Source organism: Furipterus horrens, unplaced genomic scaffold, assembly GCF_987537825.1.
Source record: "Furipterus horrens unplaced genomic scaffold, mFurHor1.1.pri manual_scaffold_7, whole genome shotgun sequence".
NCBI lineage: Eukaryota > Metazoa > Chordata > Mammalia > Chiroptera > Furipteridae > Furipterus > Furipterus horrens.
The window spans coordinates 17,179,202-17,323,380 of record NW_028327177.1 but is presented as its reverse complement, the minus strand read 5'-3'; the positions used below and the strand labels follow the sequence as shown (position 1 = coordinate 17,323,380).

General features: G+C 33.5%; 1 pseudogene; it reads right to left on the bottom strand.

Annotated features, from left to right (window-relative positions):
* Positions 1-7,466: 7,466 nt before the first annotated feature.
* Positions 7,467-8,917, bottom strand: LOC150004077 (keratin, type II cytoskeletal 8 pseudogene; annotated as a pseudogene).
* Between the last annotated feature and the right edge of the window lie 135,262 nt (positions 8,918-144,179).

Below are 144,179 nucleotides of genomic sequence, written 5' to 3'. Positions count from 1 at the left end.
GTAGTAACTCCTTTTTTATTTCTGTGTAGTATTTTATTGTATAAAGGTATCCTTTTTTTTTTATCCACTCATCTAATAATAGGAACTTAAGCTATTTCCAAATCTTGTCTATTGTAAATAGCTCTGCTGTGAACATAGAGGTGCATAAATTCTTTTGAATTGGTGTTTTGGGATTCTTAAGGTATATTCCTAGGAGTGGAATTGCTGGGCCAGCCTGGCTTATCTTTGTCCTATGTGTACAATTCTAATAGTATTCACTTGCTAACCTATTTTTGTCTTATTAGAATGAAAAAGAAACACTTTGCAAAACTTAAGGCATTATATAAGTGTGAGATATTATTGAGAGATCAAAACAGAATTTATAAGGAGGTAATATGGAAAGCACAGTACCTGGCCAGTTATACAATAGCTTTCAAACAATTAGTATATATGTCCAGCCACAAAACATATCTTCTAATAACAGGAATGTCTTGGGACACAGAAATCTTTTTTGTATATTTATTTACCTAGCTTTATTATTCTTAGGGAATACTCTCACAAGTACTGATGGGTACCACTTTTAATTATCATGTCTTTAAATTTCATATGATTTTACAAGAAATAGGCTATCATTAGATTTGACTTTCAACAACATAACTTGAAATAACATTTCAGACAGATATCAAACTTTTGCTTCCTCTTTTCCCTCATATTTTCCATGGTGGTTTCTTTGTATAATCAAGCAATTATATCACTTAATAAATCAATGATTTGTAAATATAGCCTAGTATGGTTTGGTTTTAATGCTTTTAAGTGGAAATAATTGTATATGTTTGTCATTACAAAAAGTACTGAATTTTCCTCTGGGAGTTCATGTATTCATTTGCATCAGGGTTTGGAACTTTTCACAGGCAGTCATTGATTAAAATGAATAAATCTAATCATGAGAAATCTTCATCTTCCACATTTTAAAATTCTGATATAAGATTCAGAGCTATCCTTAGTTTCCTAAAATTGTGTACTTGCTTCCTCAAACTACCAACTCTTTCTTACCTACTTGAGTCTGCAAAGATCTCAGTCTTGCTTGAAGGAAAGTGTACAAAAGGATCTTACTTTACTGAAACTTAATAGAACTTTGGTTTTATTTTAACTGAATAGTAAGTAAACTTTGAATCATTTTTACTTGTTGCTAATTTATTTTTAATAATTTTGCTATTATTTCCTAAGGAATTGAAAATAAATTATACTCTGAGAATAATAAAATATTAACTGTATCTAAACAAATGTTCCTATTTTAATTTGAAAAGGCTTATTCACATCAATATGTCTAATTCCTTGAACCAACAACTTGGACACATATTCTGAGAGAAGATCTCTTTCTGATAAGAAAAAAATATGAAATTAAGGACAATTCCATAATCCTGTCTTGATTTTCTAAGACAGATAGTCATGATATAGAGGGGTAGGCAAAAGTAGGTTAAATTACCATTAACGTTACCTAAAAGGTAATTTATAAGTAAGGATTCAAAATAACAATAAAAAGACAAATAATACAAATAAATAGTGCAATAATAGAACATTAGAATACAAGAATAAATTGTATTTCATAAGAATCACAACTGTAAGCCTATTTTTGCCCACCTGAAAGTTTAATGACCATGAAGATGCTAAAGTAAAGGATGTTTTAAAGGTTTTCTAACAGATAACTTCACAAAACATAAATGTAACATATCACTCATTTTTAAACCAATTATGTATTCTTTATTATAGTTAATAAGACACTAATTTAAAATAACTCTAGCCCTGGCTGGCGTGATTCAGTGGATTGAGCACCAGCTTGTGAACCAAAGGGTCATTGGCTCAATTTTCAGTCAGGGCACATTTGTGTGTTGCGAGCCAGGTCCCTGGTTGAGGCTGTCCGAGAGGCAACCACATATTGATGTTTCTCTCCCTAACTTTCTCCCTCCCTTCCCTTCTCTCTAAAAATAAATAAATAAAATCTTTTAAAAAATAAAATAAATTAACTCTAGAGAGATCTAATATCAAAAAAGTATAAAGTTATGCATAGTGAATAATTGTTAACATATATATATAATGGTAATACAAAATTGTTAAATAAACTGAATTTCTTATTATGCAAAAAAACACTTCTTAGTAACATCGGAGAAGTTTTCCTAAGATTGAAAGGGAATAACAGGTAATAACCAGCATGTAGATTCATGTTACCATTTTGAAAAGTCTGTCTGTGAAAAAAGGAAATTACTTGAATAACAGGAATTTCTACATATACATATGTGTAGGAAAAATTGATAAGAACTGGATAAAAAGAGTCCAGTATATGAGTGGAGATACAGTTTTGAAGCGAGGCAAAGTCAAAACTAATTGAAGTGCAGGTAATGAATGAGTGAATGAATAAATAATGAATGGATTGTAAACTGGGGCTCATTAATAAGGTAGCTGAGATGCAATGGTCAGCATCCATAAATCCCTATAACTTTATTTTTGTAATGCCAGGTAATGAGCAGCCAGGACAGTTTTATGATGATCACAGAATCTTCACAACGATAAAGTGGAAGAACAGCTCAGCAGGCCACCACTCTTTTCACAAAGGAACCACAAAGGGAGAAATGACAGAGGTCACCTGTTCCCTCTCCCTCAGCACCTTGCAGGACCATACATAAAATATTTATACAATATTATTTGATTCTGAGAATGAAAGTAAAAGATATGTAGTTTGATAGATGTGGGGCAATCTCAGCTGACTTTTGGAGAGAACACTGGTTTTGCTTTCCCCCTTTTAGCTTTTCCCATGTTTCAATGGCAGAACATATTAACATTACAACTAAAAGGGGCATGGAATATAATTATGTTAAGTGTAATTGAAAAGCAAAAAAAGATTAGAAAAAAACGATTTATGTCAACTTTTTCTTTAAATAAATTCTATCAATGTCTACAGAGTCCAGTGAGCAAAGTTCTATTTGAATGAAAGATCAGAGCACCATAGAACAATTATTATTTAACCCATTCTAATTGTTCTTCAAAGTAAAATCTGTGTCAGGGGAGTCAGAAATAAACAAAGGAAACAAATAATTTAAAAAAGTGGTCAATTAAAATTCATCCACAGCAATTCAAAAACAATATGTTATAGTTGAAATAGTATTCGTCTCTGAGAAAAAAGGTCTAAAATAATGTAGTGGCTCTTCTAAGTCACATATTGGCATTGTATATTGTATATATTAGTTCCTTTTGATTAACATTCTCAAATAAATAGAATAGACTGGATATTATTTAAGACAAAATTCTAATATGATCTATAGCTATATCAAGGATTTGTAGACATAGATTAGAATGATCAAAATTCTACTGAAATAATCAGAAAAGAGTTTACAGGTTAAATCCAAGTTTTTTACTTATTGGAATCTCTGATATGGGCTAATAAATTTTATATGACTTATTTTTTCTTAGTTGACATACGCTATAATATTAGTTTCAGGTGTACAATATAATAATTCAACATCTTATATACCTTATGAAGTGATCATCACACATATAATAATCTTCTCTCACCAAAGTAAGTGGCTGAATGTACCAAAAGCAAGTAGTATTTAAAAAATCAGAGGCAATAATATTCAGATTAATAACTTGAATTTCAGAATCATGTAAAATGTAAAAGTATGGTGCATTGCACCAACTTATATAATAACTTTTATGATTAATATATTAAGAATCAATACACAACATATATATACATATAATACATCTATTTAATGTGTATGTTTTGAAAATAATTTAAATTATGTATGAGCTAAAGTTTTATGATGAAATAATAGACTCAATAATTACTATATCTAATAATGGTTATCTCTGATAGGAAGGTTTGAGTTATCTTATAGAAGAATGGAAAATACGGAGAGGCTACTGAAGGCTACTCTGTTGCCAGATGTCAAGAAAGAGATAGGACTCCTATCACCCACAGATAAAGAATGAAAATAAACCTATTCTGTGATGGATAACAGTGATAAAATTGATACTGATGCACTGCAGTCCCAGTGAAAGCTTATGTCTTCTCCTCAATTAAAAGCATATTTGAGTATATACCATGATTCAACATATAGATGAATTGATTCCAGAAACAGAGACAGATTTACTACATGATATGTTTTTAGATTTTCTTTAAACATTATATTCTTTTGTGAGGACCTTTATAAAGCAATGAGTTTTAGGGAATTAATTAGAATGATACTTCTAATAAAAGACTACAGTATAGGATATTTAAAATTCTGGTGGAGCTACACTTTCTTAACATTCTTGTAATTAAATTTAATGGCATATTAAGTAGCTATATTGGCATTCATGGCTTACATAGTATGAAAACATTTTACAGGCATATGGCCCTTAGTGGACTTAATCCATTTGTATTAAACTTCGTAAAAAATAGTTATTTCATACTTTATTCTTCTCCATCATAAATTATATTCAAAGTGATGTCAATTATGTTTCAGTTAAAATAATGGTCTTTTTAAAACAAAATATGAAGCATATAGAAGAACATGAATGTGTAATCCTGGAATGACAGATAAACAATAACATATTACCAAAGAAGATAATTTGAATTCAAAATTAGTGTATAAATTATGGTGATCTCTAGAATTAAATGAGATGGATTTTGAAACTTTTAGAACATATTTAAAAATAGAAGGCCAACTATGGTTCTAGGGTTATAATTTTCATAGTCTTCTTGCACTAACATCTTCAAAATGTTACATATTACCACTTAGTACAATAAGATTCAATCAAAAGCTAATTTGATAAAAATCTGATTTTTATTAGAAAGACTAGTTCAAAGAATAACCTTTCTTTATAAGGCAATGTAGTAGCAGAGTTGGTACAATAAATTATTAATATGTCCAAATTGGGCTTACAATAAAGTTTGTTTGGTGTTGAGTTGTATGGGTTTTTACTATATATTAACCCCTGTCAAAGCATTGTTTGCAAATATCATCTACCATTTGGTTGGTTGCTTTTTTGTTTCTTTGGTGTTTCTTTTCTTTTTTTTTCTCTGCAGAAGATTTTTAGTTTGATATAGACTCGTTTATTTATTTCTGCCTTTACATCCCTTGAATTTGGGGTTAAATTCATAAAATATTCTACAAGACTAAGGTCCATAAGTATCGATCTATGTTTTCTTCTATGCAATGTATTGTTTCAGGTCTTTGATCCATTTTGAATTAATATTTGTATATGGAGACAAGGAGTAGTCTAGTTTCTTTCTTTTGGATGTAGCTTTCCAATCTTCCCAGCACCATTTATTGAAAAGAATTTCTTTCTCCATTGTATGTTTTTCGTTCCTTTGTTGAAAATTATTTGCCCATGTACATGTGGGTTTTCTTCTGGTGCTCCATTTTGTTCTGTTGGTCTCTGTGTATATTTTTCTACCAGTAATTGCATCTTTCATCCTGAGGAACTAATGTTAGTTAATTAATTTTCAACAATTCTATTGTAAATATTGCTCTTTTGGAGACAAGAAGGTGAGATCATTATAAAACTGGAAGCCTGACTAGCAAAGCTAAACTACAAAAAGCACATTTTCAGTTGTTCAGGCTACTTAATAGTTGCTATCATTTAGAAGAACAATAAGTTCTCACTTAACATTGTCAGAATGTTCTCAGAACTCTGGGAAATGATGTATACAGATACTAATTTTACCTTAGGCTAACTTATATAAATAACAGTTAAGTTCCTATGGCATCTCTTCAATAGTAAAATAAAATGACTTTAAGTGGAACAATGGTATTCAAGGACCTTTTGTAATTGCAATATAAAATTAATTTTGTTATCATAGCTGAAGAGTAACTCCCCTCCCTTTAAAAGGCAAGGAAAATGTGAAATGTACATCTGTACATTTCACGCTTCTTCAGTATGATGTGGAGTTCAAAGTGAGCTTCAATTTTCATAGAATTAAAGATCTAATTTCATTCTCTATTTTCAAAAAGTTACTGTGTCAGTCTGCACTTGTGTGTATATTTGGTTCCTATCATAGTATGAGGAGACTATGTAAAATAACATTAAAAACAATTTGTGCTGCTCTAATATAGTTAAAATAGAGTAAAACAGCAATATGTGCTCATTTTAACTCTAACCCTATTGGTAGCCCCCAGTTCTGTGAGCTAAATGAGTGGCCATTAATAGGTTCAGGTGGTTTTGATTAAAATTACTCCTGGATGCAAATGGAAAGGTTAAAGAGAAAGAAAAGTTGCCAACATTTTCTAAATGATCATTTGCAAATAATATTCTCAAAAATGATTGTGTCTGGTATGGTGGTAGCACTCTAGTATTCCTTTCTCAGAAACATGCAAGTCAGTAGGGATTACCAACTTACTAAGAAATGGACATGTTAGGCTTTCCTTTATTTATGAAATACATGCACAGCATGTTTAATATTGATGGTCCTTTTAACATTTTCATTATAACATTCGTAACTAAAATGTAATGCTATGACATTAATGACAAAACATAATTCATTTTCTGGCTAATAAAATGGAACATCGATAAGACATATTGGTAGTATGTACCTTGATAGGATGGTGATGAGGACATTTTACTGCTGTGGTCATCATCTCCAGAACCCGTAACTTTAAGATCATTTTGACAAAAATACCAGACAAATCCCAACTGTCTGTTGTTCTATAAAATTCCTGACCAATAATCCTCAAGATTGTCCAGGCCACCAAAAACATGTCACAGACAAGAGAATCTTAATGGTACATGAAGACTAGATAAAATCTAAATGGGATCCTAGAACAAGAAAGAGGACATTAGGAAAAAAAATAATTAAATATAATTAAGATATTTCTTAACAATAACATATCAGTACTGGTTCATCAACAATAAAAACCGTACCATACTAATACGATATTAATAATAGGAGCACTGTGAGAGGTGTGTATGACAGTACTCTGTACTATCTTGAGATTTTTCTGTAAATCTAAAACTCTTCTAAATACAGTTTATTAAAATCATTTGTGGGGTTAACAAGAATTGACTTGCCTTCAGTGTTAAAATATTAAAACTAAACAACACTCCAAGCTAGAATTTGAGGAGAAAAAACTATCAGTTACATAATATATATGAGTTTTCTCATAGACAAAGATCACCAATAATTTAAAGCATATATTCTGCAAAAAGAATTTAAAATATCTATTAGAGATCCTTATTGTCTCATATAATTACAGGGGAAAAATAATTGTTTTAATTAGACTTTTTTTTTTTTTTTTTTTGGAAGAGCCAGGTGAGACTTTATTTTGGGGAAAAAGGAAAACACTTGATTCGGCTTCTAGTCAGGGACATGGGTAAAAGGCAGTAAACATCACACCCCAAGGGCGAGCTGAGGACTGGGTGGGGCTGACCTTCAGTTGGGCCTCTTGTGCCCTCCACCCCCCGGCGCAGCAGCTCGGAGGACGGAGGACGGGAGGGACGGCAGCAGTCATTCACTCGGGCAGGACATCGGATGACTCAGACACCAGCTTCCCATCGCAGGTCTCGATCTTCTTCACAACCACCATCTTGGGGGAGCTGGTGCTGGTGTGGCCGAAGGAGCCAGAGCTCCCACCAGAGCCCAGGCTGGCCTGGAAGCCCATGCCGTAGTTGAGGTTGCTGTAAACTGGGCTCAGCGCACCTGAGTAGCCGCTGGTGGTCTCGGTATGGATACTCATGTTCTGCATCCCAGACTCCAGCCGCTTCTCCTCGCCCTCCAGCAGCTTGCGGTAGGTGGCGACCTCCACGTCCGGGGCGTTCATGAGCTCCTGGTATTCACGCAGCTTCTGGGCCATGTCCTGCTTAGCGGTTCTCAGAGCAGCTTCCAGCTCAGCCACCTTGGCCTGAGCATCCTTGACGGCCAGCTCACCACGCTGCTCGGCATCAGTGATGGAGGCCTCCAGGGCAGCCCTCTGGCCTTTGAGGCCATCAGTCTCAGCCTGGATCTGGCTGATGCTCTGGTTCATCTCAGAAATCTCCGTCTTGGTGCGACGCAGGTCATCCCCATGCTTCCCAGCCAATGTCTGCAGCTCTTCATAATTGATCTGGTACCTGGTCTCAGCCTCAGCCCGGCTACGGTTGGCAATCTCCTCATACTGGGCCTTGACCTCGGCGATGATGCTGTCCAGGTCCAGGGAACAGCTGTTGCACATGGACAACACCACGGACGTGTCGGAGATCTGGGACTGCAGCTCACGAATCTCCTCTTCATACAGCTGCAGGTAGAAGTTGATCTCATCGGTCAGTCCTTCCAGGCAGGACTCCAGCTCTACCTTATTCATGTAAGCTACATTCACATCCTTCTTGATGAGGACAAATTCATTCTCCAGCTCTGTGCGCTTGTTCATCTCATCCTCATACTTATTCTTCAAGTCCTACGCCATCCCCTGCATGTTGCCAAACTCCGCCTCCAGTCTCGGTTTCTCCTGGGACAGTGTTTCCAGCTGCCGCAGAAGATTGTTGATGTAGCTCTCGAACATATTGTCCATGTTACTGCCAGTCATCTTCTGCTGCTGCAGAAGAGTCCACTTGGTCTCCAGAATCTTATTCTGCTGCTCCAGGCTCCGCACCTTATTGATGAAGGAAGCAAACTTGTTGTTGAGGGTCTTGATCTGCTCCTTCTCCTGGTTGTGCACAGTCTGGATGTTGGGGTCCACCTCCAGCTTCAGGGGGCTGAGCAGGCTCTGGTTCACTTGGACGACTTTGATGGACCCTATACTCCCCGCTCCGCCAAAACATCCAGCCAGATTCATGTTGGCGCCCAGGCCAACCCAGTAGGCGCTGCCCACCGGGAAAAGGCCGAGGAGCTGAAGCAGGGTCCACTTGAATATGAGCGACTGCTGAAGGTCCGGGCGCCAGAGGTGGACACCTTGTAGGTCATCTTCTAGGTCATCCTTGTGAACATGGTGGAGGCTGGAGTGGAGGCAAGGAGTCCAAACCAGACAGAGGTTCAAAAAGGAGCCAAAAAGCTGCTCTAATTAGACATTTTGACTAGGGTTAGAAAAGATGTTGTGTCATGAAATAGAGATGCAAAAAGTATGGTAATTTATAGTGGGGCACTCAAAATCTAGAGACATGTTGATTATGTTATTTTATGTGTCTTTGAGCTCAACTACTTCTGTTTGTTAGCTAATAAATGAGGCTCTATATTCACATGGCTATTACTAGAAATAAGACAATATTTAATTCTGATTTGTTAAAATCTTATAGGATATGAATGATCACAAATGATAAATTAATATTAAAGAATTTATCTTAAGACACAAGTTGATATTCTCAAGATTTTACTTTCCCAAGTAGCCCAAGATAAATGAAATAAAGTGATCTTATATTTCTCTATATTAAATATAACAGTACAAACGTTTTAAGATCTAAAGTATAAACACAGAAGAACATGTGTTTACTATTAAATTATTATTATTTTATTTATTTAAGTATAATTGTATGCAATACTGTTTTAGTTTCAGGTGTACGATATAGTGATGCAACATTTATATACCTTCGGATGCGATCATCCTTCTAAGTCTAGTAAACATCATCACCATGCAAAGTTATTACAATATTATTGACTATATTCCCCTTTATCTTTTTCTTTCATCTTCCCACACCCCTTCCCTTGGGTAATCATCCATTTGGTCTCTGTTTCTATGAGCCTGGTCCTCTTTTCTTTTCTTTTTTCAGATGTATTGTTTTTTAGATTCCACATATAAGTGAAATTGAATGGTAATTTTCTGTGTCTACTGTTTTAATCCAATACAGAATTAAACCAGAATTCATCCCCATGGCCTTAGAGCAATAGTGCCAGAAACCTGTAAACTTATCCCTTGCCTCTGTCACTTTTTCCTCTCACATTTGACCATAAATCTTTTTTGCTTTGATTTTTATGTTTCTAAATTTTCATTTTTGTGTTGGTACTCAGTCCTCTTCTTAAATTTCAGATATTCACATGCACTTTTTTGCAATATATTTTTCAGAAAATACTCATTGGGAAGTTTTAGAAATGCTTACTCCACTCATTGTGAAGCTCTGTGCAGCAGGCCAAACATAATTAAATTTATTGCAGTCCTTTGAATACTAGACTCTTTTCTAACAAATTAGCATTAAAATGCCTAAAAAAAAGTGAGCCAAGCTGACAGTGCTAGATTAAAAAAAAAAATGAAAAACATTAGTAAGCTTTTTTAATATTTTCCTTAGCAAGATCCTTTTAATTTTGAACTCTCAAAAGTTCAAGGTCTGTATAGAAACATTGATAAACTGAACTGGACCAGAAAATGTGGACATTTTTTTGTTTTATTTTCTAGTTAATTTATTCACTTCTACCAGAAGGTCATAATTTTCTGCCATGTTCATAACACAGATAATTGATTATTATGCAATCCCACCATCTTTTTAATTTTATAAATTCTTTATTTCCTCTTATGACATTTAATAATATATTGTACTTTGGCTTATATAATCATTCAGCATATTTTCATTAAGTTAAGATTCTATGTCAGATGTAGTATGAAGTGCTAAGGATATCAAAGACACAGAAAACACATTTTTGTATGAAAAAGAGCTCAGAGTCAAATGTAATGGTCATAGAAGTAAGTAAATAATTGGAATATAATATGATACTCACATAATTAATTGGAAAACAAGCAATATACTTTTAGTTTTTCTCTTAATCTTTCCCATCTACTGACTAATGTATTTTTGACTTCCTGAAATGTTTGCTCACCTTAAGATTACAGACATTATCTTGTTCAAAGTTAAAAAACAATAGTAACAATCAGGACAGGCTGATCAAAAGTGATTTTTTAAATATAAATATTTTATTTATTTATTTTTTGAGAGAGGGGTAGGGAGGGAGAAAGAGAGGAACAGAAACAGCACTCTGTTGCCTCTCACGTGCCCCCAACTGGGGACCTGGCCTGCAACCCAGGCATGTGCCTTGACTAGGAATCGAACCAATGATCCTTTGGTTCACAAGCCTGTGCTCAATCCACTGAGCAACACCAGCCAGGGCAGAAATGTATTATGTTATTATAGTAAGCAAGTTGTTAAATATAAGGTGAATTCCCAATTATCATCCTACTTGGCCTACGGACCACTTTAAACATAACCGATTATCCTTTCTTCCTGACATTCTTTCTTCTTTGTTTTCCAGTAAATCAACACCTCCTGATCTTCTTCCTACTTTGTTGATTGCTCTTTTGGTCATTTTTAATTTTTCTATTTCCAAACTGTTAAGTTTATACTGTCTCACAATCACTTCTTTGGCGATCTCATCCAGTTATGCTCGCATTACCAAATAGGGGTTCATGAGTAATTTTAAAAAATGTGTATTTGCCAGTAGAGCACTATCCTCCATTCAAGATTCATATAATAATTTAACTTATAAAAAGTTTATTCCTGATACTTTCTTCCAAAATATGCTCCATAATCAGCTTACAGATATAACTCAGTAAGCTGTAGCTCCTTTATTTTGATTATTCAAGGCAAAGGCTTTGGAGTTATTTTCTTCACGTGTTCCTCACATATATTTTTTGTTAAATTTTGATAGTACTTCTAATATTGGACCCCAGGTATTTCACTACCACTGTCACAATACTCATCTAAGCCACTGTATCAGTTGGCTCCTCTTGGTAAACCACCACCACAAAATTTTGGTAACATCTACAAAAAAAAACATTTGTCCTTATAAATATAAGGATTCTGCTCTAAGCTGTCCTGGCCGGGCACTGGTGATCAGGAAGTCTCAGCTTCATAGCTCTGTCTCATGTGCCCTCATCTTCCTCCTGAGATCTGAACACCAACTATGGCATATTTGTTTAATGAGAATTGCAAAAGCATAGAAGTATAGGGGCAATATACAATACCTCATAAGGCCTGGGATGAGAATAGCTAAGCCCCACTTCAAGACTGTACACTCAACCCATGATGACATTGCTGCAAGAATTTTGATGTGGGAGAAATTAACCAATATTACAAGCAGGATGGAGCAAATCTGTTTGGTCATCCCTTGGCTGTGGAACCAACCCTGTGAATAAGAAAGGGTAGTGTCAGCAAAAGCCCTAAAAATAAAATGTTACCTCAAGGAGGGAAGATCTCTTATATCACAAAGTGGAAAGAAACCTGGTTTTCGTAGTACCCTTTTTCTTTAAGTATACAAAAACAATGATGTGAGCTAATTCAAGTTAAAAAATGCACTGATGGGTATGTTACTAGTTTGTTATTGTTGTTTTGTTTTCTTGATTAATGGGTAAAAGTACAAAGCTTATAAATATTATACATGTGTAGTTATGTTAAATATTTTCAGTCATATGCATATTATTTCTCCAATATTTATTTAATTTATTCCCTAGAAAATAATACAATGAGCTGTAAATGAAAGTTTTTTTGTTTTTCATGGCTTTTACAAATATTTTTATCATCTTCTTCATGTTAACATTTTTAATTATCTAGAATATTGATCTTTAAATCCTTGGGATCTATTTTAGGTACTTATTAAACCTCATAGTTAAAAACTTTTATGCTTCTATTAGTTCACACTAGTTCTAGGAATACTATATTCTAGAGATTTAAATAGCAACTCCCTTGTGAAAAAAATAGTGAAGGATTATTTTATTATTGTTTTGATTCAAATGGCTTATATACCATTTTGAAGAACATATTGCTGACAGTCTTCATTTTCAACTCTATCAGTTTTATAGAGCCCAGCATGTCAGAGTCCAGTGACTATTCTAGAAAAAGGTGGCTCTTTTTTAAGAAAGAAATGAGAATTATAAATCCTTACAGTACAAAGGACTTTATAAAAACTTTATCCCTGATGTAACATTAATAGAGTTTATTTAATAAATCAGGTTTATTGCCATTAAAAATCTACAATGCTGAGTTGCTTCATAATTGCAGTCATATCTGCACAGTGCAGTTACAGCCCTTGATGGCTGACAGTTGCAAAGACATAAATAAATATTAGGTAACAACAAATTCTGGAATGTATGCCAGTTGCTTTAAAATTGTAACTTTATTACCATTAAATCAGCATTTTTTGGCATGTTATTTGTGGCAAGGGAACTCCACTGGTTTACAAAATATAAAACTTGTAGACATGATAAACTAGTTATAATTATAGTTTACTTTAGAGAAATATTGTGTTGTCCAAAATGTTAGTTTATTCCATACAATGGTTCTAGTAGTGCTTAGTTCTCTTTAACTTCATTTGAAAATTTTTTGTTAGACTGTATTGTGACAGTTGTCATATCAGTATGCATTAAAAAAAACTTATCAAGATTGGTGAATTTTTGTGTAGCCATTTTAATATTGATGACAGAAGAAAATAAGCAACATTTTCAGTGTATTATGCTTTATTATTTCAAGAAAGGTAAAAACACAACTGAAATGCAAAAAGAAATTTTGTACAGTATATGGAGAAGAGGCTGTGACTGATTGAATGTGTCAAAAGTGGTTTGCAAAGTTTCTTGGTACTATTGACATTTTGGACAAATAATTCTTTGCTGTGGGGCTGTCTTGGGCATTAGAAGATGTTTAGCAGCACCCCTGGCCTCTGCCCACTGGAAACCAAAGGCGGGAGACAGCCGACATACTCAAAATATCCAAATCAATAGTTACTGGTGAAAATGAAAAACATGTCTTTTATTTTATGGAAAAAACTAAATGGTCTTTTTGGCCAAACCAATAGTTTGTATTAGAAAGGTATAATATCAATCAGTTGTCATTATGAAAGTGATTTGAATATAAACAGTTTACTGATTGTGGCATGGCTCCAGAAACCCACAAAACACATCTTCTATACTGGCAGTAAGACTGTTTGAATACATCTTAAGTCAGATTCAAGTCAGAATAGCTTTTTAGGCATCTATTGGTTATGTCTGCTCTGAAAGAAAGATCAACGCTGTTGCGACACTTTTCTTCTCTCACGGCCTTAAGAATACTCAGTATTGCCATGATGTGCAGTTACCTGAGCCCCTTCAACATCTCTGCCACAAACTTCGATATTTTGCTTTATTTATTTCTCTCCACCTGAATGGATGAGAGGTTAGAAAAATGAACAGACACCCTACATTGTTCAACTCTAAATTAAAGAAAGTGGCAAACATGTAGTGCAAGGTAGTATAGGATTCTTCTTTTATGCGTGCTGAGTTTTCTCAAAAGCGATGCCAGCCACGGAAATGTTGATGTGGGTGAGAGTCACAGATACAAGCTGTCATGCCTTCCACCTTTTCTTCCATGACTCATATAATATTTATTTGGCACCAGTTCAGTGTCAGGCACATTAATCTGGTAGAGTGCCTGTAACTCTGAAAGTCAGTTCATTTCAGATCCTTGTCAGAGAAACAGTAGGTGATGCTGACATTTAGAGATCTTGTCCCATGATAATCGCAGTGCGCAGACAAGGCTGACTGTCAAATGGAAGGAGACAGTCTTATTGCCTTGGAGGAGTTATCAGTTCACCCAGTGGAAAACTCGGTCCACCAAAATACACACTCAAAATGTTCTCTTCTGTAGTCATGATTTGGATATTAGCACACTGGCCTTTAATTCTACTTTCTGGATTTATATGTTTCCTGGTGTGTAAAACAGTCTCAGCTTCAGTGGGCCATAAGAGCCTGTCCGGAGAAGCTCACTGATGAATGAGTCATAGGGTTGGAGGGATCTGATGAGGAGACAGAAATGGAAGAACCACCTATGCCAGGCACTTGGATCGTTTTCATTATATGGACCATATTGTCCACTAATTAGCTCAAAGCTATGACAAAACTTGGAATCACATTTCATGGATACGTGAGCCAAGAGAGAGCAGTTAACTTATTTTAAGCCACATGGCTGCTGTAAGCTAAATCCAAGTCAAATAACTTTGAACAGAGTCTAAAAACAAAACTCCTAGGAAAGGCAAAACAACAAATTTGGGGTACAATGAGAGTTATGGAAAACTTCCACAAAAGATAGTTGCTAAGGAAAAAAAAAAAGAGAGCCCTGCATTCTGGGCTTTGCCGGAAGCTCCTGAGCCAGCTGAGACAGCACCAGTATAACTGATAAAAGTCAGATGTGCAGTGAGCACTAAAAACTAGTTTGGAAGCAGATTAATACCTTGAATATATTGTATTGATATTTTTTCAATTTATTAAACTAAGTCGATTATAAAATAAATTATCCTGTGTATTATGGCTATAACTTAATGCCAGTGAACTAAAAAGCAGGGGCCCATGTCCGAGGGAGCGAATATTCTAGTTTGAATTAACTAGAGTAAATTATATAAAATACTACATCTTAAATAATAAAGACAAAATTTCAAACCATGTAACATTTGTATTAGCTTTCTGTCATTGCTATAAAAATTTCTACAGATTTAACAGCTTAAAAATAACAGACATTATTATACCATTGTCCGAAAGGCTTGATGTTCGAAATTGGTCTCCAAGGCATTAGTAGCACTTGTTCATTATAGGGGCTCTAGGGAAAAATGTGTTTCCTTGCCTTTCTAGTTTCTAGAAGCAGCCTGCCCTCCTTGGCTCAAGGCCCCTTTCTCCATTTTCAAAGGCTGTAGGGACTGAGCAAAAAGGAAAAATGAGTCATGGGCATGGACATCAGTGTGGTGACTGCTGCAGGGAGAGGGGTACAAGGGGACTAAATAGTAATGGACAAAAATACAATAGAGATGAAACTTAAAGAACCACTCCAAACCCTGCTTTGTCATCTCCTCCCTCTCACTTTGCCCTTCTCACCTCCCTCCTATAAGGGTGCTTATGACAACATTGCATTTGTCTGGGTTACCCAGAATCATGTCCACATCTCAAGATCTTTAATTTACTTATGTCTGCAAAGCCCCTTTCTCATGTAAAGCCCCATATATTCAGGTTCTGGGAGCTTAGGACGAGGACACTTTGGAGCCTGCTGTTTGTCTCTAAATGCTATATAAGTTAGAAGATGGAAATCAGAAAATTCGAAGTATTTTCACTACTATAACTTTACACGTCCTTATATTTTTCAGTTTACAATGGCTCCTCCTTCTATAGCTTTCTGCATTTTAGTTTTCTGCATTTTAGCCAATTTTCTCTTAGTTCTTCACATAGACTGTATGTACTCTTGCCGCCAACCTCTGCTGGTCAGGGCCCCCAAATCCTGGTTGTTCTGCCTGGTATCGCTTCCATCAATAGGATGAGATGGTATTCTATGAAGCAAGTCAGAAACTTTATTCCTGGGTCAATGGATGAAGAAGGATAATAGAATGCTATGATGATTCTTTCTACAGGGTTCTGGGGAATAAGGAAAAGATTAGTGGTGAAGAGTTACTGGATTTCTGAGGGAGCATGAGTAATTCTTGGTGATGCTTGAAACATGCCTAACCAGACATTATGTCTCATTTTAATGTCAAATCCCCACCCTTGGGTGTGACTTTTAGTATGCTGATGAAGAGAAGTTTATCAAAAGTTTACTGGGGTAGGACTTTCATGTGCCATCTTGGCTTTTTCCAACGCACACCCGTTTCTTGGTGGTGGTCCTTGAGTTCTTTCTCTCTTTTTTGATTTTACTTTTTGATTACTGTTCACATTTATATTATTTTATTTTAGTTCCAGGCATATCGCATAGAGGTTAAATAATCATATACTTTACAAAATGATCCCCCAGGTATTCCCTGTACCCACTTGGCAACATATGTAGTTATTACAGTATTCTTGACTATATTCTCTATGCTGTACTTTACATCCCTGTGAATATTCCGTAACCATCAATTTGTACTTCTTAATCCCTTCACCGTTTACAACCAGCCCCCTTGAGTTCTTTATCTGATACAGCTGGTAGCCTTAGCTAGTCCTGGAATCTCCACCTTTTCATGAAGAGTTCAGCCTGCATTTTTCAGGGGATGTGTTGGAGAGAATATAAAACATTCAGCTGAATTTTAAAGATTAATGAAGTAATGGTACACAACCCAATAACACTCTTTTCTGCACGAAGTTTTTGACATTAGTCCCTGGAGCCTAAAATATTATTTATCTCCCCAGCAATCCTGTTCTATAAGATATCAAAAATTTAATCAAATTTTTATTTATGTAATTAGTTTAACTTCTACCTATGCAACTGAAAGATTAAACTCTGTGAGCATTGGAAGCATGTGTATCTTATATTAGAAAATAAATAAGATATATTTGTTCAGCGAATGAAAGAATGAACGAGTAAAAACAAACAAATATAATAAAACTCTCCCTCATTTAGTATTATGAACTCCCAGAATCACAGGACTGCACCCAAATCTGAAGGGATAACTTAAAATGCACTTCTTTTTTTTCCCTACCATTAAAAAGCAATCTCAGTTGCTTCTCCTCTTCAACCAGGGACCTGGCCTGCAACACAGGCATTGAACCCAGACCTTTTGGTTTGTGAGACGATGCCCAACCCACTGAGCGACAACAGTCAGGGTCAGTCTCATTTTTTTTTCCAACGGGGAGTCACTATAGAGATGAAAAGAAGAAACTGTTATGGCACACTCGGTCAGCAAAAGGCAATGCTGTTTTGGTCCCTAAAGCGAAGACCTTCGGGTCATCTCACAAAAGCCTCACAAAGAGATCTTCATTACTTTGGTAGATTTGCCAGAGTTCCAGATCCTGCCTTCTGGCTTATAAACTGATTTTGTCAGCATACAGAGAATTAATTAATCAAGTCAGAAGTGAATTTACATTAAATAAGCATATAAGCCTGTTGCCAATGTACAAATTTACAATGAAATCTATATGGGTCACAAGTGCTGGAATATTTAAGTCTGCATGAGTAGCTCATTCACTCTCTCCAATATGTGAGAAAGATATTCATATGTTTGCTTATTAGTGCCAATTAAAGATTAAAAGAGTGTTTATGAAATTGTTACAAATCCAGGATAAACATATAAATCATTTCAAAAATCCTTTTAAGGTGTTTTTAGGTCACACTTGACTGCAGGTCTACTAAATCAGAACACACTCTTGTCAGACTTTGGAAGGGCCCTGCTAATATTTGTTCTTGATTTTTCTTTTCTGTGCTTATTTAACTGAGTGATATTTCTTCTTTATGTCAATTCTCTATATAAATTGACACATCATCTGCTAATATTTAAGTCCTTTAGGACCCACTAGCAATCTTCTCCCTTTAAGATGGTTGGCATAACAATGATTTAATTAATTCAACATTTTTCTTATTTCCATGATTTTCTTTCTAACATTTATCTTATTTATATCATTTCTAAATCCTTCAGGAAAAACTGTCTAAAAAGTACACACTTTCATTAAAAAGTTTAATTTTCATGCAATTATTGTGATTAGTAAATGTTTGTGAATACATTAGAAAATAACTCCTAGAATACTGTAGGAATTCATATTCTGAGAAATTAGTTTATCAAGAAACTTACTCAAATTATTTCTTAAACTTGATACCAAATTCAAATTTGATAGATGTTTTATATTTATATTATTATCATTTGCTAATGATCTGTGGCCTCCTGAAAGAATTCATCTGCTGTTATAGATGCTACTTACACAGTGGGGAACAATTAAGTAAAGGCTTTTGTCATGAAACTTATATTCTATTGAGGGAAGGTGGAGAATGAACATAAACAAATAAATAGGGTAAAAATATCACTGAGAAGAAATTTTATGGGGAATGTTCATAAAAAAGCTATTTTAGAGGCGCAACAAAGATTTCTCTGTGGAGACAATGCTTCAGTCTTGTTGAGAAGGTAGAAGCTATGTGACCATTAGGACTCAGGAAAAAAAATGTACAAAAGCCCCAAATATAACAAATCTGGAAAGTGTAAGACACCCAGGAAGGTTAGTCAGTAAGAAAAAAGATTAAGAGAGACAACAAGAGAGGTAGGTAGAAAACAAATCCTATCAGGCCTTGCAAATCAGGGTCAAGACTTGGGCATTTGATCTCAAAGTCCTGAAAGTCACCGAAATCATTCTGAATGAGGAGTGAAATAATCTGATATATATTTTTAAAAGATGTTTTTTTTCCTGCTGCCAGGAGAATGGATTATATGGGTCCAGGAGATAAACTAATGAAGCTGGTTGGGCATTCACTGCCTCAGTCCAAGTGACAGAAGATGAGGGCTAGAATTATAACTAGTGAAAGACATGAGAAGTGGTCAGGTCTGAGATATATTTTGTCACTATAGTGGATAGTACAATTGGGTAGCTTGCTGTGGAGCATGGAAGCAAGAACAGGGACATGAGTGGTTTGTCAGTGGTGTCATTTTAGTATCACTCTTCTTTACACCCCCAAGACTTGAGCAGTGAGTCAGTCTGACATCTGAGTAACAGAACAATCTCACTTTCTAGCAAGCTAACACTATTTCTGTTCACATGACTAATGCATCATCAAATTGAGGTAATCATTTTCCAAATATGTCCTGCATTTTGCATTTCTATTTCTTTCTAGTACACTTTATTCTGCCCAGATTAATCTTGTTATTCATCTCTGCCTCTTACAACTCTATCCATTCTTTTTTTTAATGTTTTTTATTGATTATATTGTTACAACAGTTCCAATTTTCTCCCCCTTGTTCCCCCTCCACCCAGCACCCCCCTCCCCCAGCAATCCCCCCCAAGTCCATACCCCTGGTTCGTAAAAATTAACTATCCCCCCCCTCTCAAATATTAGGACCCTTTGTAATCTTGTAAAGGACAATGGGCGAAGGTCTCAAGCTCCTCTAGCTGCTTCAAGCTGGACATGGTCATCGTCCTACCTACCCTTGGGTCCAGAAAACCCTAATAAGAGTGGGGGTGTGGAGGGGAGGGTGGCCTTCCCACATGGGGAAGGATCGTGCAGACTCCAGGTCAGTTGGCTGTCTCCGGTCAACGGCGTGCTTGGTTTAACAGGCTGGTGTCCTTGTTGTGTTCTGGGGGCAACAGATTTGGCGAAAAGGGTTAAAAGACATCATTCAATCCATAACTACTAGATGACAAAAGGCAGGGATTAATTTTTCAATGTTCCATATTAGGGAAAAAAAAAAAAAAAAGGCTTCTTTGTAAGAAGGTGTGCTAGGCACATCTCGCCTGTCCAAAACCCTTTTGCCCATTATACTTAGTTTGGGCTGAGGTAAATAGTTTAGGTTTTTCCCCCTCTCAGACCTCTGGGCCTTTTCTGTCCAAGCCATTAGGATAGAAAAGAGAAACCCGTTTTAAAGTGAAGCCCACAGACCACCCCATTCTTCCCCAACCCAGCCATTTAGTTCAGCCAAACCGTTGAGTCTCAGGAGGCAGCGCTGCAGAGAGGATTAAGTGAGGTTTATGCGTACAGATAATCACTCAGGTAATGCGATCATAGGCTTATGTCCTTTGAAAACAAAAAACACGTGTTAATTTATGTAACATAACCCGCAAACAAGTCTCTAAATCTGGAGAAGAAACTTTTAAGATGGTTAGTTGCCCTGTTTTATACTCTACTACTGATCATTGTGATTTTCCTTGAATAATAATTTTTCTCCCTAAGGTTACCCTCCTTGTCTTTAAAGGGACTACATTAAGTCCATTTTTAATTTATCCTGTTCGTTTGCATAAACATAACAAGAGCAGCAAATGATCACTTATGATCTTTAGTTCTGCTTTGCTGGAACTTACCCAAGGAATATTTGGGGTGACCTTCAGTCTGTTCTTCAGGGCACAGAAGCTGTGCCACATATCTGGCATTCATCCTTGCCTGTACACACCTGTTTTTTCCAAGTCTTTCTGGTCTTTCCTTGTGCCTTAAGGTCCCTTCTAGCCATCTTTCAGGAAAACAACCTTCGTTCCTTCCCTGGAAAGATTGCTGTGGACAGCACAACCAACCATGGTACCAGGCCTTTTATCTCACAGGCTTTTATTACCTTTGAAAGTCATTCCCAGTTCCTCAGGGCTTTCTGGTAACAATCTGAGCCCAAGTATGTTTCCTTTAGGCTTGACATTCCAGTCAAAGACTTGGTCAGAAAAAAAAAAAAAAAAAAAAGAACCTCTGTTGACAACTGGTCTTATTAGTTCTATGCAAAGGAACTTATGTCATTACTTACTTGTTTAGAATGCCAAACTCTGGAGGGATCAAATAGGGAGAAAAATATACAATGTGAAGGAAAATCTTTGTCCTAATATTCACTGAACTGGCATTTCCATTCTTCATATTTTCATTTTTCCCCCACTAAAAAATTTTGGTTTATTTTTCCATTACAGTTGTCTCACTTTTTTAGCCCTCTTGTTTCCCTGCACCCTGTCCCTCCCCTCCCCCACATTTAGTCCCCACTCAGTTGCACCTGTCTGTGGGTCATTCATATATATATATATTTTTTTTTTTTAACTTGACCCATCCCCTTACACCTTTCTTTTCCTCCCCCCCGCCCCCCTTGTTACTGTTAGTCTACTTCTTGTTTACATACCTCTGGTTCAATTTTGCTCATTTGTTTGTGTTGTTCATTAGTTTCCTGTAATAGGTGACAGCATAAGGTATTTTTCTTTTGTTGCCTGGCTTATTTCACTAAGCATAATTTTCTCTAGTTCCATCCATGTTGTTGCAAATGGTAGAAGTTCCTTCTTTCTTTCTGCTACATAGAATTCCATTGTGTAAATGTACCACAGTTTTTTGATCTACTCATCTACAGATGGGCACTTAGGTTGTTTCCAGCACTTGGCTATTGTAAACAGTGCTGCTATGAACATTGGAGTGCATAGGTTCTTTTGAATTGGTGTTTTGGGATTTTTTGGATATAATCCTAGCAATGGAATTGCTGGTTCAAAAGGCAGTTCCATTTTTAGTTTTTTAAGGAAATTCCAAACTGTTTTCCACAGTGGCTGCACCAATCTGCATTCCCACCAGCAATGCACTAGGGTTCCCGTTTCTCCGCATCCTCTCCAGCACAAGTTGTTTGTTGATTTGTTGATGATTGCCATTTTGACTGGTGTGAGGTGGTATCTCATTGTGGTTTTAATTTGCATCTCTCTGATGGCTAGTGATGTTGAGCATACTTTCATATGTCTATGGGCCCTCTGTATGTCTTCTATCCATTCTTTAAGAAGTCAAACAAATGCTAATTTCATCTAAGCTTTTGTGAAACCTATAGATATCTTTCTCTTAAGATACCCAAGAATTTGATTGACAACTATAATACAATGCTTTACAGTTATCTGAACAATCATCTCTACTCAAGAGCATGAGTATTGCATTGCATTTTATATTTTATATAATTTTATAATTTATATTGTTGTACCTTATAATAACCAGTTTATATATAGCAGATTTCCAGAAAAAGTGTATAAAAGTAAAATAAAAATATCTTTTAAGTAAAGTAAAAATCCACAAATCAGTATAAAGTTAGTCCCGGCATTTTATCAAAAACAAACAAACTATACTTAGTGTGCTTAATAGTGCACAGTAATTCTTTTTTTTATATTGAGTTTTGTTTGTTTGTTTTTAACTCAGCTGTAACTGAGGGAGCTGTCAGAAGAATGTGGTTCTCATCAGCGGTCACTCGTATCCAATTAATTTTAAGTCGAGGATGCAGACTGGCCATGGTGGACTCAAAAAGCCTGGCCCTCTAACACCTACATCAGAGCCAACTCTATCTAGCATGTCATCCTGGCTCCAAAGCTTTCTGTGGGATTGGATTTTGCAACATAACCACTCTTCAATCTCGTTGCCTGCCCCATATTGTTTGTCACGCTCTTTTACAGGTATTGTTACTAAGTGTTCCTACAGTGAGACTTCTGCCAATGAATCTCTGTCTCCAAGTTGTTCTCCAGGGAGCATAACCTCTCAAACACAAAGAAATCTAATTACAGTGAAAGAAACAAAAATATTTATCACCAAATGAACACAGGCAATTTCGTTAACTTAATATATAGAAACTTAAAAGCATCCACTCTAACCAACTAACTTTACAGCAATATCCTGGTCAACTTATTGTGCTTGTGTGTGTTTTTTTTTAATTATTATTTGTTCTATTTTTTAAATTCTACTGAATTAGAAAAATTTAACCCATGGCATTAGGGACAGAGGCAAGCAAGGCTATATGGATAATGATATTCTGGTAAAAAGTAGATGAATATTTAGTTAATTTTATTTATTTATTTACTTTTTTTTTGGTTTTTCAATTACTGTTGTCCCATTTTTCCCCCATTGCTCTCCCCCACCCAGCCCACCACTTCTCCCACAATCATATCCTTTCCTGTTGAGTAAACTAGATAACAAACAAACAGAAGTTTACTAATCAAACTTTGGTGGCGTTAGCATCTTTTAAAAAATTTGTATAATCATATATCATCTTTTCTCTCTGTAGTGCTTGAAAAAAACTCTCAAGAAATTATAAAATTGACAAGCTCTTGAGCCACTTAATGAATAGCTTGATTATATGCTCAAAAAGAAAAAGAAAAATTTTCACCCATGAAAGGAAGTTTTAAATCTATTCTACATTCTGAATATTTTGTTAAGATCCATCAACTGAGCAACACACTTTAAAATATAAAAATAGTCTTGACTTTCACCAGTGTCATAAAGAAATGTGTGATTTAAGAAAAAAAAAATCTCATCCCTGTTAGTACATTTTTCCTCAACAAAGGTCAAACTAAATATTGATAAAGTAGAGACTTGAATTCCCTGCCCACTTTTTTTCTCATGAACCAGAGAAAATTTGCTTCAGTCTGAATACTTTAATAATATTTACAGTTTTGACTAGATCCTTCAAAGTTGTTGATCTCTGTCTGTGCTCTCTGAATAAAGTGATCTTTGCATTAACTTTCCAGAAAATTTCATTTCATCTCTAGCAACTCTTTGATATTGAGGGATTCTGAAATAAATAAATAAGTCCTCAGGTGCATGTGCAACTTTTACTACAATGTTAATCATGATTTAGAGTGACTTCTAGAACCAGAGATTATTATAGTGGCTTTATCTTATTTTACATAAAATAATCTTTTTATCTTATTATATAGAGTGACTTCTAAAAATAAATGATATTGGTAGAAATAAGAAAAAAAGATTAGTGTATTTCTGAAAATTAACTTGGAATTAAATCCTAAAAAATATTGATTCTAGTTGAACAAAAATTTCACCTAAGAATTTAATCAAAGGAGATATAAAACATTAAAAGGAAGATTTGTAAACAAGCATTGATCTAACAGCACTAAAATTAGATTATATAGAATACGTCAATGTGATAACATATTTAACTCTTAGTTATTGTACAGAAATAGATTATAATGTCATGAGATAAAGGTTCATAAAACAATGAAGGTTAAAACCAAGATATGAAATTATGCATACTCATATGCATCTTAATTGAAAGATATATACATGTCTGTATATGACCCTGGCTGGTTTGGCTCAGTGGATTGAGCGTCGGCCTGCGAGCTAAGTGTCGCTGGTTCGATCTTCCAGTCAGGGCACATCAGAGAAGGAAAACTCTGACTCCAAAAAACCTCCGCTGCCTTGCGGCATACCTCTTCAGGGGAAAGGCTAAGGGAATAAACCCCGACAGAAAATCCGGAGCCGGAGTCCCTAAGGCGGTTTGACGTTGTAGTCAACACCGGCAACTCCTGCGGCGCACCTGAACCCAAGCTGTATTGACTCTGTCTTTCCCTTGGACCCTTCAGCTGCGAAGAGAGGGGGGGTCTGCTGCATGGGCAACAGCAGACCCTCCATATCACCCTGCCCAGGCTCTGTAGCTTCAGCTTCACTGGAGAGGACACTCCAGCGTCATCGCAAGATGTCGATTCAACACGGGAGGAGACAGATACCGTGTCACTCCCGAGTCGGACTGCACAACCATTCTCGGCGGTGCAGATAGACTCTTAAGAAGCTACACCATCGTCTCTCGAGACGGACGGCTGCCGATTCGATTCGATACATGTCTGTATGTGTGTGTCTGGATGTGTTTAGTTGTTCAGGTTTAAAAAAAATTCTTTACATTGTTTCATAACATTTTACAATGAACGTGGCTTAGATTTATTGTGTAAAATTATGCTATATCAAGAAAAATTCTTTCTGGTTTCAGATCAGACTGAAAATTAGGGAAATTTTTTGAAAACTGAGGAGTGTGTTGTATGAGGTTCATATAGTAATGGAAGAGAGAAACACTCTCCAAAACACAAGCACTAAAAACAGTGACACCCAAAGAGATAGACTAACAAAAAAGACCTCTATAAAATAAAGGAATTCAAAGTATAGTAATTTAGGCATTTTTAATTTTATGTATAAACTCAAGTTATCCAAATTATTTTAATAGTTAGATAAATTATCATTTGAACCATCAGCTACAGTGTAAGTAATGATCAAATGTTTGAGGGTAAGTAATTACCATTGGTCAATGAAATGTTTACAAGGAAGGCTTATTGTGGTCTCCAGTGGAGGAAGGAAAATATAGTTGTGGTTATTAATTGAAGGTAGAAGGGTGTGAGAGGCTTTATTTGGAAAATTATGAGAGCTGAGTATTCGGTTTTGTGATATGTATTCAGTATTAAAATCAGATGTGTTGATAATATTTTTGATGTTTTATAACAAAATAGAAACACATATACACATACATATATATAATACGTAGTATATAATATATTATGATTTGTTGAAAGGAATGGCTTAAGCAGTTGTGAAGAGTAGCTGGGTAAGCTGGAAACTCTCAGGTACAAGCTGAAGCTTCAGTCACAGGCAGAATATCTTCTTAATAATAAAACCTTATTCTGTTTGTAAAGAATTTCAAATGATTGGATCAGATCCACCGAGATTCTGGAGGTCTTAAGGTCAATTGATTGTAGATGTTAATCAATTCAATACAATATCTTCATAACAACACCTATTAGTATTGGATTAAGTAACTGGGATGAAAGTCTAGCCAAGTTAATACCTAAATCTCACTGTCATAAACAGTGTGAAATGTGAACTAGTGCACCTGAAAAGTAAAAGGGAGAGTGGGAGACAGTGCTAATATCAACCTACCTTGCTTGATGAAAATACACAAACCAAATATTTTTGGTTTATCCAACTATGTTGGAAAATTCACATTTCAACCTGATAGTCTATGACTCCTATTGCTAATAAGCTGGTGAATGTCTCTTTGTTCAAAACAATAACTTCAAAATGTAACTTGTTAGATAACCATATGTATTTATGTTGTTTCTAGGTAGAAAGTTTATTATACTTGAAGAAAAAATAATACCAACCAAAAAAAGCTGGAATCAATTGAAAATAACATTTTAAGCTCTGATATAAGTTATGAATTCAACAGGTGTTAGATGAAGTAGATCTATGTATTTAATTATTTCTAAATTTGAAGAAAATATACAAAATGTTCTATGTTATTTTTTAAAAAAAGATTTTATTTACTTTTAGAGAGGGGGAAAGGAGGGAGAAAGAGAGAGAGAAACGTCAATGTGTGGTTGCCTCTTACTGCCCACACTGGGGACCTGGCCTGCAATCCTGGCAGGTTTCCTGACCGGGAATTGAACCGGTGACTCTTTAACTCATAGGCCAGTGCTCATTCCACTGAGGCAAACCAGCCAGGGCAGAAATGTTTTGTTATTAAGCCAAGCCCAGATTCCTGAAACACCAAACAATTTATTTATTATTTGAAATTACAGAATCTAACAGTGAATTTCTGGTGCAGTTTACTATATACATCATTAAGTAATTTTATTCTGTTCTTAATAACTAGTAATCTGAATTTAGTTGACACTGAGTTGGGAATTAGTAAATGTTTTGTGGTTGCCTTTGCTTTTCCTAACATAAAATCTTTCTGAGCATATATTGCAGAAGTGAAGTTACTGCAATTAAGACTACTACTGTGCCTTAAGGATGTAAGCAATAAGTCGTGTGAAATAGGTTAATGGTTAATAGGCCTTACCAAATGGTTTTTTAATTTCACTAAAACCACCACATTTTAATCATATATTTCACAGTAATGTTTTCCTTGTTTCTATTAATATATAAATTATGAATTTAATGGCTTTATTATACATTTCTATGACTATCTGAGCAGAATGTATCTGTTAAACCTAAATGTAATTCCTCTGATGTGAATTTTACCATTCCTTTCTCTTTCGATTTCTATTGAGTATTTGATTTTTGGTCCATCGAGTTCTGCGGGTGAGATCCTCAATGTATATAAAGGTCATATTATGTCAATTATAAAAAAAAAGTCTACAAATAATTCATGTAAAAATTGTATTCAAAAAATTAAAATAAGTGGTTGTTTTACCATGCTTATTGTTTCTAGGAAAAGTACTCCACTGGGATCTGCATACTCTGCACACACTTCCTTTTGTTAAAACTCAGAGGAAACGTCATGGTGTAACACTGACATGAATATAGTTGAATGACTTTAACTATTTAAATAGCAGAATCTTGAAAATATATATAGCGTAGCTTTCTTGTGGTTTTAAGAGTGAGCTTTATACTACAAATTTGATAGAAAAATGCCAAAATATAAATAAGAAAATATTCATTAATGTCCTTGGATTCAAAATTTAAACTGCAAAAACATCAATCTCCAATTTCTGAAGTACACTAGTAAGACTGTGGGGAGAAGCACACACAAACACAGGCAAAAATGTCATATTTATATAACATTTTACACCCTGGATGAGACTGAAGAGAAACATTTGCATTAATCAAAATAATTAAGTCTCAATATGTGAAACTGACAAAAGTTAATGACAAAGACTTTTTAAGGCATCCAGGGAAAAGAAGAAAGTAACCTGTAAAGAAAAGCCCATTAGGCTATCATCAGACTTCTCAGCAGAAACTCACAAGCTAGAGGAAAGTGGAACCAAATATTCAAACTCCTGAAAGAGAGGCATGACCAGCCAAGAATTACATGACTAGAAAAGTCATCCTTTAGATATGAAGGATAAATAAAGACTTTTCCAGATACACAGAAGCTGAGGGAATTTATCATCAGAAGACATCCATTGCAGGAAATACTGAAGGTCACTAAGAACCTGAAACAAACAACAAAAGGTTACAAAACTATGAGCATGATCACCAACAAACTTAAGGCATAAACAAGGATAATTTGTGACAACAAACACATAAAATGGGAGGGTATAAAGGTCAGAATTTGCAAAAGGGATTGGAGATTACACATTCAAATTATAAAAGGCTACTGTATATACAAAACTTTTTTTTCTATAAAACTAATGGTAATCACACACACACACACACACACACACACACACTTGAGACATAACTTAATAAAAGAGGAAATAGTGAGAAAAGTTATGGAATACCACCAAACAAAAACAGACAGAAGCACAATGGAAAAGAACCAATGGAGGCACAGATCTACTCAAATACAAAAGATAAAGTGGCCGTAGGAAACCCTCACACATTAATAATTGCCCTAAATGTAAATAGACTGAATTCACCAATGAAAGGCACGCAGTAGCAGACCATATCAAAAAACAGAACCCAAGCATATGCTGCCTTTAGAATACACATCTAAGCTGCAAAGGCAAAGATAGCCTCAAGGTGAAGGTGGAAATTGATTCTCCAAGCAAATAGCATCCACAGAAAAGCAGGTGCAGCCATACTTATATCTGACAAAATAGATATTAAGATAGCAACGACAAGGGGATGCTACATCAAAATGTAATCAATTTTGTGATTTTGTTTCTTCTTAGAGTATTAAAAACACCAGATCAAATAAATCTGAAAAATAATAAGTAGGGTCTATTAACTGAAATTCTGCAAAGGAGATAACAGCTCTGAAGAGGAATGTAGTAGATACAGCACAGTAACTAATTATACCACCATCTGGCACAATTTAGATCAGGGCATGAAGGTCTCCACCTCTTAATAGTCCTTTAAGGCATCGGTCTCTTGCTGCTGTGTGCTAATTGATAGTCTTATGAAGGCCTGAGCTAGAAAAGAGTGAGTTATACTCTGCATACTCTGATTAAGATGATTAGCAAACTATTGAATATATTATAAGAAGATGTCAAACTCAGTGATTGTTTCCAACAGTTTCAATAATTATAAAATAAGGGCTGTAAGTACAAAAATGCTTCATTTAAAAATTATTTTCATCATAAATATTATCTCCTTCCTCTCTTGCATCCCACCTCTTTATTTGTCATGAAAAGTTCAAGAACTTTAGAAATGTCATGCCACATCAAACTAGATTACTAGGGAGAATTGTGAAAGACACATAATTTTTCTTTTTAATGTTTGAAGTTGTGGATGAGCCACCAAGGTAAAAAGAAAGTGACAATATGACTGAAAATGTCTTTCTTGTCTTGAACTGACTTTGGACTTTGGGCACAGCCCGCCAAGATTCAGGTATTATACTTACTGCATGAGAGCAACGGTCCTTCTCAAATACCATTGCCCAGCAAATTCCGATTATCCCAAGGAGTTTGCTCTTTTCTGCTGTATTTATCTGTCAGCTGTTTCATTACTGATATTTCCAGCTTCTCTGCTTTCTGCTGTAATTGATTCCAAAAGTAGGAGAGACAGGGTACTTTTTTTTTTTAGGGTTGTCATTAGAAGACCTTTAAACAAATGCTGGAGGAGTGTTAAGAGGTAAAATACGTACCTTTAAAACAAGAAAATTGCTCAGGCAAGTACATATATAATTATTAATTGAACAGCAAACTCTAAAATGAATAAAATACTAGTCATTGTGTGGCAAAGTGTGCTTCTCTGTGTAATTTATAGACTGGCTTTCCTTTCCTCAAAGTCCTTTGGGACTATTTGTCTATGGCACTTGTCTGGCAGGCAGTTCTTACACTAGGCTATGTGACAAACTCGTCCGTTCTCCCCTGAGTATTACACAGAGAGGACCTTCCTTTCAGATTGGTTTAAATGGATTGACTTGCTTTTCAACTACTTGTGACCAATAAAGTGTGGAGGTGGTCACTTCACAGGATCTAAATCTTTCAAAGATTATTTTCAAAGCAAATCCTTTCAGACTGCTATAAAATGAACTCTTATTTAGAATGATGGGAAGGAATAACAGAGAAAACCATAAGGATCAGCTTTCTGATAAACTCATGGAATAAGATATTCTCTAGCAGAGGATAACACACTAATTCTGTGAGGGAAAAAACTTTAATCTAAGAAACAAAGTATACCAAATATATTCATTTAGTACATCTGATGAACACTACAGAAATTCAGTCTCTAAAACATATATTATTTAATATAAAGTATAAATTACGACCAGGTTTCTACATCATACCTCTTAATTCTTCCACTGTGTCTTGAGGTTCATGGATATTTGGCACATTTTCTTTGAAAATGCAGAGAGATATCTAAGCATCTACATGATTAGCATAGGCAATAAACCATTCTTACAGTGAAATTAAATTTATTTCTTAAACCTGTAAAATAAAATATGTTTTGCTCAAATTATTTGTTTCAGAATAGTGGTGTACCTTTCTAACTAGTTATATAGGAGATATTGCTTATATCTTAAACAATTTTGCACATAACTATCTATTAGAAAAAAATTAAAGATTCCTTCCAGTTTATGAATTGGCCTACTGTAATATTTTATAGTTTTTCCATTCCTATTTATTTTCTGTCTAATTCAAATGTTGACACATATATTAACACACAATACAATTAGATGTTCTACCCTGGGGTACACCTACTCATTTTAAGGTAATTAATGTCTTTAAATATTATGGAATATTTAGTGCATGCATTTTTTTTCTGAGAATATGGCACATCACTTTGAGAACCTCTGCCATGTAATCATCCATGTATATTCACATTCTTTTAGTCACATGTATATTATCCTTACATAGAAGAAAATAATTTCCATTAGAACTATTGATTCAAAGAATTCTAGATCAAAAAGATAAGACAGTCTGAAAGCTTCAGTATTTTTATTGGCATCTATTTGTGAACACCATTGTACTATGCTGATGAATAGCAAGAAGTAGAACACTTAGCCTCTATTAGGAGCTTCACTGTGCCCTCCTGGATTCACTTAGTGAAATCCTAATTTCCAGTAGCTCAGAATGTGACCTTATATGGAGATAAGACTTTTATAGAGTTAATTAAGGTAAAATGAGGTGAAATGAATGGGCCTATTCCAAAATGACTGGTGCCCTTGTAAGAAGAGAGGATTCGGACATAGATACGTACAGAGGGAGGACCATGTGAGGACACAGGAGGAAGATGACAATCTAGATGCCAAGGGGGAGATCTTAAAAGAAACCAACCCCGCTGACACTTTGATCTAGGAAATGTGAGAAAATAAACTTCTGTTATTGTGACATGCCTAGCAAAGTAATGCAACATGCATTTGTGAAATACTACTTTCTAATAAGTGCTGTGGGTAATAATGTCAACATTCAAATAGTGCAATTTTCCCCTCCACTAAGTATCAACTACTGTTCTATATAGCATATTGGCAATTCAGTGCTAATCTAGAAGCATAAGTCCCTGCATTCACAGTGCTTATATGTCTTTTTTAAATTTAATTTAATTTAATTTTTACTTTTTATTTTTTATTAAATTTAGTGGGATGACAATGGTTATCTGTATATAGAATTGTATGCCCACCACCCAAAGTCAAATAATCTTTATTTACCATATATATGGCCCCCTTTATAGTTGACTACCCCCCCCAGTAACCACCATATTGTTCTCTATGAATTTCAGTCTTATATCCCACATATGAGTGAAAGCTTATGGTTCTTAGCTTTTCCTGACTGACAAATTTTGCTTAGCATGATATTCTCATGATCAACCCATGTTGTCACAAATAACATTATTTCATCTTTTCTTACAACTGAGTAGTATTCCATTGTATACATGTACCACATCTTCTTTTTCAAGTCATTGAGAGAAGGGTAATTCAGTTACTTCCATGTCTTGGCCACCACAAATAATGCTGCAGTGAATATAGAGGTGTGTATATCTTTGCAAATAAATGTTTTCAAATTATAGGGATTGATACCTTGAGGAGAGATTTCTGAGTTATGGTAACTCCATTTTTAATTTTTTTAGGACTGCCATACCATTTTCCATAGTGGCTGTACCAGTTTACATTCTTACCAGCAGTGAATGAAGGTTCTTTTTCCTTCACTCCCTCTCCAGCACTTGTTATTACTTGTCATGTTGATAATAGCCATTGTGACTATTGTGGTTTTGATTTGCATTTCCCTAATATCTAATGAAGTTAAACATTTTTTCTTTTTCCTTTTTTTTTTTTTTTTTTTGGCCATTTGTATGTCTTCTTAGGGGAAGTGTGTGTTCAAGTCCTTTGCCATTTTTAAAAAAATCGGATTGTTTGTTTGGTGTTGAGTTGTATGAGTTCTTTATATATTTTGGATATTAACCCCATGCCAGAGCTATTGTTTGCATATATCTTCTCCCATTTGGTTGGTTGCCTTCTTGTTTCAATGGTGGTTTCTTTTGTTGCGCAGAAGCTTTTTAGTTTGAGATAGTCTCATTCATTTATTTTTGCCTTCACTTCCCTTGCTTTAGGGTCAAATTCATTAAAGCTTCTCTAAGACCAAGGATCATAAATTAGTACCTATGTTTTCTTCTATGTAATTTTTTGTTTCATGTCTTATATTTAGGTCTTTGATCCATTTTGAATTAATTTTTGTACATGGGGACAAACTGCTGTTTAGTTTCATTCTTTTGCACATGGCTTTCCGATTCCCCCAACACCACTTATTGAAGAGGCTTTCTTTGCTCTATTGTATGTTTTTGGCTCCTTTGTCAAAATTTACTTGCCCATGTGCATGTGCTTTTATATCTGGCTTCACAATTCTGTTCCATTGGTGTGAAGCACATCTTGTGCAACTTAGAATTTTGAGCATAAGTATTCACAAAGAAAATAGATTGGCAATGAAGCAAATCTATAAAATGCATTAAAACAAGAGGTTAGTGATTATTAAGCACAGGTTTAATTTAGAGCAGCCCTAACAAAATTTGGAAGAATTCATAGAGTAAAAGTGACCGAACTATATGGTAGACAATAAACAAAAAAAGGAGAGGGCAGTCAAAGTAGAAAAAACCTATAAACTGAGTTAGAGAAAGTAAAACTACTGAGGGTAATTTTGAAAGAAAACCATCAAGGATAAATTATGAATGATTTACACTAGCTTTCAGGAGTCATAAACCAGCATATCTTTCTTATTTTTTAATTCACTAATTCTCCATAAGAAAACTCTCCTCGAGGCAAGTTCAGACTACTGACTGTGAGAGAACACGCTTCGCACTTCATCTTTGCTCTTGCTCAATTTCTCTGTATCTCCCAGACCACCAATTGTTAAAGGTTCAGTTGTCATTCTAAATAGGGACTTATTACCATTATTTCTGTGTTGATATTATCTCCTTGAGAGCAGAGGGAAGTGAAACAAATATTAAGTTCAGTTATGAAACACACTTACTTGATAAGAAAACAAAAGCAACTAAATTGTGTAGTAACTGCACACTGCCTAAGTAGAATAATTTACCTTATGTTTCTAAAGAGTAAGCTATTCAGAGCCACTAAGCTATGAGAAATAAATCCCTACTTCTTATTACATAGTGAAGCTAGGCAAAACCACTTTAGAACACAGCCATAGTTAACTGAAGTGTTTTTTGGGGACGTATTTGTTTTAATCTATGTTCTTTGTATTGCAAGTAACAAAAAACAATTCAAACTTAATTATGTAAAATCAGTGGGTTTATTATCAGACTTGATATGTGTTTCAAAGATTATAGTAGCAGAAAAATGCGCAATCCTAAGAAAAATTATTTAGCCAGATTGTAAAAAGTTGATGGGATTTGTAATCTTTTACATCGATTTCTCTCTGCTGCCTGTTTCTTTCTTCTCTTTCCCAGATCAGGTTTCTATGCTTCTTAGTTCACTTGGTAGGAAAACTTACCTCTTCTTTTCAAGGGACTTGTATAACAGAGCTGAGAATGTCTGAACATGGCCATGTTCATGTCTGAACATGAAATATGGTTATAGAACCTTCACCACATCCACCTTTGTGTCCATGTGGATTTGAGTGTGTGGGAAGAGAACAGTTTTTATGAGAGAAGTGATAGGGAAAGAAAACCGCTCAGCAGGTGTCCAATAAAACATTTTTGTGTGTATCAAAACCAAATGGATTACTTACTCCTTTGAAATACTGGATTGTCCTTTTGAAATTTAAAATGTTCTGTTTCAGATTATTGATTGGTGCTTTTATGAGTTTATACTTTGTCTCTTTATTACTGCTAAGCACCCCTGTGTTAAATACTGTCTTAGACAGTATTGACTACCTCCTGCACTCCAGTTTCTTGGCCTCAAGCATTCCCTGCACAGTCTTACAGGGCAACATTTACTTTTCAACACACCAAGATCCACACAGACACACACACACATTCACATACACACACATCTTAATTACCTAATTCATCTTATTTGTTTCTTTGACTTTTGGTTAGTCCTACTATGTATTTCTAATTCTATAACTGATACTTAGGTTTGCTTGTTTTCTTGATGCCTTCTTATGGTCTCTCCTAAATACACAATGACTCAAGTTACATGGCTCTTGTGCACTCTTCAGCCTCATTACCATACCCAAGAGCTGGATGAGCTTACTTATTGAACTGCTTGATGCTCTCTTAATTTTCTTCAATAGAGGATCTTACCAGAATTTTAGACTATTTACAAAAGATTTAATGGAATACAAAATATATAAAACTCAATCCACTAGTGAGAAAATCACTTTGCCTTTTAAAACATTTTGCTAGTTAATGTCTTTTCTAGAGCACTTTGTGTTTAAAAATAAGTATTCTTAAAACGTTTATTAAGCAGCCTTCACCACCTGACAGTAGGATATAAATGAGAAAATGGTGAGTAAAATCTGACCAGGCCCCTGCAGAGCCTATTATCTAATATAAATGAATGACAGTAAGCAATTAATAAGTTACCACAAAAAGTTGAATTTTAATAAAAGCTAAAACAAATAATAGCATATTTCACATTGGAGGAAAACATACTTTCTAATATTCAAGGGGCTTATCATAAATATATAAAACACCAAATGAAAAAGAAAATCATAAAAATAGTAAAAATCAGTTGTCATGAGTTATACTTTCTAACTATTGTTTAATAATTACAAAATAATTGATTTACCTCTTTGTTTCTCTGTGGCTGACATGTGTTAGCCCTTAAACAAAAAGCTTTACAGATGTTTATCTATCTTCATCTATTAATCTGCCTTTTCTTTTCTTTTGTGCTTTTTATTTTGGAAAAATTTTAATGTTTTTCATAGCTGATAAAATAGTAAGTACAATTTACCTCAACTCTTCAAAACTGATGGGAAATTATTCAACCAAGGGCTTTCCCAAATGTCTTTACTATCTTGAAAGAAGTTCCAGATAAAGTTTTTAAACATAACAACATTAACACATTTTAAAACTAACAATAATGATTTTATGTCATCATTTACCTAATATACCATTTGTCACACATCAAACGATAAATGTCTCTAATCCTTTCACAAGTCCTTTTTTATTTTTAATCAAGTTCCAAATTAGGTTGTACATTTCAAACGTTTTTCAAACTATAGGTGCTCTTTTCTTATTTCTAAATGTGTTGCTGTTGGCTTTTTTATATTCAAAATGTGTGTTGAAAATTTTAAAAACATTTGTTGATAATATCTCTAATATCATTTTCTATAATCTGGTTTCTGTTTATTTTATTAATTTAGTGTCCTTTAACACAATTTTCTCTTGTATTACCAATAATTTGGGTGCTTCATTAAAATAATATTTACTACTTGGCAAGAGTAACTCATAGGTGGTAGTGTGTACCCCCATTTGGAGTCATCCAATGTCTAGAGGCATCTTTGTAGTATTAGAAGACATTGGTAATTATTGTCTAGATTAACATATAAAAAGGATTGCACAACAAGGATATATAAATTTCTTGTTTTAATTTGTTAATTGCAATATTCTTACAATAAGGAATTTTTATCATTGTTCGATATATGTGATATATTTCTCTACAAAAAGCAGGAACATTTAAAAAATATCTTTATTTATTTCTCAGCTTTAAAAATACAAAGAAATATCAGTTTTCAAATATTTTTTGAAAATAGCAATAAAGTTTATCTATTTTTAAACAAACTTTTAATGTGAGGTATTCATTTACTATTTAATAACTAAAATAATATTTTAACTCAGTTCTTTAAAATTTTATCAACACAATTATATTAATGCTATTCTCAATAGTTATTTTTCAAATATGAAATTAGATACTTTATTAAAGATAATGGCTATGAGATTGCCCTAACTAAGAACTTGAGCATCCAATAAGGTGCTTCTCTCAAAAGCAATATTTGACCTCACTGCATTTACCTTGGGGAAACAAAAGGTAACTATGTACAACTCACTTAACTCTGTAACTATAATGCAAAATAAATATAAATAAAGTAATCTAAAATAATTGTTCAAAACTTAATAGAAAATAATTACTTGAAAAACAGAAAAAAGTAATTAAGATGTCAAAATGAGTATTTTGAAAATACAAAGAACATGGACAACACCTATATATTAATAATAATATAAAATAGAGACCAAAAATATATTATAATTTAGAAAAGGTACACAATTCAAGATCCAGAATAAATTAATCATTAGAAACTACATAAGGTATCACATTTGAATGTTTCATGGCATAGAAGATACATCACAAAATATGATTAAAGTGGAGTTAGAAAATGAAATATACATCAAAACTTAAGATAGTGTCAAATATTTTAAAAGTGTAACTTCTCCTTTGTTGAAGGTGGTCATCAATAGTACATGACCACCAGTTGACCCAAGAGTTGGACCCAGCAGTTAATTAGACACTTCACCCTCTCCCCGTCCTTGAAATGTATATTGTGCCCACCATTCCCACAGTAGGAGCCATTTCAAAGATACAGTCTTGAAAGTGTGGTGTGTTGTTGAGACCACCTGGACTTAATATACAACTGCATCTCTATAAGACCTCACTTTAGCTTCTAAGATTCTGAGAGGAGGTGCAGAGGTCTACATGTCTTGCAGCTGCCCAAGTCAACCCTTACGTGTAAGCTCCCTTGTTCATTAAAATTACCACCTACCGATCTGGAGTGGTCTACCTCTTTTTTCTCTCTCTCCTCTGCCCTCCATGTGTGGGGCCCAGTTTCTGATTTCATCAGGGAAGTTCCAACATTGCAAAAACACATCCTTTCTCCAAAACACTTCTTGGAAGCTTTTTAAAAATCATCATGGTTCCTTCTGTATTATACTACTTAGTTGTCAGAAAGCATAAGTGGAAGACTTATTAATTCTAGGATAAAAATATCATAGAATTGTAGCTCATTTTTCTTTATATTAAAAGTAGAAGCAATATAAATTTTTAAAAAAATATATAAGTCATTCAATATTCATCATCCAAAGATCACTGGTTTTACAATTTAGTGAATATTCTTCTAGATGTTACAGCAAACTATGGAATAAGATAAATAAATAGATCATGAGAAAATCAATTTTATTGTGGTTACAATAAAATTCATCTTCGACATGCTATTTTAAATAAACATTGAATATATTTTCTCTCAAATTAAGAAAATATACAAGTAAAAATAATTCACTGAAATTAAAATGAAAGTCTATTTATTTAGAAAGATGTTAGTTTTTAAATATTCACTTGGAATTATGGAAGGATATTGTTTGAAATCATTACACTGCTTTATTTTTGTATTAATAAGTGTTTCTTTAATAGAAACTCCAATTGCTCAGCTGTAAATGAGATTATCTTGCTTTAGATGCATTCACACCTCTAGCTTATCAAGTTGTTTGATCAAATGTCAATAGCCACATTGTTCGCTTGCCATGATTAACGATAGCTATGGCAGATTTTTGTTTGTTTTGTTCTGTTTTAGTTTGCTGTAATCCATTCCTAGCTTGGTTGGATATTAGGACTCAGGAGTTCTTTAAAAAGTGCTCAAGGCTATATTCAGGGGCTGCTATGATGTTAGAAAATGTCTGAAAGTTGCCTTATACTTGAATGACAATTTGACTAGGTATAATTTTATGGACCACATTATTCTTTCAAAGTCTGTCAAATATTATTCCATTTTCTTCCAGCTTTTCTGGCTGCCTGGAAGAAAACCAGATACTTTCCTATTTTCAGTGGTAAGTTCCACATTAAGGAATGTTTCCCTAATCTTTGATTATTAAACAGTTTATAAGAATGTGTTAGGATCTTTTTACTTTGTTATGCATTATAACATTTATTGCATATTGATATGTTTATATATATATATATATATATATATATATGTGTGTGTGTGTGTGTGTGTGTGAATAACATTGCTAAACACATGAGAAAAAAAGTTCCTTCTTAAATCTTAAACTCAACTAATGTTAGTGAAATAAAAATCATATGGATTAGAAGACAACCTAGGAAGGTGTTCCAGTTCCCTAGCTTATAACACATCCTTAACTTTTACAAACCTACTCCATTACAGCCCTTTCATCAGAATAAAAATTCATGTCCCTGAGATTAATTACGGTATGGGCTCTAGAATCTTACTTAGCTTTAGAGGCCTATGAAAATTTCTCATATATAAATAGTAAAGGAATGTATTTAACTGATATTTTCTTATTAAGGTCATGGATATTGGTGAAAGATAAAAGTCATGAATTAAAATTAAGATAAATTTGGAAATGAAGCAATAAATGTTGAAGAAAAACCACAATAGTAATTTTAAACTAATATGTCCTTGTAAATTAAATTTTATACTTTAATAAAACTATGTATGCCCTAACCTTAAAATTGCAGATCATTAAATATTATACTTTTCTTTTTTATGTAATGGTGCTCAATTATAATTCCTATATTTCAGATAAGTTTTATTCCCAATTTTCCATAACATTGCAAGAGAAAAAATATAGATATATTCTGAATATATTCTAAAGCAAGCATGCTATAGGCTGCTTTAAGATCTCACTGAACTAGAATACTATATAATAAAATAAGACCAATATTTTTGAACACACCAAAATGCATGTCATTTTGTTCTTTCTATTAGATCATTTAAATAAATTGATTGCTTTTTTAAAATTAAATTAATGTTTGAACTAATTGTGGAAATATGAGCTTTAAAGATATGCTTTCATTTAATCTGAGCAAGACTGAAATGTAATTAAAAATAATAAATGAAACAGTAGTAGAGTTTGATGTGAACAAGGAAAATTAATTGTTCCTTAGAGGCCTGAAGGAACACATAACGCTCTTTCCTAAGTGACTAAATACTGGTGAATATGAGAATATATTTCTAGATAGTGCTGAATTTAGTCATCTGGCAAAAAAATAAAATAACATAACATAGTAAGACTAGGCAAACTACAGCAATGTGATATGATGATCCTAGGCAGATCATTCACACCTTAGTTGTGACTGTTTCTTCCCGATATTTTTCTGTGAATGGCCAAATTAGAGGATTAGTAACAGAATATGGAGTTCAGATGGAGTATTCAGTACAATGTACCTTTCCACTAAAATTACTATATTTTTATGATTCAACATTAACACATTCATCAAATGCCAAATTTGATTTCTAACATACAAAAACATTAGCACCTATCCACTTAAATGTGTAATTTGTTAACATCTTTCTCTTTTAGCATCCATTTATTTTAGAATGCAAAGGATTATTTTTCAACATGCCGCTTTTATAATTTCAGGTTAGTGAAATTTTGAGAAAGGGCACATTTACATAGCCTAAGAGACTTAAGTGTATATCTGAAAGAAGGTCACACATCGAGTTAAATAATGCTTCCCTATTTAGTTCAAAGGGGATTTTCTAGAAGTTTAAGCGTAAGCACAATACTAATGAGGAGAGGGGAGAAATGAAGCACACGTGATCAAGTATGTGGAAATTAGTCCATTCCTAGAGGGAGCGAGCCCTTCATTTCATGTTTCTGAGCTGTGCTTGAACCACATATGCCAGGTTTTGTGACTAGAATTCCTTACTGAATGGAGGGTCCCCACCCCACCCCCTTTAAAAATTAGTAAACTGTATTTCTTAGAGCAGCTTTACTTTGGTATGCTGCATTTGTTACTATTGATGGAACAAGATCAAGAGCTGCTAACTAAAGCCCACAGCTGACAATAGAACCCTTTCCTGGGGTGTACTGCTCGATGACCTTTGTCATTTATTTGCCTTGTTGTGTTATGTAAGTAGTTTCACTGCCTGCTGTGCTCCACCTCTTCTGTGCCAACCCCAACCCCAACCCCTGGACAGTACTTGCTTTTCAACTCAGTATACAGTTTGCCTTTCAGTTTGAAAACTTCAGAGTTCTTACAATACATAGTAAGTTTAATCAGAAACGCGTACATGGAATTGGGACCCATATATTTCCTATACAAAAGGACCCATGGTGTGAGCATTTGAAAAATGGATTTAGGGCTGTAATATATAGAGTAGGAGCTGTGAAATAAAACTTCTCATAGCTGGGAACTTTTGAGGTATCCATAACTGAAAGAAAAGAGAGATATCCTGTAATTCCATTAAATTGGTTTAACATATAGCAGGTAACCTACCTAAATGAAAAAGAAGCCTTGTTAAAATAATTTTCTGAATTGCAAAGATAGGTCACTAGTTCTTACCATTTCTCTCTTCTTGACATCACAAGCTTGATCACCAGATATATATTTAATACAAAAGAATTTCAAGGTATTTTTTAAAGTGATATGATATAAAGACAAAGGAATGTCTCACTGAAAATATTTAAACCTATTATACCAAATGCAGACTTATTTACCTTTGTAGTTATTTTAGACATGATTACATAAAACAAATTCTATCTTATAAATAATGGATTCCTGACATGTTTTTACATTTTTGTCTTCCCTGAGATAAGGTTGAAAGCTCTAAAACAGATGATAACTAAGAGAACTATTGCTGTATTGGTTCAAGGTAGATTCCACTATGTTTTCAAGATTCTCAGGTTCTTTTCTGCATTTCTGTGTAATTCTTTTATGTATCTTGGTCAGAACCAGTATATTGTTTCCTTGTATCAGGGCCTTTACTAACAGGTCATACATTATTTAGAGCAGCGGATGTGTTTTGGGAAATGAGTACTTGCATGGATGGTGTGGCTTATTACCCTATGGTCGCCATGGAGATCATTTTGGTATGTCCCAACTCTTCAATGTTTCTAAAGCCACAGTGAGCTTCTGGCAGTTGGTTCTTCCAGTTATTCATCATACACATTGTAGTCATCCCTGGTGACTTAGGTGTTTTCTTATGACCTTCAGTTAATCCTTAATTGTCAGCTGATGTTTACCCTCATAGGTGTCTTGACAAGGCAAAAACCTTGCACCTTAGCTAACGGCATGATACTTTCTCTTGTATTTGGGTGAAAGAGCCATTGATATCACATTTCCCCCTGTTTGAAATTGGAGCTCATACTATACGCTGGAGTACAAGTTAAGTGGAAGACAGAGAAGCTGTAGTAAATAGTGTGCAGTCAAACCAGGATAGTGCTTGGCTGGGGGAATTTGCATATAAAAGATTCCCGCTCCTGAGCCATGCTGCGTCAGCTGCCATACATTCTGGCAAGCCAGCTCTCATTGCCTCTGAGGACACAATAATATAGAAAATGTAAACAGAATATGAATACTAATAGTTTGGAAAAAGGTAGCTTTAAAATGCCTCTTTCTTTGTTAAGTGACATTAACTGAATTATATGTAAATTTGATTTTGTTCTTGCTCCAAAAACCTGAAGTATAGATATTTCAGAAGTACTAGTGCCAAATTTGGTTTCCTCCAAAATATTCAAGAAAGGTCTGACACTTAACTACTCTACAGTGAGCAAAAAACGAAACATGAGAGGAAGTCTTATTTTCATTTTTTTTCTGATTAGGAGAATAGGAAGTCTTCTCATTTGGGAGACTAAGCATTTAAACTTATATGATTTAGTTGAGTTATGAGTTATGCTAATCAACAGAGATTAGCATTTTTTCTTAAAAAATCAATGGTAATGCTGATAACAATAATAATAATAATAATAAATATAATAATGCACATAACAAAAATGATAAATCAACTTTTACTGTCAGGTTATTTTTTATTTAGTTGTCATAGTATTCCACTGAAGCATGTCATATTTATCCCTATTTTAAAAAAGAGGAGTCTAAGACATTGAAATCTTAAATCTTTTGTTCAAGAGTATATGGCTACAAAATGGTAGAGCCAGACAAAAACCTAAGTCCATTATACTCCACATTCTACTCTGTTAATCTCTTTAATAAACTAGATGTAATAATATTATTTTTAAATGCCAGATTTATAGAAGAAACTTACATAAGTGACTTGAGATAATTGTTTAGCAAAGAAATATGCTTTAAGTCATATGCATGTACAGAAAGATATGAAATAAAGTATATATTTGGAAATATACTTATTATTTATTATATTTAAATAATATTAATCTAAAATACTTAGACATTTCTTGAATTTCTCTTCTTAATTAATATTAAAGACAACATTGCCTTCTCTTTTTTAATTATAAAATAATATTAGACATTTTAAAAGTCAAAAGAGAACTGTAGTAAGGAGAAAATTTTAATCATTTTGTTATTCTACCTAGTAGTTTCCAATGATAGTTTACTGATTTTCTTTACAAGTTTGTATTCACAAAAATGCACACTCCCACCCAAACATATAATCATCCCATTTACTATAGTTTACAAAAGTGGAATCATACCTTAATATTCAATTTTATATTATATCATGAGCCATATACAAACACATGATGAATCAAAACTGTAATAAAATATTGTTGTAATCAATTAAATATTGTATGCCCTACTAGATAAGGTTTCCAAAACAACATACTTAATCATGAAGTATTAGAATGCTCTCTTCTAAAACCAAAGCAAGGTAAGGATAAAATTTCTCACCGTCATATAAAATTTATTTTGGAAAGAAAGAAATTAGTCATTTTTAATAGTTAATATGACACTTTACCTAGAATATCTAAGGGGAAACAATGAAAAGACTCTAGAATTAATGAGGAGTCAGCAGCATATTATATTAAAATTTTAAATGAAAGACTTATTATAAAAAGTAATACAAAATATATTTAAACAACTTACTTATGACTACTGTTAAACCTATGAAATACCAAAGTATAAAACTAAGAACAGCATTGGACTTTTATTGTATAATATACTTTAATAGAGCACAAAAATAATGAACCCCCCAAAATTGGGTACAAGCTGAGTGGGGAAATTCAGTATTATAGAATGTCAGTTCTGACAAATATAATCTATATATTTCACATAATTGTAATCAAAATGAAAAAGAAACTTATGGGGAATTTGATAAATATTGCAGGATGAAATGCAAGAAAAAGTTGGTCTCATCAATAAATTGTGTTGTTAAAATTTATTATATATTTTAAAGAAACATACAAGGTCTGTCCAGCAAGTATCCAGCCATGTCATAAGAAAAATAGAGACGTTCATTGAAGAAGATATAGGAGATACAAGATACAAGAAACACTGTACATAGGACAATGTCTCCTCAGTGCCCTTCAAGCAGGCACCTTGGGACCTCACACAGTTCTAGTCATCATTAGTTTCCCCATCATATTTTCTTGAACCTCATCGATGATCTGACATCTCTTCCCTTTAAAAGATGATTTTAGTTAAGGGAAAACCAGAAGTCACAAGGTGCCAAATCTGGGCTGTAAGGGGGCTGAGTCACCTGGGTGATTTGATGCTTCGCCTAAAACTCCACACAAGATGTGCACATCAGTAGATGCATTGTTGTGACAAAGCTGCCAATCATCAGTTGCCCAAAGCTGCGGCCTTCTGTATCATCCCAATAGTTTTCTCGAAGGAATTTTCAAGCTTAACACAAACATTGGTGCAGATTTGTTGCTCTGATCACTCAGCTATTTTGAATACCACGGCCACACAGTACACATGCTCACTCAAAGGTGTCTGCCACCCCTACTGACTAGTACAGTGAAGTTGTCCTTTTTCATGCATGAGCATTCTCTTTGGCTGCCAGGTTACATGGATGTTGTGCAATACACATATTGTATTTCTACTTCACATTGCATTAACCAAAAATTTAAAATGGAGAATAAATTTTATAATCTTAAGAAAATGATTAATTTTGATATTTTGAAATATCAGGCAAAATATACAGGAGCTATTAGGAATATGGCTGATATATTTTACATTAACAAAGTATGTTACAAAATAAACTAAAATACATTTCTAAAATAAATTCCCAATAAAACTATTTAACTCTTTATATGGTATTTAGATTCAGAACTAAAATTAAATATTTTATTTCTGTGTTTTGCAAGTAAAGAGAAAATTATTATACAGTAGTCCTTCTATTGCAGTTCACTTATCGCGGCCTCACTGTATCACAGAATTTTAAAAAATATTATATTCAATAATTATCATTTATTTTTTGCTATATTGCGGGATTTTGCGGTACTGTGTACGTATATTGTTAAAGTTACGTATGTTTAAGACTGTAGAAAGGTTAATTAGAGACTGGGAATAGTTTATAAGTGTGTGGGAAGGGTTTATAAAGCCTTAAAATACATATAAATACTAAAATAAATGTAAGGTTCCTACTTCACAGATTTTCACCTATCGTGGGGGTGTCTAGAATGTAATACTCGTGATAAGTGAGGGAAAATTCTATCTCTCTGGAGAATGTTTCTCTGTTTTGAAGTATCTTTAAGAGAAACTGCTTATTTCCTTTCATTGGTTTAGAGTTAGTGAGTTGTTTTAGGTTGTATTATTTTAATAATCATTTCCATTTCTTATACAGCCATTATGTTTATTCTCAGTAATATTTAACTGATGTTAATGCTAACTATAATTATTTCATTTTATTTTTTAATCATTGGGTAAATTTTTTGAAGCTTTTAATTTTTGATATGCAGTAAAAGGAAAATGAGATCTCCCTAACAAGTATTTTACAAGCTGCAGTGATATATTTTAAACTTTGGAGATTTATAATGACTTACATTTCTTAAGTTTAGAGGAAAAGTAAACAAGTTCTAACATAACTCCCTGAATTTTCCAGTTGACTCCTTCCTTAACAATAGTAACAAGCTGTAATTAGTTACATAATTTTCTTCGGTGCCATTGCTGATGTCTTTACATCTGAAGCATTGCAATTCCAGTCAATATCCACTAATTCCACTTCAAAAATGAGTTTTGCATTTGATGGAATTTGGACATCAGACAGTTTTTTTTTTCCCCACAAGTCCACTCTGGTTCCATCTCCAGTAGACACTAAATAGTTCCTTACACTTTCTCCTATTTAATTTGAGAAAAACTTTAAGGATCTCTGCTATAAATTAGAGGTGGTAGTGTAAATTTTCCTTCCTTTCATTGTACAGTATCTGTGTTTGGTTCTCTAATATGTAGTAGTCACTGCTAATAGACAACCAGATCATATCCTTTGGTCCTGCCCTGTGTACTTAACACACATGTTTGCCTGAATGATGTTAATGTCTATAGTTATTAAACCAGTATTCAATGTCTGAATTTATTTTGTTTGATTCTGCTAACTTTAGATGATGATGTCTTCTAACACTAATCCTTGATTTTGTATTTAAAAATAAAAAAATCAAGAACATAAACATTGCAATTTCTAGATTACTCTCAGAAGCCTTTCCCAAGTTATGTTTGTACTTTAATTACAGGAATTTTACTACCTATATAAAATATTTCATACTTAGTCCCCTACTTCTACTTTTTTTTTTGCCTAACCCAGATTCATTTTATACCAGATGTTATCTCATTGTTCGATTCTTCATCCTGTTACATATAAAGTTCTGATTGCAAAAAGTGGGTACATATTGCCAATGGCTATTTAGAAATGCAGTACCCATACTGGAAAAAGGACAGCTATAAGATTTTTTCCATGGGCAATAGAAAGTGAAGGTAGACAAATTGTCCTCCTAATCTATTTCTATGTGAGATGTTTGCTTTATGCCACTCCATACAGCACAATGTGTGATCAATTGCCTCTTTCAATCAAGTCCCTATGTCCCTGTATTAAGTACGTGTTCTCCTTCCAGATGGATGAAAATATTTGATATGTCTCAACTAAATATGGCATTATGTGCTTTATTCCTTTTTCTCTGTCCTAATAATGCTGTTGGAAGTTAGAAAAGCTGAATCGGATGCTATTTTTAAAACAAATTATTACTTTCTAAGCATAATTTAACATTTCCAAAAAAGGCTTGCTCTCTAGGAAAAGATCTAAGGGAAATGTATGTTGTCAAGCTATTCGTAAATTATGGGATTCTGATTGACTTGCATTTGCAATGCCACAACTTCTATTTTGAATTCAAAAATTAAATTCAGTTGTGGTCTTTCTATTTTTTGTGTGTGATTTTCATGTCTATTTTAAAGAAAAGCATGGCATAAACGTGAATATGCATTTAGTTCTGGAAACAGTATCTACAAAGCTGAAATGAGGATTATTATGTGCCTTGTGTTTACTTGGCTTACATGGCAGTTGTTGACAGAAGAGGAAGTTCTGCGTTTATAGAAATAGAAGATTATCCTTCTAGCAGTCCGAATATAAAATTTTGCTCTGAGCTCCTGTCCTACCTTCCAGGGTTATGACCTCTGACATGGAGGATGATGCTAATCATTACTGCTGCTGTGGGGGTAGTATATAGAGGTTTCAAGCATGTGAAATACAGAGAGTGGACATTAAGGCATCCTGTAATTATCTATGGAAGGCAGCCAATGGGACAGCAATTTGAAGTTATTTAGGAAAGCAGAAATGTGAATGCACGAAAGGATTATATTGACCACCATTTTAAAGGATTTTAGGAATATAAAGTTGTACAACCATGGAACAATAGTCTGTAGTATTAGTGGACAAGATCTTATTTATAATCAGTTTAAGCCATATCTGGTCATAGAAATTGTGATGCTCAGTCATGTCACTTAGGAATGCTCCAGGCCACATTTGTGGTATTGATACCTGCAGGCCAACGTGTTCTGTGCACAACCAGAGGTTATTTAAAACTACTTGTAAATTTTTTTAAAGCTTGTACAGGTTACATTCTAACAATATTAAAAAGTGACAATTTTCACCAGTTGTAATAATACTGTCATTTCATTCACAGTCTGACTTCTCCACTTTTAAAGTGGAAAGGAGCCAGGCTTCTTGAAAGAAGCCAAGACATTAGCCTGTGCTTTTAACTTTTTCATAAGAGACACAAATTACTGAAGCATCAATCTGGGGTAGGATTGGAATAGATCTACTTGCTTTGGATGGGGAGAAGAAGAGGGCATATCAATATAATAAAATATTTGTGAAGCATATTCTCTGACATTTTGATGTAACACTTTCTTCTGAGCTAGGAACACTGGGTAGCTATGTTGATAAATTATAAAATCACTTTTTAAAAGAAGCAGTGCAAGTTTGTGGAACAGGAAAGATAGATATGTAGATAAGGATAGAGATATATATTGAGTATTTGTGAAGGAGATGAAATTGGTAAAGGAGATCAAAAAGTGATAAATATCAGGACACTGGTGTCAGAGAAGCCAAGATGCATACAAAATGAAAAATGTGCCCCTTGAATTTATCTACTTGAAAGTCAGCAAAAATCATGATAGTAGAAGCTTTATGAAAATGTGGGTTTAGAAGTCAGGAAAAATTAAAAAGTGCATGAAGGGTAAACGTATGTAAAATTACAAATATAAAACAATTCAGGAAAGAATGAAAAGTTTAATATTGCTATACATGAGTAAATGTGTAATCTGTTTTACCTACGAAGTATATAATTGTTTGAACAACTGACAAATAAACATGTATTTAATGATGCAAAGAATTCCTTAAGATATAACTCTTTATAAAGATAATTGGAAATATTTAGCAAAAAAAAAAAAAAAAAAGAAAGAATAAAACTACTGATAATGCCAGAGAAAGACAGAATAACAATAGGAGCCTATTTCTTTTGAAAGATATAAAAAACATTCAGAACTTGCCCTTTAGCTGTAACTTCTGATACTTTGACTTCTCCAGATGTGTATCTGTAAGATTAAATGAGCATTGTTTTTTCTTTTTCCAAGTTCTTACAGAGGCAATTGTTTCTGAGTGCACACACTTGTGCACACGTACTACATAAATATGCACACACATGCATACTCCCCACACACTGATTATTAACTGATATTTTAAGCTCAGTTACCCAATATATTCAATATACATTATTTCTCACCATTATATTGCCTATCTTAATATTTTAAAAGAAAGATTCAGGGTTATTTCATCCTTTGTTGTTGGACAAAGTATTACTAAATACTTTGCTTTAATATTTTTATCTTTAAAATAAAGACAAAAAATCTCCCTCAATTTTATGAGAAAATACATATAAAGAAATCTAAACAAATTTAAAAAATATAAAATATTATTTTAAGCAGTTTTATTTTATGTGATATATATTTATTTATTCTTTCTATACCTATGTTTGTTACCATTTAATATTAACCTCTTAAATTAAAAATGACAGCTTCTAACGACAAGGCTGACATAGCATTTTGAGAAAAAAATATTGTACTTCCATTTTCCTAAGTCACAATATTTAATGAGTGAGTTAGACCTACCATTTTACTAATTAAATTAGTCTACTTTAAATAAGCAAGTACAGTTGTCGATTTATTTGTTTTCATGTATTTGAATGATGATTTCCCCTATAAAACTGTTAATTTTTTATTTGCAAGCTATGGAATAACTATTTACCTAAAATTGGCTTGTATTAATTACTCTGAGACATCATTTAAAAATTGTTGTTAAAAATATAAAGTCATAACTTTGTCTTAGAAGTAAGTTCTGAAAACTGAAAAGAATGATAAATCTTGGCAATATTAAATCATGGACTCTAAAGATAACAGAAAAAAATTATTTGTTATTTATAACAATATTAGAGATATATAATTGATTTTTTCCAATGAACTATGGTTTTGAAGAAGTAAAATGGTATTTATGTACATTTGACATTATGGGAGAAAAAATAAATATACTTAACAGCCTTTAAATTGTAACTTTATTCTTTTTGCCAAATAAAATATGGATAATTCGATTTCATACACCATTATTCCACATAAAAGCCTTTTTAGAAAACCCATCTCTTTTAAAATCTAGTTATTATATTGTTGTCTTTTTTCATTAATTACTAAGTGTTGAGTTAAATACAAGATATTACTAATAAGAGTGAAGACATGATCTGGAAGTTTATGTAAAATTTTTTAAAATTTGCCTCACCAGTTACAACATAATTTACATGGTAGTAATTATTTCCAGGTTTTTCACTGCCACTCATGAAAGTTTTACTTCATGTTATCAGAGATATTCTTGATATTTAGAGTGTATCCTATACAGTGTACTTAATTTTGATGTGTCCCTGCCAAAATTTTCTATGTCAAATTTATTTGGATTTTAACAAGCCATATCTCTACAGGATTAATTTTGTTCTTGGAGAAGAATATTAAATTTATTAGACCAGTTAAAAAATGTTAAATAAGAACACTTATAAAGTACTGTGTACTGTCATTGAGTAATTTATTTAGTGTAATAATTCATTATTTAGTGTAATAATTCATTAGTGTAATAATTCATTTCAGTAATATAAACTAGCTAACATTGTTTCTATATTGATTCAGATCTAATTCAGAAATACAGAAGATGTGGTTTTAAATGTCCTTAAATATCCTATATACAGCGGTATCTCAGAAGATGGCATTAACAATGACCTTGATATAAATGAAAAATTGATTCATATTCTAAAAGTGTAGTATTCCCATGATGCTTCATTTACTCTTTTCACAAGGAAGATGTAGCTTAACAAGTTTGGAGAAATAGTGAAAATGCTCTGTGGCTAATCTATTGGCTTGGATAAATGTCATCAGGGAACTCCATAGATCTTCCATTAGTGTTTATCAAGGAAAAGTCAAAGTTAGGGTTCCCAATATATTTAACCAATACATTTTCTCTGTACTTCTGTGGTTTATATTGCCTTAATGCCTAAAAATATCAATGTCATCATGTCTTCTAACCATAACATCCTTTACATATTAAGGATTTTGATAAACTTTTGGTAGTAAAATTCTTCTGTTTACCACTTTCCCCATTCTAGATCTTTAAAAAACCATGCATCAAGAAAAAATGTCAAAATAGGTAAATATAGTACTTTATGACTGGGGAACCATCTTACAACCCCTAAGATATGTATTATCTGCTAAAATATAGAATATATTTTAATGCAATCTACTAAAACTTGGAAAGAACTGAGAATTTCTGTGGAAGTTGAATCAATACCCATCTCCTCCATCCCTGATCTGATGAGATGGAAGTATCGTTTTAGAGAGGGGCAGCTAAGACATCGGCTTCTCAGCCTCTGCTTGCTATTCCCTGTCTGACGGTTTCTCCCTGAGGACACAAGCGTTTCATCTCTTAATCCCAGCTTTCTGTTGCTGAGTTTAAGATCCACAGGAATTCAGCAGAGAGGTGGGGGGGTCCATTCTTCCCCAGAGACCTCAGTCATGGGACAGAGGCTCTACCCTAGGCGGGATGTCACGGACCATCCTGGGAGCCCTTTTGTCCTTGCCTTGACTTGTAGGTTGTGGGTTTCACACCAAGAGAGTAAGCAGGACAGACCTTGGGCTTTTTGCACCAACCGCTGAACACCGTGCTCCTAAAGAGGGGTATGGCTCAAATAGAAGCCAATCATTGTCACTACCGCCACGGCAGAGCTGTGACTCGGAAACTTTTCCTCAGGGCAGCTTCTCTCCCATGAGGAACTGACTTCATTTGCAAGAACATGGAAAAGTTCAACATTAAGGTCCTCCCAAATACAGTAAAAGTTTTGGTGAAAGATAATTAAGAAATGACTGATAGATTCATTGGTTGTATAGGATAAACTTGAGGCTTTTCACCAATTTAAAACTAGATAAATTAGGCTTTCTAAATGTCATCCCACTTTTACAAAGGTCGTTTTGGATGCATAATAATATCTCAAACCCTGCACTACACACAAAAAACATTTTCAGCTCACTCTGACTCCTGTACCAATATAATTTTCAAAACATATGAGATATCTTTCAATGAGATATATGTGTATTTTGCTACTAAAAACTTCTGATTAATCAAACACTAACCTACAATGCCTATAAGTATTCAGTGCTTAAAATATACACCATTCTAGGATAATAGATGTATTATACTGTATTTATATGCATACAGAATAACTGTGTGTTAATTAATCTTATAGGTAGGTTATTAGACAAGTAGTAGTGTTAAATGAGAATATTGAGTCATGGAGAGATTAACTAAATTATATAGCCTCACATTACTAGGAAATGGTACAGTTTAACTTCTATTTCATTCAGTCTGGCTACAGAAAACTCCTTTAGCAAATTGTTAAAATAAATAAAACTACAACAATGTGGTTAAGAGTCACTAACTGAAGAAAGAAATACAGCAGAGAACTATTGTGGACTTAATCACAAGTAGGTATAAGCACAAATGTAAGAACACATAGAGCAACCCACTTACATTCATTTTAAGTCAATACATCTATAGCTGCATTTCCAACTGAATATTTCCCATGTCTGAAATGCAAAATATCTTAAACTGAGATAATTAATTTCACTTCGAATCATGCATGTCCTTCACATCATATCCTTTTCTTTCTGTGAATGGCATCACCATCCAGCTGACTGCCTAAGTCAAAATCCTTTGTGTTTGCTGAATCCCATTTTTGCTTCTCAGGATTCTCCCAGCAGTCAAAAGGATTCTGCCACTAACATTTCTTTCACATACAATCTTTTTCTAAATTAATTGCCAGTTTTAATTTCTCATTTCTTTATTAACCTAAATAACTACAAATGTATTTAACCAAATATCATATGCCTCTATTATTCATTCTTCAACCTGTTCACTGATTCTTCTGTTTAAGACACAATTCTGGATGTGTTACCAATGATCAGGAGAAAGAGTACAATAAGATATAAAATACTAGTACCACATACAGTGTAACTCTGTAAATAATCCTGAATCAATACAGTGAATACACTTGTTAATTAGACTGACACAAATTAGAGATTTTACTCAGAATTAATGTTTATTACTATTTTCACCAACATGAGTGTCCCAAGAATTTCCCAGAAATGCCTCTTCAGGATGGGAAGAAAGCAGATTAAAATCTAGCTGCTGAATATCTTCCCACTCAGCTTCCAAGTTACCTTTCTAATCTCATCTCAACACACTCTCCTCAAACATGTATGCACCTTTTAGCCTATATGTCATAATATTCACTCAACGTACTATCTCCTCTTTTATGGGCATATCTGTGCTGGACATATTTTTTCTGCTTCTTTAACATATTTTTTAATTCAATGTCAAATTCAAAAGCTATTTTCTTTTCTAAAGATCTCAATATTTCATGTTAGGGAACCATTCACTCCCACTTGCTTTGCTTAGAATATGCTCTGATTATGTGAGTACCTAGCCCTCTGAATTTTTAGTTTTTCATATACTTGAACCATCTTATATAATTTTCAGTGTCCAAGCCTACCCCAAAATGTGGCACATATAGTTTATTTTTTAATCAATGTATGTATCTACTGAAATTTGCAAGTGTCAATAGTTTTGGTAAGTTTTTGTGAAGTATGTTATGTTATTTTCCATTGTTCAGAAGTAATTAGGGAAATATTAAGTTTAGTCCTTTTTAAACTATTGACCCATTTCATTCTAAATAATTGATTAGGGAAAGTATCTTGGATATTATGCCATTTCTGAACTCTAGGTTAAGATTCTACTAATCTAGATATTTATTTCTTTTGGCTCTTCATTTAATAATGCTTTCTTAGAATTTTCTTAGAATGTCAAGAAATATGATTTGAACAAGCTCATACATTTTCTATTTTCACAATTGGTAGGGTTTTTAAAAAATTCTCAACTGAAATGAAGTATCAGCACTAATAATATTTAATATATTTTTTTCTTGTCTGAGCCAGAAACCAGCACTTATAGTTTTAAAAAATTCTATGGAGGGTATTTCACCATGAAGTTTTAAGCACCATTTTCTTTTTATCATTATTATAAGTTAATTATCATTGGCAGTGATGGCCTTTAAGGTCCTTCTGTAGGTAAAAAATAACTTATTCTGTCACTAATGTCCAAAGTACATTTCTATTTCTTAATTCGTAAAACCATCATTGTGTTTCCTTATAAAACCAAAAGATATATATTACATTAGGTGAAAGCCAGCCATAAATCTTAATACATAGCTGATAATATTCCCTTGAATAACAAAAGGTTATGTATTACAGATAAAAATATTTTCCTGTCAATTATTGCACTAGCAATCTCTCTGCCCCCTTCTTTTTCTCTCTACCCCCTTTCCCTTTTTTCTCTGTCGTGTAATTATTATAATTTCTGAAAACAAGATCATATTAAGATGATCTTTCAGATCATTGAACAGTTTCACATTTTGTAAAGATTATTTTCCTAATACTGCTATTATTTTGCAGGTTTTATATGAGCCATTTTTATAACTCATATAAAAAATAAAAATACATATGAAAGTTAAGTCTGTAGAGTTGTCTCATGGTCTAATTTACACACATATAATTTGTCTGTATCTGCTCTGTGGTTTTGTTAAGTATAATATCAACAAAATATTGAGGGAACATACATCACAAGTATCCCACTAAGGATAAATTTAGCTAAGGACAGAAATATATTAATCGCTGTTTTTTTTTGAATAGTTTAATTTTCATGGTTTTATGAATGAGTTATTTTGACAAGTGTTATGTTTCATTTATATCTATGAATTTTAGAAGTATTTAGAGGAGATAAATGCTAATGGAAAAATACAATAAAAATAATATATAATAATAAATAATTTTATATTGACAGATGGTTTGATATATTGCAACAATAAGTTATGACAAGTAAGGGAATGAAAAAAAAGTATTATGTTAAAAGGAAAATATTTAGCTATTAATTTATAATTTAGAGGGTCTTTGGAGAATTAACTGTGGCTTTATTTTTTATTAGTGTGTAAAAACCCTTAGGTAACAGGCAAACTAATAAAAATGAATTTATTAGATAAAAAGTATCTTTGTTGCTATTTTATATGAATAATAAATATTTTATAACAATGCTTTCACTATACACATTTTTTTAATTATTAGGCTATAAACTTCCAATTTTTAAATTATTAGTTTCATCCTTTGATTCACTCATTCTTCCTTTTACTGCTTCATTATCACAAATGGTATACAACCACAAACAAATATAAAGAATAAGCAAAATAATTATAATCAGAAGTGTCTCTAGAATAGACAGCCTCCAAATAATCTTTGCTATGTCAAAACTTGACTTGAAATGTGCACATCAGATAAAATAGTCTCTTTTGAGGGGTAGCAATTGCTTTTAAATAGAAATCAGAGGCAATCATTCTTGGTGTTGTATCAGAAAAATATATATGTAAACAGAAGGCAGAAAATGCTTGGCGAACCCACAACATGAGAAGAGAAAGTGTTCTTAGTCAGGATTGGACAGATAGAACTGGGCTGCCCTATAGCAATAGGACATCACAAAACAAAATGAGAAATAAAGCCACAGTACAAGGAGGAAGATTCAGGAGAGTGATTTCAAGTTTCTGCATGTAGAAGCTACTCTTTCTAATTAAAAACATGTTTTTTAATCTTTCAATTACAGTTGACATATAATATTATATTATATCAGGTGTATATCATAATGCTTACACGTTCATATAACTTACAAAGTGATCATACTGATAAGCCTAGTACCCATCTGACATCATGCATATAATTACAATATTGTTGACTATATTTCCTATGCCATAACTTACATTCCTTTGACTAGTTTTATAACTGGCCATTTGTGAGTCTTAATCCCTTTCCCCTTTTCACCCATTCCCCAAGCTCGCTCCCATCTGGCAACTCTCAAAATGTACTCTGTTCCTAGATGTTCGCTTCTATTTTGTTTGTTCATTTATTTTGCTTTTTTAGATTCCGTATACAAGTGAAAGTATGTGATATTTTTCTTTGAGACTATGTTTAATGATTGTAGATGGGTAAATGATACTGAATGAATTGTGGATATACATAGGGACCAGTATCCCAGTAGAGACTTTATGAGTATTTTACCCGAGCTTTCTTAACATGTCCTCTTTTATATCTTCCTAAAGTATATTAAGGAGAAAGTTGTATATATTGAGGAATGCATAATCTTACTGAGAAGACAAATTTTCAATACAGAAGCACAGAAATATTCAAGAGAGAACATGATCAAATTTGAAATTGTGTAGCTCTTAGGAAATGCAGTTTGAGTTAAGGGAGGAACAATTTCAACATTGGAATTTAAGAGAGGCTCTGAACAGGTCCTGATATTTGGCTTTTGGAAAGGAAAGAGGTGGATGTTATAACTAGGATGAATACTTTAAGACAAGTGTCTGTTTTGTGAGTTGAGTAATTTTCTGTGCCCCTTTGTATTAGTTTGTTATTGCTTCCAAAGCAGATTACTCCACATTTAGCATATTAAAATAACACAAATTATCTCACTGCTCACCCAGAAATCCAGGTGGGTGCAACTTATTTCTCTGTTTCATGTGTTTCAAGGCAAAGTCAAAGCATTAGCTTCTTGGGGTCTCATCTGCATGCTCTGGAAGAGAATCTTCTTCCTAGCTCCTTCATGTTGGCAGCATCCAGTTCCTGTTGGAATATCGAGACCTCTGTTCTGTGGTAACCATTTTCCAGGAGCCTCTCTGAGCTCCTTAATGTCTCCTGTATCTATTTCTTGGTTTATGGCTCCATTCACCTCCATAGCCAGCAATGATGGATTGAGTTCTCACACTTGAATCTCTCTGAACTCACATCCTAGACCCAGTCTGAGAACATTCAATGATTTTAAAGGGTTCATGGATTATATTGAACCCAAATAGATAATCCAGAATATTCTCCCTGTTTTAATCTTCAAAAGTTAATTACATTTGCAAAGTGCCTTTTGCCATGTAACCTAACCTATACACAGGCTATGAGAATTAGGGGGGACTTTTATTATCATTTGAGAATGTGTTAATAGAACTGTCAAAACTTCACCTATTTGAAGATATTTTTTGCCTTCCCAAATCTGTTAAACTAGTGTGGGAAGTGCCAGAGAACTAATACTCCAGAGTAGAAACAGCCTGCAACTAACTGATGAATAAAGGAATTGGTGGATTAAAAAAAAAAAAAAGCTTGCTAATATATTTGATGGGGAACTAGTAACAGATGTGTTCTACATTATTCCCCAGAGTTCTGCAACCAGATTAAGGCGCAGTTGTCAACAGTGGTCACTTCCTTAAAAGAGGATCCTCGTTTATCTTCTTTTAATCTTACTTCCCTGTTTCCTAGCAATGTTACCTGGGTTAAAATCCAAAATAAACTACTTGTGCTTATATCATCGACCCAGGATGTACTTTTGGAATTGTTAAACTGAGACAGGTAAAATAGTTATTTCTTACTTTTGATCAGTGTTTTATGTTCAGATTGTGTTTAGCATTCAAAATAGTAACTAACAATTGAAGCACATTTTAATGTTTAGGAAGATCTTGTCCCACTATTGCTTTAGCTAATACAACAATTCTCTGAGATGGGAATTTTTTATGGGTCATTTTAGATATGAAGAAAATAAAATTATAGAAGCTGGGTAACTGATGACAGTCATGGATTATAAATTATGTGAATTATGTATTGGAATAAAAGCTCAGATCCAGTGACAGCAAATTTTATGTTTTTTCTCTTATATACATTGAGGTAAACAAGGTAAATATTTCCTATTTTATCTTATTGCATGTATGAATTTACTTAAAGAGGGCTTATATAATTTGACTAAGTTCACAAAGCTAGAGAGGAACATAATCAAGACTACGATTTCTGTGTTCTTACTCCTAATTATGTTCTTTCTACTATATTGCAAGACAATGAGGTTTAAGCAAACTGAGGCCAACTCATTAAGTGTTTTGAGTATTAACCAAAAGGTTTGGAAATAACCCTCATGGTAATTAAATTGCATGAAAGGATTTTGGAAATTTAAATAATGAAAATGTTATTTTATAGTGACTTACTTTATTGCTTTTGGCCAAAAGTCTGGCAAAGAGTGTTTTAAGAAAATTAATCTGCCAAAGATATGCAGGATGATTTGAAGGAGTACAAAACGGAGGTCAGAGAATGTTAAGGAAAAGTTATTTTATCCAGGTGTCAGGAGATAAAGGCATGTAATGGACAAGGAGACTAAAAATGGATAAATACCAAGACAATTCTGGAAGAAGTGGTAGAAAGGAGAAACTGATTACAAGAGGGATATGGTACTATGTTATAATAAGAGTACATCTATATTTTCTTTATTAAAATATAGAAAAGGAGTTTTCGCTTATGATAATATATATAAATAAGTCTGTGTGTGTGTGTGTGTGTGTGTGCAAAATCTATGGTAGGAAATTTAAAATGATCTTACTCAAATATTTTGAATATATGTTTGTCACCTACTGATGGATCATCTAGCAAATCTCCCTTTAAAGGCCTAGAGATTCTTTTTCCAAAAGGAAATCAGATTTTGTCATTTTTCAAAAATATGTATTGACTACAACACACTTATCAGGGCTAGTTATTTAACTGAATGGTGAAGAAAATTCCAAGTTACAGGGTATGACCTAATTCCCTAGTAAGGCCTGAAGACCCATAGAGTGCCAGATTCTTCAGTTTGTATGAAAGAAGTGTCATTATTATCCTTTGTTTTGCATATGGTGTGTAACTACTGGTATATATTTTTGTATGTGCTTTTGGTATCATCAAACCAGATTATAAATATAACTCACTATGCTTTATCTTAAGTATTACCCTAATATTTACTTAATTGAATAAATGAAATAACCTGATATATTGACCTGCAATAAATTACCCTAACTCTCCTGGAAGGTTATTAGAATTCCACAGGGTATCCCAGTTTCCATTTTACCAGTCTATCTGTCTGTCTGTCTCTCTCTCTCTCTCTCTCTCTTTCTTTCCCTTCCATAGTTTACTTCCAATTTATAACCATAGAGAACTTAAAATAATAATATTCCTAAATCACTTCATACTATTTATCTATTTAAAACACTCCAATAGCTTCCTAATGCTATTAGAATAAAACCCAGATTCTTTACCATGACAAAGAAATTTCCATCATGCTCTGATGCATGCCCATGTGCCTGACTTCATATGCTTCTCTTCCTTTCATCAGGTTTTAGCATCCTTGGTATCTGTCTGTCCTTTGAAGCTTTTTTCATCAATTGCTGTTATTTTTTTGACCCCTGGGCCCCTGCCTGAAACACTCTTCCCAAAGGACTTCACATAACTGCTTCTCCTAATAATTCAGTACTAAAACCCAATATTACCTCCTCAGAGAGACCAGCCTGTCTACTTGGTCTAGAATAGACCTTGTATAGCCCCCATATCTATGAGAACACTTTTTTGTTTCATTGATTTCTAATTGTTTGATTCTCACTACCAGAACATTAATCTATCATATCCAGTGGTCATAATAGTGAACATTCACTAAATAACTGTTAAATTCATTTATCAATTGAATAATAGTAGACACTAAATAATAAATGGTTGTATAATTATTTCTAATTCTTCCAATATACTACTAGGTATATATTTTAATATCTGAAAACTGAGATATGAACTGTGTATAATTTGTATCTGATCATTGATAGAAGCTAATTGAAAACTAGGAATAGTTATATTTATATCAAATTCTCTATGTTAGCTGAAATAATTAGACTATTTATCTTGTATAATATTATGTGATTTCTTAATAATTTATTTAAGTAGATGTTTACAAAATTGACTTATAGGTATGAGAAAATATGTTAATATTTATAACAATATTTTTGCAAATGACAAATTTTGATAAGAAATAATGAAAATACATACAAAGATAAGAAGGAGAGGAAGGAGAGAGGGAAGAGAAAGAGGTGGAAGAAGAAGAAAACAGAGAGGGAGAAAAAGAGGAAGGGGAAGAAGATCAACAGATAATTATAAATCAAGTCTAATGTGAGCCTAGCATTCTCACTTTTAAATAAAAGGACCATTAATTTAAAGGCATCATTATCAGTATAGTTAATCAATTTCAGTGAAAATTGATTCTGATTCAGCATTGTTAATATCAATTCAAACTTTTAAAATGATAAATGAGAAATAAACAACAGAAAGACAGTTGCTTTATTGGAATCGAGGAATTAAAATCAATGGTGTGAGCAGTCACTTGGGCTCTAGTGTCACATAAGTAGGACTGTGAAAAGGTTAGTGCAATTGTCTGCCTAGTTAGCAGCATGACTGGCCAGGTTTTATAAATCTAGTTTTGGGCATAATATATAAAAAGTTATTTTTTCAAGTTTTTAAAATATCTAGTCGACAATTTAAAATTGTGTATATTTAAGGTATACAACTTGATGCTTTGATATATGTTTACATTGTGAAATATTTACCAGGACCTGTTCCTACTGCATTGTTACTTAACAAACTTCATCTGCACAGTGTACCCATGTACCACACATTGGTAGACACACACCACATGTAGCTCTATGAACCTCTTTTATTTTATTCTAGGTGTTCTAAAATGTACAATAAGACATGTATGTGCCATCATATGTAATATATCAAAGAAAAATTTTAGTTAATCAGTGGAAACAAAGACCACATGATGAATTTGACAGTGTCTATCTGATGGGTTTATATTCTAGAATATAATAGATGTAATTAATTATTACCAGATGCTAAAATCTAATTAGTGCCAATATTAGTATTCATATTGTTTATATTGGTATTGTTCTTAGTTTCTTCATCAAATTAAAGTACTTTGTAAGTAAAAACCATAAGAGTAAACTATTGGCATATATATACATCTAAATTTCACTTTTATTAAAAATATTTTTAAAAGAATTTTGGTTTATGTTTCTCTCCAATTTTGTTACATTATAATATTTAAAATATTATTCAAAAATATGTGGTTATTAAAAGCATTTATATGTTTCAAAATCTATTAATATTTATAAAATATCTTATTTCTGAAACTTTTTTTTCCATTATGAATACTAAGATGGTGAGTGTCGAGTCCTTTATAAATAAGTAATTAACACACTGATATAATAAATATATGGTAGGACACCAGTCTGTGCACTGTGTGAGGCAATAGATAACATGATGAAAAATATGGATTTAGATTTTGTCCTCATGCTGCTTTTATGCTTCCTGGTAGGACACGTGCACATTCAATAAGACAAATAAAAAATGTGCTATGTGGCACATTATCAAGTACAAATATATATATTCCCTTATCTGAACTGCGTAAGAAAAATGTTTTGTCATGGACGACTTCTAAGAAGCTCTGAAGTTAAACTGAAACCTAGAATTATAGAGAACCAGCAGGAAACAGTATATAGTTGGGGGGAAAATGGCAGTACGGAGATAGAAATATTGAGGTTGAAGATGATAACCATTCTCTTATACAAAATAATAAACCACAAATCTAACTTGTACTTTGAGAGGCAAGAGAAGTTCAAAACAATAAAAAACTCAGGCCATGTTATTTTCCTAGGGCTATAAATATTAAAATATTAAAAGTAAGACATAAAATGTGAGCTATTTTAAGTATCTATTCTAAGATATTGCACTGTGCACACCTTTTTTTACATCATTTTTTTTCATTTTTATGTTAGTGGTTTTCAAACTATAGATCTATGACAGCATTATCATAACCCGAGAACTTATTAGAAACACAAATAATTGTGTCCCAGCCAGGCTTACTGAACCAGACACTCTGAAAATTCAGATAAGCAATCTCATTTTAACAACCCCCTCCCCACTCCACACCCTAGCCGGTGTGATTCCAATGCATACAAAAACCACTGCCACAGTAAAGTCTTCATTCTTTGTCTTGCTTGTTTATTCATTTTGTTTTATTTTATTTTTAAATAGTCCCTCATTTGCTTTTTAATACATGTTTCAAAACAGCACATCAACATCTCCATTGGCAAAGTGAAGATTTCTCAAAACAGTAAGGAATACAGGACATTACACAAATCATTGGAGACACAAATAATCAGGGACAAAAGGATTTGATAATAAGGTGCCATGTAAATCAAATTAAGAATCTTATAATGAACAAAAGCTAAGGACTTGGCTGGGTTCAGTGGTGTGAAATTCTGGCAACTTTGATATTTTGCAGTTTCACTTTGAATCAGTTTTAAAGGGCAATATCCTCAGGCAAATTATTTATATTTGCATTAGTTTCCCGGGGCTTCCTTTAAAAAAAATGGTACTACCACAAACAGAAATTTATACTCATAATTTTGGAGACTAGAAGTCTGAAATCAAGGTGTCAGAAAGGCTTGTTCCTTCCTAAAGCTCTAAAGGGGAAACTGTTCCATGCCTCTGGTGGTTACAGGCAAGCTTCCATATCCTGTAAATTAAATAATGTGTTGTAGAGTTAACTATTATTAATACAATCCTATTTTTGATGATAAGAGGATAACAGAGAGAAGAAAACAGCCATATTTTCAAATGTATTCATAACAAACATAAGTATATATTTATAACAAATAAGGAAGAATAACTCATAGTAATGAGAGTGCATTCTGCAACTGGTCACATGGTCATTGCTAATATTTATATCTAGCTTTCTTCACTATGCATTCCATATCCCCTTTGCTCTCAGGAACACCTCGGCTGCTCATGGTTCTTTGCTTGGTGGGTTATTCCATACTTATTCCTGATAGGTCTGCTCCATAGTATTCCTGCCTGGACTGGGCTGTAGTTCTTCGTTAACTTTAGTCATAGGGCACTACCCTCAATTTAATAAAGCAGTCTGATGAACTGTGGAAAGAAAAAATGATCAAGTCCCGTGTGGACTAAACAATGATATTGGAATGAACAATCTGTATACCTTTAATGAAGGACAGTGAAATAATGGTGTTCCCCCTGCCAGCTAAAATCAGTCTGCTTCTGGTCATGCTCCCTACCAGGAGATATGCTCCTTTGTTCAAACAATGAACCTACATCTGGAACAGAGCTGCAAGTGGATTCACCAAGCAGCTGAGTTTATGAGAAGCCACACTTATTCTCCAAGGTCCATTTGTTTTCTTCACAGGGCCAATAGGCATGTTAATTGAGGACACGACAGGTGTGTCCCTTGCTTCCCTCAATGCTGTGATGTGGCTCCAGCCTCTGTTTTTCCTCCAGGAATAGAGCATTGCTTTTGGTTAACTAGTTTTTTAAGCAGAGGTAGTTCTAGTGGCTTTCACATTACTAGAATAATAGCCCTCATGCCACAGATCAGAGAAGTCAATATGGGATTCTGTCAGTTGCTAAGTATGTCTATCACAAATATGCATTTCAGAATTGGGGAAATTACCATTATATGGATATATGGGTTTTGGACCTCCTTTCACATAAAATTTAGGATGGTTTCAATGACAATTCTTGCTCTCGCAAGCTTTAATTTTTCTATGGAAACAGAAATCAGGTAAAATCATATTAATGTCTATACTAAGCGCCCGCTGTCATTATTTTGCAGTGCCTATCAGTGGAAAATTCCTAAACCTGTGATAGAAAGAATTTTGAAACATTAATAATTAAAAAAACGTAATTGTAGCAAATGTTATCACTTATTATAATAATCTTTCATTTAGACTTATACACTCACCTCTAGGGGCATCCAAGTATTGTCCAGTATTATCCCACTAGAGTAGGTACATTGTTAGAATGACATTATAATTTTCTTTAAAAGAATACAACATCTGTTCAAATCATTGAACACTATTTAACAATCAGAAGGAAAATGGCAAGTAGAGTAAACCATAACTAAATGGAAGTAACAATATTGTGGAAATTTGATTTCATAACAAAATCAATGTGTTAAGTCAACAACGTTAAATACATGTATTTATAATTAAATTTAATGGCACACCTTCAGAATGTGATACACTTTGCTTTTCATGTATTTCCTGTTTGGGTCACATAGTAACCTGTGAGTTAAATGCTATTATCATCCACGATTACGTGTGAGAAAACTCAAATTCAGGTAGTAAAATTATACGCCCAATATCACACATAAATTGTTGACTTGAACACAGGATTTGAACCCATATACTTTACTGATACAGTCTTTACTCTTAATCTCCACAATAGATAAGGAGGAATGCAAGGGTTAGGCTTGTTTAATATGAAAGTGGTCACTACCCAACACTTAATTAAACATAAAATATATGTGTTGGCTGTAGCACTTACTTATCCCCTGATGTCTATATGACTCCCCGTGCCACTTCAAACATTTACCCAAATTTTCCTTTCCAATGACACAAGCCTTGCCACTTTATGTGATATAACTACTACCATATGTCAACTCCTCATCAGACATCTCTTTTTTTCCCTCCATGTTACTTATCACCTTCTAACATCCTATATGTCTCATATATTTGTTTTCTTTCTCATTAGAATGCAAACTCAGTGGGTAGTTAGAATTTTGTCTGATCTCCTTCCTTCTTCCTTCGTCCTTTACATTCTTCCTCCCTTCCTTCTTTCTTCCTTTCCTTCCATTCCTCCTTCCTTCCTTCTGTCCTTTCCTCTTCCTCTCTTCCCATTTTCCCTCACTCCTGTCCTTTTGTTTTTGTTCCTCTTTCTTCACTTTGTACTCCCAATATCTAGAACATTGTAACTTGGTGTTCAATAAATATTTGTTAAATACATAATTAGAATAAATTTATTCCTTAAATTGTTTGGGGGTTTTGATTATTTTACAACATAAATATAAAAACAATTAAGACAATGAGAAGTTATCAGGAAAGACAGCAAGAAACTGTGTCTGTTATAGTTTTGGACTCTCAAACATATTGAGGGTTCTCTTCCAAGTGTATTTTCTGTATTCCAATGTATTACCCTCCAAATACTACAAGACTGAGTTTCTTTGCTAGAGATTCAAGTTTGTGTATTCTTCATTTCTCTCTGGAGTGCATTAAGCTCTGGAAAACCTTTCTTCACAATTTTTTGTACTATTTGAACATGGTTTAAAATATACCAAAGAGCATGCCATTTTTTCCTTTATCTGACAAATAAAAATAAGTAAACATCAACTGTTAATTAACTTTTAAACTTTCATCAGTAAAACTGTTTTCTGTAATCATTACAGATTATCTTAAAATAAACTATCATATTTGTACCATGAAATGAGAAGTTCAGTTTATTAAAGATTGTAATGTCATATAGCTTGAAAAAAATGACTTCTAATTTAAAAATCTATTCTGGCATTATCTGTGTCATAAATGTATACCTCTAGTTTCTTGTTTCAGGTACTAATGTGAGCACCATTCTACTTAACAATTAATAATATTGATTATACCAAAGTATAGGCTTTTATTCAACTCTGATTTCCTCATATAACATGTTGAAACTCAATAATGGTGCTGATAGTATTTATTTCCATTTTTTTAAATTGAATAAATGACAATAGAACATTTGTTGGCAGCACGCTTTTACTGTGCCTAAGCAAATATATATTAGCATTTTAGGAAAGTCCATCTCTTGCTATGTCGAGAGATCGTACTTCAAAAAGATTAATCATTTACAGTCTAAATCATGGTGCACAAAATAGCCATTAAGTAAAAATCTTATGACTAGCACTGAATTAGGAAAAAAAGAAAAATCTCAGCCCATTTTTCTTCTTATATGAATGACACATGTGGAAAGAGCTAATTTATAGTCTTTAAATCAGTGATTTTTGTCCAGATACAAAGTAAACAATCTTCTAGCTTGCATATATAATAATAAATGTTTTTCCACATTAGAAATACTAATTTTATATGAAGTTTAACTGTCATTTGATGAAAGAATTTTGCCGGTAGCTTTTTCTGCTTTCTCTGTGAGAATAATATTCTCATTAATATTTTATCTGATTTTGCTAACTCCTTAAAAGAAGTTTGACTTGGGTATGTTTTTGCTACAAGTGGGACAACTTTGAATGATGTTTCTGTTCTGGGGCATACTCTTGCCTTTAGCAACAAAATTAATCAATTTTGTATGGGCAAACATTACTTTGGTTTTGTTCTAGAAAATGCACCGTTTCCTGGAGTGGTCTGCTTTATTTTTAAAAGGGAAAGATTCACATTGTGATGCTTCATGATGCTACTTGAAGTTTCATAAAAGACCTACTGGGGAATAGAATAAGTCTAATAAATTTTATATTTCAGATATTCATCATCACACTTCCAATTCTCACTTATTTTGTTTTGTTTTAGTTACTTGTTCAAAAGAATCACATTTACAGATTCTCCTATATCATCACTCAAGACAAAAAGTTTTATTATTAAAGTTTGGTTTTCTCCTTAATTTAATAATATTAAATTATTATGTCACTATTGTGACAAACTAATGCAGACTCCTTTTTGTCTGACAATCAGATGAAGTATAGGAGGCAAGGTCAGAATCTCTGAGAGTTCCTTTATTGTAGCCATTACAGTATTCACACGTGCACCCCCGCTGTTCACTTGCTCAATGCTTGGCGCCACTCCTCTGGTCGCTCCCTGTGCCCTGTCCAAACACAAACATGAACATGATCATGAACACGAACAAACCCTCCTGGAGGGGCTCCACCTCTTTTATATTATGTATAGACAAAGCTGGCCCCTAGCCAAAACATGACATCAGTGCTTACATAACTGCGAGTGCACTGCTCAAGCCTATCTAATGTTATCTCTAGGATCCCACGTCTGGGCATATGGGGTGAAGAAGGCTGACTAGATTTCATAGTCCTCCACTGACCTAATTTTATTATAGCTCAGGTATAGGAATAAAAACTGAAAAGATAACAAATTAAGCATTGCAAAAATAGAAAAGCATATTATCTAAAGTAAAAAAAAATGCTCATTAAATGTTAATAGATAAAAACTAATAATTTTTATTAATATAATAGATGGGTAAATTTTACCTCGATGTTTAGAAAGGGAGTCATGTCATTTCACTAAAAGTTGTAATTTATCATATATTTACAATTTGTGAAATGCTTATTAATACCATTGATTTATTGCTCTTCTGTCTTAAAACTACCAAATATCCTGAGAATAATGGAAGAACCACAAATAATTCTTGGATTACACTTAATGACTGCCTGCCCTTGTCATAATTATTGTGATTTTATTAAATTAAATTGAGTACAGTTTGAGCAACTAAAATCTTTATTGAGCTACATTTGTACTAGGCATTGCACTTGTGGTGCAAATATAAATAAACAAGTATTCTGGTTAAACATGGTGAGCTGAACAATAGTTAAAGCAACTGAGGGGAAAACATCAAGTTCAGAGATTTAGGTCGAATGAGAATATCATTGTGGGACATTCTGAATGAATCTTATCTAAATGTCAATTACTTCACAATTACATGTTTTTATCTCTGATGGTTAATCGTGGCAACAGGGGAAATTGGCCCCATTGATTGACTATAATAGGCTTTTACTAATTATTTTATCTCTCTATTTATTCCATTGTCTAAGGACTCATTAACTTTAGATTTAAGCTGCTCAAGTGATTTTCAATGATACAAAATAACTTCCAGTTAAAATTCCATTTGTGCTGTGGAATCACTTACAATAGTATATATCTATTAATTTTTCTATAATGTATATGAGCCCAGTACCTCCACCACTTTTACATTTCCAGAGCCAATGGGTGAGTCAGATAAGGATAATGTGCTAAAATTATATAGCTTTATTAAACTGCCGCTCTCTTCAGCAATTCAACTGACATTTTTTTCATTACCACTACATGTGAATTATACTAACATATGGGATTACATAAAGTAATTATTAAGTAAGTAACATGATCACAGATGCTTATCTTCATTAATGAATTCAAATTACAAATTATTAAAAGTTACTTAGTAATGTTTCTTAGGAGATATCCCCAAGGTATATTTATTCTACTTGGATTTAATTATAAAGTTGTTTTTCAGGCAAATAGGCATAAGGAGAGCATTGTTTTGATGTAGTACCATGTATTTTGATACTGAACTTTGTGGTCAGTTACATGCCAAATTATGTGATTTAAAATTTTAATTCTGCATTTAATTTGTATTATGCCATTATATATGAGGGAGAATACTAGAAATAGAAAATATGAATACATTTAAAATATAATTACTGTATGCTACCAATTTTATTATTACCTAATTACAAGTTTATAAGCAGATTGCACTTCACCATGTTTTTTCCTGCTATAATAAAAATAGTTGTCCATGGAAACTTTAGGTAGAAATAATATGGGTTTCTAAGTTTGGATAATTCCAATGTATCTTTTAGTTGTACTTTCCTTAATTTATATCATTTTGTGCACTGAGACTCCAAAGTCACTCTTGCAGGAAAATACTGATTTTTAAAAATATGGCTAGTCTATATTTTAAAACTAGAAGTAAGAAAAGCCTAAAAATTATTACAAATAATTAAGTTTTGGAAAGTATGTATTTACATTCAGACACAATTGTATTAGAGATGAAAAAACTAGAAAATATCTAAATCCATAGTAAAGACAAATTTGTTGCTGGCTGGACACTCAATGTACACATTACACCTTTGAATTTATTTCTATATAATTTAGTCAAGCTAGCCAAACAATATATACTTATTATGTATTCACAAGATTTATGCTTTAAACAGCTCAATACATATCAATCGATAGAAAATACGCACTAAGTCAAAAGTTTAATATTTCCTCCAATTTTTGATAATTGCAATTGATAATCCATACGTATTGTCATTTTCCTAAAAAATGTTATATGCTTAAAAATTAGCCTGCATTATAATTACTTTTTATAAACTTTTAAAAGCTTATTGAAATGCTCTCATTAAAATTTTAATGAGAATTATTTTAAGACTGATGACTGCTAGGTCGTCGTCGGCAGCCGTCCGTCTCGAGAGACGATGGTGTAGCTTCTTAAGAGTCTATCTGCACCGCCGAGAATGGCTGTGCAGTTTGACTCGGGAGTGACACGGTATCTGTCTCCTCCCGTGTTGAATCGACATCTTGCGATGACGCTGGAGTGTCCTCTCCAGTGAAGCTGAAGCTACAGAGCCTGGGCAGGGTGATATGGAGGGTCTGCTGTTGCCCATGCAGCAGACCCCCCCCGCTCATCGCAGCTGAAGGGTCCAAGGGAAAGACGGAGTCAATACAGCTTGGCTTCAGGTGCGCCGCAGGAGTTGCCGGTGTTGACTACAACATCAAACCGCCTTAGGGACTCCGGCTCCGGATTTTCTGTCGGGGTTTACTCCCTTAGCCTTTCCCCTGAAGAGGTATGCCGCAAGGCAGCGGAGGTTTTTTGGAGTCAGAGTTTTCCTTCTCTGAGACCTGCTAGGTAATTTTCACTAAAGTTTGTGACCTGTATTCACTGAATTTAAAGGTTACTTCTTATGTATTCATTAAATTTTTAAATTTTAACTTGAGTTTTAGTGATTGTTTGCCTTACAACATGTGTTCGTTGTCTTACATAAATGAATTATCAAGTCACACGTCTTGTGTGTTTAGTGTGGTTTCTCCTATGCTATACATCTAAAATTTTTTTGATACCAAACTGAATCTAAACCATAGACTTCTTCATAGTCATAGATTTTACCAAAATTAACATTAGCTCAGTATTTAGCTCATATTTCTATATTGTGCAAAGTGAAATCTTCCTAATACATCTTTTGACTTTCTAACAATTTCACCTGGACATATTTTTCTGGTGTACTGTTTTTCTCATCCCCTTCAAACGCTCTTATCTTTCACTATAAATATACTTATTTTCCCATTTCTCTATTTACCTATTTCATTTTCCTTTTTTATTGAGTTTACTTGGGTACAACTGGTTTACAAAATTATACAGAGTTCCAATGCACAATTCCACAACACACCAGCTGTACACTGTATTGTGTGTTCGCTACCCCAGGTCAAATCACCTCCCAACACCATTTATCCCCCCTTTACCCTCTTCTTTCTTCCCTCATCACCACCTCCCCAGCAATCATCAGTCCATGAGTTTTTTCTTTTTTTCTCTTTTGTGCTCAATCCTTCTACCCCCTCACCAAGCCCTCCAAGCTCTCCACCCATTGACAGCTGTCAGCCTGCTCTCAATCTATGAGTCTGTCTTAATTTTGCTTGTTAGGTCATCCTGTTCATTAGATTCCACATATGAGTGAAATCGTATAACATTCATCTTTCTCTGCCTGGCTTAGTTCACTTAGCATAACGTTCTCCAGTTTCATTCATGCTTTCTCAAAAAGGAAAAGCTTCCTTTTTATGGCTGAGTAGTGTTTCATTGTGTAAATGTACCACACATTTTTACCATTCATCTACTCTTTTCTGAGCATATTGTTTCCTTGTCTTTTCAAGATGGCACAAAGATTATAAAATATTTCTTAACCACTCAAGTTAGACTTGCATTCTCTCTTCATAAGAATTAATTGATATTTATTAGCACATTATGATTTTCATAAAATGTGTTTTATGAACGTATTACTTGAAATCATGGTTATGTTCATATATTAAATTATTGATTCACTGAAGCCAGGTCTTGATTTCATGAGTTATTTAATAAAAAGAAATGTCATATTATTTTATCCCCTTGACCGTTTAAAAAATATATTTTAGCCCTAAATTTTACTACCATAAAAGTAATCTCTCATGCTTTTTTTCTATATTAAGGAATACTGTATAATTCAATCTTTTTATTTTTGCACCTAGGTTGTTCACTGCCTTTAAGATGTTAGATTTGGGGACTTCTACTTTCTTTTTTCTTATTGGTGGTGATCACTAGGGTATTTGTTCTTGACTTTTATATCTTTCTGGTCACATTCCTCAGTGAGCTCATCATCTAGTTCTTAGGGCATTAAAGTCCCATCTGTAGATTGGCTGACATCCTTTATCTTCTAGGCTTCAGGATTACATGTATAGTTAAAGATCTCTTCTGGAGAGCCTTGAGTGGATATCATACAGGAGGTAATTTTATGTCTAAAACAGAAACAGTTATCACCCTCTGTGCCCAGATGGCTTCCCTCCTCTACTCTGTACCTGCTCAGATGACCAGAGGTTGATTTACTGTGATCAAATATTATATTTCAAGCCCTGGATGCTGTGGCTCAGTGCATTGAACATCAGCCTGCAACCAAGTGTTGCTGGTTCGATTCCCAGTTGGGGCACATGACTAGGTTGCACGTCAGGTCCCCAGTTGGGGGCATGAGTGAGAGGCAACCACAGGATGTTTCTCTTCCTCTCTTTCTCCTTTCCCCTCTCTCTAAAAATAAATAAATAAACAAACAAACAAATTAATTAATTAATTTTAAAAATTATATTTCAATCTTCATCCTCCACACTTCATCAGGCTCCAAGTGCTATATCATGGATATCTCTCAAGTCTTCTCATCATGTATCTATTCCCCATTCAGGGCCTAGTGAAACCTTATGACATTGCTAACTAGCTACCAAAGTAACAGTCTATTTTGCTGTTGGCCTGGCTTCTACAGTATTCTTTCCCCTTTATCTTTTTAAATTCTATTTTTGGAATAATTTTAGCTTTGCACGGAAGTTACCAAGGTAGTTCAGAGAATACTCTTATACCATTCAATTAGTTTTCTCTGCTGTTAACAAATAATATAATCATGGCACATACTATCTTAGATATAAATAAGAACTTAATATTGACATATTAGTATTAACTAAAAATTTTTTTTAAGTATATTTTATTGATTATATTGTTACAATAGTTCCAATTTTTTTTCCCCTTTGCTCCCCTCCGCCCAGCACCCCCCTTCCCCAACAACCCCCTCTCCAAGTCCATGCCCATGGGTCGTACATACAAGCTCTCCCGCCTCACCCTTTCATATATTCTTCTTCTTCTTTTTTTAAAATTAATTAATTAATTAGTTAAATATTTTAACAATAAAAAATAACAATTCCTCCCTCTCAGACTTAAGACCCTTTACAATCTTATAAAGGACAATGGATGAAGGTCTCGAGCTCCTCTAGCTGCTTCAAGCTGGACATGGTCGTCGTCCTACCTACCCGTGGGTCAAGAAATCCCTAATAAGAGTGGGGATGTGGAGGGGAGGATGGCCTTCCCACAAGGGGAAGGATCGTGCAGACTCCAGGTTGGTTGGCTGTCTCTGGACAACGGCATGTTTGGTTTGACAGGCTGGCATCCTTGTTGTATTCTGGGGGCAACAGGGTTAAAGGACATCATTTAATCCGTAACCACTAGATGACAAAAGACAGGTATTAATTTTTCAATGTCCCACATTAGGGAAAAGAAGGGCTTCTTTGGAGGAAGGTGTGCCAGGTACATCTCACCTGTCCAAAACCCTTTTGCCCATTATACTTATTTTGGACTGAGGGAAATATTTTAGGTTTCCCCCATCTCAGGCCTCTGGGCTTTTTCTGTCCAAGCCATTAGGATAGAAAAGAGAAACCAGTTTTAAAGTGAAGCCCACAGACCACCCCGTTCTTCACCAACCCAGCCACTTAGTTCAGCCAAACCATTGAGTCTCAGGAGACAGCAATGCAGACAGGATTAAGTGAGGCCTATGCATACAGATAATCACTCAGGTAATGAGATTGTAGGCTTATGCCCTTTGAAAACAGAAAACACATGTTAATTTATGTAACATAACCCACATACAAGTCTCTAAATCTGTAGGACTGTCTTATCGGAAGGAAAATCCTTGTCCTTCTAATATTCACTGAACTTGCATTTCTATTCTTTATATTTTTATTCCCCCCCCACTAAAAAATTTTCTGTTTGTTTGTTTTTCCACTACAGTTGTCTCACTTTTTTTCCCCCTCTTGCTTCCCTGCACCCTGCCCCCCCCCCACAGTCAGTCCCCACCCAGTTGTCCATGTCCATGGGTCATTCATACATGTTCTTTGACTAGACCCTTCCCCTTCCTACCCCTTCTCTCCCTCCCATCTCCCCCTTTGTTACTGTTAGTTTATTCCTTGTTTACATACCTCTGGTTCAATTTTGCTCATTTGTTTGTGTTGTTCATTAGTTTCCTGTAACAGGTGACAGCATAAGGTAATTTTCTTTTGTTGCCTGGCTTATTTCGCTAAGCATAATTCTCTCTAGTTCCAATCATGTTGTTGCAAATGGTAGAAGTTCCTTCTTTCTTTCAGTACTTATTCATTGTCATTTTCCCCCTTTGTACTCGTGTTCCTCTCTGTCTCTCTGTTTCTTCATCTTCTTAAAGCAGACCCTTTAGCATCTCTTGCAATGCTGGTTTGGTGGAGATGTATTCTTTTAGCCTTCTTTTGTCTTGGAAACTCCTTATTTCACCTTCCATTTTGAATGAAAGCCTTGCTGGGTAGAGTATTCTTGGTTGTAGGCCTTTGTTTTTCATTGCTTGGAATATTTTTTGCCATTCCCTTCTGGCTTGTAGTGTTTCTGCTGAGAAATCTGATGATAGCCTTATTGGAGCTCCCTTGTATGTTATGAGTTGTTTCTCTCTTGCTGCTTTTAGGATTCTCTCTTTGTCTTTGAGTGTTGGCATTTTAATTATGATGTGTCTTGAAGTGGGCCTGTTGGGGTTCATCTTCATTGGGACCCTCTGTGCTTCCTGGACTTGCGTGACTCTTTCTCTCGTCATGTTAGGAAAGTTTTCTGTCATTAGTTTTTCAAAGAGGTTTTCTATCCCTTGCTCTTCTTCTTCTCCTTCTGGAATTCCTATGATACGGATATTATTACGTTTCATGTTGTCCTGCAGCTGTCTTAGAACCTCTTCAGTCTTGTTCAGTCTTTTTTCATTTTGTTGCATTGTCTGGGAGTTTTTGTGTAGGTTGTCCTCCAGCTCGCTGATCCGATCTTCTGCTTCCTCTAGCCTGCTTTTAATTCCTTCTACTGTGTTCTTCAATTCAGAGATCGTATTTTTCATTTCCTCCTGGCTCTTATTGATAGCTTCTATGTCCTTTTTCATGCTCACGTAATTTTCTGTGAGTTCCTTGTAGTTTTTCTGGAGTTCTTTGAAGTTTCCGCTGAGCTCATTCAGCTTCTCCATAATCCATGTTTTGAATTCCATATCTGATAGTTCGCTCCCCTCTATTTCATTTAGCACTCTTTCTGGGGATTCTACCTTTCCTTTTGATGGGAGGTTGTTTCTCTGTCTCCCCATTTTTTTGACTCCTATTGTTTGTTGGTGCTTCTTGGAATGATCTGCACTTCCTGGATCTGCCTCTGGTGGCGTCAGATCATGTACCAGTCTGGCCCTAGGCAGCCTGTTGGAGACTTCCAGGGATCTACTGCTGTTGTCTGTCTTCTTTGATTGTTAATCTATTCAATCTGTGATTAGCTGTCAGGCTTAAGGACTGTGGGTGTGGCAGCTTAATTCCTGTAGGCAGGGCTTTTGCTTCCCCTCAGGCTGACGCCACTTGGAGGGGAATGGTCTACCCGCAGTACTGGGGATGAGTCAGCACTGGGACCCAGTCAGCTGCTCCTCCAGTTCTCCCCTCAAAGCCACCGTGCCAAATTCTCCCCAAGTGTCTCCAGTCCTCTCTGCCTTCCCTCTGCTTGAGCCCAGGGTAAGTGGTGGCCAAAATATTTTCGTATGTGATCCACTTAAGAGCTCTTTTTCTCCTGCTGTTTCTCTCTGGCTAGCAAGAAAGCCTGTGGCTTTTCGCTTTTCACAGCTGATACTATTTTACTTTCCACTCTGTCGCTGTAGGCTGGGAAGCCCAGCTGGGGGTTTAGACCCTGCCCTTCTCAGGGGGAATCCCCGGCTGCTGAGCTGTTTCTCAGCCCCTTCAGCTGCCACCCGTGGGAGCCCAGCCAGCCCTTCCACGTCTCCGCACTCCCTACCGGTCACGTTGTGATGTAGCGGCCTTTTCTGTCTCTCCGTGGTTATAAGACTTCTCTCCAGCTGGTGTTCGGTTCATTATTCCAGATGATTTCTCCAAAATTACATTGTAAATCCAGACTAGTTCTAGGAGGAAGTTAGTGTAGCTTCCACTTACTCCTCCGCCATCTTGTTTCTCCTTAACTAAAAATTTTATTAGGATTTTATAAGTGTTTGTATTAGCATCCTCTTTCTGTTCTAGGATCCCATTTAGGATACTATATTCTGTTTAGCCATCAAGTTCCTTAATCGCCACTGGTTTGTGGCAATACCTCCGACTTTCCTTTTTTATCATGACATTTACTGTTTTTAAAAACAGTGGTGAGATATTTGTTTGTATGTCCATCAATTTTTTATGTCTTATCATGACTGGACTAGAGTACATTTGGGAGGAAAATTAACCTAGAAGTGAAGTGGCCTTCTCATTACAATATTTCAGAATGTAAATAATATTGACTGAATTAGCACTAGTAATGTTAACCTTTATTGTTTGGTTAATGTTACACTTGCCTGTTTTTTCTAGGGTAAAGTTACTATTTTTTTCCTTTTTTATACTCTATCATATAGAAGCCAGTCACCAAGCCCAGCCCCGTCTCGAGAGGAGAGGCCTTTTATTATTTGGAAATCTGAAGAAATATATGTTCTTTCTAACCCTCATGTTTTAATTAATCATTGCTTCTGTATTTTCTACAGTCTGAAGTGCAAGTGCTAAAATAGTACAAAGTCTTTTCAAATCAGGCACTTGCATGACAGGCTAGCTTGATTTAGATATTACTTCCTCTAATAATCTATAATGACCAACAATAGTTTGGTGTGAGTGTACCACGATATTGCAAATCACTCTCTCTCTCTCTCTCTCTCTCTCTCATCTTATATTCATCCTGGAATGGCCTGCTCACATTGTGAATACCAGCATATGACCTTTCTTATTCTATCTTCTGAACATTCTCTGAAAAAAATGACTAGTTATTTCTTTGTAATGTTGTGTGAGGGCTGAACCCCCAAATCATGTTTACTAATGCATTTAATAACTTAATAAATATTCACTCAAGCAAGATTCTAGCCTGTAAGTTTCCTACACACTGAAGACATTTCTTTTCATAATTTCATTGCCAGATTTCAGATTCTCTTCCATAACTGTACATAGTTATGTATGCTTAATGGACAAGCAAACTAATGTTAGAATATTATATTTTCAAAAAATGTATTTTAAACTGTATTGTTACATGTTCATGGCTAAAGCTGTATAGCACTTAATGGAGGAGAAAATGAAAAAGAAATAGAAGAGGAAAGGAAGGAAAAAATAAAGGAAAAAGAACTAAGAAAGGGAAAATTGGTCTATCTATCTATCATCTAACCATCTATCATCTATATTTAACTATCTAATTTTACTTTATTGTATTTTTATTACCATTTTCCCCCTGTACCCTCTACCACCCCCATCCACTGTACTCTCCCATAATCACCACACTGTTGTTCATGTCCATGAATTCTTTCCCTTTTTTTTTTTTGCTTGACCCCAGAGAAAAAACAAATTTAAATTCTATCTTTCTAAAGATAAAAACCAAAAATCCTTCAACAACTCTCATTCCTTTCCACTTGAATTTCCGTGTTATTTTCTATGAACTGCTCCACTCTAAGCAAGAATTTCATGTACGTAAATTACTTTTGCCAAAATGTCATTTCCAATTGAATAAATCAAGTGTATAGGTTCGCGCCCAGAGCATTTTTCATTAGCGTTTAGGTTTGAGGATATTTGTGACTTTCACTTTCAAGGCACTTCTGGACCAAGCATGGTGTATGTCAGCATTTTTCCTGTTTTTTTCATAGTAGCATATCACTGATCATTAACCTGAGTAAATCATTTGCTTGGGGTTTTGTTATATTCAAATAATTCATTTTTCAAATTCTATGAGAAATGTCATTGCCATTAACTTTCCATCCCATTTATTGTAAATATCTCAGACTGCATGTGAGATATCTCTTCTCAATAATGTTGCGGTAATATTTGTAAGATTGCTTTGAAAACAGGAGCATGTTTATTGCTAAACACTGTTCTTTTCTGTTGTTTCAAAGTTAACTGGAAAATAATTCTTTCATAGTACATTGCTCTGGCTCGCTGTGCATCATACTAATTGATTGTTTTGTTTCAATGGTATTTTATTTGTTTTGAAAACCTATTGTACAAGGGTGGATATATTTTGTTTATTTAAAGTTGATTGTATCAACTTTATTAATAACTGGCCATAAAAGCGAAGTCTATATAACAGTTGTTTTTAAAGAAATTTATATTAACAAATATGAATCCAAATGTTCAAATGTGTTGTCTTCAATTATAACCATTTATTTCTCTATATGTATGAAGCTGCAGTACAAATCAATATATGAGTTATAACTTTATAATGGAATTAGGCATTTCCACATGTGAAATTAGTAGATAAGATATTAATTTCAATGTTTATAAAGAGTAATTGAGACTTTAGACAATAATATATAAGCATCCTTGATGAAATAAACATGTAAATAGAAAGCAATGGGGTTTTGCATAAATTATACTTAACCTGGCGAAATGACATTTATGAATCTCTAGGTTTATATTTTTTTCTTTTTCCCTCCCTTTCTTTCTGTCTCCCCTGCACCTGTTTGTGTGTATGTGTGTGTGTGTGTGTGTGTGTGTGTATATATATATATATATATATATATATATATATACACACATATATATATGTATCTGCCTATCTACCTATTATCTATCTACCTATTCATCCACATATATTAAAGGGAAATATTTTTAATATAAGATTGATGGCAAAAATCTCATGTCATATTGCTGGGATGCACAGACAAGTCGGGAAGTCATGGGAAGGGGCAGAGTTATCACGATGGCTGCTGTTTCTAGTTTGATAGTTCTCTAAAGTAGTGAACTTCACACTGGTTTATTCATGGCCCAGAGGTGTTCCAAATGTTTCTTAAATAATTTTAAGTTATTCAGTTGTTAACTTTACAAAACCCATCTCTACTAACTACTTAAATAAATTTCTAGAGAATGTACCTGTGGCTACTTTTACTTCTCCAGTTTTAAGTGAGGGGGGCATAATCATATCTCACTCATTGAGATATTACTCTGGTACATTGCCCAGCTTGTAAAAAAGTCCTCATTGCCAGTGAAAATGGGGCAATTATAAGGATTGTTGCCTGAATTGGCAATTACTATTAACAATAAAAAATACTTTATGGTAGGACAATTTCCAATAATCGTGTTCAATAATATTTAAGAAGGGATAAGGCAGTGATAAATGTATTTTGACTAATATTAGCTACATTTAAAAATAAAGCTTCAACTATCAAGTAATATTTCTCAAATAATTTGTATTCCATTCTTGTATATTAATTTATGTAAAAGATTCTCAATATTTTAAACTATAAATGAGGTAGATATAGAAAAGTAATTTCAACCATCCATGGAATTATAATCATATAGAGTAAAAGTAGATTCATCTAATCCAGTAGACTACATATTTTCAATTAAATGTTTATTTCTTATAACATTAATAAAAATATTACATATTAATGCTGTAATGATATTTAATCCAGAAAAAAATTAATACTAAGATTTTTATAATTGCAGACTATTTTTAAATTGTTTATGTAGAAATAAACAATTTTTATTCAGAGAAGTATGAAATAATGAGCCTAACATTTACTATATTAATAATTTTGCTTTATTATATATAACTCTATTATATTAAAAACATATAAATTTATTGGAGTGGTAATCTGGTTCAAGCTCAAAATAGAATTATTTAAAGTTCTGTCTATTAAGATATTTTTATATATTTTTTAATTTTTGACTTATTTACTGATTTTCTATTACAGTTGTCCCACTTTTTCCCCAATTCTCCCTTTCACCCAGCACACCCCTTCTCCCACAGTCAATCCCCACCTTATTCTACATGTCCATTGGTTATTTATACTAGTTCATTTACTAAACCCTTCCCCTTATTACCCCATTTCTCTCTGCCCACCTCCCGGCCAGTAATTATTAGTTTGTTCCTTGTTTCCATACCTCTGGTTCAATTTTGCTTGTTTGTTTGTGTTGTTCATTAGTTTCCTGCATTAGGTGATATCATATGGTATTTGTCTTTCATTGCCTGGCTTATTTCACTAAGCATAATACTCTCTATTTCCATCCATATTATCATAAATGGTAGGAGTTAGATTTTTATATATTTTTAAAGGAAATTACAATAATCATAACACCTAACACTTGTAAGTGTTCACTGTGCCCCAGGAAGTTTTCTAAAAGTGCTTTACTTATTCTATAATAATATAATACACCATGCTTATATTAATTATTTTAATTCTCACAATAACTCTAAAATATATGTCTTATTATTTTTTCACTTTAAACAAGTGGAAATTGAAGCAAAGTAGAGTTAGGTTGCATGTCTATATCACAAAAATAATTAGGGGAGAACTAAGTATGAACCCAGACAGTCTGGCCTCATAGTATTTACTCCTAAACACTTTGCCAAACTAATAATGTATGAGATCAATGTGTTTTTTATATTATTTTGAGTAAATTTACATTTTGAGACTGTTGTATTTTTAAAAATTCAATATTTATCAAAATTAACCCAAAACATGTAATTTTCAGCTATTTAAAATTATAAAACATTTCTGATGTTACCTTAAATATCTACAAAGATGTAATTTTCTTTTAAATTATTAATGTCATCTATGGGAAAAAATATTTGAAGTTCTCTGTATGGTGTTGTGGTTCAGCATGAATCACCTGCAGCCACACTGAAAGTGTAGGATTTGTCACTGGGTTTATAATCCTGGGATTAGCCACTTCCTACTCATGAATCATTTGGCAAGTGGCAATTTCTTACAGAAAATAAAAATAAAAATAACTGATTGGTAGGGATAGATGTGTTCAAATTTAGAGATATCCAATTTGAAAAGCCCGAAGAATAGCCTAATATAATGCACCTAATGTACTTAGCAACATAGACCTACATACAACCTGGAGACTGATTCCTTCCCACGAAATTCAGAGAGCACTCTTTGAAGATTCTTTCTGCTCTCCACTGAAGACTAAGTTTTCTTCTAATTGCTATCACATCCCTAGTGCTTTTTATACTGAATTATTATTATTCACTTCATTCTGTCTTTTTTTAAAAATATTATTTGCCCTTAAATAAAATATTCTTAAAACTGGAGTTTAAAGTGTCATAGTTTATTTAGGCTCTCTCTATTGACTCTTGTGCCCTGAAAGAAGCATTGGTTCCCTACTGCCTACCAAATTAAATCAAGCTTCTTTTTTTTAATTAATTAATTAATTTAATTAATTTTATTTTTAGAGAGAGGGGAAAGGAGAAAGAGAGGGAGAGAAACATCACTGTGTGGTTGCCTCTTACTCGTGCCCCCAGCCGGGGACCTGACGTGCAACCTAGTCATGTGCTCTGACTGGGAATCGAACCAGCGACACTTAGCTCACAGGCCGACGCTCAATCCACTGAGCCACAGCAGCCAGGGTCATTCTGTCTTAAGCAGACTGAGTCCCTTAAGAACAGGGTATACGTCTTCATTCATTTCTGCAACCACAGTTCTTAAAATAGGCACTCAAAAGTTAGAGCCTTCATAATTTGTAGGAAATCAGTAAGTTTATAGATCTTGTTAAGCAACAGGAGTTTATGACTTTACCCAGCAGTATATAATGAAGCAGAAAAAAAAGAAAAGAACCAGAGATCAAGTAGGAGGAAACCTCATATAGCAATTTTAACTTGTGTGCTAAATGCAGAAAAATAACAAATACAGTGGTACCTTGGTACTCGTCCTTAATCCGTTCAGGAACTCGTGAGGAGTTCTGAAACTGACGAGTATTTTCTCTTTCAGGGTGTGTCCTGACTCATACGAGTTTTAGCAAGTGCGACAAGTCCCAAGCAGGCACTGAGAGCTGAAACATGTTTTTCTTGTCGAAATGCAATGAGTACAGGGTTTGACTTGTTCTGAAGCCAAGTACCAAGGTGTGACTGTACATTCAATTTTTACAATATTAATTCATTTACAGTATTATCACTTCTGGTTGTTCTCTGAACTCTGCCTTTATATCTAATACAAAAATAATTTAAAAGTGCACTTAACCTTGGATTTGTAGAAGAAAATAATGACTTGCAGAAGCAGATGGTGGCAACTATGAAGGCAGCGCAGGAATAGTTAAAAGCAGGAGCTCTGGATTTAAATGTACACACCACTTCCTCCAAAATGTGACCATGGTCAAGTTATCTTAATCTCTGTATTGTGAAGCTCATTATTGCTAAAATGAAGTATTAATACATAGTTCATAGGGAAGGTGAAGGATTAAATAAAACATGGGTAGAAGTGTAAAACATGGCGGCACAAAATGGATGCTTGTTACTGTCTACACATTGGAAAATGTGCAGAGGGGAAGACAGAAAAGATGCTAAATCTACCAAGTTACATGTCAGAATGTAAGAGTGTTGATATAGTTAAATGGTAACTTGATATTAAACCTGCTGAATGCCAAGAATTCTCTAATCACCTTTTCTTTGACTCCCATACCTTTCAATGAAAAAACCTTGGGATGGAAAAATTCTAAAATCCCCAACTGATCAAATATCTACCAGTATTTAGTACTTTGGTGGGCTTTTTAAGGGTATTGATTACATGCATCCCTCAAATGAGTAAACTGCAGGAATAGGCATATTTCATTAATAAGAGTGTATAGATTAGTATTGCATCGCTTGGCAAAAATTGAATTTATTTTATTAGGGAAGATTATCTCGCTTTAGAATCGCTGTTCATGCTGCTGACCCAGTGGCATGAAGGGAAGAAATGTAATTATTTAGTGCTATCTATATTGCTCAAGACGATTAGTATTTTAAATGGGAGTTAAGGTCACAGCAATTTATGCTGCCCAAGAACAAGAAGAAACAACCTTTTACTCTACTGTTGATTGGAGAGTTAAGAATTTGTTAATTTTTATTTTTAAACATCATTTTTACTCACCCAGTCTTTTCTCATTATTATTATTATCCACACTTTTCTGACTCAGAGGATTGTGGGAAAGAGAAAAAAGAGGGTCCAGAGAGTGAAGAAGTCAGATGGGAATTTTCTAATTTCTTATTGAAGGTGTTGGCACATTCAGACAGGGGTAGGGCCATTCTGACCCTGCTCTACTCTTTGGTGTTGCTCATAGTGACTGAAAATTTTACTCGACTGAAGTTACCTTCCCAGGAAAGGGGTGTATCCCTGCCCTGAGCATGCTGGCTACCTGCTGTGAGTCACAGTGTCTTCAATGTAAGAAGAGGTGAGGCAAGGGTCAGCCATAGATTGCTAATAGGTTCTGCATACCTATTCCTGAATGGTTTCAAAATTTACAAGGAATTGCCAAGTTTTCCCAAGTACTTTTACAATTTTGAATCCTGCCATAGTATTAGAATTTCTATGCTTTATACAAGATATTCAATTTTTTTTTGTTTGTTTTAGTCTCCTAATACCATAGTATTATGAACTCCTAAAGGCTTTGCCAGAAGTTCACTTTACCACACCTGGAGAGCAAGAAAAAATATAGAAAAAGAATGCACCTTGTCCACCTCTGTTTCAAAGTCTCCAAAGCAAATATGTTCATGCACCACCCCTTTCTCTGCTTTAATTCAAGCCAAACTATTTTTCTCCAATGTTATAAGTCTATGGCCAAACTCTGAAGCAGATTTTGTAGCTCAGTACAAAGCAACCTTTGTTTTGATTTTTGTTTTAAGTGGAGATAGGACTAGTTGTATTTTTTATTCCCAAAGTAATGAATATGTATGATCCTATAGATGAAGTGGATCTAAATGCTGTGAGAACCTGAAAATGAAAGAAATAAAATCACTGGAAGTAATTTAACCAAATAGAAAAATGTTTAAGACACCTGTTAGCAGGTTTTTACATTTAATCATGAGTAACTACCTATAATTTATTATTCTAATGAAAACCATGATGTTAAATTCAGTTCCATTTGTTTAGGCAGAATATTTTTATAAAGCATCTTATCAAAAATCCCTTTCACTGAAGAAAACAAGAAGAGTTATTACTGGATGTGAATGAAACCAAACCATGATAACTAATTTTGCTTGAGGAGGATGATTAGGAAAATCTTCTTTTACATTATTCATGTATTTCTCCTTTGAAGCAAAGTTTCGTTTTGTTTTTAATGAAAAACAAGTTTCATAATGGAAGTAAACCCTGAAACTGAAATCCATAGTTTTATAGTTTACATTTTTTAAAACTTTCAATTTTTTCATGTCACAGAAAGAGATCCAAACTTCTTAACATAGTCTTAAATGGTCAAATTGATCTGGCCTCTGCCTGCTTCTTAGACCTCAACTTCTACATTACTCTTCCTTTCATAAAAAGTTCATTGCATTCTATGTTTTTAAACTGTTTTTCATTTCTCAACTATAACAATGTAGAGTGTTTGAACTTATGCATATTAGCTTTCACATAAGAAGTTCTTTACTAATAGAGATCTTTGGAATACTTTTACCTCCTCATTGAGATTGTTCCCCTTCTCTTAAGTCAAAGAAAGAGTCAAAATTTAACTGGCCACCTGGGCTTATTTTTGGTCATGGCATGACATAGTTCTTTGACCCGGGATGTCAATGATTATAACATACACTGTTACTTTACCAAACATCAGGAAAGAAAAAAATTATTTTCATTTATATTATAACACAATGATATCTATTGCTTAGACATTTTACTTTGTATCTTGAGGCTCCTTAGAATTGGTTAACCGTTTTTCACACATAATGTTTCTTTCCCATTCTTAGATATTGACATCAAATATGTATATACTCACCTGAAACTATAAGAGGACTCTTTCCTAACTACACAACTTCTCACTTAATAGTTTGAACCAGGCATTGAATGTAGGACTATAAAGGTGTAAAATACATTTGAGACCAAGTGTCACAACTAAAGACAAATGTCAAATTCTTAATTTTACCCCATCCTTTTTACAACTTTATTGAAACAATTGACAAAAAATTGTATATACTATCGGTGTACAAGTTGATCATTTGATATACATCTACATTTGACACTATTAACTCAATCAAGCCAATTAACATATCTATCACCTCATATTCTTCTATACACATGGTGAGAACATTTGAGATATCTTCTCGTAGATAATTTTGTCTTTTCTAGAGTAGATTATTACTAAGTATAGGTAATGTAGTTAATAAAGATATATATTCCACATCTTCGAATGTTTTCACGATCTGTGTCTTAGGGAAAATATTAAAATAATCATGAGGCTCCTACAAGGTTTCAGGCACTTTACATTCAAATGATTAATTAAAAATAAATTTTACAGTTCATAAAGACTTACCATATAATGGAAGACAATTTCAAAAATAAAATTCATTGCCAAATAACATCTTTATCCTGTTCTAAAAAAATGTTTGTTTTTTAATTCCAAATATTTATATATACAGCAGAGGAAGCTGACTTATTTCTGGGCTTTGGATTAAAATGTTTATATTCCTATTCTGGGTCTATAACTTGCATTAAACCTCACATATACTTGCTGATATCAGCACTTGCCTCATATTTATTTCAGGTGATTAATAAGAGAACATATTCAAGTACTTAGCACAGTGGCAAATAGTAAGCACTCCATAAAAATACAGTATGGAGTGTTATATGTTTATATTTTCAATAATTACAGGTAACATAAAATAGTGAAAATTATGATATTAGATAAAGTATGCTTCACAATAAAAATTGTAATGATAATGGATTTCGTTCTTCAACATTTCTTTTAATATATCTGAATATTATCTGTTGGAAATAATGACAAGATCGCCATCTAGTGGCAGCCACCATAAGTTACAGACCGGTGGCCCCTTGAAAACTAGAAAGGCTCTGGGGAATATCAGACTCCTGCTAGATTGAATATTGTATACATATTTTAAATGTGAACAAAAAAGATGTTTAAGAAGACCCAAGGGGCATCTCATGAGTTGTCAATTCAATATAATGCAATGGTTCCAGTCGCAGGGGAGCAATTCATGTTTGTTAAAAATTACTTTTGAAAGCCAAACACATACTTGTAAACTTCATCACAAAATACAGATGTAAGATGGAGCATGTATGTAAGTGCCCATGTACTTTAGAGTAGAAACAAGGCACATGGGTTTAAAATGTAGCTAGCTTACCTATATATCTCAGTTCTGTAAGGGTCTGACTGTGGGGCCTTAGGCAAGTTATTTCATCTCAAGTAATTTAATTCTGATTTTCATATATTTGTAAATAGTAGCATGATATGAGGATAATATAATAAACAATGAAGAGGAGACAGAAAGCACTCAATAATGTTCTTTCTCTCATATTGCTTCTATACTATTACCAATTCTGCAAACAAAGCAATCACAATTATCACTTGTATATTTATTATAACTTAAATAATAAATATATTTGATCTTTTACATGTCAATTCTTATTGTAAAATTCTAAATAATGCCATTATTTTATTACCAGTTAACTTATTTAGAATTCATTTTTTAATTATATTTTATTGATTATGTTATTACAGTTGTCCCGATTTTTCCCCATTTGCCTCCTTCCACTCAGCGCTCCCCACTCCGTCAAGCAACCCCCCCACCATTGTTTATGTCCATGGGTCAGACATATAAGTTCTTTACTACTCTAGTTCCTATGCTGTACTTTACATCTCCATGGCTTTTCTGTAACTACCTATTTGTACTTCTTAATCTCCTCACCTCTTCACCCATTCCCACAAAACCCTTCCCATCTGGCAAATCTCAAAATACTCTCCATATCCATGATTCTGCCTCTATTCTTCTTATTTTCTTAGTTTGTTTTTTAGATTCAATTGTTGATAGATATGTCTTTATTGCCATTTAATTGTTCATAAATAAGTCCCTTATTTTTCTTAAATAAGTCCCTTTAGCATTTCACATAATAATGGTTTGGTGATGATGAACTCCTCTAATTTATTCTTGTCTGGGAAGCTCTTTATCTTTCCTTTGATTCCATTTCAAAAAATAATGAAAGGGAACTTTGGTCATTTGGTGAAAGGAATAGATATGCAAGTCCAGGAAGCACAGAGAGTCCCAAACAAGAGGGATGAAAAGAGGCCCACTCCAAGACACATAATAATTAAGATGCCAAAGGTTAAAGATAAAGAAAGAATCTTAAAAACAGCAAGAGAAAAGCAGTTAGTTACCTACAGAGGAGTTCCCATAAGACTGTCAGCTGATTTCTCAAAAGAAACTTTAAAGGCTAGAAGGGATTGGCAAGAAATAGTTAAAATCATGAATGTGGGAACCTACAACAAAGATTGCTCTACCCAGCAAAACTGTCATTTAGAATTTATTATTATTTATGATATAAAATAAAAATTATATTATCAATTACTTAAGAATGATTTACTCAATAATTATTACTATCAAATTTCCTTAAGGATAGCAATGGCAACATAAAAGTTAGTACGATGGTTATATATATAAATATAATGTAAAATATTTTAATCAACAAAAAGATTATTATAATATATTGTTAAATCTATTATGCAGGCATGTGTCTAAGACATTAAATTATATTTTTTTTATTTAAAATATATGGTTTCTTCTCAATTTGGCATCATTCTGTAACATCATTTTTATCCTTTTTAAAATTTTTTCAGGGTATTTTATTTTTATATCTTAAACCAGTACTAGACTGATATATGTCAAAGTGCACTGAGGCTTGATATAAATATTGAAACTGATTTTTGCAAATAGAAAAGTTATGTTGTAAAGAAGAATGTCTGTCTAGTGAACCTATTATCATTGACTATTGCACATTACTGAAGACATGTGATGGAAAATAACATACACAGGTGGAACTAGTCTATTTTTCTTTAATTGTGCAAATCAACTTAAAATTGTGATTTTTTTCAACACTAGACACTTTTATCCTAAATTATATCATTACAAACAACTCCCAGTAAACTATAAGTGTGCCATTATGTATATTATGTCCTCTCTAGATTGCTGCTTTAAATTCTACTTCAGGTGATAAAAACAATAAGCTATTTTGATTTGAGGCAGGGGCGAATAGAGAGAAGAGGATAATTATGGGAAGAGAAGCTCAAACTTCTACATCAGAACATATATACATATAGATATACAGGGTTAAAGTTATGAGAAGAAATGAGAAAATCAGTCAATTTTAAAGTAATGACTTCCCAAGTTTTTTATTGTTTCTGGACATCTTTTATTTATACAACTTGATGGGTCTGGAGCTAAGTATACACCCATAAAACCATCTTACGTATATAAATGTATATACTCATAAATGTATATATCACCTTACAAAGTTACCTCCTGCCCCCTTTATTTGTATTATTATTATTTCTGTGGTTAGAACACTTAACATAGATCTACCCTCTTAGCAGTTTTAAGTACCACTACAGTATTGTTAGCTATAGACACTATGCTATATAGATCTTCATAACTATATATCTTACAAAATAAAACTTTGCATCTTTAACCAGCACCTCCTCAATTACCCTCCCCCAGATCCTGACAACCACACTTTGCTCTCTACTTTTATGAAAGAGGCTACTTAACTAGTTCAGATTCTTCATATAAATAAAATTATATCTGACATTTCATTTAGCATAATGCCCTCCAGGTTCACCCGTTTGTCACATAAATAAAAAGATGTTTTGTGTTCAGGAATTGAAAGAATTAATATTGATAAAAGGCCCATATTACCCAAAATAATCGACAGATTCAACACAAGGTCTATCAAGAGCCCAATGGTATTTTTTACAGAAATAGACAAAACAATCCCAGAATGTGTATGGAACCATGAAAGACACTAAAAAGCCAAAGCAATTTTGAAATAGAAGAACAAAACTCCAGGAAGCTTAGTTTTAAGTTGTATTATAAGCTATAGTCCAAAACAGCATAATAATAGAGTAAATATAAACATATAGACCAATGGCATAGAATAGAATAAATAGGAATTCATGCATGATGGTCAACTGATCTTTGAAAGAGTTTCAAGAATATACAATGTGAAAAGGATCATCACAGGGTTTTTTAATCCACTTATCCAAGCAACACAACACATTTGCCATGGAAAAAGCAGTTCTTTTCTTTAGGAAGTACTTTTGAAAGCACAGTACTAGGAGAAAAGGAACCAATTGGTTTCAGCTATAATATTAAATGGCTATTTAGCTTTGTGGACATTATAGTCATTTTTGATGAACTTACTTAATTTTTCATTGCCACATATTAGAGATGTTCTGAACTGTGAACTCTAAATCTTCTCTAAATTATTTACAGTTAAGATGTAGTTTTTTAATTAATTGGATTCAATTAAAACAATAAAATGTCATGTGGACTGTATCAGTATGTCCACAATTTCATATAAATGTTGACATGGTTGATGACTTTGGTGGTTCACAAAGTCTCACCTCTATTTTGAGTTTCCTATAAATGTGAGCCAATTTTAGCCTTTGTGACTCCCAAGATAAGGCACACTTAGATTAGCATAAGCAGATAAATTTTTGGTTAATATAGTAGCCCGTGAATGAACCAGGTAACAATTGTGCATATGACTGTAGAGTTGGAAACACTTTAGTTTATAAAAGGAATGAAAAATGGGAGAGAAAAAAAGTCACAGCTAAGAATTTATTTTAGTCTAACAACTTAAAATAAAAATCTCTCTCTAAGTATATTGGGTCAGGTAGAACCTTGTCTTTTCATAACACTCTGAACATATCACTGAATTTGTTCTTCATAATTTCAGTCATAAGTTTATGTTTTTCACATCTATAAGACTGTGATCTTTTTTGGAAGCAAAATATTTATTCTAAAGTGCTAGACCAGTATCTGGGGCACAATTAATACTAAATGTTGTTTGGCTAAATAAATTTATAAGTAGATGAATTGATTAGCATTATAGTATTAAATTGGGATAATTGCAAATCTTTATAAATTTCTTCACTGATGCAATGCCTTGTATGGAATGGACGCATTAATAATGGTATGCAATGCCTTGTATGGAATGGACGCATTAATAATGGTATGAATTTAAAACACTAAGATAATGCTATTTATTGTTTAAGATATTTACATATATAACAAAGTGCAAAATATCTTTTGAACAATGCATACAAACTTCAATATAACTCTTGGTTACCTATGGTGATGATGTGGTGTTGTGCATTAATTGATTTTGACTAATTTCAAGAGCATGTCACAGGAAAAATGTTAATTACTATCTGTCTTTATTTTCTTTTTTATAAAAAAGTATTAGGGGAAATATTTGAACACCACATCTCTATTTGAAAAGTTAGACAATTTGAAATGGTATTCTCTTTCTCTTTTGACAGAAGTTCTGTGTCATGTAAAGGCATAAACTCACCCAGGGACCATTCATTTTCCAAAACCAGGCATTGTTGTATCTAAATTACTGAAGATTTTGTGTTGGGAGTGTAGACAGGGCAAAGCATTTCTGAATCTGTTGCTCTTGTTGGTTTTCTTTTCCTCTTTCTTATGTGCAACTTGATAACAATAGAGAAAAACTTAAGAAAAATTGAACAAATTGAAATTAAAGATGTGTGGAGCAAAGAAAAGATGCACAACTAAAATATTTCACTTAACAGAATTTGAGAAATATTTAGTTGCTTACTATGGACCACTGGTATCAGTATGTTCTTTAAAATCCCCTCATTACTCTGAAAATTATTTGTAAGATCCAACGACATGAGAAATTCTGCTCCTGAAACAATCCAAGTATAAATGTTCTTGAAAAAAGTAATTACAGGTGGTAATTTTTAAATGACATTTTTAGTAGACTAAAATTTACACTGTGCTAAGTTTCTCTAGAGGGAAAATAAGTTTAATTTATAAGAACAATAATATTGAAACATTATATATTCTAGTTTAAGACCCAAAATTATTTTTTGTTTGCTTACTATTTTCTCATAACAATCAACACAAACTCTCTTTCATTCAATACCCTCAGTCTGTGATAAAACCTGTACATTTTTATGCTCTCTTAGTCACAGCAATAGGAAAAAAAATACTTTTCCTTGGAGATTTTAATCTATGTATTATCTACTATTCATCTATCATCTCTCATTAAACTCTCAATCTGCCTATCTGTGAATACACAAAAATATTTTTAAGTTTTAGTTATTGCCAGTCTGCCTCTAATTTTTCTCTTGACCCACATCCCCATAACTCTTCTAAAATTGTATCAGGGAACCTCTCATCTATACTTTTTCAGGACATGCACTATACAAAGGCTTAGTATGATGGGGGCTGATTTCTTGCCTAAGATGAACTTGCCAAAATCTTGTATGCTCTAACCCTGAAGAGAGGGAGGGGTCTGCAATTCATGTGTCTTTTTGCAATTTGCACAAAAAGCACCTTGGTATATTCAAAAATCAATAAGTAGCAGAATGTGACAGCAATTGTGACTTCTAGAACAGTGAATACTGGAAGTTGCGGTAAGGGAGATATTGATAATTTTGACCTAAGCTATATTGAATACCAACCTAAAGAAGCCCTGTTATATCCAAGACATAGTTTAAAGTAGCAGAACATTTATTTAAACATTGTTGATTTATTCTCAACAAGTTACTGCCATTTTTAAGTACTAAATATGATATGTTTATATGGAGGCTATTCTCTTTACCAAAATATCTAATCGTTGGTAAGCTGTAAAGAGATGAGTTCTAGTAAGGGGAGAGGGTCCCAATATCCATATGCCTGAGCATTTTTTTAAAATATATAGTTAATTTTAATTAACATACAAAATTATATTAGTTTTAGATGTATAACATAGTGATTAGACATTTATATACCTTACAACATCATCGCCACAATAAGTCTACTTATCCTCTGATATCATACATAGCTATTATAATATCATTGACTATATTCCCCATATAGGAATGTTCATTACATCCTTGTGACTTATGATGTAATTGGCAGTTTGTACTTTTTAGTTCCCTTTACCTGAACAGTTTAAATATTTACTTAGTTTAGAATGTTAAGTATAATAAGTTTTGTTAATTTTCAAATAAATGCAAAAATTTGTAAGCAAAATATGCTCCACTGCTTCAAAATGCATTTAATGAATTTTATCTCAATGTGCCTTGTGTAAGAGATGATTGTTAAGAAATAAAATTCTCAGGCCAAGTTTGAGACAGCCCTGTGGTTAGTGCTACAAAACAATCTACTTGAAATGAACAAAATTAAAAAATGGTTCCATTGACTTCAGAAACTACCCTGAACATAAGACAAAAGAAAAAAGAAATCAGCATCAAAAGCTGTAAGAAATCTGTCTTCTGCCTGATACAGTGGTAACACCAGGTCATATCAGGTTGGGTAAGTGGCAGCCCGCTGATTGATGATCATTACCGAGGAGCAGGCAACATGGATGTATAATATTTATCTACACTGATTCTGAATTAGAGCTACCAGATGTTGTTGGCACCTTTTACCGTGAGATTTGGTTCATTTAGTCACAGCGATTAGTGGAAAAGCACATGCTAGAGTGAATCTACTATCCTGTAAGCAAAGCTGAAGCAATGATGGAGCAAAATAGCTTATCCACAGCAAGTCTGCGGGAAGTTCTGTTCTGTCACCTCTCTTCATTAGTCTGCACACATGACTGCTTGGAGAGCCTGAGAGTTGATTAGCTTTGCAGCACCATCAGCATGCAGAGACTCATCACTACTTCTCATTTTCATATGACCCAGATGGTGTAGCTGCTTGACTGCAATTTTCCTTTATATGTGTTTTTAATAGGTTCCTTTTTTAGATATTGACTTTGCACCCGTTATGGATATTTAAAGCCAAGCTGAATTAACTTCTCTTTTAGTAATAACTTGATGTAACCACATATTGGGGAAAAAAAGAATACTTGTTTATAATTTTAAACACTGTTTTTTAGTTATCTCTGTGCCTAAAGAGACTTCATATGTCAAAATTAGTTAGCTGGTTTCCACAATATCCTAAATAATTGTATTTGAAATATATTCCCAGTATATGGTTAAAGAAAAAGAGACAAAAGTTCACTTCAAGGAAGAGTCAAATACAATTCAAGAAATAAGATTCAATCTTAGGCAGGATCTTACTATTAATTTAATCCAATCAACCAGTTTTGTAAGTGAGAGCAAATAAGTTAAGAGAATTTGAATTATTTGACAGAGGTTATGGCTGGGGAGTGAATGGATTCTGTGTCATGTTTCTATCTTACCTTCTTGCACAAAACTTATGACTGTGTGTCTAGATAACAATGGGGGAATCCTGTGCCTTTAAACTTAGTGCATGGATCTGTCTTTGTAGGAAATCGATTTCCTTCTCCATAAAATCTGCAAGTTTCCACAAGTAAGGCCATCCCTAGAGCGTGTGCATCCCCAGGCAAATATTATTTATGGAACCTCTCTTAACATAATCAATTTGATTTTACATGTATTACAAAATTCAGGGGTTCATCTGAGGTATAGCAATTTATTAATAAAGGTTTGGAATAATGAGTAGAAAAGAGATACTTACCTGCTTGTTTCTCATCCAATCAGTGCATGTGAAGATTCTTCACAGTGTTCAGACACCATTTTTTTTCTTATTTATATGAGTCCGGGAAATATGTTTTTATTGTTTAACATTCCCTTCGTCACCAAGTTAATTTGTTCCACTATAAAAGGAGCAGTGATCTAAGTAGTCATAATGCCACAGCTCTTTAGAACCTATCTCTACTGAAACAAGGTAGATTTTTTTGCTTCCCCATTTCCTTAATATCATTTATTTAATGGCACTCACATTACTACATATAATGCTGCATCTTCTAACATACTGCCTGTGAATTCTAATTCCCATTGACTCTCTCAGAGATTGATACAGTGCTTCATTAAAGATGATCATAAATGCAAGAAACTGTGAATATTAATTATTTTCTGGTCATGTTACAATACTACTGTAACTTTCATAACATGAAGGTAGAATGACACATCATCCAATCATGATTTCTCTTGAAATCGTTGGGCTATAATTGTTGTCCCTAAAATTTAATCTCTTTTACTGTTGATGGCATGCCAGCCTTCCACATAGTGCCACCAGCAGAAAAGTTAGGTGACAAACCAGTGGGAAAAGCAAGAAGAGCATGCCAGAAGACCAGCTCTAAACAGTGTGGTCCATTCTCGCACAGCCTCATGAAAAAGGTATTACACTGGCCAGCAGGAGACCGCCACGAGTGAGACTATTTCCCTGAGCTGGGGTCCACACTCCTGAAAGGGAGAGCTAGGAATCAGAAAACAGCAAGATTTAGAAATTCTTGACAGAAATATAGCAAAGCATGCTAGGACCCACTGCAGCACTGAGTCCAAAATGAGGATCCCACTGGCCAGTGTCTAAAGACAGTGCTAGTCGGGAGCTTAAATGTGTCCTACCTACCTCTCTTGCTTAAAATTTATTTTATTGCTGAATGTGTGATCCCCACTCCTGTTTTGTTTCTGGCTGTTGTTTTTATTGTTTATTTGCTTTAATTCTACTTGAACATTGACCCAGATATGAGATGTGACTTTGTTTTTTAAATATTTATTGGACGTCTTATGTTTGTCACTAACAATTCTGGACTCTAGAGAAAGAGCAAAGAGCAAAACAAACAAAACTCCCTCAATTTCGGGAGCTTACATTCTAATAAGAATGATAGATAAGAAAAATTAATGAAATGAACAGTGCACTAGATGTAAGTAAGGACTCTTCCTACGATAAAAATAAAGATAATCATGGAAAGATGTTCTGGGCTCAAGGAAGTTGTGATGTTAAGAAAAAATAGCCAGGAGGGACGTGGCTGGGAAGTTGATATTTCAATGAAAACTGAAGGAGAAAGAGGAAACCATGTCATGTCTAGAAGAAGAACTGGTACACAAGCCCTCACGTGAAGATGAGCTTGCATATTCAGGGAGCAGGGGGAAGCCAAGCTGTTGGCTACACTATGAGGGGAGGGCTCACAGAGGATGAAGTCTGTGAATCAGCTTCATGAACGTGCAAATCTTGCAGTCCCCCAGCTTCTCATGCTCAGAAGGGCACAGGACTTGACTGAATGCTCAGCTGTCACCATCTTGGAAGTCTTACCAACTTTATTGTTGAACTTGTATTATAAGTGAAGTCTGATGGAAAAATCGAACAAGCACGAGAGCGGAAGAGTGTGTCGTAGGCATATCCACTGTTCTTGGCAGCTACATTCACACGTAGCATTCAGTGTCCCATGAATGTACAATTCCAGTGGAGTTAAAACAAAACATGACATTTCAGGAGGACTTACAGCAAATCTGAAGGTAACTGAAATATCTATGACCTGGGAAGTGGGGCACTGAGAACCTTGAGACGCCGCTGCCTTCTCCAATTATAACTTGCTTTGAATGTAGAAAGAAGACAGTGATGCTATTAAAAATCACAAGTGGCCATTCAGTTCGACCTTATTCATTTTATTTCCCTGTATCAGCCATCTATTAATATTTACCTGACAATGATGACTTAAAAAGAAAAGAAAAATAGGGCAATCAATAGCTCCTTTCTTTTCAGTCTTCCCTTACTCATCGGAAACTGCAGGTAGAGAGAGTTAATAGGATGGGAGCATTTTTAGAAGTGAAATACATAGTAATTTCTGCTATTCTGGTAAGAATGAAATATATTCACATGTATAAACTATAAAATATAAACTGTGTAATTTTAGTGTTTCTGCACATAATTTAAATACTGTTATACTTTCATTAAAACTGCCTTTCACAAGATACAATTGGACAGTAAAACTTATAAGATAATTAAAATTTTAAATCATTGTTTACTTAGAATGACATTAACAAGAACATTAAAAGGTTAGAAGTTGACAGAGGAAGAAATGTAATCGCTTTATATTTAGGTTTCTTTAATAATACTTTTTTTCCTGATTTTGAAAAAAAATCATATTTTTATTTTTCACTAGGTCGCACAAATTGAGCAGTTAACCCTGCTGAAAATTAGAATTTTCAGACCTTATGGCATCATTTGAGTAATTACTTTAAAATTCGCTTTTACTTTGAAATCATTAGTAAACATTAGAGCTTTAAGGGAAGAAATGACATAATCTGCTACTTGTTTTCAGAAAAGTATCTAGCTGCTTAGCATACTTTCCTCAGGGGCAAGAATGGAAGCAAGAAGACCACTTAGGAGTCTCTTGCAGTAATTCAGGCAAGAGGTGGTGATGTCTGGGACTGGGTGATATGAGGAGAAGAGGTGGGCGGTTGCCAAAACCTCCCTACATATTGCAAGTAATAGCCATTACAGGCTCTCCAGCTAGGTCAGTTGTCAAAAAAGGAGATCAATAAAACTTTGAACATATTGGCCTAAGCAACTGGAAGTGTACAAGTGCAAGTTACTGAGACATAGAAGATTCACAATGAAGTGGGTTTTGTTTTTATATTTTGTGGGAAAGTGGAATGTCAGAAATTGTTTTGTGAACAGGTCATGTTTGTGATATCCTTTAGAACCACAAGAGAGGTGAACAGGTCAGGTCTGTGATGCCCTTCAGATCAACAAGAAGGGATATCTAGTAAGACAAAGAATGTAGAGTCTGAATTTGGGAAGTCTGGACAAGAAATGTATGTTTGTGAACCATTATCCTACAGATTGTGTTTAATGTCATAGAGCTAGAGAGCATTACCAAGGAGTGAGTGTATATATAGAAGACCAGGTGCCCAAAGACTAAGCTCTTGACCTCTCTAGTCATTAAAGACAAGGCAGATGAGGAGAAAGCAGCTAGAAAGATATAAAGTAAACCAAAGTGATGATGCTCTCAGGCAATTGAAAAAAAGGGGTTTGTTTGTTTGCTTCTGCTCACGTCGAGTGTAGAAATTTGAGTTAATCACAATGTAGCAGATTATCATGATTGCTCTTTGTGAAGTCCTATTGTTTAATTAATGGATTTGTTTATTACTTTGCTTTCATTACTTCATTTTCATCCTTCCACTCCAATAGTATGTGTGTACTTTATGTTGATATGTTGTTCTTTCTGTATATTATAAAGTGAGCACCAATTACCTGTTCTCATTGTATTTTTATTTTTTATGTTTTTTTTTTGTTATATCTTTAACTTGAACAAAATTATGTCAGTGGGGAGTTATATGTATCACTCGATCTGTTGCCTTTTTGATATGTTTTATAACTTGAAGACCAGGCTATCTTAAACATATCCCATTGTTTTTTTAAAACTGCTGCATCATCCGTGTGCATTGTCAAAGAAAAATCACACTGGAAAGTTAAAAGGGAAAGAAAGACTCTATTCAAGACTCTTGCAATAAAGGAGATTGAGCTCAACTCCTGTAAACAAACAAACAAACAAACAAACAAACACAACCAGGAGAGTTGTTAAGCCTTGGGGTGAACTGGTGAAAAAGTAGTGGAGGGAATTAAAGGGAAGATTGATCAATGTGGTCAGGTCATCTGTGTTTGCTGATTGTCCCTTGTTTGAGTTAGGTTCTTACCCTCCCACTGAGCCTGGGAGTGAGGGGCACCATCTTCTCTGATGATACACTTCACAGGGATGGCTCCTCAGTCCTTGAGAAAGACATTTCCAAGTTATAAAACTGGCAATATCATGGAAGAGGATTTACATCTCTGAAGAGCAGAGAATTTACCATTGCAAGTTTTCTAAAGTAAGAAATCTAAGAAAAGGAGGTAAAGTGCCCAAAGTCAGGAAAAAGACTCTCTCTAAAGTTTAGTCAGACTAAGACAAAAGTTAAGGCTGTCTTGATCAACATCCACCATGTTTTAATGATTCATTTTTCAGAGATAAAGAGAAGGTCGATTCCACCTTTCTACTACCACAAATAATGGTGTGATAAAGATACTTGATTACTTATTCACACCCACCAGCCATGCATGAGAAGTCCTTCATCTTTATATCCCTAACACTTTCCATTACCTAGCTTACTTAGTGTGGTATTTTACTTTTCCAATATATAAAACATGATGGTTCATTGTTTTCTTTTTACATTTGCATTTGTCTAAATACTAATGATTATTAGCATCTTTTGGTATGTGTATTATCTTCCTATTTTCTATAAGTTATCTGTAATAAGTTTTGCTCATTTTCTTTTCTACATTGCATGGATTTAAAAAAATGATGAGCTTTCTCAAATGCTGTTCCTATGTCAAAACAAGTGAGAATCTAGGTTTAATAATTTTATTTAACAATGTGTTATTGATGACTTTCCAAGAGAAGTTTCAGTGGAATAATATGGTTGAAGCCTAATACAAGAACACATTCAACAGAGAATATAGAGACGGGAATTAAAAACAGTACACATAATTATTGCAAGAAAAACTTCTATAAAGGAAACAAAAGTTACAAATCATAGTACAATTATAGCTGGAAAGACACATGTATTTAAGGTGTTTCTTTCCCCAGACTGGGGATTGAAGCTGCAATCTAAGTATATGCCCTGACTGGGAATCAAACCTGCAACCCTTAGGTTATTAGAGGAAACTCCAGCCAACTTAGCCATGCCAGCCAGGGCTCTTCCTTTCTTGTATTGTAATGCACAAGAAATACAGCATGCTTCTATACTGATGGCAATCATCCAGGAGAGAGGAGAAAATGGATATGGGATATAAAGGACAGACTTGGAGGCATTTGTTGAATACAATTCAATACAAAACCGGGACTTTGCTAGCTAAAGAAAGAAGAGTGAGAACTATCAGTATTGTTAAGGGTTTTATTTAAGCCATATTATATAATTTTAATGCAGACTAAACAAGAGGCTGAACTTGGCAGGAGTTTTGGGCTGTTTGTTTGTTTTAAAGGAGAACAATAAGAATATTAAAATTCTTGAGGGTAAATGCCAGTAAATAATTATGATGGTGTATTACAAAATTTAAGCTTGGAAAGTGAAATGTGAGAACATGAACGGGCTTGGGGACAGTGAACAAGGGGTGAGATCAGTTTGTTATAAATATCATTAATGTCAAATATTTATGATAACTGAAGTATTAGAAAAAGGGAGCTTTTCATGTCTTTGATGTTGTTTTATGCAGCTGATTTCCCAGTCATATGAACTAAGCCATTACCCAGAATGTAGAAACAATTGCAGTAGTTCTAGTTTAAATAACAATTCTTTTCAAAATACTCTTATTTCTTCTACAAAGACAGGCTTTGTAGAGATACTATCAGATAAATGGTAGGTAGAGACAGGTAGGTAGGTAGGTAGATGGGCAGACAATTTATAGATAATATACATCGTATAAGAAATCACCCATTCTTAAAATATAGAAAAGGACATTTTTATAACTTTCAATACCTCTCTTTCTTTCTCTTTCATTATAAAAGTGCATCTGCTATCTGTCATTATAGAGGATAACTATTACTTGACAATATTTTTCTCATGTATACTGCAACAGAACTAAACTTTGATAAATACACACATGCATTCTTTGGAAGATACAGTTGTTCAAGGATAACTATATTGGGGAATAATTCTGTGTTTTCTGTAAGCCCACATAATATTTTTGTAACTTGTGTATTGATATTACTGCCTTGTGTACCAATTATTTCTGTGTCTGTCTCTCCACACTGCTCTCATTCTTATACATGGCATGGACCATTTCTTATTATTCTTAACTACAGCATCAGGCTAGTGCTGGGCACCTGCTGAATATTTATATAGAAGATAAATAAATGCATGAGCTCCATGTTTAGTGAGAGTGAACCCAAGAAATACCCTGAAGAAATACTCTAAAAATAATGTGAAGCATCTTATGCTTATAAAACACTATGGTATGATAAAATAATGATGGTCCTTTGCCTTACAAAATTAACATTATTAAAGATACAGATAATATAGTTTTATAATAGTCCTGATGCTGCCAAATCTTTCATTATTTAAGGAAGTATCAAATTGGCAATTAGAGATTCTTACTAGCAACTTGAATAAAAACAAAGGGATTTGCTTTACAAAACATATAAAAGTTACCAGTAATGTTTAAACAGTGTATTAAATCCTGCTGTGATAATAGTTCATCTTAGTCTTGGTTAGACCTCATCTTACTTACTCGATGATGTGTGGTTTGTTTTAAATTTAACCTGGTAACTCTGAAAATCTCAGACTCTGTCTCACCATGTTAAAGGCATGTTCTTCCAAAGAGAGGCCAGGAAATTACTCAAAAACGTGTACCAAAATAAGTTGTGTACCTTTATGTGCTTAAGTAACATATAGTCATAGAGTAAGCATGCCCCTGTAAGAACAGACTTTTCAGTGACACATTGAAGATCCCAATGTTTGGCAATATAGTTTCTGTCTTAATGAGACATAACTAGAGAAAAAAAAAAACAATTATAAGGAGCTAAATATTAACCATTTTAAGAAGCTAAATATCTACATTTTAACTGATTATGTAAATACATACAATCTAGAAAAACATAATGATAGCTAATAGATACTTCTTACTGCAAATTTACTGTGGGAAAGTTAAGTAACATATTTCCTTTGTTTCTTAGGCTTATCGGGATATAATTGATATACCACCTCTGTATAAGTTTAACATCTATAGCATAATCTTTGACTTACATATAATATGACAATAATTACAATGGCAAGTTTAGTTACATTCCTTCATTTCATATAGACATAATTAAAAGAATAAAATTTCTTAAATTCCTTTTGATGAGAACTCTTATGATTTACTCCCTTAAATTTCCTATATATTACACGGCCCTGTTAACTATAGTCACCGTGCTGTACATTACATCTAGAAGTTATAACTGAAAGTTTGTACCATTGCACTATCTTCCTCCAATTCCCCTCACCCCTTTTATATATGAAAGGCTTAACGTCACACCTTATATTCTAGTGACAAAAACATCACTAAGATAATAAGATGTCCAAGCTGTTATTACATAAAGTGATTCTCTGCTATCATTGTTTGTTAAGTTCTATTAGTTTTCTAAATAATAATCCAAGGATACATTTCTCAGGAATTTATTCTGCTTTTATTTTGAACCCTTGATAATATTTTCTTAACTTTATTATTATTATTACTGCTTGGCAATTTAACTATTCACTGATATGTCTCCCCAATGCCTCACGTGCCCTTATTAATTGAATCACCCCAGCATTTAAGCCTGTATTGGGCATGTGGCAGACACTCAATATGTATTTCCTGAATAAATAAATTAGTGTATAACATGTGTGCATAGAAGCTCTTCTATGAACCCAAGAGATGTCTTGTACGAAACTCCTAAAAATAATACAGTCTTATAAAATACTAAGGTATGATGAAATGATGAACTAATGACCTATCTCTTGCTGATGTTTTGTTTTTCTCAGTGGAGAAGAAACAACCAACTTTATGGTTTCCTGTAGTTTTATAATATGGAAATATGAAGAACCTCAAGCTGACTTTCTAGAAAAAAAAGACAATCCAAAGCAGAGCACTAAGGAAAAGTGTTTTATTTTGTCTTTTTTTAACTTTCGTCAGTGTTATATTCAAGTGTGAGACCACCAAATTTCATGACAAGGCATAAGGAGGAATATGACAATTTAATGTCAAGAAATATGACATACATTATTATTTTTGCTTCTGATGTTCAAGCATTTCTATATCATTAGTTCTAGAAACTAAAGAATTTGGTGGATAGAGAAACCAACCAAAAAATTCTTGATGAACAAAGCAAGATTTAGGAATATGAAACTGTGAAAACAAACTAACGGAAGGAATTAAGAAACACAGGGGAAAGAAAATAAGTTTTTATTATGTTGTTGTTTTTTATATGTTTGTTTTAATAGTCAGAGTAGCTCCTGTTTAAAATGACTATTAGGGGACAAGCCCATCAATTCAGTAAGTTCTTTTTGCAGCTTCTCTGACGAGGCACCTGCCATATGGCTTACTAAGGAGCAGCTGTCCTCATGGGAATGGGCTGCTTCATTAGGTATCGATTTCTTGTTACGGTAATTAAATCAATTATCTTCTTCCCCAGCTCCCTTATGAAATTCACTCCTGGCAAAAGAATAGAGGTGGATATTAAATGCCAACTGAAGTTTTCATTGATCTTTCTGAAAATAATACTGCATAAACTCAGTAAGCATTTCCATTGTTTATATTGTCAAAATGAGACAAGGTCTGAGAAGCAATGTGTTATTCAAATTATTTAATTTTTAATTGTTTTCCTCACTAAATGTTTTCATCAGTGATTACAGCAGTGTGTAGATAAGCATTGAGATAGAAGTATGGTCAAGGTCAAAAATGGGATCTACATCAGGAAGAGAAAATTATGGTAGGAAAGAGAGCAAGTCACTTAGACAAAAAAAAAATTAACACTAAATACAACTTAGAAAAGAATATCAGCATTGAATTTTATCTTACTAATCATTTCACCTTACTTAGATACTTTTTGACTTATTTATAAAGAGCAAATAATAACTCATTCTGCCTCAAGATCTCGCATTTAATTTTCTTCCCTCTGGTATACTCTTTCTCCAGATTTAGGCACAGATTATTTTATTCAGATCTCTGCTGAAATTTCACTTTTTAGAAGAGAATTTTTATAACCACTCAAAACACTTTGCAAATGCATTGTAAATTATAGCTTTCAAGTGTCAGCGTAAGTATCAATGGCAGTATCCACAATTTCTATTGATTTGGTGTTAAAATTCATGTTGTAATGTACTGTTCTGGTCTCAAATTCCTTCTTTAATATTATTAATATAACTCAAGATATGCTTCTCTCTTTAATCTTTAAAGTTCTTTGTACTTGAGTTAAGTATATTACTAGTGTGTGTAAAAAATTATTTGATCAAAACTCTGTCAAACTATATAATTATTCATTTTCATGGGTCCTAGCACATTTCTTTCTAACATTATTTTTTACTTCTACATTTAAATTCACCACCAATAGTTATTTTTAATATCACTATTATATTTTCTTGATCTTGATAAGTTAGGGGCATTTTATTTGATTATATTAAAAATGGGCTCAAATAATTAAAAATTGTGATTTATATACCATATGTACATGTAGTATATAAAGTGTGTACATATGTATTATACATACTAGTTAACAAATTTACTATAGTCATACATTGAATATAGTGAATCTCTGTCACCTATCTATCATCTATCTATCTATCTACCTATCTACCTATCTGTCTATCATCTATCTATATCAGAACTCTTGAATGGTTCCAGTGGAATCTTTTGCCATCATGAAATTATTTCCTTTAATTACATCGATTAAAATTAAGTTTTGCCTTTATACGACAGTACTTCAAGAGCTTCATCAAGAATTCTACCTCTGATACCAACATGTCTTAGATCATTGTCAAATAAATTACTTCATCAATATAACAAAACATTAACTAATATATTTTTACTAAATATTTTATAAGATGCATGCAGAAATAAATCATTTTTCACTCCCAAAATGGTTCTTTTATATTGTCTTCTTTATAGGCTACCTAGAAAATATTTTATCTACTCATTGCAATATGTTTAAATCAGATTACTCCTAAATCTCTGTTTTCATAATGTATGACCGATTAAGGTTTATATAGTTAGAATATTCTTCATCTTTATCCTTTTAGTATTTGGTGATTTCTTTCTTTTTAACCTATCTCAGCATTTATGTTCTATTTTAGGCTACAGTTTCAGTACACTTATTTTTCAATACATATCAATTGCATAAGATCAATGCATATATTTCACATCTCAAAAAGAAAACTTCCAAATTATTTGTAACAGCTTATTTTCTTAACTAAATAAAATATATAGAAAAATAAAGTTTTATTTGTATTTTGGATCTGCATGAAAACCCTACAATGATTTATACTATACACTCAGAAAATGCAAATATCACCCCACAAAAAGTTATAAAAGGGAGAAAAAAGCAACTGACACACTAACCTGTTATACAAAGATATAAAATTTCTCAATACATGTGCTAAACTTTGAAATTCATGAAATCAAATATATTTGGAACTATTAAAAGTACGCATCTACGCTTAAAAATTAATATGCTGATATTAGTTTATGTTATTTTCTCTCTTTTCTTATAAAAAGCTAAACAGTATCTAGTCAGTTATTTCTATAAATTTCTGTTACTTTCCTCAAAACAAATAAACTATATTAAATTAACACAAAGCCCATTAGTCATTTTAATTCCACCTTTGCTATAAATATCACATAATAATAATTCACATGTAACACAAGTTTCATGATAATATTTCTAAAAATATTTCAACCTGCATCATCCATCTTTACCAAAGCAGCTACAAATTGTAATAGTTTGGGAAATAGTGTTAATAAATCAGAAAACATATTACCACTTAGAAATAGCTGTCCAGTTCCTCAGACATAATAACAAAATGCCCTCCATTACCAAGACTCTATCAACAAGCTACAATGTAAAAAAACAACACAACATCACACTTTCTTATAATTAAGTTTAGGAATTTACTAAAAATACAGGAAACTTTGCTGGTTTTATTTGATTCTTCACTATCTTAATGATTTTAACATTGTGTTATTACTAAGTTGAATGAATTGGATTACTCGGTTTTCATTAGCTTATGCTATGTTAATAAGCAAGCTAACCCCAAATTTTGATGAATTATATCCACAAAGTTCATATTTCATTAACAACACATGTTGATGGTAGATATCTTCTCAAATCTGAGAGTGGTAAAGATTCCCAAAGCAGAAGGGTAGCAAAACTGTATAAACATGAGAGGGCTTTAAGCTTCCACTAAGAACGGCAAGCATCATTGCAGCTCAGATTTTATCAAACAAATCTAGTCATATGGTGAAAGCTGATAACTGGAAAACAGAATAATAATACAGGGATGGTCATCCAATATGTAGAAACAATAAAATGCATGGCAAAACATATCAAATACTTTTAAATTAAATATGAATAATTGACCTTTGTTAGATATAATATCAATTATAGCATTCCATTAATATACTAAACTAAAAGATTTTTTAAAAACACACTGCTTTTTAGTCATTGTAGGAGAACAGAAAGTATTTTAAAATTGTAGAACTGTTATATTGCTAATAATATAATGAATTGTAAATTATTCTCAATAACAAAGTTGCATTTAAGACAAATTTTGGAAATATAAATGATATATATAAATAAAATGTAACTTTGGAAATGATCCATTATTTTGATATTTAATTTGGCAGTTGCTCCATTTTATTTTATTTTTCCATTGAAATATATTTGACATAACAATATATCAAGTATACATGTTGATTTGATATTTTTTATATTGTAATATGACTGCCACTGTAGCAATACTTGGCATCTCTATCATGTCACATAATTCTTTCTTTGTTTTTTTTGTAGTGAGATTAAGATCTAGCCTCTTAGCAAGCTTGGTTATTATAATACAAAAGTGTTGTTCATATTCACTATACTGTGCATTAAATATCCAGAATGTATTCGTAAAGAACAACTTCCCTATCCCCCCACCCACACCCCCAGGTCCTGGTAACCATCATTTTTTCATGTTTTCACAAGTTTGGGGTTTTAGATTCCACATATAAGTAATATAATACAGCATTTGTCTTTCTTTGTCTGATTTCTCTTACTCAGCATAATGTCTTCAAGGTTCATCCATGTTATCACAAGTGGCAGGATTTTCTTCTTTCTCATGGCTAATATTCCATTGTGTGTGTATGTATGTATGTGTGTGTGTATATTTGTATTCATATTTATATTTATATATAAAATATCTTCTTTATCCATTCATGGGCCCTTAGGTTGTTTCTGTAACTTGGCTATTGTGGAAATGCTGCAATACATTTAGGAGTGCATATGTCTCTTTGACTGATCACCTGCTTTCCTTCTATTTCCTTTGGGTATTTACCCAAAAATGGAATTGCTGGACCATATGGTGGTTTTATTTTTAATTTTTTGAGGAAACACCATATTGCTTTTCACAGTGGCAACCAACTTACAGTCCCATGAATGGTGTGCGAGGGTTCTCTTTTTGCCAAGTCCGCACCACACTTGTTTTATCTTGTCTTGGTGACAGCCATTCTAATAGATGCGGAGTGATATCTTATTGAGGTTTTTATTTGCATTTCCCTGATGATTAGTGATATTGAGCATCTTTTCATGTACCTGTTGGCCATTTGGATGTCTTCTTTGGAAATATGTTTATTTAGTTTTAGTTCCTCTGTTTGTTTTTAATCAGATTACTTTTTTGGTATTGAGCAATATGGGTGTTTTGTATATTTTAGATAGTAATTCCTTATCTGATATATGGTTTGCAATATTTTCTCTCATTCTGTAGGTTCTTTTCTTTTTGAACGTCCCTCCAGTTTCTTTCTCTATGTATGTATATAGTATTAATTTTTCCAAAATTCATGTATGGTAAAAACCTATAAGTATTTGCTTCTCTGTTTAAACACTTGTTTAATTAGAAAAGTTGAATTCATCATAATGCTCTGCTATGAATTCTTCTGCAAAAGAAAATATTTTATCATAATAATCAAAGCCATTATTACAAAAATTTAATTGTACTGAATATTTTCTATTTGTATCTGCAGATCTATTTCTCTTTACGCTGCTATTTGCCCTGCGAGTCAGACTAGGAAAAACTATTTCAATAGGTTCTGTTGCTCTCTAACTTCCAGTCTGGTTCAGCAAGTGGGAAGCACCCTCAGAAGATGATAGGTTATAGGTCTTTGCTTTTCATCACTTTGAATATTTAATTACTCTTATCAACAAAACTATAATTTAGAATTGAAGGACAGATATAGAGCTTCCCAGACAAGAAAAAGCTAAAGGAGTACATCACCACCAAACCAGCATTATATGAAAGTTAAATGGTCTTCTTTAAGAAGAAGATTAAGAATGTGAACAATAAAATGGCAACAAATACATATTAACAATTTAATCTAAAAGACAAAATAAACAAACAAGCAGAACAGAAACAGAATCATAGCTACAGAAAACATTTTAATGGTTTCCAGTGGGGAGGGAGGTCAGGAGTGTGTGCAAATAAGTTGAAGGAATTAATAAGTACAAATTGGTGGTTACAGGAGTTACAGAATAATCACAGAGATGTAAAGTATAGCATCAGAAATAGAGTAGCCAACGAACACATACACATGACCCATGGACATGGAAACCGTGTGGGGATTGCCCGAGGGAGTGGGATGGGGCCTGGGTGGAGGGGGGCAAAGGGGAAAAATTGGGACAACTGTAATAGCATAATCAATAAAATATAATTAAAAATAAAAATAAAGTATAATAGGTTGAAAGGGAGAAACATTGCTTATTTTCTGCAGAGATCTTTCCCTGTTGTACTCCTGTAGAGTGGCTATCTTCCTGATCAGAGGCAAGCAGCTCTTGATGGTTGCTTTCTCCAAGCAGTTCATTCTTTTTTCTAATAATCTCTGTTCTCTTGTAAATTTTGGCATAGTGATTGGTGATGCTTCCTAACTATGATTAGCCCTGGGGCCTTCATAATCTCAGATAAGTAATTTTCATTAACAGTGCCCACATCATTGCAAAATTAAACTTAATTAAATTTACCTCAATCACCATTTTTGATTCCCTTCTGTTTCCTGCCAGGATTATCAATTCATCAATGATTCGTTTCATTGACAATTTAATAAAGTCTCGCTTTTTTTTTCTTAGGAGCTATATGTGATTATAAAAAAAAACAGAACCTGTTATTTAAAATCTACTCTTTGTCTTTTCTGTTTGTAACATTTATTCCAATTTTAGCAATGTTCACCAGCAAGTTCCACAGGAAGTATATGAAAATCTAACACTCTGTAATCAGCCTACACATATTTTATATTACTCATTATGTGGATAAACATGTTCTTCTTTCTCAGAGACATACTATAAACATAATTCACTAAATCCATTTGCTCATTGGAGAAAAATAAATATGAATTAATGTTAAGGAAAAGATATTTATGGAGTTATTAATATATATTAGGTGCTATGCTTGACACTTTTCAAATGCTGTTTTGTTAGCTGACACTTTGCTCAGGGAAATCTTTATTCAGCAAGTTCAACCTACTTCTAAAAGTGAGTGAAGATACAAAGAAAAAGGATTAATCTGTTTATTGATTTCACTTAGAATAATAAAAAGACCTTCAACCCTTATGGTAAATTCTTGTTGAAGTTACACTGAAAATGGACAACCAAGCAGTTACTGCTCTTATTCCTATTGGCATGCACCATCAAGAAGAGTAATTTAGGGGACCCTCAAGGTCACAAAGAAAAAAAAAATGATTTCATTAAAAGCTATCAACTCACCTTAACCATTGTTTTTTCCATTATACTGTAACATACTCTTCTTTGACTGAAATAAAACTAAAATTTCAATTAACTCTAGATGTGGTTATTTGCTATGAATTCTTAATAAATATAACCAATACACAATAATTTTCCAAATAAACAGTAATATGTAAAAAGAAAGTGCTATTATGAAAGTAAATAAAATTTTAAAAAATAAACAGCATAGTTTACACAAAAAAATTTTACTTTTATTCATAAAATTTGAGAAAGTTGACTTAAACACTATATATGCTTATTCCACTATATGGTTTTAAATGATACTAAATGAGAGGTAAGACTCTCTCATATAGATTTCTCAATTAAACTTAATGTGAATCTGGTTGAAACTATAAAGAAAGTGCCAAATATATAGAAAAGGATTCATTCTTAAGTACATTTATCCTTTTTATTGACATTTCATTTTTATTTTGCAAATTTACCTTTTCTTCATTTTTATTTCCAGGATTTTTCAAAATAAAAATATATAAAGATTGTGAAACACAAAGGATAATTACATATTCTTACTTTAAATAAGAAAATCCCTGGAGGGGGACTATTCATTCAGTTGGTATGGTCCTTTCTAGCAATTATTACCCATCTTGTATCTGCCAATATTTTTTAAATCTGGAAAGAACTGTCATAGGCCAATCTCATCAGATTTTTCTGCAAGCTTTATAATATATGTTTCTAGGATATAAATTGTATTATAGTTAGGATCAATGTTATATATAATAAGTTTCTCCATTAGTCATTAATTATATTAGGCATCAAATATTTGACAATTTCCCAAGGATTAAAACAAACCAAGGTATACCCAAATATGGTCTTTGAGCTTATATAAATATTTAACAATTTTAGATAATTCTCAAGATTTTGACTACTATATTTAAAGATGTAAGAATTTTCAATAAGATAGCCTGGTGACAATATTAATAATCAATTATATGATTGTCTCTATAAATAGATAAGATGACAGCTGGTTGAGACACTAGGGTCCTCAGATTCACCTAATCTCATTTTGCCTCGAAGGACAGACTACGAGGGGCTCTGAAACGTAATGGAATGGATGTTAAGCACTCACTACCATTGCTTCTCTGACATAAATAAACAAGAACACTGTTCTCACACATTAAAAAGAGACATTTACCTTTAGTTATTAGTGACACAGAAATAGACAAAAATTTTCTTACTACTGATAAGCTCAAATAAAATTTATTCTCCCACAAGAAGACCTTTTAAGGGAATGTAATCTCTAGAGAGTTGAAATAGTTCAGAAAATTTAAAATTAAATTCCGAAATTCTTCAGTAATTTTCTTATTATTTGGGACTAATATATTACATTTTTGGGGTAAAACTTTAGAATTACAATATTCATCATATTACAATATTCAATTTAACAGTCATTATTGTATTATACAAAATTTTACAAGTTGTACCCTCTAATTTTAAAGGAACTTGGAAAGTTTAATAATTAAAATTAAATGATTAAAGTTTAAAACAAAGCAGAATTACTCCATTAGGAATTGAGAAACCTAGTGTCATTAGGCATTTTCTGTGGGCTAATTAGCAAGTGTGAAGTCCAACTCTTTATTTTGTTTGTTATTCAGAATTCATTTATGACATACAGTCTCAGAAATAAGCGCATTTTTCATGAAGAATTTTTTATGAGAATTAATTTTTTTGAATATGTTCACGTGTATACTGGTTTAAAACACATTGGAGTAGCATAGCAGATAATGACTACAAGTACATTTTACAAAAGACATAAAAATTCCTTGTACAAACAGAAAATTAGTTTATCAATTTTTATGTCAAATCTGAAGAAATGAAAGTATTGTAATCAACTATGTACTGAGCTCTTGTGGCAGAGGGGCCGTGGGTAGGTAGAGAGGTAAAAAAGGTGAAGAGGAGCGTAGTCAGTCAGTAACAGCGTTACAACTCTGCACAGTGACAACTGATACTAGACTTAGAGGGATGATCACACCGTAAGTTATACAAATGTCAATTCACCACGTTGTAAACCTGAAACTAAGACAACATTGTATGCCAGCTATACTTTAATAAAAATAACATAAAACAACGTATGTGAAATTGCCTAGAATAGCTTTGCTCACAGTATGTAAACAATAAGCTTTGGTTGAATCTCAAAAAAACTTTGTCTAGAAATTATGGGTAGACTGAAGGTAAAGAACACTTATTCCCTTCCCTTGAGATAATTTAATTAATAAAGCAAACTATACACATACATTTAAAATAATTGTATATATAAGCTAGTCTTCGCTATTGTGCTATTTGTTATATAATTCAGACTGAAGTAAATTTTGCTATCTTTGAATGATTTGGATACTTTTTTGTACCCTGCTTATATTTTCCCTATATGTCTCATGTCAGATACATATATACATATATACACTATGCTATTTTTTTCATTTTTTATTTTTAATGTCTTATTTTTTTTATTGTTCTATTACACTTGCCCCAATTTTCCCCCCATTGCTCTTCACTGCCCTGCCCCACCCTCCTACTCCCACCCTGTCGTCCATGTCCATGGGTCATTTATACTAGTTCCTTGACCAGAATCTTCCTATTCTTTCCTCCCTTCTCCTCTCTGGTCACTGTCAGGCTGTTCCTTGTTTCCTTGTCTCTGGTTCTATTCTGTTTTTTTGTTGTTGTTTTTCATTAGGTTCCTGTTATAGGTGAGATCATATGGTATTTGTCTTTTGCCACCTGGCTTATTTCATTGAGCATAATACACTATTCTATGCTGTTGCAGAACCTCCTCCCACATACTTGCCTTCAATTTAATAATACTCTCTGCACTCTGTACAGTTTGTTATGTAAGTGTTCAGTGGCAAAGACAGTGATAGAAGAAAGGCGGGAAAAAAGCATCAGTGCTTAGAGGAAATGGAGCTGGGCCATGGAGACTGGGTGTCACTGGCAACAAATATTCAGAGAATAAGAATAAAAGTGTTCCAAAAACTAAAACAACATGATAGAGTAAGGAAGTAGGTGTGTATGTGGCTTGCATGGGGAACAGTGATGACAAATTTGGATGAAATTAAGAGTGCTAAAAGATAAACTGGAAGAAATACTTCTTATAACACTGCAGTAGAAAAAGATGTTCAAATCATCATATTACAGATGAAATATATAGATGTTTTATTTTTCTGATGAATGAAAAGGGAGGGCACAGCTTAGACTTGGCAGAGCTGCCCACAACCAAAAAAACTTAGCAATTGAATTTACTCATTAATTCCCAAATATTATTTTTTGGCTTATGTTCGAGAATAGACTGATTGTATAACTCTATGGTGTTAAAAAGTGACAGTTCTCCTAAAACAATAGTCTTTCTAGGACTGTATTTTTAAATGCTCTTGCTTCACCAGCTGTCAAAGGCCTGGGATAGCTACCTAAAATGTAACCACCCTTGTGTTTTTCAGTCATTAGTTTTTTGGTGAAGGCAATGGCAAGCCCAAACCTCATGCTGGGGACATCTGCATATAAGCATCACAAAGCTGCCTTGAGTCACAGGGAGCCTTAGTTCCGAACAGCCTACCACATTGATTTGAATGACTGTGCTCCATTTTTTCTTCTTCTTATTTATTAATCTCCAAACAATTTGATCTGAGAGCCATTTCAAGTTGTATTAGAAAGCTGGTTCAACTTAATTACTCATTGGGCAAAAATAAAAACCAAATATACAAATAAAATTAAGGATGGGATAGAGACAGCCTTCATATATTTGCCCATATTTATTTAGCTCATATATTGTACAGAAGAAAGTTTTATAGATACACAGGTAGATAGGTGATAGATTTTATACATATATATATATATATATATATATATATATATATATATGATAGAAGATAGATACATACCATATGAAGGGATTTGGAAATGATATGCTACAAAAACCTCAAAATTACAAGTTAACGCCAGTCATAAATTATTTATCTGAATGCTAGGCCTTTAGATCTCTTTCCCTCCTTCCTATAAGTATTTGAATTATTAGAGAAGTTTTACCTCCTAAAATTATTCTCTGTTATTTTGTCCTCTTTCCAGACTAAATAAGCTTCTCAATTTTTGAGCCTTCATACAACTGTGGACCTTTTAGAACTCTTTACAGAAAATTTAATGAGTTTCTCTAGACACTAAACTCCATAAGAATAAGGACATCATTTAGCTAGATTATACTTTATCCCAAAGGAAGCCCAGTGTCAATACAGAGAGCACAGACATAAATGTTTATTAAATGAATGCACCTGTTAAGTAATTACAAAAATATTAAGTGTTAAAAGGATAAATGTGGGCAATGGAAACAAGTGGACCAATGAAAGTCACACATAAACTGAGACTTGAAGTCTGAATAGGAATTAACCGTGAAGGCAGAAAAAATTATTCATCTGACACAAAGGCCATTATAGGATGAGGAAATTATACATTTAATAATTCCTCAATTACTATATCCTATATGTGTGTCTATTATGTATATGTGTCTAAATATGTAAACATGAATATAAAAATAGCATATGTATATAAGACATTTTCTAAAATTTATAGACAATGTTTAAGTATATGAAAATCTCTTTTATTATTTATCTGCTTTGCTTTGCTTTGTTAATGATCTTCAACCCCAGTTTGGGAACTACTAAAAACAAGAAGTCAAAGCTAACTCTAAAGACCTCTAGAATTAAATGGAGTCATGAAAGTTGAATTTACAACACTTAAATTTAGTGACTGTTTTCTCCTTAAAGTTTCTACCCTGGATAACATGATGATAGTGGTTTCTCTTGTGTCTTTTTCTACCTTTTGTGACAGCGTGGATGGAACTGGAGAGTGTTATCCTAAGGGAAATAAGCCAGGCAGTGAAAGGCAACTACCACATGATCTCACCTATATGAGGAATGTAATGAACAAAAACAAACAAATGAGCAAAATGGAATCAGTGACAGGGAAACAAGGAACAAAATGACAGCAACCAGATGGGAAAGGGGAGAGAGGAAATGGGATGGGGAGAAGGAGAAGTGTCTACTCAAGGAACAGGTATAAAGGACCCACAGACATGAAAAGCAGGGTGGGGATTGACTGTGGGAGTGAGGGTGGGGGAGGGGGTGGGGCAGGGGGTGGGGTGGAGGAGAGCAATGGAGGAAAAATTGGGACAACTGTAACTGAACAGCAAAAAAATTAAAAAACGAGAAGAAAAGAAAAAAATAACAATTCTGCTGTGATATGAGGAATTCAAGTCAAGAATGTTAAGTATTATTTAAGTCCAAAGGCAACATAAATTTTGAAATGTTACAAAGGATAACACTTTACTGGAGATTTCAATAGGTTTTTATTAAGCATTCTTGATCAATTTAATTTTTTTGACTTTGTCCTTATACTCTGACATGATTTAATATGTATTACACAAAGACAAGTTGCTAACAAAACATTCTGTATGGATTTTCACCAACTCTGAACCATGGAACTTTCATTATTCAGTTAGCCCAAGTTTATTGCTGTAGCAATAAATAACTGAAGGTGGTACTGATAATAGATGTTCCTTGACTCTGCAACATCACAGTTCTGAGTTTCTCTTCTGATAGCCCCATATTTTTCTTACTGATGTTTGTTTTAACACTTACTCTCTGTGACTTGGAGATAGAGTGAAGTTCTTGAAACTGTTTCTTATTCTGTAAAATGGAATTAATTCTGGTGCCCTCATTGGGAAGGTGATATGAGCATAAATGTTTTGCATGCAGTATATGATCAATAAATTGTAACTGTCATTATTGTCCATCAGCATTTGCCCTTAATATTTACTTCAACAAGCGCTGTATATTTGGTATACTGTGATCTTTACAAAAATGGGCCTTGTTAGTTCTCTATTGCTGTTATAATAATTTACCACAAACTTTGTGGCTTAAAACAACATAAATTTATGTTCTGGAGTTCAGATGTCCAAAATTAGTCTGATTGAGCTAATATCAGTGTGGCAGCAGAGCTACGTTTCTTTCTGAAAATCCTAGAGAGGGATATATCTCCTCACCTCCTCCCGCTAACAGAGACCACTTGCCTTCCAGACTCACGACTCAGCCTCCCTCTTCAACCAGCAGTGCCACCTCTTCAAACTTCTCTGTCTCTCACCTTTCCAACTCCCTCTCCCTGTTCTAAGGACCCTTGTAATTACATTGGGTCCATCTGGGTGATTCGGGGTAATCTCCCCATCTCAATGTTCTTAATTGAATTACCCTTGCCAGATCCCTTTTTCCTTGCAAGTAACATATCTACAGTCCAGGGATTAAAATGTGAACATATTTGAAGACCCATTATTCTGCCTACCTCACCATGTTTTGTTTTTTTTTAAATAATTCAAGAAAACTGCTGACTATAGATTTACCTTGCTAATCAAGTGTCTACATTCCTGCGTCTAACAACTCTGTGTCTACCCGCATGTTCCTGTTAATCTGAGTTCTCTCGGCTTGCTATATTCTGTATCAATGTAATGCCATTCCCAAATGGAGGCAACCCTGTGCTGCTGTTACATCTGCTCAATCACTTAATCCCTATTTGATATTATGCAAATGTCTTAACATTTGTAAGGCTTATTTTACTCATATATAAAGTAGGAAAAATTTGGTGAGATAATACATGTAAAATGATTATAGTGCCCAGCATGAATAATGCCTAATGAAAGTTACCGTTGTTATTATTGCTATTATTAGAGTCTGATAGGCAAATAGGTTTTTTTATTGTTCAGTTTAATTATAGTAGCCCTTCTTTGTCTTTGGAGATACGTCCCAATACCTTAAGTGGATACTTTTCCTATACACACATACTTATGATAAAGTTTAATTCATAAATTAGGTGCAGTAAAAGATTAACAACAGTAACTAATAATAAAATAGAACAATTATAACAATGTACTATAATAAAAGTTATGTTATATGGTCTCTCTCTAAAAATACTGCATGGTGCTCACTCTTCTTGTGAGGATGTGATATGATGCGCTGTCCACGTGATGGGTGAAGTGAAGTGAATGGCGTAGGCATTTGTAAACCAGCGCTAGGCTACTATAATGATTACTTGAACACAAGTACTGTGATATGGTAACAGTTGACCTGATAACCGAAATAGCTAATGAATTAATGACAGGCAGGTAGGGAATAGCAGGATGATTCATGTCCTGGATGGGATGGAGTGGGATGATGGGAAATTTCATCAAAGTACTCAAAAATGGTGCAATTTAAGATTTGACTTTTGGTGATGGGCACCCAATGCAATATGAAGATTAACATAGAAATGTACACTCGAAACTTATATAATCTTTTTTTTGAAACTTATGTAATCTTAATAAATAAGCATTGTCACTCCAATTAACTTAATGATAAAATTAAAGTAAAATGTATCAGTTGTTTATTGTTGGCTTTTTTCATGTAATATTTTTTAATCTCAGTCGACCAACGATGACTGAGATTCTGTAAAGTAAAACTGTGGATAAAGGAGGACTGCCATACATTTTCTGTGTTAGAAACTTGAATATTCCTTTGGCTTCAGGAGTATTATTGATTTTCTAATTTATGCCCGTTTAATTCAAGTCATAAATTCTATGCCTTAAAATAAAAGAATGTTTTATTATTTCTTAAAGACAAAGCATTTCAATTAGCCTGTGATTAGACTAAAGTCAGAATTGAGTTAGGTCACTTTTAAAGCTCTATCCAGAGTTAAGGATAAAACATATAGATACAATTTTCACACCATCTACTCCCTAGTGGCAGAAGGCTTTATTGTTGTCATCAGTATCTATCTCTCTACATTTGTTTCAGTGTCACCCATAAAACAACGAGACATCTATATATTCACAAGTTGCTATCCTCCAAAATACCAAAGTGACAACATGAGCCAATAAATAACCTTACTTATTCTACTTACTAATCCATTGTGGCATCTATAATTTCTGACATAGTAGCTCTTTAGATGAATGTGTGGAATTTCCTGTGGATTGCTTAAAATATGAAGTAAACGGACATTTGCATAGTGAGAAAAAATAGTTAAAGAAACTGACAGAGCGTCGGTGAGAAAATTAAGAAAGATAACAAGAAAACTAGGCACTGAATATATGCTGTAACCTGCTAAATTTGCTTTATGTATCAAAATAAATAAATATTCATATATTTTTAATCTTTTTTAAGTCATTTCTTCATTCCTTCCTCCTATCCCTGAATATGAAAAGTTGTCAAAAACATACATTAGCTGTGTGACTTCAGCTAATTCATTTAAACTTATTAAGCATTAGTATAATATGAAAATCAGAAAAAATACATCTCAGAAGTTTTCTTTTGTAAACTAAGTGTGACTTAGTGCATAGATATAGCTTCCATAACAATGTCTAGACTTTATTATCCATTACTTTCCTTTTCTCTTAGTATTTGAATTTGACCAATTAAATTTTACAGTGCCATCAAGAAGTGGTGTGGGTTTTATGAAAGGTTGTGCCACTATGTAACAAGGATGTTAAGAGGTAATAACAACCAATATATAGTAGATCTTGACAATGTTCCAAGTAGTTTTTAAGTGCTTTATATGATCTCATTCAATCCCAACAACAAACGCCTTCAGATAGAGTGAGGTGAAATAAGGTGTCCATGACTACGCAACTATTAAATGCAGAGGTGGATTCTGATCTCATGTGGGCTGATCAGGAGCTTTTAACCAGCCGGTGCTCAGTCAGCACTGAAATATAAATCTAACAAGGTGTGTGTGTGTGTGTGTGTGTGTGTGTGTGTGTGTGTGTGTGTGTGTGTGTTTAAACTCTTTTCAGGATTGTATGTTGAGGTTAGTTTCAAGGATGCAGTATTAGAATATATGCCTACTTTATTTGTGTTTAATGCTTATGTGAATTAACACTTTTTTTAAAAAAGGAAGATAAAATACTTATGAAAATCTTAGTGCTACTTTTTTTACCCATACCATTTCCAAGCTATATGTTTTAATGTACAGCACTGAGTTAAAGCAAATATAGTTAATTTTTTTGAAATGTAAATTTTTAATTATATTTTATTGATTATGCTATTACAGTTGTCCTAGTTTCCCAGTTTATCTCCCTCTGCCCCGCTCCACCCAGCACCCCTTACTTCTTCAGGCAATCCCCTCAGCATAATTCATGTTTGTGTGTCATGCGCAGGTTCTTTGGCTACTCCTTTTCCTATGCTGTACTTTACACCCAGATGGTTATTCTGTAGTTACCTATTTGTATTTTTTAATCCCCTCAAATTTAAGTACAATGAATTAAATAAAGAGAAATTTTACATCACTCCAACACACTTTTTAAATGCTTTTATTCATGCTTCTGGAGGTATATTTTGGATAGACTCTTCATATTCTTAAAAGACCCATGTTTATTACATTAGATTATAACCAATGTAATCCATGTTCTGTCATAAATTAATATTGTGTTGGCTGACTATTCTGTATAGAAAATTTTCTATTTCAATAGGAAATAAAATTCCCCTCTATAAATGTAAAATATTTTATATTTAACAACCATATATTTCTGATGTGATTTGGTCATTACACAATTATAATTATTGCAATGTGATTGTTCTTTACTTTAATATAAATATCTCCCTGTCAGTAATACGTAATACACCTACCTGTACATCTTCTTTCATTAAAATAAATGAGACAGGTACAAAGGGAATATTCAGTTACAGCTCCAGCAATTTTTCAGAGTGTAGGTAATAAGTCGCCTTTAGTCAATAACATGTACATTTTATTTATTTTCATGGTCAAATGGCTAGCTGATTTGATACTACTTCTTACCTCTCCTTTTTTATACATCAAATTTAGAAACTCTATAAGAAAACAGCTAACTTTCAGATTGTTAGTTACAGACAATTGGTCAAACCAATGGATAAGATCTTATTCAGCATTCAAGCCCATTTTGTTTATAGTATCCACCACAGCAAAATCTTATAAAATTCTATTTCAAGGCCATCAAATTTAATCAGCTAGGCATTTTTGAGAGAAAACCTTGTACTCCCTACATTTTGAGCTTATCATAGTAAATAGAATGCAAGCTCTGGCTGTTCCCATTTTTTAAAAATCATATTTTGGTCACATAAATAAGTCAAACAAAAGATTGCCCTGAGCCAGATTGGTTTTCTCTCTTGCCATTAAAATCCCCTACTCATATCTGCCACCTGACTCTTCTTGTCCAGTTCTGTCATACACACAAATTAACACTCATTTAATAAGAAAATGGATGGCATCTATTTGATTTATCTTTCTCTGAAGTGAACAAAGCCCAGCATATTTCACAGAAGTTAAGAGCTGCATGCACTTTGCCTACAAAATGGTATAGCTGATATTTCAAGCAGTTGTTTGCAGTCCACTAGCTCATTAATTTTTGCTTATTATTTATATTTTCTCTCTCTTCTTATCTCTGTTTCTCTACTCTGTCTCACATATACACACACAGTGTAAATAATACTAGAGTGAGCTAAAAGTCAGTTTAGGTACCAGTATTTCCACTCACTCTCATTGAGACTATAGATAAGTTAGTTAACTCTAAGGCTCATGCTCCTCATCTGTGAATTAGGGATAAAAAAGCTCTCATTTATACAGTTTTTGCGAGTATCTAATGAGGGAATAACTGTAAGTGTATAGTGCTCAGGTTCATACCACATTATATAAAATTATATAAATTATAAATTATATAAAAACTTTGTATAAGCAAATTTTCCAGATTATTTTTAATTTGGATATTTTTATTTCAGAAACACAAAACATTTTTGTTCAGATTTATAACTTATAAACATAGTTAAACCTCCACAAAAATATATTAACTATTGCCAAAATTTGGGCTGTAGTACATAATAGAGGTGTAGTTAAAGAGGGATAAGAGTTAATAAGCAGCTCATTCCAGCACTGTTTTGTGTATCGCTAGCTGAGTAAATGACCTCAACCAAACAACCATACAGTTATTTTTAAAATAAACGACTTTGTAAACATGTCAATGGCATTTACTAGTAAAACAAAAGGGGGTTTCTATCTATAAAATAATATCACAGGATCTTCCTGCTCAGATTAAATTGATTTTTGTACAGAAACTAGAATTTATTTATTTTAGGGGCATTGCTGGTTACAGAATGGAAGGTAGCCACATTTACATGTTTTATTTGGTAATTAACAGTGTATAAAATGCAACAGTACTTAAAACAAAATTGTTCCAGTTAATAAACTGTTTTGGTGGCAGATGGACACAGATCTGTTTTCTCAGCGGCCTTGAGGCTTTTGTGTTTGTTTTGAGTATTCAAAACTACATACATATAATATCTGTTATATAGTAGATATTTTAAAAGATAACTGAAATATATGATAAATTCCATTGTACATAACGCAAAATGTGTCCTAATGCAGAGCTGAAAAAAATATGTGTTGTTGGAAGCTACATTTGATGGATCCAAGCACTTAAAGAAAATATTGTCTCTATGATTTTGAGTCTTAAGGGGAGTTTAATGTACCTGTGATGTGTGCTTTGACTTGACAATTCAACCTTTCGTGTTAACACAGCATTTGATATCTATCCATCTATCATCTGTCTATCTCACTATATATATCTCACACTTAAGAATTCATTATCATTGATTACTATATAATACTGGTTGTACTATTTCCCCAGCTTACCATTTCATCATTGTCAAAATCACTATGAAAATCAAAATTGTCTTATGCAAACCTCCACAATTTCATGAGTTATGAATCTTGTATTACTCAATGAATCTTATATAACTAACCTCTGAAAGAATCACATTGAATATTTGAAAATAATAGCTATCTGAACATTAAAGTTCTGTAACCCTTTTCATATATCCTACTAGATTAAAAAGAAAGTAATTAAACAAATACACACACAAAACCTTCATTCTTCATTATTGTGACTGCTAACTTGTATGAGCAATTTAACTTTTTACACAGCTCTCAAGTGTACTCCTACAGTGATATCAAGCTCTCCCATTATTTTATAATGATTTTATGTTCATAAAAATCAAACACGTGCTTGGCATGAGTAAGATTATCTTTCGCTACTGTGGACAATGTTGATGGTAAGAAAGGAATGTGGAGTGAAAGAGAAACATTACAGAGTCTCTATGGTTTAAGATTGGTGCTGCCCAATAAAGTAGCAACTCGCCATTTGAGGGCTATTGTTGAACACATGGAATGTGGCTAGTGCAATCTCTGATGTCCTGTAGGTACCATAATATGCATACTATATTTTGAGGACAATACAAGAGACTGGCAGAATGTATAATAACTCATTAAGGCTTATGTTTATTGTGTTTTGAGGTGACCATATTTTAGATATATTAAATTAAATAAGATATATTATTATAATTAATTATACCTGTTTTTTTTCACTATTTTAATGTTATAAAAATTGAAATTACACGGGTCTTTATTGTTTAATTATATTTTATTGAGTATGCTATTACAGTTGTCCCAATTTTCCCCCTTTATCCTCCCACCATCCAGCACCTCTAACTCCCTCAGGCAACCCCCACACCATTGTTTATGTCCATGGGTCATGCATATAAGGTCTTTGGCTGCTCCATTTCCTATGCTGTTCTTCATATCCCCGTGGCTATTCTGTAACTACCTATTTGTACTTCAAATCCCCTCACCTCTTCACACGCTCCCCTACATCCATGTCCTATCTGGCAACCATCAAAATGCTCTCCATACCCATGTTTCTGTCTTTGTTCTTGTTTTCTCAGATTCAGTTGTTGATAGATACATATTTATTGACACTTTATTGTTCATAATTTTTATCTTATTTTTCTTAAATACGTTGCTTTAACATTCCATGTAATAATGGTTTGGTGATGAAGAACTTCTTTAGTTTTTTCTTGTCTGTGAAGCTCTTTATATGTCCTTCAATTCTAAATGATATCTTTGTTGGGTAGAGCCATCTTGGCTGTAGGTTTTTGCTTTTTATGACTTTGAATATTTCTTACCAATCCCTTCTAGCCTGCAAAGTTCTTTTTGAGAAATCAGCTGAAAGTCTTATGAGAACTCTCCAAGTCCTCTCAAACAAGCAATAACCAGCTTCAGTAAGCCCCCAATTCCCATACCTCTTACTAAGTGGCCCGAGACCCAGAAGTAGCAGCAGCAGTCAACCTAGATTCACAGCTTGGCTTGTCCTGGGAATGTCCAAGCCTAGTACAAGTAGCAGCCATTTCAGATTGCTTTATATCCCAGGCAGGGTGGCCCCAGGAAGAATACAGATGGAGGCAGAGCTTGGCCTGCACCACCTGGGAAACCCCAGAGTCTGCACGCCCAGTGGACAGCCACAGACCACATTGGAGCACCATCACCCTGCCCCTGCACAGCTGATCCTCCACAGAGGGCAGAGGCTGGTGGTCAGTGGTCACAACCAGTCCTTGGGCTGACTGGCTTGGGTAAATCCTAACCATTGACCTGTCATCAGCAATCAAGGCTCAATTACAGAGGAGGTTGTACTCAGCCCACAAAAAAGGTGCACCTTGAGTACCCAGCTTGGCTGATAGGGGAGGCTGTGCCACTGGACCCTACTGGACACTTACTATATTAAGCCACGCTACCAAGACAGGGAGTCAAAGCAGCTCTACCTAATACATAGAAACAAACACAGGGAGGCTGCCAAATGAGGAAACAAAGAAACTTGGACCAAATGAAAGAACAGATCAAAGCTTCAGAAAAAGAAGTAAACAAAAAGGAGATAAGCAATCTATCAGATGCAGAATTCAGAACAGTAGTTATAACGATGCTCAAGGAATTCAGTGAAAACCTCAACAACATAAAAATATCTGGTCATAAATGAAGAATATACTAATTGAAATCAACAGTAGAGTGAATGAAGCCAAGAATAAAATCAATGATTTGGAACATAAGGAAGCAAAAACAACCAATCAGAACAACAAGAAGAAAAAAAATACCCCCCCAAAATGAGGATAGTGGAAGCAGCTTATGGGACAACTTCAACATTCACATCATAAGATTGACATAAGGAGAAGAGGAAGAGCAAGAAATTGGAAATCTATCTGAAAAAAAAAATAATGAAAGAAAACTTCCTTAATTTGGTGAAGGAAATAGACATGCGAGTCCAGGAAGCACAGAGAGTCCCAAACAAGATATGCAAAGGGACCCATTCCAAAACACATCATAATTAAAATGCCAAAGGTTAAAGATAAAAAGAGAATCTTAAAATCTACATATGTCTTTAATTTGTACTTCATATTTCATTTCTTTTGTACAGCACAGTTTTAGATACTTCACAACAACACCCAGAGTTATGAATGAACACTAAAGCTCTTTGTCTGCATCATGGAGCTTAGAAATTTGGCACTTAAAATTACACTTTTATTAGTTTTGCACTGTTATGTAAAAAGAGAAATACCACAGACTTAAACCAACACCCATTTTTGATCTCACATTTCTCCATGCCACAGTCCAAGTATGGTTCAATTGGGTTTTCTGCTACTGATCTCACACTCCAGATAGTGCCTGGGTGGTGCATTTTTCTGATGGCTTTGGGGAAGAATCCACTTCAAGTTCATTTAGGGTGTTGGCAGAATCCACTCTGCTGGAAGTCTATCTCAGCTCCTAGAAGCTGCCAGCTATTCCATGACATGGAAGCTCCTATCTCTTTAAAAGCAGCCATGGAAAGTCAAATCCCTCTTGTGTTTAAATAATATTTTCTCCCTCTGTCTCTGACTTCTAGAACAAGATCTGAAAAGCTCATGAGATTAGATCAGGTCCTACTGTATAATCTCTTTTGAATAACTCAAGTGAACTTATTAATAACCTAAAAGGCATTTGCAAAACCCTTTTTTGACATTTAACCTAATCACAAGAGTACTGTCCCAAAATACTAAAGTCAAGGGGAGAAAATGACACAAGAATGAATGTCATGCAGCAGTGGGAAGAGGCATGTGTAGCCCACATACCACATACCTGCATACCACATGGCTCAAATTGACATTATACAATATAGAAAAATAAGTTACATGCATATAACTCGGTTTTTTCTTATGTTGTATAATTCCTCTTTTGAACATAAAAAGAAAGTTTTAGTTTCCTCATTCTGCTTAAGTCATTTCACCTGGACTGACACTAGCTGCATGGGGTTTTTATCAGCATATCCTTTTTGCAAATGAGAAACTGATGATAAGCAAAATTAAGTATGATTTTAAGGTACAACAGATGGATAAATTGATCACTTGGGAAGTGAAAAATGAGAGAAGCATGTGAAAGCCACTTACAATGCAGATAATAGAGCTGATCAAGCCATTTAATGTAGCTATTCTCATGTTTAATAAGGTCATGTGTCAGAGTTGTGAAGAAGTGGCTTTCTAAAATGCCTTCAAACATTGCAAATAACAGGCAGAGCCAGAACACACTCTTATACTGTTATCTTTTATTAGAGGAAGGCCCATGCCTTCATATGTCCATCTAGATCTGCTTGTGCATTAGGTGGCATGCCTTAGAAGGGTGGGGGTCTTGGGGAGGACTAAAAGGGAATTAGGTTGATTCGTCCTGGAATCTTGTTTTAAGAGACTTTTGTGCATAACAGGTATCTGTTTCTATTTTTCTTTATGTTGTCTTACTTAATAGCTTGATAATAGCCAAAATTATTTTTATTTCACCAATAAGCCCATGTGTTATGGCTTTTGCCTTCACTATCATAGTAACTGTTCTTCAGAGAGCTGATTGTGGCATTTACTCTTATTGTGACCTCCATCTACGATGCTTACCCATTGGAAGGCTGCATGTCTAGATTGTTCTTATTCAGGTCACAAGTTATTCTGGTTTACCCCCAACTTGCCCAGTTTTAAGACCAAAAGTTATTTCTTCTAGGAAGCATCTCAATCCTGGGAAAACTACGGCAGATTGTTTCATTAAATCTCATCTTAAATGTCATCTCCAAGGAAATCAATTTCCTCTCCATCCATTCAAAGCAGTTACCCCGTACCACAGCCAAACAGTCTCTACTCATAACCTTGTGTTGCTGTATTCAGAAAAACTATTACTATGTAATATCTACTTACTATGTAGTTGTGCATTGCATACCTCTCTTTATTTACTAGAGCATAAGGGTATGAAGCCAAAAACAACTTCTTGATCGTCCCTAGAATGCCAGGGCCTGAAAAAAACTCAGTTACCTATTAGGTGCTTGACAAATATATGAAGACTGAGTTAAGTATAAATTAACAACTTGTAATGACACCTCTATTACTATATTTTATATGGGGGTGATTTAAGGATATAAATGATATCTGTTGGGTTTTAAACACTCATTTTCTTCTGGCGATCTCTTTCAGGACAATAAGGAGTGTCTTAAAATATGGAAAATTATAAAATATTGGTCCAGTGAATAAAGTTTCCTAATGACCTACATTTCAAAATTGGGACAAAATTTCTAATTGTAGTTCCAATCTACATGTTAATTCTGATGGCAAATCCCTGTTATGAAAGGGTGATTTTTCTGAGGTGATTGAAGTAATCTCAAGGGGCTACTTTTATTCTGTCTCTATTAACAAATATCAACATTATATCCCATCATTATCACAATGGTAATGACAAAAGCAGGACAAGTCCATCACATTATATTTTGAAATATTTTATATTATAAATTAGTTTTATTTCCCTGAATTGGGGTTTATTTTCTTTTAATGCTCCATGTTAAGAGCTTTTAAACATGTATCTGGTATTTCCTTTAGGCACCTAGAAGAGTTATACTTATCTGACCCATACAATTTACTTAGGCAAACAAATGAACAAAAAAATTAAATAAAGCAGGAAATATATATTTTTTCAATTCAGGTGGACAATGTACAGGCTAGCACCCACTTTTCTGTGGTCTCTTCTTCCAAACAGATACACATTGTGAAGGCACATGTGGAGGTGAAGCTCCTGTTGCCTGTCCTTGGGTGGCAGGGTGAGCAAACCTCTTCCCTTCCCCAGCACTGCCCACATTCGTCATGTACCATAATAACTATCTGTTGAAAATATGGATGGCTTTGTTACCATGATGTAAGGTAAGCCATCGTAACTTACACATTTGTAACCCCAAAGATTTTAGGGTCCAAGAGAAATACATAAATATAATGCACATGTATTTATGCTAGATAACAGAGAGTTTAATAAAAATAATAGAAAAATGAAAAATGAGCAGTCCAGACAAAATTCAAAACAGATACTTCATAGACATATATGTTAAGCAAAAGAGAATTTCACTCTTAAAAAACTCTACCTATGGGGGGAAAAATGGGAAAAAAAAAAACTACCTACACTGTTTGCCTCTGCATCATAGGATTTTATAAAGATAAAAAGAATACATATACATATATATGAGTATAAAGATATATACATACTGTGAAATACTTACACAAATGTAAATAATTACTATAATTTAGAACGTGCTTTCTTATCTACCTTTGAAATTCCTGGTCTCTAAGTTTTGCCAAGTCTTTCTTAGGTAATTGCTACAATTTTAACCAAATTTCTGAGACAAAATTTCTTATCCTCACAAAACACTTAGTTGAAAGAAAGAGAAAACATAATAGGGAAGCAAATGCATTTTTACAGGAAACAATTAGACTGAAATATGTTGGACACTAATGTTCCTTCAAACTTTGTATCTTGAATATCAAATCTTCTCCACTATAGGACACATTAAACTGATGCTACAATTTCCATCTCTAAGGGAAACTCACGTTATGCTTTGTCTTCTTCATACCTGGCACTTAAACTCAACGTGTTTGAATTGCTTGTAAACTGAAGACCCTTTTGTGCAAATGGTTAGCATATCAATGCAGCTTGCTCTGCCTTCTGGAGTAGTGTTATACTTAAATCAGTTCATAGAAAGTTCTGGAATCAAGATAGTTCTGGAATCAATAACCAAAATGTATTGCTTTTATCTGAAAATTATTTATCATGGAAGTATGTTTAAAGAGATATGAAAATGAATATTACTTGTGAAGGCATTTAGTTTTAGGAAGAAAATATGTATGAATATATGAACTTTGTTATTTTCCCATTCTCCAAACAATTTCAACAGCTGTTTGTGAATCACTGGAGAAATGCATGGCACTATGTAGGTGTTGGAAGTGGTGTAAGAATTAAAACAGATAAGTTTCTTGCCTTGCCTTCATAGACTTACATTTTGGCTAAAAACTAAACCAGTGATTTTTGAAAAATGCAATTTGATAAATGGTGTGGGCAAAAATAAAAGAGGGTGAGGTAAATAGTGAATATCAGGGTAGGGAGTTGCCTTCTTAATGAGATCTGGGAGTAATTCCTCCATATGTGACATTTGGGCAGGGAGTGAGGAAGTGATCCGTGCAGGTAAATGGAGAAACGATGTAATAACCAAAAGAAAAAGCAAGCAAAGGCCAGGAGGATGGCCTAGATTTTGAGCAAACAGTAAGGAGTCAATAATTACTAGAAACAGATGAGCATTCATTATAGAAAGAGAAAGTGAATTTAGAGAGATAAGACTATTGCCATGATCTGAGAAATTTGTGATTATATCTCCTGGGTAGCTTCTATTTTATTCATTATTTTATTCTGAGCTACTTAATCACTATATAAATAGAAAAACAAAATATACAGAAGTGTTGTGGTACAAATAATATTGATGGATAGTAAATATTGACTTGAAAATTCTGTGTTAACTTCTATGCATATGTTGCTTAGTTTCCTCTTGGATTGGTATTGTATAGACGTAATCATCTATGTCCATAGGTTTGTGTGTAGAATACATTAAAAATTTGGAAGAATATTTCCTCTATATTTCACATCTAGTTTTTTAGTACTAAGTTTTAATCTAGTAAATTTTCCATTGTAGTCCATTAATTTTGGCAACACATATTTTAATGCTCCATAATATTAATAGCTCCTATGATTCGCATTTAAAATGATTATATTATTTCATATAATAAACAATGTGACTGTAGGAGCAAGCTTATTCACGAACACACACAAATATAAATATTTCTAATTAGAGAAAACTTGAGTTTTGCCTCACATAGTAAAATAATGTTGGTGCTCCCAATTCTCCAGTTGCTTTGTACAATTTACATGCCTACCAGCACTGATGGGTCTCATAATTATTTTATAAACATTGACATTGTATTTGATATTTTCTGTGCTACCAATCTCTGACTTTTCTAGTCCTAAAGTCCCCATTCAGATTTATATATTGTGACTAGGTCTGACCCACCTGAATTGATTTTGAACCTTAATTACCACTCCAAAGTCACTTCCAGCAGCACCTACATAAGTGAGTGACAGAATACCTAAGAGAAGGTATGTGTATACTAGAGGCTAGGAATATTTTGGGGTCATTTTAAAATTCTGCCTACCATAGACATATTTTGACATGTATACATTCAAGTATAGATAACACCATAATCAAAGTAATTACCATACAAATTACACAAAAAAGGTTTCTCATACCTTTTTACGATCCTTTGCTCCTGTGCCTTCCTACCCCCCTCTACTACTTCTAATACCTAAAAACCACTGATTTTTTTTTTATCATATGATTACTTAGGTTTCTTTTCTAGGATTATATAAATGGATCATACATTATGCATCTACATTTTTTTTGTCTGACTCTTTTCACCTACCATATTTAGTTTGGGATTCATATACATTATTGTTTCAATAATTTACCCCTTTTCATTGCTGAGCTGCACTTCATATGGGTCTACTATGATTTGTTTACCCATCCTCTAACTGATGAACATTTAGGTCATTTCCAGTGATGGGCTTTTATAAATAAAGTTATGAGAATCATGTATAACATTTGTAAGAAAACATACTTTCATTTTTGTTGCATAAATACCTAGAAGTCAAACAAATGTGCCATATAGTAAATGAATATTTCACTTTTGAAGAAATGGCCAAGCTGTTTTTCAAAGTATTTATGTCACTTTACATCACCAACAGTGATCTGTGAGAGGTCCAGTTTCTCTACGTCCTCTTCATTTTGAATATCAAATATACAATGGGTTTTGGTTTTTTCTGTAAGAGCTTTCCTTATTCTTTCTATTGAATTATAGGGTTTTCTACATACATAAAGTTCTACTTCTTTTTTAATCTGGGTGTTTATTTATTTATTTATTGCATATTTCACCAACTCCAGAATCTGTGCATTATAATGTTGCATAGAAATGGTGAGAACAGACACCTTGACTTATTGATACCATCAAAAGAAAAACATTTAGTTTAACTATGATGTTAGCCAGAGTTTTCTCCAAAATATCTCAAATAGAGGAAATCCCCAACTACTACTATCTCACTGAGGGTTTCTGGGTTTTTATGAAAGGTATATATTGGATTTGCCAATTATTATTCTACATCTTTGTAATGATCATAGCTTTTGTTGTTGTAGATTTTGGGGGGGGGGTATTTTTGCCATAAATGTCTGTTAAATATAGCACCTGACATTGATTGTCAAAGTCAGAAGCCTCTTACATTCTTGAGATAACCATTATCATGGTGCATTGATTTTCTTTGGTTTCATTCATTTCATTTGATCATCAATTGTTTTTCTGATTTTATTTTGTCTATTTATTTTTATTATTTTTCTGTTTTCTCTGTGCTTTCTGTTTTTTAAAAAAAACTTTACATGTGAGGTGAGGACATTCATTTTTAAGACCTTTCTACTTATTACAGATATTTTGTTTAGCAATAAAAAATTTTCTCTACTGACTAAGCTGTATCTCATAAATGTATGCTGTTTTCATTTTTGTTCAGTTCAATTTTTTTAAATTTAATTATGTCTTCTTTAAGACTCATGGTTTATTAAAAAGTATATTATTTAGTTTCCCAATATTTGTTTTTTAAAAATATCAATTACTCTACTCGGCAGCCGTCCATCTCGAGAGACGATGGTGTAGCTTCTTAAGAGTCTATCTGCACTGCCGAGAATGGCTGTGCAGTCCGACTCGGGAGTGACACGGTATCTGTCTCCTCCCGTGTTGAATCGACATCTTGCGATGACGCTGGAGTGTCCTCTCCAGTGAAGCTGAAGCTACAGAGCCTGGGCAGGGTGATATGGAGGATCTGCTGTTGCCCATGCAGCAGACCCCCCCTCTCTTCGCAGCTGAAGGGTCCAAGGGAAAGACGGAGTCAATACAGCTTGGCTTCAGGTGCGCCGCAGGAGTTGCCGGTGTTGACTACAACGTCAAACCGCCTTAGGGACTCCGGCTCCGGATTTTCTGTCGGGGTTTACTCCCTTAGCCTTTCCCCTGAAGAGGTATGCCGCAAGGCAGCGGAGGTTTTTTGGAGTCAGAGTTTTCCTTCTGATTTAATTTAGTAATAATCAAATGCTAATATAGTTAGTTTAATTCCATTTTATCCTTATACTTTTTGAAATATTTAAATCTTTTCAAATTTACTGAGACTGAACTTAAACCTTTGATGTGGTCTTTCTGGCTATATAATCTCTGCACACGTGAAACAAAATCTGTATTCCACTTTGTTGAGTGGCGTGTTCAACCAAGTCAGTTAAGTGCAGTTGGCTGATGACATGGTTCGAGTCAAGTTAAGATAGCATTGATACTGTTGTGTTTAAATATGATGTACTGTCTTATTGTGTAATGTTTTCTATCCATCTAATCTGTACTTTTACTCTTTTTCCTTTTTTATGGGAAATGTCATTTTTCCCCAGCTCTATGAGATATAATTGATATATTGTATAAGTTGGAGGAGAGTTGATTTGCTATCCTTATATACTGAGAAATGATTACCCCACTAAGGTTAGTTAATACCAACATGACTCACATAATAACTTTCTTTTTTTTACATTGTGGGAACATTTAAGACCTACTTTCTTAGCAACTATCAAGTGTATCATACAGTATTGTTAACTCTAGTCATTATGCTATACTTTATATCCTCAGAAGTTATCCATCTTATAACTGGCTGCCTGAACCCTTTGACCGGTATCCTTCCATTCCCCTACCCCACAGAGCTGGGCAACTGCTATGCTACTCTGTATTCCTTCCTTTCCCTGTTCTGTCTTCTTTTAGATTGCATTGATTATCTTAATGACTTTGCTTTCTTACTAGCTTAACTGTAATTACCCCTCCTTTTGTTTTTGATTTTTCTTTACAGTTTAGTAGGTGTATTTCAACTTATTTAATATTTTACCACTTTATGCATGAAAAGATTCTCCCAATTAAATTATCCTAAACTGCCTTCCAGACTTTGTGCAATTGCTAGCATAAATCATACTTCTATATATGTAATAAATGTTAAAATATTCTTATGCATTAGTAATTACCTTTGAATACTTTTAAGTAATAAAATATTTTATAATTGCACAGAAATTTACTATTTCCAATTATATTAATCTGTTTGAATAGATAGAGATTTCCATATTGTATCTTTTATTTTTCCTGAAAGACATTACCTAATACTGGTCTACAGTTTATTGTTTCTCTCATGTTTGCATATCTGAAAAAGTATTTTGCTACTTTTAAGAGATTTATTTGCTGAATATAACAATTTAGTTCAACAGTTTTATTTTTTAGTAATTGAAATATGCTGATCTACTGTCCTCTTAATACTGATTCCAAAAGAAGTCTGCTTTAATTCCTTTTATTCTGTTTCTCTATGCAATATTTCTTTTTTCTCTAGTTGCTTTTAACACTCGATTTATCACTATTTTTAAGGAAATTAAATTTTATGTGGCACAGTATGGTTTTCTTCATGTTTCTTGTACTTGGGTTTTGCTGAATTTGTTCTGTTGGTTTATGGTTTCAATAAAATATGAAAAGATGCCCACCATTAATTCTTCAAAAAAACTTTTACTCTCTTGCTTTATTATCCTTTGGAAATACAAATTATATACAAGTTCACTAAACTTGCAGTATTTCCTGTTCCTGCATTTTCTAATCCACTGTATATTTCATGCAGCATGCTTTTCAGATCTTGTAATTTTTATCTATAGAAGTTTAATTTTATTGACCTTTTATATTTTAATATTTATTAATACGCTTAATCCCTTATCTATAATAAGTATCTATAATATGTATTGAATGTCTTTGTCTACAAAGTCCATAATCTTATTTCTAGGAATGATTCTACTGATTTTTCTCCTCATTAAAGTTTATATTTCTCTGCTTTGTGAATACCTGATTCATTTTGATTAGGGGTCAGATATTGTGAATTTTTGAATTTTACCCTCTTGGCTGTGAGATGTTTGTTTGTGTATATTTTTAATTATAATTGAGGTTTGTTCTGAGCACACTAAATTTTCTGGAGACAGTTTGTTTCTTTCAAGACTTGATTTTAAGCCTCTTTATGGGACTCCAGGAGCTATCAGTCTGTTGCTTATTTTTGCCATGACTGAGTCAATATCCTTCTGAGGACTCTATCTGATGCCTTGTGATTTATAGTTTTCCACTCCGATTATTAGAACCAGGAAATCTCCACTTTTTGTGAGCATCTGGGATTGTTTCTTCTGCCTTTTTTTTTAAGTGGTTATTTTCCTGCTCCTGTGTAGTTCTTCACACTCAGAAGCTGATGAGTCCTTAGCTAAATATTGACAGGTGCCAGCCTCTCTCTTTGTCTTTCTGCACCTTTCTTTTTATCCAGCATGATTTTCTGAATTTTCTGGATTTTCCAGACTCTGCTCTGTCTCCTGAAGTAGTAAGATTCCTGGGCTCCACATCAATTCCCTTAATCTGTGCTGCAGCCTGGAAACAAATTCTAGGATCATGTGCTGGAGGATCAGAGGGCCAATCCCGTTTATTTCCTTCTTCCTAAGAATCAGTTCCTGTGTTGTCTACTCTCTAATATATGAAAACTAAAAATATTTTATTTTTAATATTTTGCCAGGATATTTAGTAGTTTCTGGAAGGAAAATAAATCTAATATGACTTGTTCTATATTGTCTTGAAGTAGAAGTTCTCTCTCTCTTTTTTTTTAATATACGTTCTTTATTTATTTGTAGAGAGAGGAGAAGGGAGGGAGCAAGAGAGGGAGAGAAACATCAGTGGGGACCTGGCCTGCAACCCCCACATGTGCCCTGACTGGGAATCAAACCTGAGATCCTTTTGGTTTAGTTTGCAAGCCAGAGCTCAATCCACTGAGACACACCAGCCAGAGCGGAAGTTCTCTTTTATTTGTAATATTAAGAACTAAATTTTGAGGCACCAGCTGTTTCAGATTCTTTATATTCATGAGGAATTTAAGATAGCAAAACTGTTGATAATGATCTATGCTTTCCATATCAGTGTTGTGCTAATGTTCCACATACTTTTATAATTAATATTTTTATACATCACCACTTAACCAATGTCACTGGGCTCCAAATATATATATGTGTATGTGTGTGTGTGTGTGTGCATGTCTGTGTGTGAGTGTGTGTGTAAGATGTGAAAAGCAAAAGAAATATCGTCGGATTTAAAATACATCAGAAATTCAATCACCCAGTGGAGGCCAACATAAAACCAATTGAAACTACCAAGTGATTTCTTTGAAATTATATACCAACATAGCAGAATCTGTAATTGGAAACAACTTTGTTAAAACTAGCTAAAAGAAAATAAAGAAAAGTTCACCCTAATTCCACTGGGGAACATAAAAATATATTTCACTGTCAGTCTATTTGCAAATTTTATTTAAAGATACCATCTCTGTGAATATTTAAGTACTGCGAACACGATTCCTCTTCCAGTAGTCAGAAATTTGTGTTCAGCTGTCACTCAGAGTGGCTACTTCAAGTATCCTGCTTTGAAAAATGCATTGACAGTTTTAACATCTTTCTTCAAGGACATCCTTTCATAGGGTGCCAAAGGGTACCCTGGAGAACTTAGATGATACATCTTTATGTTCTCTTTTGATGATAGTAACCCAATAATCATCCAAACAAATTTCAATTACTATTTATATCTTACATATTTTAGGAGGAGAAGGGGCTTGAGCCTGATAATATTTCAGAATATAGAGTATCTTTTCACATGAATAACCTTCTACCATATTGTTTTGTTTAATTAAAAAATAAAATATTTAGTGGAAATTTTCACTCAGATTAAATGGTGTCAAATAATTATAACTGCTATTTAGATTTTTTTCATTTGAAATAAGTATTTTACCTACTACCTGGGTGTTCTCTGAAAATTTTTCAAACATTTACTATTTTTTCTTTAATTTTGGCATGGTTTTAGATTTACAGAAAAGTTACAGAGATAGTACAAAGATTTTCAATATCCTCTACACCCACTTTTGCTCTTACTAGCATCTTAAATTAATGTTATAATTAAGAAACTAATATTGATTCATAGTTATTGTCTAACATTCATACTATTTTCAGATGTCCTTAGTGCCTTTCCAGGTCTCGCTGTAGGCAATCGCAAAGGCTTTACCTTGCAGACCTCATCGGGAAACCTGTTCTTTCGCCTCCAGACACAGTACACAGCCAGTGCATTAGAGCCCCGAAAGTATGTTGTAGGCAAGGACTCAGGCCCCTCTGGCTGGTCATGTTCTCCACAGGTTTACCTTCCAATCCCAGTGCCTCTGTTCCTAGATCTCTTTATCTGAGTTCTTCAGACACCTTTGCTGACACATCGTTATGCAAGAAGGAGGAGGAAGCCTTCAAGTTACATTTCCTCATTCTAACTCAGTACTCAGTACATTTCCACTCCTTCCCCTTCTCCTCCTCATCATGTCCCCACTCCCAGGGTCAGTGAGATTGTCAGAGCCATTTGCTCAGAGCTCCCTCCATAGTGAGAGGACCCTAACTTCTGTGCTGACTTACCAGACCTTCTGCTGGTGTGCTCTTCCATGGGGAAAATGGAATAGCAAGTTGCCTCCTCCGGTTTTAGAATCTTACTTATATCATCAGAGTAAGTGATTGAAGGCTGAACTTTCATTTTCCACTTGTTGCTTTAACTTGGTCCTCCAACACCTGGCAGCTCAGGTTTCTCTTACAGCTCAGCTGAGCTCCTGGCCCTAGTCTTTTCATGCTCTTCACTATGTCTTTTAAAAAGAAATGTTTTTAATTTTAATAATGTCAACTTACACATTCTATTGTTCTGGTACCATTTGGTATAAAATATTTTTTCTCCTTTGAATTGCCTTTGTGCATCAAGTAGAAGAAACAATTTACTATATTTGTACTGGTTTCTTTCTGTGAAATTTATTTTGTTCAATTCATGTATGAGTGTGTTCTTTTGCCAATAACATTATGTTGATTATTGCTGATGCAGAGTAAATATTTATGTCAAGTAGTGTGAGTCCAATGACTTTTATCTTTTTCAGCAACCTCGTGTTGACTATTCAGGTCTTTAGCTTTTGCATAAAAACTTCAGAATCAGTTTATTAATATTGAAATAACCATTTGTGTCTTATATCTGGAAGTTTGTATTTCTTCATTACCTTCACCCATTTTTCCTACTCCTTATCTCCTCTCTCCTCTGGCGGCCATCAGTCTGTTCTCTGTATCTATGACTCTAATTTTAAGTTTTATTTATTTTTGTTTTTTTAATCTGTTCTTTTATTAGATTCTACATGTAAGTTAATAAGTAAAGTCATATGGAATTTGCCTTTGTACAACTTACTTCACTTAGCACAATGCCCTCAAGACCCATCATGTTGTGGCAAGTTGCAAAATTTCATATATATCAGAACATCTTCATCCATTTATCTATCAATGAACACTTAGGTTCTTAGGTTGCTTGTGTATGTTGAACGTTGTAAATAATGCTGAAATGAACATAGGGGTACATATATCTTGTTGAATTCATGTTCTCATTTTCTTTACGACCATAGTTAGAAGGGCAATTGCTGGATCATATGGTAGTTCTATTTTTAGTTGTTTGAGGAAACTCCATACTGTTTTCTATAGTGGCTACACATATTTCCAGTTCCTTCAACAGTGCATGAGGGTTCCCTATTCTCCACATCTTCATCAAAACTTGTTATTTCTTATTTTCTTTTTTCATAATGCGTTTTTAAATAATGGTCATTCTAATAGGTGTGAGGTGATATGTCATTGTGGTTTTGATTTGCATTACCCTGATGATGAATGCTATTTTGCGTATTTTCAAATGCCTGTTAACCATCTGTATATTTCTTTGGAAAAACATCTTTTCATATCTTTTGCCCATATTTTAATTTGAATGGTTTTCTTTTTGGATATTGAGTTGTATGAGTTCTTTCTTTATTTTGGATATTAACCTCTATTCAATATGTAATTTACACATATCTTCTCCCATTCAATAGGTCACCTTTTTCTCTTGTTGATTTTTTTGTTTCTGTGAAAAAGCTTTTAATTTGAGGTGGTACCTTCATTTATTTATTTATTTTTTTTTATTGCTCTTGCCCATGAACTCAGATCCAAAATAATTTTTCTAGGACCTATGTCAAGGAGCTTATTGCCTATGTTTTCCTCCAGAAGTTTTATGGTTTCCAGTCTTACATTCTCAAGTCTTTAATCTACTTTGAGTTATTTTTGTGTATGGTGTACGATAGTTGAGCAGATTCACTTCTTTGCATGTAAGTGTTCAGTTTTCCAACACCATTTATGGAAAAGACTGTCTTTTTCCCATTGTATATTTTTGCTTCATTTGTCATTGCTTGATTGACCATACATGTGTGAGTTTATTTCTGGACTCTATATTGCTTTATTGACCTACATGTATGTGGTGCCAGCACTATGCTGTTTTGATTACTATAGGTTTTTAGTATAGTTTAAAATCAAGGGGTATGATACCTTCATCTCTGTTTTTCTAAAGGTTTCTTTGGATATTCAGTGTCATTTTTAGTTCTATGGAAATATTTAGACTATTTTTTTCTAGTTTTGTGACAATACCATTGGTATTTTGATAAAGGTTGAATCTGTATATTGCTTTGTGTAGTAAGGGCATTTTAACAATGCCAATTCTTCCAATCCATTGTCAATTTTGATTTTTAATGTAACTACAGATATTATATAATTGTATCTTTAATCATTTTTAAAAACAGTAAAATTATATTATTAAAACTGATTTAGGAAATTCAAACAGTATATTCATTGGACATACAGAAGTTATAAACAGATGATTGATTGATCTTAATCTTGCTTTTGAAATTAAATGCCTGACTAATATAACCCTAGAGTAGTGTAAATATTATCAGTGGTTCTCAAAGTTGCAACTAAAAGAACTGGTAAAAATAGATGCTGCTGTTTTATGAAAATAGTGTAGGAAGGAATTTTTCACCGGAGTTAATCCACCAGTTATAATTTCCAAAAATATCTGCTTCATGTAAAAGTAATTATAGCTAATATTATTGAAAACTCACTTATATCATACACTGTTATTTGATCTTTTGTGTATATTAATTTATTCATTTCTAAACATACACAAAGCCACACACAAAAAAAGATACTATAATCATGGGCTGTGCAAAAAGAAACCACTGTAGCAGAGAGCTATTGAGTAACTTTTCCGAGATAAAAGAGGTAGAAAATGGATAAAATAGAATTAACACCTAGGCATGTGAACCCTTGGGCCAAACTCTTAACCACTGTAACATAGTAACTCTGTCACAGTGTGTAGCTGGGGCCAGGCTGATGGTCCAGTGATTTAGGCAGCCAGAAGTGTCCCATACTTGGAAGGGTCCTGCTCTTGGCTACTGTTGCTATGTTAGTTTTTTCATAATTTGTGAATAAGAGACCCCACATTTTTAATGAGCATTAACCCCCTGAAATATGGAAGCAGGCCCTGTGTGTGACCATTCTGATCATGAAAGGGTACAATTACTGATAGCTATGTAGAGGTAATCTGAGGGAACTCCTCTAGGTTACACATTCAAAATGTGTAATTCAGTGTAGTGGGGGAACACAGAATGTCATGTTTGTAGCAAAGAATGAATTGTTATGAAAAATAAATAACTAAATAGACAGATAAATAAATATAACTTTTCTCATGCTTTTATTATGGATATAAGGATATGAATATGTTAGTCTTCATGTACGCCATGAAAGGGAAGGTTCAGAAACTTCAAATATATCTGGAACATCAAATACACTTTTATAGCCAAAATGTTATTAGAAGAGTGAGAATGTCTCTTTGAAAACTTAGAAGGTGAAGACATGGTGCTTGACAATAAAATTGCAAATAATATCTAATTAGTGAATAAGCTTCTACCCACCTGTTAAAACTAACAGGAAATGACATTGTTTTCAAGAGCTGAAGACATATAAGTAACTTTTTATATTTTATCAAAAGAATAGAGGTAACATTATAAAGCTTAGCTTTCCATATATGCATGAAGAGAATACAATCTTCCCTATAAAATTTTTTAAATGAACTGTCCAAAAATTAGAGACAATATCATCACAAAATCATATGTGTGTGTGTGTGTGTGTGTGTTCTTTGTTGAATAAAAAATGAGCATGAATGCAATTCTTAGTAAATCAGGAATAGAGTTCAGAGCATCTTTTAAAAAGAAACAGAAAAAGAATAGCACAAAGCCATGAATATAACATTCACAACCTCCATATAGTTTTTCACAGCATTTTTGTCAGAGCTCCTGTATTTCATTTTCTTCATTTAAACCATGTAGCTTAGCGATAGTGTCATTTTGAATAAATAGATTTCCTTTACAACAACCTAATATAGATTTTATGGATAATTTATTTATATATGTTTCCTATATGCAACCTATATTTATTAGTTTCATTTAACTTATATATATATATACATATATATCAGCATAAAATATTAGTAGATATGTCAGAGAAAAAACCTTATTAAATTCTAATTGCTTCTCTTTTAATGATACTCACATTGTATGTCATAATGCATAACTCAAAAATGTTAAAATAATTAAATTGGTGCAGAATGCAAAATCTCTTAAACATGCTCATGTCTCATTAATTTTGGAGATTCCTGTAATCCTTTGAAGACAGTCTTCAGTGCTTATGGTATGAATTACAGTATTCTTAATGTGAACAACACTCTAATGGAGAAAATATGTTATTATTTAAGGGAAATTGACAGCAGTGAAAAATTAGTTTCTATTGCTGGAGAAGGAACAATATAACAAAGTTTATATTGAATGCCATTCATATGCATAGTATTATGATAAAATTAAAAGAAAGGGAAAGAAAAAATCAATCACTTTATTGTAGTTAACTTCATGAATAAATTAGAGAACGAGACAAAAACTTGTGATAGCCAATGAATAAAATATAGGCTTGTCTTACAACAAAGAGGAAAAAATTGAATGACCGAAATACTGGTATAGAACCCTATAAAAATGTCCAGGTATTGACTTGCCAATGTTTGTTCATCTTTTATAAATTATTATTTATTATATGACTGTCCGCCCCCCAAAAATAAAACTACTTTTTTTACTTGTGCTCTTGCCCTAGCTATTACTTCTAGACCATGGCTTCGTCCTTGTCCAAACACCACTGCATTACTGGTCAGTGATTATTCTTTATTTCTTTATTTTTGTCACAATTTATAATTGTCCTAATTTACTCCTTTATTTAAATTTTTTCTTTTTCAATATTGAGCCACCATTACTAATATACATTTGTGAGATCTTAAAACCTAAATATATATTTAATTTACTATCCTTAGATTATAATTACTATACTATAATTCTTTTTCCCATTGATTTTCAAAATTCCTGGAAGTATCTATACTTCACTTGTCTTAATTCTATCAGTTCATTAAAAGCTCACAATATGATAACCATCTTTTTATAAGGGTTAACACTAAATCAACTTCACTACAGTTATTACAGATTGTGATGTTAGGAATTATGAACTACATACAATCAGGTAAATATGGGAAAAGGCAAAAAAATTTTAATTCTAAATATCTGTCAGTTCAATATCTAAAAGAACTTTTCAGATTTCTCTCATTGGAGAAAGCAAAACATTATGTAATATAAACCTAAGGATATGAGCATTTATGAGCAATTCCTGTAACTTATGGAGGAACTGGTATACTGAACATAAAGAGAAACAGGAATGTGTCCCCAATAATGGCCAAAAGTTTTCGTTTGCTTTGGATGAAAGTGTAGAGTGCAGAGGTGATAGTTTTCTCTGGTTACTGTGACAATGCAGCTAGCTGTGGAATTATTGATCAAATGTTTTTTGGAAAATAACTTCAAAGTGGGAAAGTTCTCCTTTATCATCATAATAGTTAAAATTAAAATAGGTAATGTAATATTTCAAAACAGCATATTTTTAAATGATCTATAAATATTTGGTATTTTATGTGTATTCCTAATCTTTAAGAAAATTTATACGTTGGATAATAAAGTATACTGTGATTTCAATTAAAATTTTAATAAAGCAAATGAAAAATAGCTATTAATATAAGTTTATATTTTACCAATATATAGATGTTATTGCTATACTTAAGAATATCAAAGAGCTCCATATTTATAAATGTAACACTTAAGTAGTAAAGTAGTTGGGAAAATTTTGGTAGTCAGACTATTAAAGTATATAAATGTAAAAACATGAAGTCTGTCTGGAAAAAGTCCTGCCATTGTTAAAATAAAGAGAGTGGTTTGCGTGATATCATGTAACCTGGCAGCCAAGGATAATGGACTGGAATGCACATGTGTGAACAATGATGACTTTCCAGTACTAGTCAGTGGGTGTGATAGATACTGTTGAGAGAGCATGTGTACTGTGTGGCCATCGCATTCAAAATAAATGAGTACAACAACAAATCTGTATCAGATTTTGCTTTAAGCTTGAACAGTCCTCTGTGGAAACTATATTGATGATTCAGAAGGCTGCAGCTATGGGCAACTGGCGATTGGCAGCTTCATCATGGTAACAAGCCCACTCATGCGTCACATTTCATGCAGAGTTTTTTGGCAAAACATCAAATCACCCAGGTGACTCAGCCCTCCACAACCCAGATTTGGCGCCCTGTGACTTTTGTCTTTTCCCAAAACTAAAATAACTTTTGAAAGAAAAGAGATTATAGACCATCTGTTAAATTCAGGAAAGTACAATGGATCAGCTGATGTCAACTGAGAGAACTGTGTGAGGCCCCAAGGTGCCTACTTTGAAGGGGACTGAGGTGTCATTGTCCTATGTACAATGTTTCTTGTATCTTTTAACTTCTTCAATAAATGTTTCTATTTTTCATAGTACATGGCTGGATACCTTCTGGACAGACCTCATATATTGTATTTACACATCCAATTTAAATCGAGTAATGAAAATTGATTAATTAGGTTATAAGATTTTCTTAACAGTCTTGGTTATAATTTATTACATTAATAAGTTCATACAACTTATAGGTTAATTCTAAAGCTTAGAAAAAACTGACTTTTTAAACTCATAATTTAAAAAAGTCACAAATCAATATCTTTAAAGAAATTTTGAATAATTTATACCATGAAAAGAAATGTTGCTCTTCAGATGTGTAAGTTCACATTTACATATGACTGCCCATTTTGTGCAAAGGGTGACTTTCACTTGACTTCCCTCCCCATGCCAAAATTTTCTTAATCAATACTCTATTTCTACCTATTGAAATATTAACCAAGCATCAAGAACCAAGCTTAATTCCATTATCTCCATAAATATTTTCACCTTTGTCCTTTAAAATTAAATATCCTGTTTTTCTGTATTTTTCTGGTTGATACTAATTACTTTACTATATTGAAATGTTTGCACACATTTCTTTCTTCCTCTATGATGCCACCTCTTTGTTTTGAAGGACTGTTATAAACTTGTTTTGAGTAGACAGCTCCTCAATTCTGATATCAATAGCAACACAGTGCCTAGACAGACAATTAACACTCAGCTTTGGTCATAAAATAAAGAATGTATAGAATTTTAGATTGATGAGTAGAAAGTCATTAACACTAGATAAATTAAATTCAAAGTATACTTTTATTACCTATGAATCAGTTGAACATAATTTTTAGTATAAAAAAGATGTTCACTGACTTTTGAGGAGCCCTTTGGGACAAAGTGATCTAGTAAATTTCATGTGTTGAGTAATAGTGAGTTGAGTAAAAAGGTAATGAACATCTGTGGACTCCATAACTACCTAGTCAATACATTGAACCACAGTTTCTATGCACTCTATTTTAAAGCCTTAGCAAATAAAAAAGAAGAGCTAAATATTTCTTCAGTTCACTTAATAAAAGTTGGCTGAATGAGTAAAAAAGACTAAAAATTGTAATATAGTTTATGATGAGACATTAACTTTGTTAAAATGTGCACTTAAATGTCTTTATGTCCATAAAAACAATAAAATGTATCTTATATGCTTGTCATCCCATTCAAAGAAATGTGGAAAATTAAAAATGAAGAACAATGCAATTAATGAAATTACATGAACAAAGATACCTATAACTATAGAATTATGCATTTTAAATTCTGATGAGTTAAGTAACTTTATAATCTTGAAAAATATTGATATGATTTATTTGCTTTATTATAATTCTGCACAAATTTTATGATAATCTTTTTTTTTTTTTCATGTTAAAAATGCCCATTGAAATTTTGGTAGAGATTGCACTAAATCTCTGGTATGCTTTGAGTAGCATGGACATTTTGATAATAATAATCTATTCCATGAACACAGAATATCTTTCCCATTGCATCATCTTCTTTTAACAAAGTATCTTAGCTGTCATTGTATAGATCTTTCATTTTCTTGGTTAAGTAATTCATAAATATTTTATTGTTTTTGATGCTATTGTGAATGACACCACTTTTTAAATTTCTTTTAAAAATATTTTGTTGTTACCAAGGTTAACATTACCCTGATATCAAAACCTGATAAGAACTCTATAAGAAAAGAGAACTGAGAGCCATATACCTGGTGAATATAGATGCAAAAATTTTCAAAAAAATATCAAGTCAAATTCAACATTGCATTAAATGAATCATACACATGACCAAGTAGGATTTATCTCTGGAATACAAAGATGCTTTAACACACACAGATGAATACATTTGATGCACCACATGAATAAAATAAAAGGTAAAAATCATAGGATCATCTCAATTGATGCAGAAAAAACATTTGACAAGATTTTTTTGTGATAAAAACCTTTAACAAATTGGCATAGAAGGAACATACATCAAGGTAATAAAGCCAAATAAGACAAATCTAACATAATTCTTAATGAAAAAGTTGAAAGCCTTTGCTCTAATGTCCAGAGCAAAAGCTTCCATTCTCACTATTCTTGTGAACATACTACTGAATATCCTAGCTAGAACAATTAAACAAGATTAAAGGAAAAAAAAAAAAAAAACCCAGGCTTCTAAATCAGAAAGGAAGAGGTAATATAGCCTTTATCTGCAGATGATATGATCTTATATATATATAATCTTAAAAACTCAACCAAAAAACTGTTGGAACTAATTAACTAATTCAGTAAAGTTATAGGATGTGAAACTAACATTCAGAAATCAATTACACTTCTATACATTAACAACGAATCTATTCACTATGAATTCCTCCTTTTTAACCTATAATACTTTACAACAAAATCACCTTTATTTTCAATTATAATTTAAAGTAATAGTAAATGCTAAGATACAATTTTCCATGATGTTTCTGCATGGTACATATCAATTACTTTTCCAGAATATATTTTCAAGAAAAATACAAGTAGTGTCTTCCTAAGGGACAGAGGAGAAATTTTTTTCCTGAACAGGAAAATACAGACATTGTCTCCTTCTGAGGTCAAGTTTGGGCAAGTTTACCAATAACTCCTTGTAAAGATTTGGAGATTCCTACACTAAGGTTGCTCAGCTGTGACATAAATGCCCTGTGCATATATTATCCTCCTGGCCTGTTCCAAAAGCCTTCCATGGAACTTAAGAAGTCAACAGATACCCACATAAACATATTGTTTATGTTGCCTGCAGTGCAATGAGTAACAGATTCTTTTGTTTTTAATCTAGAATGCTCACATCTGTGAAATTGCATGAAGTATGTTGTGAATTTGCAAGTATAGTAAAGTCTCAGATCCATTTCAGTTCTTGACCTATAAAGCTCAAATGTGGAATGCATTTTAATGACCACTTATTATTCTGGTGAGGAAACCAAAGAATGTATTTTTTAATTGTTATGCCAAGATCATAGTTAGTTAAATGACCCATTGATGTTTGTTCCTGCCAGACAAATATCCAGTCCACTCAGATTCTCGTGTCTCAGATGAATATTTCTTTTTTTCTCCTCTGTTCTCAAACCTACAATATCTTGTCTTCCACTGTCATTCATAATGAGCTTATTTTTCACTTTTCTGGGAATTAGAAATCACTTGAGAACAGACACATATTTTCTACCCCTACTAACATGCCTGAGATTGTTTTTATATACAGTGTTTGAACTCCTATTATACATCTGATGAACTCTCCTTTGTCCTATGTGAAACCAACTCTTCCGCTTGTGTACTAAACTCTATTTCCTCATTAAGTGAAGAATATGATCTAAATAATTTTGCCATCTTGCCCATGTCTTTAATTAATGTTTTCTTTCCATTGAATTATTCCTAGCAGTAAAGGTATATGTAAAATATCTACCATTTAAAAAAAATCTTACATTTTATGCCCCTCCCACTTGTAACTCCGTTATTCTGCTTCCTATTTCAGTAACACTTCCTGAAAAATATCTTCTCCAACATTTTCAGTGTTACCTACTCCACTTTATTATTGCTAGTCCATCAAGAAAACAACCTGTCAAGGTCATTATTAAGTTCACTTTAATTAATAATAAATTCCAAATCTTCCTCTATCTTTCTCTTTCATTCTAAATGATGCAGTTCATCCTTTTTCTTTTGAGGACACTTCAGTTGATTTTTAGAACCTTATATTCAATATGTGCTTCTTTTCTTATTTTATTAACCAATCCATCTGTATCACCTTTGCTGGTTTTGTAATATGTAATGTTGGATCTTGGTTCCTGAGTTTGCTAAGAAGGAATTCGGAGTCAAGGACTCCAACACAAGAAGTTTATTTAGAAAGTCACAGAGGTAAAAGAAATGAGCCAGCTGGGTTGCATGACTCAGTAAAAGAAGGGCCCTTGGAGGTTCGGAGAAAGAAAGTGAACCTATGGGCCTGAAAAGGAAGGAGGGCAGGAGAGAGAGAGACAGAGAGACAGAGAGAGGGAGAGAGGGATAGCGCTCCCTGTGCCCCTTGACTCAGGAGTCTTTGTCTGTTTTCTAAAGGCAGTAACTTCAGGGAAGGTCTCAGGGGGAGGATCTCAATAGAATATTTATAAGCTTACCTGGTGTGTCCTTCCAGGGTAATGGTCTCTACTGATTGGTTGGCACTAGGGGAGGGGTCATTTGTCAATGCACCTGGTCTTGATATCAGTCAAGGCATTGCTTCTTCTGGTTTTGCTGCTTTTCTGGGCTTGGAGCTGAAACATAACTGAGGCGTAAATGTTATCTCTAGTTTGACCAAAACTCTGTCTCTGGGAGTCAACAGACCCAAGGTTTTGTTCCGTAGTTAATATTTCCCTCATTCCAAGGTTATAATAAAAAATTTCTAAAGTACTTATAATGTTTTTTTCATACTAAATGAACTAGTGAATACTGTAGTCAGTGATTAATTATAGTGGCAATATTTTTAGTAGACATACATTTTCTTTCTGACATTTTCATTCTTGGATGTGTTTCATTAAAAAAGATTGTAGTTGAGAGCTATATGATACGTACCATACATATGCACATATTTAAATGCATATATGTACTATGTGTGCGTGTGTGTCTGGTGTATGTACGGAAGCCACCTACAGCAACCAGATAAATCCCCTCCCCAACATGCGGTTTAGATGTCCAGACTTACGACACCATACTTGAACTAAAACTAAATAAAAAGGTTTTTTACTGGTTTAGTACTAACATAATGAGGCTCTCTGGAGAGAGTAAGGTGACCCTGCAAACAGGTCTGAAGATGATTTGAGAGGACAGAAAAAATGAGACTGGCTTTGGTTTTTTACTGTGATTAGTGGGTAGGACCACATGAGCATTTCTGCATGCAGGAAGGGGCTTTGTGTGCTTTGAATCAGTCACCAAACCAGAGGGCCTCCAAGATTTCTTAACCCCCTATTTAGATGTGGGTCAGAATGGGAAAGTGGAGGTGGGAGGGGCTGTGAGGGTTAACAGCTGTCAGCAGTCAAGGATGAAAAATATGAAGCCACTTATTTTATTACAATATAAATGTGTCAGTGCAGCTTTTCTGCTTCTAATGAAAAATTATATTCTGAGAAAATGAGTCATTTCATCTTCTCTTTATACTTACTTGTATAGACTGTTTCAAACTACTAATACATTTATGTGCACAATCATTTTCAGTCACCTATATGGTATTTTAATTCCCTTTGCTTCTATGAGTATTTTGCATTTAAGATTCTCAGTCTTGTGCAACAGCAAATTAGTCCTCCTAACACAGATTTTGTTATATAAAAATTTTTTAAAATTAATTTTTCATGCCTTGACCAATGTGGCTCAGCTGGTTGGGCATGTCCTGAAGCAAAAGGTCTCTGGTTTGATTCCCGATCAGGGCACAAGCCTGGGTTGTGGGTTTGGTCCCTGGTCAGGGCGCTATGCGAAACAACCCATTGATGTTTTTCTCTTACACTGATGTTTACCACCCTCTCTTTCTTGGTCCCTTCCCCTCTCCCTAAAAATAAATAAATAGTATATTTTTTAAATTAATTTTATCAGTTAAATTATTCTTGTTTATTTTTCTTTTACTTCTATAAATTTTCTGCTTTGTTATTTTACTAGCAGAAACAGCAATTTAATAATTCTCATTATTAGTATTAGTTTTTAAAGCTATGCATTTCCTTCTAAGCATATCTAATCCAAATTAAGTAATCT